We start from the raw sequence: 112072 nt of genomic DNA on the forward strand, positions 1-112072 counted from the left end.
GAGTGACAGACAGACTCACCACCAAAGCGACTGAATGACTGAGAGCGACACACACATAACACACGCCTTCCTACACACACCTCTGAGCGAGCACGCACCACGCCCAGAGAGCAGCACCAGCAGCAGCGCAGCAGGGCAGGGCAGGTTGAGGAGAGGGAACAAAAGGTACAAGAGATACAAGAGGTACATGGCAAGACCTGGGGCACGTCGAAGGCCAGTGGCCGGGGGGTTACTCTGCAGAGCCCACTGGAGGTATCCACGGCGCCGGACGGATGCAACCCAGGATCCAAGGTATCCGCCGTAAGGGGAGGTACACCCATGTACCTCGCCCTCTCTCTCTCTTTCTGTTTCTAGCCCTCTGCCCCAGATGGATCAGATGGATCAAATGGAGCGCCACGATGAAAGACCGGGAGATAATGTACACTACGTCAATCAAGGTCGGTCCTGTACACCAGATGCCGCGGTGCTGCTTGGCCCTTTCTTCCCTGGCAGCAGCGGCAGACACGCAAGCAAGCCTAGGCCCTGGCCAGCAGCACGCACGCACCTCGCTCCGAACCCGCCAAACCACAGCAGCAGCAGCAGCAGAGGCAGCGGCAACGGACAAAGAACGCCGCCGTGACGCAGCAAAGGTGACAGAACGAAGGGGAGGGAAGGCGATGGATGGGCAAAGCATGGCATGGCATGGCCGGCATGACCAAGACCAGAGAAGAAGACTGACGCGCCCTGGGCGTGTGGGTTGGCCACGGGTGTCGAAGTGTTGGTGGTGACTGATCGCTAATGAGTGTGTGTGTGCGTGTTGTGTGTGTGAGAGAGCAGTTGTGTGTGGCTGGTCGAGAAAGTGGCTATTTCCCTGCACTGACACCTCTATAAAATAAAAAAAAGGAGTCGGGGAGTGAGTGCGGGAGGTACGTACCGCGTAGAGTGCGAGGAAGGAAGGAAAGGGACGTGTCTTTATCATGGCGCTTTCTCACACACACCTCACCTCACCTCCCACCTTGTTCAGTGCTGCCTGTGGATTTCGCCTCCACTTGTCAGAAAGGGAAGCCGCTGCTGCGTCTTTGTACACAGTGTGTCGCACCCAGAAACCAAGACTGTACTCTCGTCGCTTCGCACTCTTCTGCTTCGATTCCAGCTTGTTCCGGATAAGCGACTGGAGGAGTCATATCGTGACGATGACAAGCAGAGTTGAATAGACTCTTTTGCCTCCCAACGACATGCCTTAATTGTGACGCATCTTCAACATCTGTGTGTCATCAACCCTCGGCCAGATGTCCTTTTTCCATCCTCGGGCTGCTACCTTGATGTGCCCTTCCGTTGCGCTGGGTAAGGGGAGGCACACAGCTTAACTCACCTCGAACTCTGCAACAGGTACACTACTCTTTGACCTTCTCTCTGCTTGATTGCTTCTCTTTGATGAAGGTAGTGTACCCCCCCCAAAAAAGGGCCCAACACCGACAACATACACGACAACCCGCAAACTCCATCAGAAACCCACCCTCGCAACTGACAAGCCCCCGTCCCATAACCTCCAAACAACCCACTTCAACGGAGCTCGGGTGGGTTCCAGAGTTGTCTTCCCAAGCTTATTACTTACCGCCAACCGGCCAGCGATCTCCATCTTGCAGACCGATTCCTCGAGATGCTATCGACTCACCGCAACTGAGAATAAGACACTGAACCCATGATCATTCGAGTCGTCGTCCGCGACAGTCTACGATGGATCCATCATACACCCCATGTATCGTCGTCCGCTTTCCCCCTCACCCCCATGCCGAACCCGAAGCTACTGAAACGAGTGCCCACTCGTTGCCTTCCCCGGACTGCCGATAGGGTCAACCGGTGGCCGGTATCCAAAAGAGAGCATGGGTGACGGGGGGAACAACACCCGTAGCCTTCCGGAATTGCAGTCCAAAATCCACAATACGATCCTCGACTAGCCCAGAAGCCCATGGCAAGAAGGTGACTCCATCGGTCTCCAACTTACTGTCTAGACCAACCAGGCTCTCCCTCGGTCATGATACCTGTACAAGGGTAGAGAAACCACGGTGGAAGGGCGGCATTTCAGACCTAGCAACCCATCGCAAAGAAAGGAGGTCCCTGGGGGGAGTGACAAACTTGCAGCAAGTCCATACTTTGCGGTAAGGTTCCCTGCCGAGCATCAAATGTCGACGAAACTCCCGCCCACAACCACCGCACTCTAACCCGGCCGTTCGTCCCTTTCTCTATAGGGCCAAGGAGTGACAACTTCGATGATGCGCATCAAACCACGGCGCCCGCCTCGACAAGTCATTCGAACGGCAAAGTCGAAACCTTGGCCTCGGCAACCGCGCTGGCGACCTTGCCATCAAGAAAGCTTGCCAGCTTGTCGGAGGACTCTGGGAGCCGTGAAACTTTGATTTCCAAACCCCATGCCATGTCCTTGCTCCGTTTCCATTTTCGTTTGTCCCCTCTCAATCCCCAATACAGGTACCGTGCATAGTACTCACCACCCCCCTGAGAGGTCCACCATCGATAACACGACTTCGACTCATGGCATTCGAAGTCTCCTTGGCCCTCGTGGTCCCTTGAATGGCGGTCGTGATACCCCCTTACCTACACACACGTTCGGGGAACCAAGATAGGGTTCGAAAACCCCAATCGCGATCCCCTCCTTCCCACATCGCACACACACACCAACATTTTGCCGCCATCATGCTCTTTGGGAGTTGCTTCATGCCCGTACCCACTTTCTTTTGTCGGGGGCCCAAGCCCAAGCTATTCTAATGCCCCCCGGTCAATCATCCCCATGTCCATAGCCCATGTCCGTAGCCCATTTCACCCATGTCGCCCATATCCGGGTTTCCGCCGGCCGCTGGGAGACACGACCACGGGATGGGCCCACTGGGAGCAAGCAAGCAAGCAGCGAAGCAGCAAAGCATAGGCAGTCGGCGACAGCAGATCAAGCGACATCGCATTGCTTCAGTGGAGAGCTCTGGGAGTGTGCGCCGCTGCCAATGCCGTTGATGCACGCGTGGAAACACTGGACGGACGGACGGAGACGGACGGGCTCTTCCAACGTACATAGTGCCTACCTCTTGCGCCGCGGAATGCGACAGGTGTCGTCATCAATCGCAAACTCCAGTCTCTCCCAGCAACGAGCGGCGACGGGGCCGGGGGCCTGGGAATGTCCCCCTTGTCAAAACAACAAGGGCAAAGGAGACCTTTTCATCACCGCACGGCGCACCGAACAACACTTCTCTCAAATTTTTAACGTTGCAAAATTCCCATCAAAAAGGAGGACAGAGTCAAATCTCTCCTTCCCGAGCCTTGGGCAACACGGACGTTGGAGACGAGGATTGGCAAAAAAATCTCTGCCATTGGCGAGATTGGAAATTCCTTTTCACCCTTGGAAATGAACCGAGACGTCAAACCCCCTTTCTTTGGGGAATGGAAGCAATAGAATAAGAAAAGAACGAAATGTCCACCACCATGGCCACCAGTGCCGACGCCCATCAAACGGACTGCAACTGCAAGAAGGTAACAGGGGGGGAGGGGGGTGCGCGCGCGCGCGCGCGTGTAAGTGAACCGGCCATCCGGACCACTGCAATCTCGTCTTCAAGGAAACAAAAGTCATTCTGACAGATGCTGCTCAGCTCAGCAACCGTGTTCTCTGTTCCTGCCTTTCTTCATGTGTCTCACTCGCCTCTTTTTCTTCTATAGAAGGTATCATATCCCACGGGCCGATCGAGACTCCAAATGTCTAAGACAACCGCAGTGTGAGGAAGGACTCGGTCGTCATGGCCCATTATTGGCCGCCCCCCCTGACATGCGTCAAAAACCAAGGAATTAAACAAGAGCAAAACGAGAGAGACAGACCAGACTCCAAATGCCACTGCACTGTCGAGGTTCGCTAGGGACTCACTTGCACCACGCTTGCAAAAAAGTCGCGACGTGTCCTTCCCTCCCCCTCGCAAAAAGACGTACGTCAAGATACACACGGCATATCAAGCGCGCTGCGTTGCGACGCGCTCCTCTAACACGGCTGCCATGCCCATGACACCTAGCCCTTGCCTTGTCCCATCCAGCATCCAGCATCCAGCTCAGCTGAGATCCTGTGCCAGGCTTCTCGGCCAAGGCCACAGCCACCAACAGTCCAAGCACGCACTCACTCAAACCGAAAGACTGCCTGCCACATACGCACGCCCCGGGGGAGGCGTGGCCCTAACAGTCAGCTGCTCCTCGGTCTGGGACTCGACTTCTACCCCCATCGCCTTATTAAGTTTGCGCCGTTGACAGGTACGTAGCCCGCCCGGGTACCTCGCGGTACCCAGACCTCCCTCTCCCGCCGCAGCTCTCCCGCCAGAACGAAACCCACCCGCGATATCTCGCCCTACCCTCTCACCCTCCCCACAGCAGATACACAAAAAACCGGACACCCAAGACGTGCAATATTCACAGTGTAACTCGAAATGCCACAGATGCAGATGTTCCGTCTTGCGCGGGATGGTTGTGTCTATCGAGAACCTCGACAAAAAGGCGCGCGTGCGCGCGCGGGGGAGAAGAGAGGAGTGGTGAGAGAGATAAGCCACGCCGGTGTCGCCCATGTTACGGATACTGGCGTCGATAAAGGTGATAAGCGTCCACGAACAAAGCCTACCTACTCTCCCCGGCTGAGGCGCACACCTCTTGGGGCTCGCCCTCGTCCAATGTGTCCTTGTTGCCCCGGATTCCGTAGGCCATTGATGCGTGAGACCTGCCGCGCTTTCGCTTCCCACTTTCAGAGTTCGCCTGCGCTGGTCGCCATGGCCGGCCCAGCTGACGACCTTCTTCAGCAATCGCCGCCCCCATCGGTCGAATCCGTCCATTTTGCTCCCGCCTCAGTTGAGCGAATCCTCCTCATCGTATCTCATCGGATCCGATTTCCCACCCCTCTCTTTCACCACCACTCCTGGCCAACCACCTCCTCCACATTCCACCCCTTCTCGTTGCTCTTTCTTCCTCTTCCCATCGTGCTGAGGTGATATGCTGATATGCCATGCATCCCGCATCGGGATACGATGCGGGTTCTGTTCTGTTCGGTACCTCGGGCCCATTTCAAGGTACCTCGCGCTGCCGATCGCGAACTGTCGTCGTATCGTAAGCCAGGATGGAGCGAGGAGGCCGTGGGGTTTCAACGAGAGCCCGTATTTCTCCGTCCATGCCTCCTCCTCTCGCCCTCGAGGCGCCTCTCGCTGCAGCACGCACGCCTTGGGCCCTGGAATTACAGATTCGTCTCGGTACAGGCAGAGAGTCAGTCAGGCTCTCCCCCAGAATTCGCGCAAACCCTCCATGTCGCACGCCGACGAGCGCAACCATCACGTTGCGCCCTGCGTCTCTTCTGATTGGTCCCACCTTGTCCTTCGACCGTCCAAGTATCACGCCCCCCCAGATGGACCCCCCTCCTCTCCTCTGAGGCGCGCCAGAGCTACAGGGCAGACCAACCTTCGTTCCTGGAGGCCATGCGTCGCGACGAGGAGGAAGGAAGAATCGAAGAATAATGCCCGTTTCCCGGCGTGTACCTACCGGTACCTACGTCTCGTCCTTGTGGGCTCGTTGTTTCCGTTAATCCCCTCGGCTGCAGCCCACGACGAGGCAGTCTTGTCGTCCTCGTCGTCGAATCAGGCTCGCCCATTGTGAGCCGTGTTCATTGCCCATCCACTTACGAAACCCCACGTTGTGCCATGCTGCATCGTTGAGGCTTCGGGCTCTAAGCTGCGCTTCAACGACGCCCCTCTCCCGATGCTGCCCTCTCTCGTGCCCGTCTGCCTCTCCCTCTCCCCCTCGGGAGTCTGTGGGTATTCGTCCGCCGCCGCGACCATCCTCCCCTCGCGACTCTCGGCCTGTGATCCCTGGGGCGTCCTCCGCCTTTGGGCCGATTCCTGCCCGGGCTGCCCCCCTCATCGCGGCGGCACCACTGCAACCCGCTGCAGTAGCCGCTCACCCCGCTTCTCGTCCAAGATATCGCGGCGGGGTTCATCACACCCCCCCCTCCCCCATCACTGCGCCTTTCCGACCTCCTCCGTTCGCCTACGTAGTCCCGACCAGCCGGTCGTCCAAGACCGGCGTCATGCTGAGTGCCCAAAGCCGCCTTGGTTTCGAAACGTAAGAATATGTCGCGCAGCCTGAGAGCGAGCCATGATGTAGTCAACGGCGCCGGTCGTCGGAATAATGGGGCGCTTCCAATGCGCCAGTCGTCACACCCACGTTTGGATTCCGGTGGACACGATTGATAAGAAAGCCTCGGCCCGTGATCCTTGTGCCCACGGGGCCATGTTACCCGTGACGACGTCGTTTGGGATCATCCCGCCTCATTTCGACACCTGGACGTGTCGCAAACACCAAGGGCTGTGTGCCCTTATCTACGCGCGAATCGACATGTATTCGCGACACGCCTAGTGGTGGTAGAGTCAGCGCGCGTGGCCGTGTTAGCGATGGAAACCCCGACTTACCGCCTTGAGGACGTTGAGCCGCTCCTGCGAGTCCCGGAATACCTGCCGGTACTGACCTAGACTTTCCCGCAAGACGGCGTCCTTGGTCATGCGCCCCTCGCATATTGCCTTCATCTTGTTCTCCATCTCCTTGCGCAGGAAGGGCTTGCCCAGGCTTGTTTCGAACTCCATGCGATCGAACCCTGTGATGAGTGCCACACCGAGCTGCGTCGGGATGAAGACCTTGAGGCCTCTCCGCCCCGCCGACGACGCGCCGCGACCCCCTCTGCCACCCCTTCCGCCGCGACTGCCGCGGCCGCCTCGGCCACCTCTGGCTGGCGGCGACGGAGGCCTATCCTGGTCGTCGTCATCGTCGTCACCATCCTGGCCACGTTGGCCACCGTCCGCTAGCTGGACGTACTCTCTGTCTTGGATCTTCTGAATGTGCTCTGCCATTGTCGCGTCCGTACCGATCCCGTTGGCGTCCATGAGGGCGATGAGATCGGCTTCCGTGAGGTACCCGGGCGGGCTCGTTTTGCCATCCGTCATCATCGCATCTGTTGGCTGGAATATCTCGCCCGGCGTGAACTGCGGGAGCTGCGCCGAATCGTTCCATTTTTCGTAGACAAACACGTCGAGGTAGTTGCGCTCCAGGACAACCAACCCGCGAGTGTGGAACGTCTCCTCGCCGTAGAGTATCTCGACGTCTGTGGCGAGGCCCTTGGCGTCTTCTGAGCAGCACGCCAAGAACCGGCGCACGACGTACTCGTATAACTGCTTCTCGTCCGCATTGAGCACCGTCGGTGCCGCGTATGTGACGGGGTGAATGGGCGGATGGGCCTTGTCGTCGTGTTTTCCCTCGCGCGGCTGATGAAAGTTGCCGTCCAGGAGCCCCTGCACGTATTCTCCCCATCTGCTGTCGGGCGTTTGCTTCCTGACCAGCGCCTTGAGATCCATGCCTTTGTCGAAGCGATCCGTCTCGGTTCTCGGGTAGCTGATGAACCCCTTGTTGTAGAGGCCCTCCGCGACCGTCATGGCTTGCTGACCGCTCATGCGCAAGAGGCGCGTCGCCGCCTTCTGAAGCTCGACGGTCGTCAGGGGCAGAGGCTTCCACTTCCTCGTCGGCTTCTCTTGGACCTTTGTCACCTTGGCCTTCTTCGCCTTGATGCAGCGCTCGTAGAGGATGACAACAGACATCCGGTCGAAGAGCCGGTTCCGGGACCAGTTGAAGTTGACCTTCTTGCCTTCGCGGGAGTGCATGACCTTGATGCTCCAGAACTGCTCGGGCACGAAGTTTTGAACCCGGAAGTATCGATCGACCACGAAGCCCAGGGTCGGAAACTGACACGAGCCTAAGCGTCCGGTTAGAACATGTGCGGGAAATCAATGCGGGAGCTTACCATAGCTGATTGTGCGTTCTTGCAGAGGCCCGCCAAGGGGTCGAAGGCTAATGGTCAGGAAACGGGTGAAGGCGTAACCGATTCGAAGGTCCAGCTCTATCCTTGCGTCCACGGCATCGACCTGCTTCTGGTCCAGGTCTGTCAAACGTCGTGCAGCAGTCAGGATGTGCCTAGGTTACGTTAGAAACATTGTCACCACACGCAACGAGGGTTACATACGCTCGCTCGATATTGCTGAACGTGGCGCGCTTGACGGTGATTCTATTGTTGCCTTTCTTGGCGGCGTTGACAATTTCTTTGCCAATGTGTTCTCCCTCTCGATCGCAATCCGTCCAGATGATGAGGAGTTGGCAGTACCGAGCTTGGCGCTCAATGTTCTCGGCCACAGTCTTTTTGTCCTGGGTAAGGTCAGCAGCTGCGGCATGCTATGCAGGTCGAACCGGCGGTCTCGAACCTGAGGCACCACGGTCACGACTGGTGCGGTGAACAAGCTCTCGGGAGGGGGATGCGACCAGTTCTTGTTCTCGTCGGTGAACTCGAGCCCCGTGAGATGGCCGAGCACGGCAGTCATGGTGACGCTGCAGGGGCCCCATGGTGCGCCAAAGTCGAAGTCGAAGCCGTAGTTCTTGATATACTGGGAGCGCGTGTTGTGCTGAGAGCGGTCAGTCCCGGGACGGAACGCTGCAAAGAGTATGCTGGAATACTCACAACATCAGGGTTCCGTCCTGCCAAGTGGCCAGCAACGGCCTTGGAGATGGAGGGCTTCTCCGCCACACAGAGCACCTTCATGGTCTCGCTTTAGGGGAGAGATGTGAGGTTCACGAGCGTAAAGGTGTGTAATGAAGGCTTCTATGCTCGCTCGCATGCTCTAAACATACATCCACGAGTATTATGTTGAGAGAGCAAGAGCATGGTGCGGTAAAACTAGTGGTCTGCCTGGGAGACGCGTCTTCACAAGGCAAACGCGTCAAGCTCTTCTCCTGCCGGCCTTTGGCCACTCCAACTTCTTCAAATATTCAATAGCACGCGAGATGTGTCCAGTGCAGCAGGTTCAGCTTGCAACGGTCAGAGTCTGGACCTCGTCTCCTCCGGGCTTTATTCGTGACCCTGAGTTGCCGCGACGTGGACAAATGTTTTGATGTGATTACACCGAACGAGAAGTTTTGCACGGGGTGAGGTCCAGCTGCCCCTCGCTAGCGGCCTGGTGCAACCCCACAGCGGGGCCGCCGCGCTCATTGGAGCTCTCTGCAGCGCTGAGCCGCGCCGTGCTCCCCCAGCTCCGGGGCACGCCTCCTGGCTCGCCGACAGGCGATCTCGCCCACAGATGGCTGCCACCACAGCCGGCTGCAGGGGACGGAACTGACGTAAGCCACTGGCCCAGCTCAGTACGGTATCTCATTGCCGGAGGAATTGTAGGCTGATCTAAGATGATCACGAATCTGACATCCTGACGACACGACCTATGAATCCGTCATGACGGCCCCATTATGCTTTGTTCAAAAGGCTATGGAGAACCGGCTGGCCACGGCTTCTCAAAGGACGGGCCGTCGGTGGTCAAAGTGCCCGAAGACCCCTGCGCAGCGCTGCGGCTGCGGGGACCTAAGCTCTCCCAGGACCCATCTACGGATCTATGACGCGCCTTGTTTGCACCACCTTTCGCAGTGGCTCCGAGTGAACCGCCAAGGCCCTTTTGAACAAAACCATCGCGACTCTCCAACCACCACGTCGCAGCGCAATTGCAGCTGTATCCTCCCCCAACCGAGTCAAACGAAGAAGCGCAGACCACTGACACAATGGCGCTACCCTCAATCAAGTCCCTCGAGGAATGCTCCGAGTGGGCCAAGGTCGTCGAACCCTTCATCCCGCAGCTCCTCGACCTCCCGCGCAAGATTGCCGCGAGCCCGCAGTCGCTGCCCCAGATCTACCTCGAGACGAACCCCCTCGTCTCGGGCTTTGCCTTCTCCCTCCTCATCGCCGTCCTCACCCTCGGCGTGTCCGAGTACCACAGAAACTACTCCCAGATCGACCGCTTGTGGAGTTTGCTGCCCAACTGGTACGTCCTGCACACGGCTGCGTGGGCGTACTTGAACGGCGAGCCGTCGCAGAGAGTCGCCCTTGCTGGTGCCGCGACCACTCTTTGGAGTGTAAGTAATTCGACTCGTGCCTCGCAGAATTGGTCACTGACAAGAGGTTCCCGACAGGCCCGGTTGACCTTCAACTACTGGCGCAAAGGAGGCTACGAGCGCGGAAGCGAAGACTACAGATGGTACGCGTGCCCTCCGTGACCGACCCTCTGACTTGGCTAACACCCTCTGCCAGGGAAATCGTCCGTAAATACGTCCCCGGCTGGGTCTTCTTCATCTTCAACGTGACCTTTATCTCCTTCATCCAGTCCATCCTCCTCTTCGCCTTCGCCGCCGCGCCGGCCTACTCCCTCCTCCTCGCCAGCCGCCTCGAGCCCGACGTCACCGCCGCGGACTGGGGCTTTTTCTCCATCATGGTCGGCCTCGTCCTCAGCGAGTTCATCAGCGACGGCCAGCAGTGGGACTACCAGAACGCAAAGGCCTCGTACAAGAAGGACGCCAAGGTGCCGCGCGGCTGGGCGCAGGAGGACCTCGACCGCGGCTTCGTCACGAACGGCCTCTGGGCGTACAGCAGGCACCCCAACTTCTTCGCCGAGCAGATGATCTGGTTCGTGCTGTACCAGTGGAGCTGCTACGCGACCAAGGTCCTGTACAGCTACACGTTCGCGGGCTCCGCGTTCCTCATCATGCTGTTCCAGGGCTCGACGTGGCTCACCGAGCTCATCACCTCGGGCAAGTACCCCGAGTACAGCGACTATCAGAAGCAGGTCGGCATGTTCATGCCCAAGTCGCTTTTCCCATACTCCAAGCCACAGCCCAAGGTCATCCGGACGAGCGAGCTTGCCAAGAGGCAGAGCAAGAAGGATAAATAAACTAGTCAACCGTTGACATGACTATCTACGAACTCTGAGGCCTGTCAACTAACGTATCTTTTAAGGAGGTTATAGAGGCGTTCTATAGAGACGGCCCAAGCATGCGTGTGTACTTCTAGGGGATCTTTCTACTTCTAATGAGGTCGTTATGGAGTTCATCTATGCATCCGGAGTCTGTAGTCATAGCAATCGTAAACCCATTAAACCTGACGTGTAAACAACCCTCTTACTCGTCGAGCTTCAAGCTGGCCAAGCTGTCAACGTAGTACGCCGGCACGGCCACGGCGCCCTCCTTTTCCCAGTCCTCCTTCTTGTTCACGCCCGTCAACACGGCCAGCGTGCCGCCCAGCTTGCCCTCGATGCCGAACTTGATGTCGGTGTCGAGGCGGTCGCCAATCATGCAGGTGCGCTCGCGGTTGAGCTGGAACTTGCCCTCGACGGCGTCCATCATGGCCTGCGACGGCTTGCCCAGGGCCACGGGCTGCTGCTGCGTCATGTTGATGAGCGGGACCGAGACGGAGCCCGCGCCGGGGAAGAAGGTGTGCGCCATGGGCAGCGTGCTGTCCGTGTTGGTGGCGAGGAAGACGGCGCCGCGGCGGAGGTACTGGTAGCCCAGCGACAGCTTCAGGTAGTTGATGTGGAAGTCGAGGCCGGCCAGGACGACGCCGACCTCCGGGTCGAGCGCGGAGCCGTCAGCGATGGCGGCGAAGTCCTCAGGCGCGATGTCGCGGCGGAGGTTCGGGTCCGTGCCGCCAATGAAGTCGACCCCTTCGGCGCGGAGCTCGGCCTCGATGCCGGCCTCGCCGATGACGAACACCTTGCGCTTGTCGGCGGGCAGGTCGAGGATGCGGGAGATGTAGACGGCGGACGAGTAGGCGGAGCCGAAGATGTCCTCGACCTCGGAGGGGATGTCGAGGGCGGTGAACTTCTTGTGGTAGTCCGGGCGGGACTTTGTCGAGTTGTTGGTCACGAAGACGGTGCGCTTGCCTGTTGATTGGGGGAAACGATGAGAACTCGGTGAACAGGGGGGGGAGTGTCAAGTGTGACCAAAAATATGGCTTGGGGGTGTTTGAGGTTAATGGTTGGGGGGCAAGGTAAGATCATGGGATGGGTGAGCAACCTCTTGAGCGAAGAAAGATGAGCGTCTCGCGGATGCCGTCGAAGAGGTGGTCGCCGGACCAGAGGACGCCTATTGCGGGAGGGCGGGGTGGTTAGCCGGGTCCGGGACGAAGAGAACTGGCTGCTCCGGATTGGAGACGATGAGATTTACCATCGCAATCGATCAGAAAGACCTAGGTTCCACCTCGTCATTAGCATCGCGCATCTCATCTCTCACGATCATCGTGAGATGCTCAAAAGGGTTGTGAAAATGACTCAAATGAGGTGAGGGGCGCGGGGTGGCTTTCTGCTCACGTCAAACTTGTCGAGGAATTCTTGGATGGCGGGGGGATCGCCGGTGAGGTACTTTGGCTGCTGCTGTTGAGACATCGTGACTTTTCAGAGAGCTTTGGTGTCTTTTTTTTTTTTGGTCAACAAATTCTGGGACAGTAGGTATGAGTTGCAGCGGTAGTTCTGAAGTGAGTTTCGGAGGGGAGGGACAAGGGTGCAGATGCGGGTGGATGACGACGGAAGTGGGAAGTGAGGTTGGACGGCCATCGTCCGATTGGCCAGGCACGCCGGCGGCGGTGCTCTGCGTGTTGCGGCTGGCTTACGGGGCGGGTCGGTGCTGGTGGTGTCGGGCTTGAGATGATTGAAACCCGGGGGAGGATGGACTGAGATGGTGCGGAGTGCGGTCTCGGCCTGGGTGAAAGACCAGAGGAGATTTGCATTCCTCTCCTTTAGCTTGTATGCAATAAGCTAGGCATGCTCTTGAACGTGCCATCGAGGAAGAGGCGGCACACTTGGGGTCCGGGGTTGCGGGATGGAATGAACAGACGATGAGAGCTCCCCAGATGGAACAAGCCAACTCGGATCTCCAACCTCTCTTTGAAAGCTTCCCCGGATTTCATCCAGCGTGCCCCAAGACAGTACCGAGATGAGAGTCAGTCGCATCCATCTTAGTCACCGCTTCTTGAGGTCCATCCTCATCTCATCACAAGCGAAACCGGACTGCCACGGGCTGCAAGGCGCGGCCAACCCGCATTCTTATCAGACATGCCTGTCCCGCATGTCAGCGCAGTGGCGTAAGCATGGCGCGCTCATACGATGCAGTTCAACAGAAGTGAAACCTCTGCATGATCCAGAAAGGATGAGGAATGCGCCTTGGCACATTGTTTCCCCTCACTTTTGACTCTCGCCAGGCAGCCACAGACGCCGCCTTCGTCTTGGACCAACCGCACACTGTCTATGCCGCCGTTCAACAATACAAAATCCGAACGGAATGAAATGGGGATGCAAGACACTGGCACGGGCTGCAGACCATCCCACTGGCGCGCGCGCGGGGGTAGAAAAAGGCCACGGCCATGCGGCCCCACGCGGAAGAAGAAACGAGGCAAACACGCATCTCCGGGTGCGGAGTTTCTACATCCTGTCGGGCCTGCATGACATACTCGGTGCCAGCGCCTGTCTTCCCATCCTCGATGTCGACTACAACGACTGCTCTCCAATCAGAGATCCCACTGCACTTCATTGCAAGTCGGAGGCTATCTGACTCTGTCGGCGACTCCTGCAATGCTGATGATTACCGAGGCAGATGACGTCAGTCTGTCGCATGGCAGCAGTATGCATGAGTCGTTGAACGGTCTGGCCGGTGGTGGCGTCAAGAACGATTTTTCATGTCGGACTTAGGTATCGCAATTTTTTTTATTAATGTTTTGTTGTTTCTATAATTGTGTGTGTCTCTCTCCCCCTAGTGACATGCCCATAGAGTCCGTAAATACGGTCGGCGCCAACGGCAAACGAAACAGCTGACAGCTGGCCGTGTGCCGATCTCCTGTAGCAGATCACGCATCGCGTCGCTCGTGCTCAATCTTCAACCTCGGAATGTCTGAGATCCCCGCCGAAGCCCCGAATCCCCCGTGTGAGCCGGTCAAGGCACAAGCAGGATGCCGTCCTTGGCCGCGTCCAAAAGAAAATGGGGGCGCCGCCAGATGGAGGGGCACCACCACGGTACGGTCCACGAGTGTCGATCAGCGGCACCCTTGAAAAATGGAAAAAAGTAAAGGACGCTAGGCGCCCCCACCATCCCTGAAGGGACTGGAAGGTCCCTGAGAATCAGTGGGCTTTCCATGTGCATCTGCATGTCAATGACCTGCGGCTCCTCCGTTCGCAACCTGTCGCTTACAAACTCCGACGACGGTGTCATATCTCATCATCCCATCCCACCACCCTCCCTGAACCCTGAGGCGGTTCGTCTCTTGCTGTGTAAGCTATTGAATGAGTAATTTGTGCCAGAACCGGCCATCCATCGCTAAGCAAACTACACGTTCCATTCCTTCGGCGGTGAAGGTGAATGGCTGCCTCACCGCTTTCGCTTGTTTCACCGACAGCTAGAGACCCTGGGGAATGAGCGTGGGGGGATGACAAAATGAGGAAGGAAAGAACACCGTCCGTGACCTTCCCCCCCCAAGTGATCTAGACCTTCTTCCGGGGACAGAGCACGGGACGCCGCGATTGGCACGTTGAAGAGGGTGGCTGGCCGGCCGGCCTAGTACATGGCTTGCAGAGAGCTGGCTGGCTAGGACACAACGGGAGGTCATGTCTGAAATAGGTACCTTTCAAGGTGAAGCAGAAGACCGCCCGTCAGAGCAGGCGCAAAAACAAGACACAAAATACTAATCCCACTAGTCCCATCCGATCCGGCTCAACGGACCTTGCCCGGACGGATATTGCCAATTCACCGAACCCTTTTGATTTTTCATCGCGCTTGCCCTTTCGGTCCGGTTGCTCATTTCCACGAGTGACTCGAAGCCGAGATAAGACAGAGAATCAGTTGTTTGCTCCGGGCGGCGTTATAAAATCTCTACCATGCCCGTTTGCCACCTCTCTGACTCTACCTCACCTTACAGTCGAAAAGTACCTACCTGTCTTCCTCCGACGCAGCCTCCAGACACGAGATAAATACCGGCTGTTTGACTTTTTTCCACCTCGTCACAACCGATCCAGGTTTCCTCGACGGCCTACCCACAAGCAGAGAATCAAAGCATTGATACAAAAAATAATTCTCCGCTACCCACCTACACGACGGCAACCCACACGGTCCCGGCCTCGCACCTTGCTGCTTTTCCTTTCTCAATTACCCTGTCTGCCACAAACTAATACCTACCTTGCCTGCCTTGTCCCCTGCCTTTCCTCCACCTACGCAAATCCTCGCCGAGAAAACCTGGCAGCATAATCGTCCCTACCCACGCGGCACGCTATCTATCTTATTTTCCCCACTGCCCAAAACAACCGTCTCATCAATATTGGGACCGAAAAAAGCACCACCGGCAGCACCAAATCATATTAAGCTCCACCACCCGTGCCCATTTCCGACGCCGACTTTAATAGCAGCCATGGCCCCCGTCACCCTCACCGAGGAGCAGTTGCTCAGCCTGCGTTCTTTCCCAACCTACGATAACAGAATGGCTTCTCACACGCAGACCACCCAGACGCCCGCAACGGCTTCCACCGATGCCTCCTCCCAGGCCGACTACTTCACATCCTCGCTGAGCTCGGCGACCAACTCGTCTCGCAACTCGGTCGAGATCCCCGACCGCGTCGTTGCCGTCGAGACCCCTGGCGGCACCATCACCACCCACAAGACCAAGAACCCTCTGCCGCCTCTCTCCCGCGAGTACCCAAAGCCCACCAAGGACATTGACGTCGAGGAGGCCCTTGCCCGCAAGCCTGGCCGCTGGACCGTCAGGGGCGCCCTCGCCGTCGAGAGACCGGCCCAGGTCGTCGACGAGGAGAAGCTCAAGGCCCAGCGCCGCAAGGCCCTCGAGGACGCCAAGAAGGAGCTGTTCGCCGCCAGCGAGGCCTTTAAGGCGGCACCGATTCCGTCGCGCAAGAACGACTTCTAGGCGACGACCGAGGACGACCACGGGTTAGCGATGGAGCAAATCGTCCAAGGCGACGGTTACAACACCATCACTACCGCCCACGAAGTACCACCAGCGACAACTGCATTTCCATGTTCCTGCATTTTCACTAAACTTCGACACTCGGCTTGTTCGGCACGCGAACGGACTCGCGTCGGCCGTCAGGTGCCAGTCGAAGACGATACCCAGCTTAGAGCGGATTAAGAAACGGGGAAGAGCACCCGAACGGTCCGAGACAGGGAGACAGAGGGGCGTCTGACGGCAGCGTGTTTCGGCGCATCAGCGGCGCACGGAGAGACGATGCCATTGCCCCAGAGGGAAAACGGCGTTTCATTTGAGATGGAGCATGATTCTTGTCGGTCAATCATTGCAACAAAAAAAACGGGGATGAGGAATTTCTGAAGAACAAGCTGCCTTTTTTTTGTTTCTTTGCAGTGGCCTGCCAACCTGTACATAAGTTGCTATGAGCAGATCCTAATAAATGGTCTCGATCGACCTAAATAACTCTTTGACATTTGAACCGTTCCTTACACTATTGTACATGGAGCTGACATCCTAGTCGAGGCGCGCGGCTAGCGAGAAGCCGTACTGGATCATGGCGATGAAGCCGGCGAGGTTGATGAGGGTAGAGATGCCGTGTAGCTTGCCAAACGACTTGTTGAGGGCCTGCATCTCCTGCGAGTGCGGTGCGGGGTCGTAGCTCTTCTTGCCGTCCTTCTTCTCTGTTGTCTGCTGTCAGTCGTTTTTTCCCATCCGTGCGTCTGCCCCACTGAGCGTCGTCCGTTACATACCTTGAGCGTATCTGGCCTTCATGACGGTCACGGTCTTGGGCAGGACGACGACGAGGTTGACGAGGCCGGTGACGAACATGGTGGCGATGGGCAGCAGCGCGCTGTAGCGGTTGGACTCCTGGAGCAAGCCGCTGATGCTGCTGGCGTTCTCGCCCAGGAGGCTGCGGCTGCCGGGGTACGTCAGGGCGAGGACGGCGGGGAGGGCCGTCTGGATGGCGAAGTAGACGGGGAAGAGGGCGTTCTGGGCGGTGGCGAAGGCGGGCCGCTCGAGGACGCGGAACATGGTGATGCCATTCACAAACGACTTTTGCGGGATGTGTCAGTCATCTCATCTCATGCTGGGCGTTGCATGAGGATTACTTTTGCATCCTATGGTGACTTACATGGAAGAACGTCGTTCCCAGGAGGGCGCCATAACTGAGCCGAGGAGGTTAGGTATCAATGATGCATGATTCGAGGTCGTGTTACTTCATGGGTTACGGCTTACGAGATGATGTGGTACGGCCCCGGGGAGAAGGCGATGGAGTCAGGCATGATGGGTGACTGCGATTGTTTGCAAGGTAGTTTGACGATGCTAGCTACTCTTTGGATTGGAGTTGAAGTGGAAAGTGTGCCGTGAGGTTGCGATGGAGATCTGCAGGATAATGAGGTGCCGTCTGGAACGAGCCGCTGGGGGAGACAGGGGTTCGACAGAATGTATGAGGTCACCTCCGCAGAGCTCCATTCTAGCGGTAGCCGACAGCGCTTGGAGCTACTTTTACCTAGGGGACCTTACTCATGAGTCTTTCGCCCAGAGTGTGCACATTGCTCTACCTAGGTTTGATTACTACCCATTCAATGCGTCGTTCATTATTCGCTGGTATACCATGGATGGTCCAGTGATCGGAGCAAGGATAGGAATCAATGGATGATGCTCTCGACACCAAAGATGCTGATCCCGCTGGCTCCCTTATCGATGCCATCACGTGATCTCGCGACGACAATCGCTGAGCTGCAACTCGACGCGGTGCCGGGTCGCGCAGCAGCCTAGAGCTCAATGGACCTCATCTGCCTAAACTGAGCCAGGGTCCAGGTCCAAGTCCCGCTCGCCGTCACCAGTCACAACGACCTTCATTAATACACGGATTCCCTTCTGGGTATCTTGGACCAATCTTTAAAACTTTGTAAACCCAATGCCTGATCACTAAAGTCGCCAAAACACTGCACCTCGTCAACCTGCCCACAATGGCCGACAAGGAGGCGTCAGTATACATCGTCGACCTCGGCTCGTCCATGGCCGATTGTCACAACGGCCGCATTGAATCGGACCTAGACTGGAGCATGCGCTATGTCTGGGACAAGATCTCGACCACGGTCGCCGCCTCGCGCAAGACGTGGACCGTCGGCGTCATCGGTATCAAGACGGACGAGACACGGAACGCGATGCAGGACGACGAAGGGTACGAGAACATCTCCGTCTTGCAGGAGCTCGGTCCCATGACCATGACGTCTCTGAGGGAGCTCAAAGAGGTAATCAAGCCGAGCGAGACGGAGACCGGCGATGCCGTCTCTGCGGTGGTCCTCGCTGTAGACATGATTGAGACCTTCACCAAGAAGCTCAAGTTTAAGCGGCGCATCTACCTTATTACTGACGGTCTGGCTCCTATCGACGAGGATGGTGTCGACTCGATTGCCAAGAAAATCAACCACGATAGGATTGAGCTGATTGTTTTGTAAGTCCAGGAGACCTTTGATCAAGCTCTCTCACTAACACACATAAAGGGGGTGGACTTTGACGATGCAGAGTACGGCTTTAAGGAGGAAGACAAGCCATCGATCAAAGTCTGTGGCCTTTCCTTCCCGCTCAGTATACGCCACTGACACTTTTTACAGAAAAAGAATGAGAAGCTTCTCAAGGGCCTCGTCTCGCAATGCGACAACGCCCAGTTCGCAACCATCGCAGAGGCCATTGGCGAGCTTGACACCCCCCGCCTCAAGCCCGTCAGGCCCTACAAGACGTACGACGGGCCCCTGACCCTCGGCCTCGCCGATCCGCCCCCGGAACTCAAGATCCCGCCCACGCCCGTCGTCATTAACGTCGAGCGCTACTTCAAGACCAAGCAGGCCAAGCCCCCGACGGCCTCCACGGTCGTTGTATCAACGGAGGGGCAGGGTGCCGCGTCGCAGTCGACGCATACCCTTGATGGCGAACCAATGGAGGGCGTCGAGTCCACTTCGGGCTTTGCGGCGGTCAAGTCCGCGCGGACGTACAAGATCAACGACCCCGAAGCGCCGGGCGGCAAGCGAGACGTGGAGTTCGAATCGTTGGCCAAGGGCTACGAGTACGGTCGAACAGCGGTGGCGATCAGTGAGTCCGAATGGAACGTCACCAAGCTCGAGACAGTCAAGAGCTTTAGCATTATCGGTTTCATCCCCTGTGAAAAGGTGCAATTCTCTCCCCTCATCGTGGTTGCCCCTTTTTACTCACGCGGGTCTAGTACGAACCATTCCTCAACATGGGAGAGACTTGCATGACAGTTGGCCGCAAGTTTGACGAAAAGTCGCAGCTCGCCCTCTCCTCCCTCATCCACGCCCTCTACGAGCTCGAGTCCTACGCCGTCGCCCGTCTCGTGGTCAAGGAAAAGAAGGACCCCGTCCTGGTTCTCCTTGCCCCGCGCATCGAGCCGGACATGGAATGCCTCTACGACGTGCCCCTCCCCTTCGCGGAAGACGTGCGCGGGTACCAGTTCCCGCCCCTCGACCGGGTCATCACCGTCAGCGGACAGAAGATCACGACGAACCACCGCCTGCTGCCTGGTGACGAGCTTACCGATGCGATGAGCGATTACGTCGACTCCATGGACTTGGGCACTTTTGGTGCAGACGATGAAGGGTGAAGCAATCCCCATAGACAGAATGCAGATCGCATCACTGACACTCGCGCAGAAACCCGTCAGAGTACGCCGCCATCGACGATACCTATAACCCCATCATCCACAGAATCAACCAGGCAATTCGCCAGAGGGCAGTCAACCCCGATGGTCCCATCGACCCCGTCCCTCCAATACTCGTCCGCTACGCCGCACCGCCCGAGGACCTCGTCGAGAAGTCAAAAACCCAAGTCGAAGCCCTCATCTCAGCAGCACAAGTCAAGAAAGGTAAAGCAACGAGTCCTAGCGCCCTCCTAGCCGCTACGCGGAACTCTGCCGCTGACAAACAAACCCCCCACCAGTCCCTCCAAAGGCAAAAGGCAAACGCAAGTACGAAAGCTCGAAGCCGCTATCGGGCCTCGACATTGACGCGCTCCTCGGCACGCAGCCCAAACGCCCCAAAATCTCGGCGGAAAACGCTATCCCCGAGTTCAAGCGCGCCCTCGCTGTCGCGGACGAGGTCGACGCGATCCGCGACGCCGCGCGCCAGATGGGCGACATTGTCGCGCGGCTCGTCGCCGACAGCTTCGGCGACGCAAACTACGCCCGCGCCGCCGAGAACCTCGGCGTCCTGCGCAGCGGCCTCGTCGACCTGGAGGAGCCGGGCGTGTACAACGACATCATCAAGGACCTCAAGGGCAAGATGCTCTCCGGGGAGCTGGGTGGCGACCGGCGCGAGATGTGGTGGAAGATACGGACGTCGAGGCTGGGGCTCGTTGATCAAGCGACGTCCGAGGTTTCGGATGTTACGAGCGAGCAGGCCGATGAGGTTTGTTTTTCCGTCCATGATGAGGCGTGGCGTTCCATGGCTAACGTGATCACAGTTTTTGAAATCAAAATGATGGGCTACGAAGCGGGCGTTTATTCATGTAAATCAGGGGTATCAATCACGGGTCCCAATCGAACCCGTGCTTCCTTCTATGATCACTTATCTGCTTCTATCCATCCTTCATCCTTGGGTGTCATGTGGCATTTGCATAGGAACCTGTCCTCAAGTGTCAATCGACTGCTCCTCGCCTCCCATGTTCAGTTTCTTCTGGTCCTTCTTGGCTCTCGCCGCAACCGCCAGGCCAATCATCGCCTGGATAGTGTAGGCCGCGTCGTTGCCCGCGTTATGCAGGTTGCTGTGCTGGATACCCAGGTCAGTGAGAACCAGGCCCAGGCTGCGGCCCTGCGTCTCCTGGCGCCAGGCCTGATGCATGTCCTTGGTGTCGAGGGTGCGGCTCATGACGCCGCCAACGCTCCACAGCTCCACGCCCATACTGTCCAGATACCCGAGATCGGATCGGAGGTCGTGGCCGAGAAGGACAATGTTACGGAAACGTCTGTCGGCGTCGGCAACGCCCCCTTGGCCAGCAACAGAGAGATTGCTGATTGTGGCGATGATCATGTCGCCGAGATCGCAGAGCTTGGGGTACTCGCTCTTACTATGTCCTGTTAGCGTGAGCTTGCACGTTATCTGCCTTGAAGAAGAAAACTTACCCAAAATTGAAGAGCTCGGGGCAACCCTTGACGTATTTGCGGTTGCGGATGTGACGGTACTCGTCGGTGATGAAGTGGCGGTTCTTGATGAACGGGACCCAGTTGCAGCCATTCTCGCCAAGCGGGACGCCGGCAAGGTCTCTGGTGTCCAAGGTCGACAGTCCGATTTCAAGAACGGTACCGTGATGTTCTTCGGCGACCTCAATATCGATGCACACAAAAACAACATCTTGATCCCGGGTATGGGGTGCCGGCTGGTCCAATGCGACCTCCTTCTCCTTCTCGGCGATTTCGCTTGCTTTGGGACGGAGACCGAGGAACAGCTGCGCGTCATAGAGTGACTCATCGCGGTACTGGGCCTTCTCCTGTTTCTTCTTCTTGTTCTTGGTATTTGCACCCTTGTAATTGTTGTGTATATTGAGGAGGGACAGGAGCATCTCCTTACCAAAGGTGGTGGCGTCGGCGAGTGCATCATCCTTCTCAGGGGGCGGGACCGCATTGCGGAGGGCACGGTACTCGCTGTGTGAGGCCGAGCGGGCAATGTACTTTGGGCGGATGGTACAGCTCGAGCCGAAGGTGATGTAGAACATCTCGCCTGGCTTGCCGAGCGGGATGGCCAGCCTCGTCTGTATCGAGGCGTTAACCACGTCGAGGAAGTGCTGGAATTGCTTGGTGGGGACAAAGATGTAGGGGGTCCTGTCTAGAGCCTGGGGGTGGTAGACATAGAAGCTGGACAAATGTTAGCTCATGGTTTCAAGAGGCAGCCCGTTGAAGCCAGACAGGAAAGCTTACAAGTCCCAGGTCTGTTCCTCCGTCATATCATCAAAGAAAGGTTGAGCCTATAAAATTTGTTAGCTATAAATCTCTCGAACCCCACAACTGGACTCACCTTGGGGCGGTTGGTCTTGCCGATAAAGCTCGTGGAGTATCTCTGGACCAAGTCCCACGAGACGAAGGTCATGCCTTCCTCAGAGAGGTCACCGGCCTTCAAACTTTTAAACTCTGGGAAATCTTGCGAGACAAGAGCGTTGAAATCGGCAGGTGCCAACTTTTCGGACTTGGAAGGCTCAAGGGGCGGTCCAACGTAGTGGAGAGTCGGCATGGTAATGGACTTGCCTTTAGTGGCGGCCTTTTTGGCAGCAATCTGACGATCTAGAGCGAGAGGGTCTAGGACGATAGTCTCAGGGGCCTCTTCGACTTCTTGGTGTGGGCCCTCTTCGAACCGGATCTTGTCGCCAAAGGCCTGGATGAGACGCTCGATCTGTTGGGCTTGCGTAAGGGCCATCTTGAGTCAATGGTACGGAAATATCGTCAGAGATGTAGGTAGAGAAGCAATCGAGAAGATAAGAGGTTGAATGTTGGGCAAGAAGGGTGTAGTGTTTGGTGTACGGATTAGTGGACGATGTTTACCTTGTAGATGACTTGGTGTGTACGTTGATGGATAGTTAAAGGTTGGATTGAAGTAGGTAAATGAGACATGGACGAAACGAGGCCTTTTTCAAGGAGCTCAGCTTGGTGGCCGGGATACTGGAAACGGCGAATGGGGTATGACACGCCACTCCTCGTCCATCAGCAAGATTTGAATGGTGAATACTCAGTGATGAATATCACGACGTAGTGTCAAATTAACAAAGATCAAGGCAGATGAATACACAGAACATCCAGCTCATATCCAGGAATTATTTACAGATCGTCAGTGGCCCGAGTTATGAACCCGCAGGATTAGCAGTTGAGTGCCTGTGTGCCCTACTTCTGAGTTCGTTATGGTGAGCTTCGTGCCTAGATCCAGGAGCTCGCGTTCCCTTGAGCTAGCAGCCACTAAACAACAGCTTGGAGGGCAGTGGAAAAAAACCTAGAAGCGATCCAACGATAAAGGCATAGACATCTCGAAAGTAAAAAAGGCTTCAAGAGATGTTATAAGTCGTTGACATCAATGTTAACTGGAAATGCTTGAAGGTCAAGAGAATCCTAAATCCGCCACCAGATCTTCGGAAATCACTAATAGTCGATTCAAGTGTACCCTAAAAAGGCAAGTGAATTTGTAAAGAAAGGGCACTAGTCCCTAAGATACTTGGTCTCTTAAGGGTGTCGCCGAGAATACCAAGCCAGCAATAACGCCCTGCTATTTATGTAAAGACTTTTCTTTGTCCGCATACTAGCAGAGCTTCCTGGTATGTACAAACACCTCTGCATGTTCCATACAAAGACACGAAAACATATCATCTGCGGTTCCAACAACTGAAGCATTGAGCATGTGGCTTGTTTGGCACAGCATTGACCGACTTGCTGCTACAAAGCCGTTGACAGTGCGAAACCACATGGCACTGTTTTGATAACAGCAGTCAGCAAAGAATGCGCTGAGTTGAATTGACTTGTAAGAAAGGTTGACACCTTGAAGCTTCTTTGCTCCGGGAGCGTGCGGCAAGCCGATGTGTCAGATCTGCCCCATCAAGAGACTCTTCTCAATCTTAACTCATTATAAGAAGAAACTCAAACTCAAGGTACTGAGTGGTCTTCACTACTGCAAACCAAAGGTTTTGTAGTTAGACGGTATTCCGCGGTTGAAAAGCAGCCCGTCTTGCTGCCTTGACACTTGAGAGGACTCCATTGGGCCGGTCCACAGAGAGCAAAGCCAGGTGTGTTCTAAAACCATCAACTAGCCTGGCAAACCCCAACCGTCCCTAGCGAATGCCAGTTTCAGCTATAACCTCGTGGCAGAGCAGAGCATGAATCGGGACATCAACGCTCGCAAAGTTGAAATAGGCATAATGTGTATAGGTGGGAGAGAAGAGAGACGAGAGGGCCTCATGCCATTATACATAATGTTACAACATGCCCTAATACCCAAAGACCAGTCCAGTCGTTACACGACCCTTATTCCCCCCCTTTTTCTCGAGGTTCTCGAGGGAGGCCACCCAAAAAACGCCACCGCTATGAAGAACGACCAGTCTGTTATTACAAGTACCATCAACCAGCAAGCAGGACCTCCCCCAAGGAGGTTCCGGCTCTAGGCGCATGAGTCCCTTTATTTTTGTCGTTTGTATTGTTGTTGTTACATTTCGCACTTTCCCGTCGTCGAGGTCATCGAGTGGCTAATGTCAAGACGTCGTTTTCTCGAGCAACTCCTTGGCCTCGTTGACCTTGGTCGCGAGGTACGGGCTTCCGCCGCGATCCGGGTGGTTGAGGAGCATCAGCGTGCGGTGCGCCTTGCGGATCTTGTCGCGGCTGATACCGCTCTCCCTATAGGACACTATGTTAGCTTCCCGGCTTCTGGGTTCCGATATCTCGCAAGACTGGCGCGAGGTCGGACGGGGTTCGTCGCTTACTGGAGAGAGAGGATGAGGCAGGCCTCGCGCTTGTTCATGCGGGGCTCGAAGCCGCCCTTGTAGAAAGCCTTGCCCATCGCGCCGACGCCGCCGCGAGATCGGCGCCATGCGACAAGACCGGCTCGGCCCTGCGGAAATCCTGTCAGTCTTTTGGCTCACCAGAGGTAGGGATGCGAAAGCAGACTTACGAGGAAAGCTGCAACGGCAGCGCCGGCTCCAACAGCAAGAACAGAAGCCATGGTTGTGGATTTCGGTTTGTGTCGCGAGTGTGGTATGATCGAGGATGGTGGATGACTGCGGAAAAAGCGGGTGGTATCGCGAAGAAGGTCCTGGATGGGAGAGCTTTTTTTCTGGAGTTCGCCGCCCCATGGAGCCAAAGCCGTGATGCGCCGGTGTTGGTCCGTGCTTTCCCGGGAGTTCTTCGGAGCGCGTGTTCTTCCGACACGGTAAGATGGAAAAGCTCGGGCCAGGTCCCTTGGTCCCACCAATCCCCGTTTAGTCCTATTGTACTCGCTGCACTGGCCCGCTGCCAACACTCTGCCCCACCACAATCGATAAGCGGCGCCCCGGAGCGGCAGAAGAAAATTTTCTAAAAAACTTCCAGAGGCAAGGCTTCGATCACCGCCTTCCGCTGAACCCCCCGTGTGTGTGTGGAAACGTCGTCAAGAACAACACCAACAACCAGACCTTGTGACTGCCTCCGTGATACCCGTGAAGGTATTAACGCCGTCGCAATGAGGTACGTCTTTGTCTATTCTTTCTTTCTCCCAGAAGAAAGAGTCTACCGTTGTTTCATACAAGCTTCTAACTCGTGATGCATCTAGAATCGAGACGTGCTATTTCTGCAGTCGCCCTGCTTACCCGAGCAAGGGCATCACCTTTGTCCGCAACGATGCCAAGGTCTTCCGCTTCTGCCGCAGCAAGTGCCACAAGAACGTACGTCCTCAATTCCCTCGCCAACAATGCCGAAAGACAACAGGAGGCTAACCCCCAGATCAACAGTTCAAGATGAAGCGTAACCCCCGCAAGCTCAAGTGGACAAAGGCGTACCGCGCCTCGGCGCACAAGGAGATGACGGTCGACAGCACCCTCCAGTTCGGCGCGCGGCGCAACGTCCCCGTGCGGTACGACCGCGACCTCGTCGCCAAGACGCTCAAGGCCATGGAGCGCGTGTCCGAGATCCGGTCCCGCCGCGAGCGCGTCTTCTACAAGAAGCGCATGCAGGGCAAGCGCGAGCGCGAGATCGCTGCGGCCCGCAAGCTCGTCGCCGAGAACGAGCACCTGCTCCCGCGCCTGCGCGGCTCCGAGAAGAAGAGGCTGGCGGCCGAGGGCGCCACCGAGGACGAGATCGCCGCCCTCGAGGCCGAGGGCCGCGTGCTCTCCAAGGGCAAGGCCGGCAAGGTCTTTGGCAAGGAGAAGATCCGCCAGCGCGTCACGGTCGACGGCGACGTCGTCGAGGAGCGCGAGGGCGTCATGCAGGAGGACGACGGCGAGTGGGACGACGACGATGCCGAGGACGACGACGAGGAGGATGGCGATGTCGAGATGGAAGACTGAAGACAACGATGGTGAAGGAGAGAAGAGAGACGATGCCAGCTTTTATGTCTTACGAACCACCAACCAAGAGTTCAGAGGAGGAAAAAGACGAAAGACAAAACCAGCAAAGAAGAGAGAGACAAAATGCTAATCGATGGGACCTCCCTCTCTCTCGCCTCCTGTCATGGAGAGGGCGAGGAGGGGTGGTTTTTTTGGGCTTTGTTTTATCGGGCGTTCAGGAATACAAAAGGGCGGTTAGCATCGACGGCGTTTGGTGGCTCTGAGAACAAGGAATACTAAAAAAGTTATCCGAGGTCCAGATTCGGATCGGTCCCCCATCGTTCATCTCAGTCCACCGCCTTTGCTTTCCTTCCCTTTTGTGGGGGATGCCCCGTGTCTTCCACGGCCTTTGGGAGTAGCCAGCCAGAGGCTCTCTCTCTCGTGTTCGACGGGTAGGGAGGACCTTTCTTGCTGCCATGATGAGGCAAATCAGTGGAGGACTTTTGTTTGGCGGAAAGATGCATGGCGCACACCTAGCCTTCTGATAGTAAGGAGCAAGCAAGATATAGATATTGCGAAATGCGACCCCACGAGTACCGTCCTTCAAGCATCTCAAAACGAAAGTGAAGCGCCCAAAACGAGCGTCGCGGGTATCAATCCTCTAGCCATTTGTACAACCCAATCAAACCCCTTGAACTCCAAGCATTCCCAGTACCAATCGGCAACAGCAACCCCCTACGTGACAGAAGAACCCTTCCTCCCTGAACCTCAAGCGTCCTCGTCGTCCTTCTTCGGGGTATGCTGGTACGCCCTCGGCGGCATCGGGAGCCCGGCCTCGACGTCCTCAATGATCTTGCGCTCCAGCGCCTGCTTGCGCTTCGCCTCCTCCTCAGCCGTCTCGCCGCCGCCGCCGCCGGGCACAACCGATTCCCCGTAGTTGCCGGCGCCGCCCCGCCCCGAGGCGCCCCTCGCTGACCGCGCGAGGCTGGCGCTCACAGCCGCTCGCGTCTTGCCGGCGACTTCTTCCTGCTGCTTGGCGTTCGGCAGGGAAGACGCATCGTGGAAATTCCCTGCCCCGCCCCGGCCTGCGCGCGCGTAACCGCCAGATGTTGGCGATGTCGGGCTGGTGGATGAGGCGGCAGCGGCGGCTGCGGTTGCGTCGGTCGTCTTCTGGGCTTCAATGTCCTGTCGCCGGGGGTTGCGAATGAGCACGTGTACATCGCTTCAGGTCACGGGGAAAGATATGCGGGGCCTCACACACCTCTGGGTTGGCCTTCTCAATGTCTTCGACGTCCTTTTTCGAGTAAAAGTTCCCGCTTCCTGCAAAGGCCGAGTTTAGGGTCGGCATTCAAAGTGGATGCTTTGGGGTCATCATTACCTCCGCGTCCCGTCTTGCGATATACGTCAGACATGATGGGTATCGTTGAATCAGGGGCCTGTATCGTTCTACTGCCAAAAACGAACCGCAACTAGTATAGAAGAAGAAGAAGAATAAAGGCTCAACTGGCAATGCTAGATGAAAGAACGACAGGCGATATCTTTGACAATAGGTCCACTGGAAGAAAACGTGACGTGCGGTTTCGTTGTGATTGACACTCCCTATCGGCCTAGCCACTTGCATAAAGCAGTGTGGCGCCGCGGGGTTAGTCGGAGCTCTGGGTGGGATGGAGGCCCCGACCGCTCCATCGGTGTCCGTAGCCGGTCTTTGGGGTCTTCATAGGAAGATGAACAAGAGGATAGGTATAACATTCCTTGTCTGTCAGTGAAGACATTCCAATCTTTCCCACTGGTTGCCGTGCGCCGTTTGCTTCGTTCCAGTCTTGAAGAAATGGAATCCTCGTTACTTCTAACTCTAACACATTTCCCCTTCCCCCTTACCTTTTCTTGGGCACCACGCGTGCGGCCCATTGGAAGAGAGCTTAAAGTGGCGCAGCATTCGCGTGCCGATCGCTGCATTCGGACACATCCAACCCTCATCCTGGGACCTTCCATGTGCGACTGGGAAAGTCTCAATTCTACTCGGGTTCGGGCATATTCAACGAGATCGACAGGCACGCCGACTAGCCTGCATTGCTTTCAGCGTCCTTCGACCGAAGAAACGTCTAATCCAACGTTTCAAAGCCGATCTTGCTCGCCAAACTCGAGTTGAGTGCGACGGAGAAACCTCTGAGTGCTGGCCATTCCCTTCTCGAGGGGCTGCTGCTGGGAAACCTTCGCGCCGCAGTCGCGCGATAGGCTCTGATAGTCCAAGGGTCCAACCCTCTCCTCTCCCTCTTCTTTGTGAAGGGGGAGCGGAACGCACGGGAGCGGCAGTACCACTAACTTTCGCTCCATTCCCCAATGAACCCTATCGCGCAATCCGGTCTTGCCGTATGAGGAGAGACGACATCGGAATCAAGGAAATAGCACCACTCCACGTGGAAGGCCATTGCTGACGCAGGTACGCAGCAAAAGCTCAAACAAAAAGTTGGCGTAGGCAGCCCTTTGCGCGATTTGGTTGGGGATGTCGTGGGCGTCACCACCTGGGCTTTCCCAATGATGGCGAGCACAGTCTGGAGGGGTACTTCAGAGTACGAAGGTGTACCTGGCATGCCTCCACTCGCCGCGACAGGGCTCCTGATAGCGACACGCATCCGATGGAGACCCGGAGGGGTGATGTGCAGCTGCGGCAAGAGGGGCTGTCCTGGCGCGCTGATCGCCCTAGCCCGTTTGTGAACATGACACCCACTGCGGTCTCCGCCGCCAAACTGCGCCAACCTGTCCTCGACCTCGACAGCTCGGCGCGGGGGATGACAACGTAGCGATAATATGGTCGGGCCAGTCGGTTCCTAATCTGATGTGATATTTCCCAGACATCCGTATCTCGGTGGAAAGATAGGGAAACAGGAAATCCCATACTCGGGTAAGACGAGGCGCAGCCGACTTTGTCTTTCTTCTGCTCGGCCCCATGACGGCGACAACAGGCATGTTCCCTCTCCGAGTCTCGTTTCTTCCAAGGCGCGAGGACCGCCGCGAAGCTGTCACTTCACCTGGTAAACCTTATCTCCCTTGCGTGCAGGGGGTTGATTGAGCCTTTTCAAAGTGTGGCGGCACAACGAAGTTATGCAGTTATGCTGCTGGCGACGATCGGCGGCGATTGCTGCCTTTGTGAGAGAGCTTTATGCGTGGAGAATCCAGCTTCAGGATGGCATTGCACTGTCCGCGTAGTGAGGGGTGCAGCTGCACCTCGGCAGGGTAAGGCCCTGGTACTCGTGTCTCAACTGCCCTACAGAACCACATCGCTGATGTGCTGAAGGCAATCGACGATTTGCTCGGTGGCCCTCTCTCCATCCGCGCGGTAGCCAGGACAGCCCTGCTATGTCGAATTCACGATGGAGGATAGAGTTGGCGATCGACGACGTGTTGACACTTTACATGTGGAGTGGGCACCGTTGTAAACTTGGGGCGATGCCCTTAGCGCGGTTTGGTTCTGCGCAAACCAACTTTTGGGTGAGGATGGAAGAAAGAAAGAAAGACAGAGAAGGAAAAAAAAAAAGAATGGAGTGGCCGGAGTTTGCGCCGATGACTGCAACGCGCCATCATCTGTCGAAGTGGAATCTATTAGGGGAATGCTTGACAATGTCTGACCGACTTGTTGATATCGATGTTGATTATGGGTATTGGATGACAAGCTTGTGACGATACAGTTCTTGCGTGGATCAGACGTTGATGAGGCCAACGAGGCCGAGTTTTCAAATGTGACTTTGCACAGCTGTCCGTCATGTACCAACCGACAAACAAGCATACGCAAGTAGCTTACGCAAAAGGCGAAGCCTTTGACGGCCTTGGTCTCTAGAATCCTTCAGTTGGCCATGGCAATCTGTTGGCGACTTGTCTCTTTGCGGTCCATCCCAACTCTAGAAGCACACAACACTTGACTTTTTTATTTTTTTTAAAGAAGGCAACTCACTATTCCGGAGAGCCCCCCAAACCGTCAACTGGTGCGTCATGCTACGCCATCTTCGGTCATCAGGTAAAGCGTTCTGAAGCGGACATACGTTGCTCACATCCTCACCGTTAGTAGAAGTGTGAGTGTCTCGTAGCCGTCAAGCTATCCAGGACGCTACGCGAGTTGGTTGCCGATTCGACTTGTTGTCATTGTTGTCAATCTCTCTATAGTCTGTTTGACCTGGCGTAAAACGGGGGAGGGGTTTGAGGTTGCCAAAGAAACTGCGTGTGAAGCAGGTCAAGTAGGAGGCTGGCACCAAGATGCATGGGTCATTGGCTTTGCGGTAGCCTTCTCTGTACCTCGTTGAGTTGCTGGCATAAAAACAGGCTTCGTGCATCTTCGTCGAGACACGGGCTCGTCGCGTTGGAAATCGCCGAAGACGAACAGTTCACGGCATATACCGAGACTGGTCTTGCATGCATCCAAAGCGCCAGTTTGGGCAACTGAAAATGCGATCTTCGAGGCCTGGACTTGGGAGAACCACGCCCAGTGACGCACTAGTTGCATGCTGGACGTAATATGAAGGCAAGGTCTTCGAGATTCGGGCAGAGCATGCCTCGTGTCGTCCTCGGATGTAGTATGGCTTGTCCATCTCCGGACACTGGCGGGCTTGTCCGTATTGGAAGGACTCCTGCGCGGACGATCTTTGGATTGCTCTCTGCCCACTGCCTAGACATTCCACCACACAGTGATGCAATGGGTATCCAAGGAAATAGCGTCGAGTGGCAAAAGTCACCCATTCTGGCCGGCGACGCAGGATGGGCAACGGACGGCAACAATGACGGGAGAAGCGGCGTCCCGCCAAAGGCACGACAATCTACCCGAGTTACCCAGAGCAGAAGGCCGCATGGCGCCCGAGAGAGGAGAGGAGGGAGCAGCTGACTGTCCCGAATGGCACTGGCGGCGCTCCTAGCACGGAGTGAGGGAGACAGGGGATGAGACGGCCCTCTGAGTAGACTGTTTGGCCAGCACCCCGGTGAAGAGCTCGGCTCTATGGAGTTCCAGCGGATTCCCGGTCAGCACAAGGTCTGAGGAGCGAAATCCTTAGTAAGGCATAGGGATCGCCAGAGGGGACGGCTGGACTCCCAACTTTCTGTATGTAGGTATTGAAGAGACGCGCCAGCCAGCACACAAGAGCGTGGGCCGCGCAGAACTTTGGTCGGATTGGCATTGCTCCAACGCCGTCCCAGCCCATCTTCAGGCAGAGCGTCCCAGCGAACAAGTCCTGTGATTAGCGGTCACCGGGAGGGGCCTGCATCTGGTAAGAGGGTGGTGGTGCAAGGTGGCGGTGGTGGTGAGCTGTGGGTGTGGGAGCCCCCCAGCGGATAGTGGTGAGGTCCGGTTCTGGAGCGGGCGATTGGTAGGTCGTTTCGCTGTGGGGTGCTGGATTAGAGCGCAATATGGGAAGAAAGACAAAAAGAGGGGGGGCCGAGACGACAAGGGAATGGCGGACGAGGAGGGGGGCGTGGCGGTATCATCATCTTGCGTCGAGTGGTAGTGGTGGTGGTTGTGGTGGTGGTGGTGGCTCTCCATCGTCGCAATCGTCAGGTGTTGGTGCACTCTCCAAGTGGACACGAAAGCTGAACAACATGCTCCTAAACTGTGTACCGTATCTATGGGGGTTTTGTCCGATGTTAGCCCAGTCTATGTTCCCCTTGCTTTGGCCGTGGTCTTGGACCAAATATGGAACTGCAAAGCTGTTGCCCCTGGCTTGAGCAAGAATTACATAGAATCGGCTTGTCCGCGCTCGGAGGAAGCTACGTCACTGGATGCGGTACGGCATGGGACTGGAACTTCCCCAGGAACGGGCATAGCTACCTGCGTATGATACTGTCTCCACTGTGCACCCATGGCAGCACGGCTCACCCAAGTTGCACAGTCTAAAAAGAACGACTCACTGTGCATTCATGTTCAGGTGTGTCCTTATCAGAACCGACTCAAATGGGCGAGGGCGGGCTCTTACCTAAGCCAGGTGCTCTACAGTACACTGTGCACCTGCCTCCCCTCTGGAGCACAATTCTTGAGAGCCAGTACAGATACAGAGCACATCGTACCTTATGTACTTCACTTCACACCAGCCTGGCACCCAATGACTTGTCAGCCCAACGACGCCGTCGAAGAACTGTTCCTAGCTTGACTCCCGTGTGATCAACGATCAACAGAACCGTCGGGGAATTTTTATTTTCTTTATCATTTCTTTTTTTTTATTCTCTGCGTCCTGTCATCGATATGCCGACACCTCAAGGCTCCTTGCGCAGCCATAAGAAAACGTCGGGGCGGCCATCCAAGAGGAACCCGAAACGACGCGACGTCCAAAAAACACGAGGGTTTTCGACTCACGCGGACCATAATGTCAAGGCAACACAAGCCTGACGATTGAAGATGCCCCAGGAGACATCCACCATGTTCCAATAAGACATCTCGCCAGCGCCTTTTTACGCAATGCTTCCTTTTAGCACATTTTCCGCCTAGGTTGCCCCTCACGGCCTTCCTCTCTTCTCCTCATTCGACCAAAAGCACGCTTCAGCACCGCACAGCGCATTTTGCGCAACTCGCTACCATGGAGCCCGCACAACAAACACACAACACACAACATTGGCATTGGCCTAGTACGAATGGTGTTGCGAAGCTACTGCGTCCCTTCCCGCGTCTGGATTCCCTTTACTGATCCGACGGAAACCATTGTCCCCAGTTAATTGAGAAACGGAGGTGACCAATGCTCCCCGGGCCAAATACGATGTACTCCAATGCCCCAGCCCGATGCTCGCAGCTCCAGGGCCTGCAGCAATGGCCTGGCCGGCCTGGATGGAGCTGTCACGCCAGGGGAGCAGAGCTGTCGCGGGGTGCGACGCAACTCTGGGCCTGGCAGCTTGCCGAAACATGCCACTCGCAGTCGACGAACCTCTCGCTTCAACCAGGTCACAACATTCTTGCAAGATAATTGGAGACTATTGTCTCATCCGTTTCCATTTCGTCACCTCGCGAACGCACACCGAGAGATGACAGAGGAAGAAGAAAAGGAAGAGGCGGTCACGAGGCTAACAAGATCCCGACAATTCTTCAGACGACCCAGAGAAAAGGCACCCGAGCCAAATGAAGCCACCCTCGTCCGGCGAGGGACCAAGGCACGAGTCCAACTGTTGGTGTGCGGGCGAGGCGTTGTACCAACAAAGACGGCCTTTCTTTGATCACTTTCTGGTATAGGCTTCGAGGACTGCATAACCCTCGAGGCAAATATGCTGTTGTGTTGTGCAACTGCATCGCGAAACCTGACACTTGCGCCTTAATATTCGGATGCAAAATGCCAGAAGCTGCCGAAACAACCATCCGAGCAAGGAGACATCCAGTGTCTGCGAGCACTCGAGGATAAAAAAGTGCCGGGCACAAAGTTGCTATTTACAATGTGCAAGCAACCCAGGCACGCTATCGCTCCTGGTCACTAATGGGTCTGGGCTTGTAGGATGAGGATTAATGGGATGCTGGGATTCATCCACGAGATCCATCCACCCCTCCCCCAGTGACCTTTCCCCGCCGCACCGGCGCCTTACGGACACGTCCATCGCTTGGGAAGCCGACCATCGCTCGCTCATTGCCAAAGGACGCGGCCACGGGCCATGCTCCATGCTCCTTGTTCCTGGCGCCCGTCCACTGCGTTCGCTGCGTCCACGGCCATGTCCACTTTCAACCACCCACCACCTGAGAGGTACATCGCTGCGTACCTTGGGTTCAGTCGTGCCTTGTGCACACTGTGGGACACGGAGAGGGGAAGCCAGAGTGCAAGTGAGGGATGAAGAGAGAGAGAGAAGGAGAGAAGCCCAGTCCCCGTGGTCGTCCATGTACGGAGTACCCAGGCGCGCACCTCACCCTCACTTCTAATTGCAAGGCTCACGCCCCCCTTTCCCCAGCCCACCCCAGCCCCATCTCCCTCTTCCGCTCCTTTTCTCTTCCCATCGCCGCTCGCTCTTAGGTGAGTGGAGGTGGGAGGGAGTGAGGAGGGCGTGTGGTCCTGCTGCGGTACGGTCTTCTGCCCCTCCCCTCTTCCTGGCACCTTGCACCTTCATCCTAGCGACCTGATGGTGGGAAGCGGCCAATGGGGACTGATGCTCGTCCCCGACCAGCGCTTCCCTTTCGTTCTGGCTACTTGTTGGAAAGGGCCGTCTGGTCTGTGTCGCCCATCGTTGGACTTTTCGGGTTCCCTTCCAAACGTCCTCTGTCTCGAGCCCACAACTTTTCCCTCTCACTTAGCTACATCCTCGATACAAGGCACAGCGAGAAGAGAAACAGAAAAAAAAAGTTGAAGTTGGCCTGGACCTCGACAGCCCTGTTGATCACCAGCGACTAACCCCAAGGCACCCTAACCGTTCAATACCACCACCACCACCCTCACCACATGCTGTCGGCTGGCCCAGCTCGGAGCTACTAGGTACACCCGCCCACAGACACACCCCTGCTGAATTGCTTGCTCCTCCCCAAAATAATATTATTTCTCGCCCGGAGGCTTGTCTTTGCGACTCACTCATCACCTGCCTATCTGTCTACCACCGTCGAACAACACCACACAACACGACCGCCTCTACGAACAAATACGCTCTCACCATCATCTTGCGAGGGAAAAAGCGTTCGACTTTCGTTGTCGAACCTGATCAGTATCGGTAGTTGGCAATGGCCTCTTCAAAAGTATGCCCGGAACGGGGATTCCAACCCATGCCCTGCACTGATTAGCCCGCTCTCACCACGCACCTTCATCCATCCCAGTCTTGCTGATCACTTTGTCCTTGTCCAGGAAATGCAGCAGACCACGAGGCCATTGACCCAACACCGTCCATCTCTCTCGACCGTCTCCTCCTCCGGACTCACGACACGACAATCCCACTCACGTACCAACTCTCACTCCATTCTCGGCGGCGCTCTGAATGCCAACCACCGCGTCACCCGCCGCAAGTCCATGACAAACACCGCTGCGAACGCGGCGGCCATGGCAGCAGCAATCAAGGAAATCGGCGGTGACAAAGTCACGCCCATTGCCGTTAGCTCTCGCCGTAACACGGCGTCAAAGAGCGCTGCCGCCCGCGTTGCAATCGTCGGAAGCCTACCTTCCCCTCCTGCGAGTCTGCCAACACAGAAGTTCCACTTGGACGGGAAGACGGACATCCATGAGAGCGCCATTGAGGACGACCCGAACAACGGGTCGGCAGACGAAGGCGAGAACAATGATCAGAAGGCTCGCATCCGTCGCGCCAGCGACGGGCAGCCCCTCATCAAGGAGGGCAGCCGAAAGTTCAACCGCGTTGAACTCAAGTGCGAGACGTGTGGAAAGGGATACAAGCACAGCAGTTGCCTGACCAAGCATTTGTTCGTCCCCCTTCTCATTTCCAAACCCACATCCCCAATGTTCCCCGGTATAAGCTCTCGAGATCAGATTGCTGGATTCCTCTTGATCGATGTGTAGTCGGACAGTTCGTTGACTCATTTTGATCAGGTGGGAACACACTCCCGAGTGGTCCTTAACATCCAAGCTGCTTATTTCCAAGCACCAACAAGTCCAGCTTCTCGAAGCTGCTTCGGTCTTGTTGACCATGAACCATGGCAAGGAGGACGCCGATGCGGCCACTCCTCCGGATTCTGCCAAGGACTTTCCCAGTGATCAAGAAGAGTCTGCCTCCCCTGCTGCCTCTGGATATTCGGACGAGCGACACAGCTCTGCCGACACCACCCCGCCGCCCCAATTGGAAGGATTCGCGTCGTCGGATCGTGCGTTCTCGAAGCGGTTCGGATCTGGAAGCGGATTCGGTCGGTCATATCAATCGGCATCGTCCACCAATCCCCTTGTGACAGGCAGCATGCCGCACGGTACGGGATTTCCATCACACTTTCGTCAAACCAGCCAAGACCAGCGGCCACCATCATCTGGAAGAAACGCCACGGGGCAAGAAGATCGCGACCTGGCCGCCGCGGTTGAGCTTCTCAGCTGCAGCTTCAACAGCAACAGTGGTCGGGCCGTACAACTTCCAGCCGACGCCCCTCCCGTGCCTCCGCTACCTGCGCAGTATCTCGATCAAGCCGCATCCTTCTCGAGTGCAGGGTTCAGCGCCGGGTTTAGCGCCGGATTCCTCAACAGCTTCCCCAGCAGACAGCCAGAGAGCTTCACACGGGGCGAGGTTCGCAACGCTGACGTCAAAATGGAAGACAGCGATAGCGTGATGGACGACGACGACTTTGACCGTCGGTCTCGGTCTCGGAGCGACGAGGATGACGACGGCGTCTTCGGACGGATGGAAGAGTAGAAAGCTCCGGTTCGACCATTGATGCCGACGATATCTGAGGAGATGAGTACATGACCGATGAAGGGAAGAGAAGGGTGGTTTTGTGTTTCTTTTGTACCACCATATACTAAACCCTGTAAACGAGGTGGTTCTGGCTCCGCCGCCGATCTCTCAGCACCAAGGAGTGGAGGGCCCGATCTTGCATCATGGCCCGGCCAAACAAGGCAGGTCGATGGGATGGATCGAGATTGCATCTCCACGAGGTTAAAGTGAGAGACGGAGAGGGCGTCGAGCGAACGCCCAAAGCTATTACACTGATGGATCTTACGAGACAAACGAGTGCGATGCCTCAAGAATGGCCGCAACGCTCTTTTGTTCGGTTTGAAGCCAGCATAACGAATATAAGAAGAAAAAAATGATCAAAATATTTTGGCATTTGTCGACTGTGACCTGTATGGGCCCTTGAGTGATGGAGAGAACTATTGGTGATGATGGGTATATATGGGATGTGTGGCTCTTGTTTACCAGCGGCGACTGCTAGAGTGACAAGACGGGCTGGCTGGTCTGGTTGGACGTCAACCAAGCCAGCAGCAACCTTAACCAGGCACACCCGGAGCGTTACTCCCGAAGGCGAAGATTTGCATGTGAGCTCATCAAGTTTTGAAGATCACACAGACACCAGGCAAACGAAAGGAGGTTTGGTTGGAGCAAGAGCAGTCTTCGAGAAGCGCAAACCGAGGGTGTCAAATCTCGCCCCCAGATCTCGAGGGAATCGGGGGGGCTTCTGGGTTTTTTATGCCTCTGAAGCGGAAGAGGGTGATGGAGAAATTTTCCCGGAAGAGAGGGAAGATCATAAAGAAGAAAAAGTCTGCAAAATACGGATCGAATAAACGGAGCAAGGAAAACTCGATCCTTGCGTGCACCCGCTCCCAGTGGAGCTGTTTTCCCCTTCAGTGGGCGGGACGCTGAACCACGGCGGTCGTTCGGTGGTCGGCGGGTGTGGGGGGGCAGGACGGGAGACCCTTTGAGCTAGTCTTTTGGTTCGTTTGGTGCGGACGGGGCCAACCAGCTTACCTCACCACCTTCCTCTAGCTGCTGTTTCCCCAGCGACGTCACCTTTATCCGCCGGGAGAGCTTCTTTCTCCACTCGACAACATCATAGGCCACAGCAGCGTCCGGAGGTGGGAAACGCAAAGGTCTCACTTCTCTTCTTTCCCTCTTTGCCTGGTTGATCTCATCCTGTCGCAAATCGCAAACGGCAGCCGCGGCTCGTGTCTCCCTCCCACCTCGCTACCTTGACACTGTTCCCTGTACCCCTCTTCAGCTGGCGCATCGCTACCTCTCGGCTGTACTCCCTCTTTTTTTTTTTCTTTTTCCCATCACGAGCAACACGACACGTTGCTTCATCAATTCATCCCCAAACACACGCGCGCGAAAAACCAAGATGCCGACCCTACGACGCAGAGGCGAGGCCGCGCGGGCCGTCGAGGCGCCCGACGTCGACGAGACCACGACGCGCGCGATCGAGCCCATCGCGAGCCACCTCGAGTCCCTCGAGACGGCCCCCGACGGTACGGTCGAGGCCTTGGGCGTCGTCAACGACGCGACGGAGGTGGCAGCGGCTAAGGAGTCGGAGGCCACGCAGATCAGCGAGAGGGATCGCGACCACCAGCACCCGCGGCGGCAGCGCTCGCATCTGCCAGCCGCGTTACAGTTCCCGCTCGTCACGGTATTGAGCTTCAGTATTTCGAGTCTTTGCTACAGCTTCCTCAGCGAGTGGAGCCGCGGAGAGCTGGCGGGGATCTCCAAGAGCTTGGATACCTGGGGCGAGGTCGCGACTTTGGCCGGATGGCGCATGTGAGTTGTTCTTTGTATCCCCGACAACTGACCCTACAGAGGTCGTACGGGGCAGTACGAAGAAGAAGCGTGGTTTTGCTGACGGTTCCGGTCTCGGATAGATTCGAGCTTGCGTTGGGCTGGTTCGGCAACTTTGATAGCTACGACCTCGCTGCGCTTAACCTGCTTGCGCATGGCCCTCCGGTATGTCCTGCACTGAGGCATGATCATGATGGCGTCCCTAATCCAAGTGACTTTGGTCCTGCTGACACGAGGCCTGCTTCTAGGTCTACCTCATCGCCACCTTTTACAACATCAGCCCCGCGACCGCCATCTCAGCCCTGGGTATTGAGATGCTGTCAACCTTTGTACCTTTCCAGCTTCTGAGACCCTTGTCGGGCGCGCACGCCGGTGCTAAGAACGTCGCCAACCGCGAGATTATTACCGACATCCCGATTCAAATCTACACCACTATTCTGGCGGCGGCCATCTACAGCCTCACTCTCTTCACTGCCTACAAGACCTACCTACCTACGACCCTCGTACTCTACTTTAAGGGTCTGCCCAGTCTCGCACCGGCCTACACCACCAACTTCCTGGCCACGCTGCCTGTGACGATTGCTTTTGGCATCGCCGCAAGATCCTTCATCTTCACGCCCTTCGTCGCGACCGGCGAGACTGCCGAGGACGACAAGCTCGCCGAGTTCGATCCCGCGACGGCTACTCTGGGCGAGACTCTGGCGTGGAATATCTGGGGCTACACGACGCGGGAAAAAGTTGTCATTCTGCGAACGGCCGTGGCCATGCTTGTCACTGGCGTCAACACCTACCTCCAGACCTTCATGACCGTCAACGGCGTCGAATCATATGGCGCGTCTCTGTATGCCGGCGCCTGGGTTGGCGCCGCATTCTTGACAGGCGTCGGTCTTGGATTCGTTGGTGGCGGAGATGCATGAGAAAGGGATTTGCCTTTCTTTGCGTTGCAAACAGGAAAATACCTCCTCAGCGAGGCAGATTCCAGAGTGCTTACGGTACAAAGAGAGAGGAGTTTGAGGGGGCATCTCGGCAGACACGGGCGGTACCATTGTGGGATTCTCAAAGTCTCATTAGAGGGGAGACTCTTTGCTTGAGTCGAGGAAGGTGAATATGCACAAGGTTGTTACAGCCGCCTCATCCAGTTGTCAAGCTGATGTATACCATTTTTCTTGTCTATTTTCTATGTTTCGAGTCATGTAGACTCATGTCTCTTTGAATCTTTGGTGTGTGCTTCGGGAACCCGTGTATAAGGAGTCCACCCACCGATGGAATTCACCGGAGTATGGTTAAGCTATTAACATTTGTCGATCCCTCCAGTCGAATACGTGACGTGATGGCTCATGAGCTAGTGGGTAGGTATGTAAGAAACCCGCCCTCCCAAGTCAGCCTCGCCTGGTCAATAAAACGCAGGAACTAGTCCCAATCCATCAGCCGGGTGCAGGACGCTAGCGAAAAGATTGCTTGCCTGAGGGTCTTGGGCATTGGGTGAGTGGTCGGGTTAGCCGACGTACATAGTAGTAGGGCTGAAAAGGTGGGGGGCCCCGACAGAAGCAAGATTGTAAATGTCGTTCAAGAGTGGCCCTTTCCGGAATGCGCGGCTGACGTTTCGCGCGGGTATTGACAATCCATGATGGGAATATTTCCAACCTTTTCTCTGGTGAGGCGAACGGGTCTGGGTTTTTATCGGGCACCGGCTGCTTGTCAAGCTGAAAGGCAAGAGCGCGGTTCACCTGAAGATGTTCGCTTGGACGGACCGGGGGGTGGTTGAAAGATAGTTCGGGTGCCGGGGGGAGGGGGACATTTCGCCTGCGGGCTCCCTCCCCCATGACCTCCGAACGCTTCCCGATCGGGGTGATTTGCGCAGGGCTAATGACATACCGAGAGCCAGGTTCCCCGAGCCTTGCTCTCGATTCTCGTCATTTGCAATGGTTTTTGCAAGGCTTTCTTTCCTTTTTGTTCCGTGGAGGGGGAGGATGAGGTAGGGAACGACTTGCAACTGAGACAATGAGCATGAACTATCTCCCTCCTCCCCCGAGCCTTGTCCTCCCGCACACCAACACCAGCCAGATCGACGTCTGCCGCAGTGCCGCGCATGGCGGGTGCGCGCCCGACGCGGGGCGGCTAGCTGGGACTCGGTGACATCGCAGCTGGGGCTGGGCGTGACTGCTGTCTCTAAAGAGCGAGAGGTGTGCCGTCCCGGGGGGATGTGCCGCCGCTGCGTCTGCTGGGATGACATGACGATCCGCAGATCAGGTCTCGAGTCTTCTCTCTCTGGCCGTCGGGTTCCCTTGCCGCGGCGAGATGTGCGAGAGAGCAGGATGCAGGGGTTTCAGAGGCACATGGACAGCTCGTATTGGGCGGTGCGGTCACGACGAGCGTGCAATGTGCAAAAGTGGTCATCGTGCTCAGCTCTCTGGTTTTTTCCCGATGTAACTGAACGGCTGAGGCGTTTTGTCCAACGGTGGGGATGTTGTCGAGCATTTGTCAGTTTAGGAGTGCCGGTCGGTCTTTTCGGAGGAGAGCGTTGTCCCAGTTCATATATGGGTCAAGGACCACTGGCCTTCAACCAGACGGCAGTTGCTCTGTAAGAGATTGTAACATAGTCTAGCTCATAGAAGCACTTGTTAGTGGAGACTGGCCGAGCTCACTACCGAATCATGTCTCCTAGATCAAAGCAGCCATCAAGAAAAGGCAGAGAGAGCCCCGGGCAATACGAAACCTACGACGAGCGGCACGGCGTCTCTCCCGCAGGAACAACAGAAAGCTACTACGCCTCGTCGTCAACTACTGCTGCGGCCGGTCCCAGCCCGGCAACGGATTATGAGGAGACCCTTAACACCACAACTACAACAACAACAGCGATGACCAAGTCCAAGTCAATACGGAGTGACGGGGAGATCACATTGCAAGGTCCGCTAAAGATCGCTGGATCCGTGGGGGCCGGTGGAAATGTCACGTTTAATGGTGATTTCGACGTGAGGGACAAGGTTGAGGCGTACGGGGCCGTCGAGGTTAATGGGAACCTGGTGTGCGAGTGAGTGGCTTCTTTCTCTTTCCGTGTTAGTTGTCGTCCTCCTGTGATTTCAAAGAGCGACGAAGGCTTATGAGGTATGTGAGCAGTGGGAGGATGAAGGCGTATGGGAACATTCAGGTCGTTGGGTGCATGTGTGTTGGGTAAGTATTTATTGAAGCAACTTGTCGCCTACAGAACCTTGCTGACATGTCACGTTTTATGATGATAGAGATAAAGTCAAAGGCTTCGGCAAGTTGAGAGTCACCGGGACGTGTGAGGCCAAGGATCTGGAGATTTATGGTAACACGACGATTAACGGGTTTCTGTAAGTTGGTTGGGTGGGCACACTTCGAAACGTTTTGTTGCTGACGGACGACGGCAGAAAATGTAGGAAGATGACTCTGTACGGGTCGCTGACGATCGTGGGACCGAACTCGGGATACCACGCCGAAGAAGAGGAGAAGATTTGGGGTGCGATCATCAGCCGTGAGGAAGACGTCGGCTGGTGACCTACCCGATGCCTGGTTAGTGGCGAGGCCACTTACAAGGGGAAGAGGGACTGCGCCTAATTGATTGGAAGGCTTCAAATAGGATATTGGGACATAATAAAGATGGATGTTGATGAGGTGGCTAAGGGACAAGGATGATGTGTAGGACGCGGCACCAGGCGAATGGGTTCTCCAATGGGATAGCGTTCGGCGTTGAGGATATCATGACGGCAAACGAGCCTATTAAATGGATGTGGAGCTGCATAGTCATCGTGATCAGGGATTCCGTGTTGCAGATAATCCAGCTACAAGTAGCAGTATTTAACCTTTTTATTACAGAACAAGACGGCAGAGCCGTTTGACTTGCTGTACCGAGTATGCAAACCTCGTTGTTGATGACTTGACTGAGTTCGAAGAATCCCACCCCCAATATAATGGGACGCAGCGGGTCTGACCTGGGGAAACCCAGTATCCCAAAGTGGAAGGTCACTTACGGAGTCTCAATGTTCCGGCACAGAGTATGCACAAGCCACATCAATCTGGCCCGTCAGTGGTTGGCAGGAGCCCCGCCACCTCGCAGCTGCCCCTAGCGCCAGGGAGCTCCTGGAGCTAAATCGAACACCACGTCAGGTCGCGACCTCCTTCGCAAACGCGACAATTGGCTCCATCCCAGGGGATGCGCAACCTTATTTCGCAGTACACTCAGCAACCTACTCCAACGACAACAACGTACCAAATGCATTCATAGTAAACTCGACGCCGATATCTTGGCCGACGAACCTTTTTTCTTCATCAAAAAAGATGGCCTCCACCGACGAGCACGCAGACGCCATGGACGTCGAGGTGTCGCCCAAAAACAAGACGTCGGTCGAACACAACATCCATCAGTCGCTCGGCGCTATCAGCAACTCCGTCGAATCGCTCGAGATGCGCGCCGACCCAGACGCCCAGGCAACAGTCACCGACTTTCTCGATTTTACCGAATACCTCCCTTCCGATATGATGCGATCGTTGACCCTGATCGGCAAGCTCGACCAGACATACGGAGATGCATCCCTCAACGTGCACAACCTCACCTCAACCTGGGGCAAGCTCCCCAGCATCCCCGCCGAAGAGCGCCCGTCTCCTGTACAGTTGCGCGCCGAAATCTCGGATAGTCTCAACCATGCGGTCAGTTCGCGCGTCTTCGCGCACGCCGAGGCGGTCCGCATGTCCGAGAACGTGAGCCGTCACTATAATCGCGCAAAGACGATACTGGCAAAGTTAAAGGATATGCTGGAAAACTACCCGACTGAGGAACAGAAGAGCCCGGTGGCCACTTCCAAGTCCCCTCAACTTGTTAGGGCGCCGAGAATAATGCGCAACGGGGATGGCGAAAAGGTGCGACGACCACGGATACCCAGGATTACTGTTCCCGGCGAGGTGCTACCACCCTACGACCAGTTTGTGGCGTACTCAGACGACAGCGACGAAAGCTCTGAAGAAGACGACGACGAATCTCTTGGGCGCACGCCAGCTCGGTCAACGCCCGCACCCCGGATCAGGGTCCTCAAGACCCCCAAAGCCAGGCCACCAAAGACTCCAAAAGCTGCATCATCGCGCCCCCCTAAATCGGCCGCAACCCCCGCTACAGCCGCCACTCCTGCTGTTGTGCTGCAGCCTCCGCCAGAAAATGCCGTCATAGGAAGTGTGGATGCTCCCTGGCTTCAGCTGACGCCATGGGAGTTGGCAAGATTAAGGAAGCGTATGAAGAAAAACGCAACATGGAATCCTAGTGACACCATGATTTTGCGAGAACTGAAGACGCTCGGTCGTGGAATCGACGCTTACAAGGAGGCAAAAAAGAAGGCCGAGGACGAGGGTAGGGTGTTTGACCAAGTGCCTCCCGCTCTAGCCCCCGATGCCGAGACCGGCAACAAACAGATTCCGGAGGGCGCAATCAGCGCTGCCGCGCTTGCTTCGGACGACATCCAGCTGAGCAACAGGGGCATGAAGCTGAATGAGGCGAAGAAGCTCAAGCGAGAGTCGTTAGCCAAGCAAGCTGCTGAAGAGGCAGAGGAATCAGCTCGACAGTTTAGGGAGGCTGCAAGGCTTTTGATGTCTCATGAAGCGCCGCAGTCAGGGTCAGGTTCGAACAACGGTGCAGACCAGCCGAAATCCGCAAACAAGGCGACCCCCAACGCCAAAGCCAAGCCGAAGCCGAACGGCACCAAGCGCAAGAGAGACTCTGTTCCGGAGGCTGAGGCTGAAAAGCCCGAGCCAGTCGAGACACCGGCCCCCCGTCCTGCGCCGAAGCGGACCAAGACGGAGACACCGGTGCCGCTGCCTCATCTCAGAGCTAGTCTTGCCTCGCAGCCCCTGGCCGAGACCCCCATACCGCCTCCTGTTCTTACCCCGGGTGGCACTGCAGTTACTCCTAAGATGACAACTCCCGTGCCAATCCCGATCCCTGGTCAGGACGCTGCAGCCACGGCGACTACGAAGCCGGCAAACACCTCTGCGCCGGCGTCGTCGCCAACCGGTTCAACCGGGCAGCCTCCATCCGTTGCGAGCACTGGACCGGCGAATATCGTGACGAAACCGCCTGCGGAGACGCCCATACCTCCGCCGCTTTTGTCACCCAAGAAGTCAACCACCCCGATTCTTCCTCCAGTGCGCGATACTGCGCCCAGAAGGGAAACCAGGGGCGACATGGCAAAGAAAGGCCAACAGCAAGTGGAAAACCCCGCCTCGCTGCCACCGCAGCAGGCTCCGCAAACGCAGCGTTCGTCCTCTGCGGCCCCTTCCATCAAACAGTCAAGCTCCCGTGCGGCGACGCCGGGCACAACACCCGTCCCGGAAGGCCAGCGACGTCCCGGATCCAGAGGGAAAGCTACGAGTCAAGAGCCGCAGCCCTCGCTGGCCACTGACCGACCGCGTCGCGCTAGTACCGCGAGGAACACTCCAGCGCCAGAGCAGAGACAACCGAGCAAGAGGACTAGAAAGCCTGTGCCAGGTATTGTCAGCAAGACGAACGCTGGAGGCAGCAGTGCCGTGGGCAAGCGCAAGGCCGCGCCCAAAAAGAAGCGCGCCCAAAAAAAGGAGAAGGGTCAGCCAATCGAGATTGAGCTGGAGGAGGACGACGAGGGCAACCCGATCGATCCCAATGAGCCGCGGTACTGCGACTGCAACAGGGTCAGCTTTGGCGAGATGATTGCATGCGACAATGATGTAAGTACTCTTTGTCCAGCTTGAGTGCCTGGTGTTTCGTTTCTTTTCGTATGCTGACACGTCTAAACAAGAACTGCGATAAGGAGTGGTTCCATCTAGAGTGCGTCGGTATGACGCACATCCCCGCGCGTACGACTAAGTGGTATTGCCCTGACTGTCGCGTACGTTTAAATATCGGGGAGAAGGGCGAGATAAACGCTAGGGGAGTCAAGGCTTGAAGTAGGGCCGAGATACGGGATACGATATTTACAAGGAGTCGCATGGCGTTCAGGAGGACAAATGCTAGGAATGGCATGGCTCCCAGAGAGGCCCACGTCTCCAGAGCCCATCATGTTATGAAGCTAGTACTGTACAAAATAGACCTGTATCAATAGGGCAGCCCGTGTTCATATTTTTAGTGCAGCCATTGTGGCTCTTATAACAAGTGTTCGTACGCGATGGTCAACCTTTCAGTAACGTACCTCCCCGCTGGGATATCTGGCGTCGGTATGCTGAAATTTGGTGAAGATGCCTGCCTCATGGTCTGTGCGCCCGGATGCGCCTTCCCAGCGATGGTAACGTATGAGCGCAACCCCTCCTTCCTACCCCCCTATCTTCTTCTCTGATAATTGCGTTTTTGAACAGATTGTCATCTTGTTCTATCTCGTATTTCTCACGAAGATAGGTTCCAAGACGTCCCTGGCCGTTCCGTCTGCACTGGTGCCCACGTGTCTCTGTTCACTTATACGCGCCTTGCCCCCGCAGCGATATACTCCTTTTCTTTCCGTGTAGGCGCTTTCCACTTGCTGCCTTTTCGCGTATTGTTCGGATATCATGGGCATCGAACAGTGAGCTCAATTCTATCCACATCAAGTCATTGTTGGCTCTCTGTGGTCCCTTCCACTGACCTCTCCTTCAGTTTTTGGAACGTTGTCAACGAAACGGGTAAGGAGAGGTCGCTGGCTCGATGGGCTGCAGATCATCTCAAGGAACACGGGCGACCGCTGCGGATAGCCATTGACGAGGCCCATTGGAGATTCAAGAATATTACGGATGCGAAGGAGGCCGAAATTCAACAGAGTTCGTAACCTATCTCTTCTCCTGTCCCGTCCCCTATCACTTCGCGACCTCTCTTCCATTTCACGAGATGCGACTTTCCGTCTTCTTGGCATCAACAACCCCCGCTCGGATAAAGGGTTTCACTCTTAACAATGTTTGTGACAATCAAAAAATTCACCTAAAACATGCACAGAAAGCCCTGGTTCACACCCTCGGGAGAAAGCCATACTCGAACGCATCCTGCCGCTACTGCGTCTAGGTATCCAACTCCTTTTCGTTTTTGACGGCGAAAAGCGGCCGGGGGTGAAGAGGGGATCAAAACGATACGGTCAGCGCGAGGCAACCACTGCACTCCTCAAGGACATGCTTGACCATATCCTCGTGCCGTGGCATCAAGCCCCTGGAGAGGCCGAGGCCGAGTGTGCACTACTACAGCAGAAGGGCTTGGTCGACGCTATTTGGTCCGAAGATGGCGACCCGTTCATGTTCGGCTGCACCCTTCTGATCAAGGACCTGCGAAATGCCAAGAACCACAAGCTCAAAGAAGAAGCCCGATCCTTCGACATGAGGGATATCAGAAAAACGGGGCTGTTCAACAAGAAGAGCATTACACTCTTTGGGATGTTGACTGAATGTGACTACGCTCCTGCCGGGCTCAAAGGGTGTGGTGAGTCCATAGCTCGCCAGTTAACCAAGAACGGGGGTCTCGTCGAGGGGTTCTGGCGAATCCAAACAGAGGCCGATGCGGCTCGTTGGCGGACGCGTCTCGAAGAGGCGATAGACAGAATTACATCAAGTTCGAGTTTGAATTTCAACAAGGAGAGATCCAACATTGGAAACTTCCCTAGCCTCCAGGCCTTGAGGAATTGTCGGAACCCCACCGTCTCCGACGCAGCAACTCTTAACAGTCTTCCATTCTTACAGGGCGAATGGTACAGGACGCACACAACTGAGAGCATGAGGACGACGATTCCGTGGATGCAGGCACGTTTCTTTTCTCGAATGGCCACCATTTGGTGGGTGGAGCAATTCATACCCGTGACAATGAACCAGAGGTTTCTAAAGAACAACACTGAAGCACGCAATCTTGTGGCAAAGGTTGTGCAGAAACGGAAGGACGGCCCAACGACCTCTGTCGAGTTTGATCCGTGTCAAGTCTTTTTTGGCATTGAGAAGGCCGTTCTCATCTCTGAGGGAAACCATCTTCTGAATCGATGGGGCGAGCTCGATAGAAGGCGGGAAGGACAACCAATAATGAATGCAAAAGTCGATATGCTCGACGCGATTCTCAGTCAGGGCTTGTCTGACGCAGAGTTTCAACGTTGGCGAAAAGAGCCCAAGACGCCTCCGCCCAACAAGATTCATCCGGTACACCCGCCTCAAGACTCAAAGGTTCAACAGACGCCCCTCGGTAGTGATCTTTCCTTCGTGGAAAGCCTCTTCCCAGCTGGTACCGGTAGTTTCACAACGCCTTTGCTCTCGTTCAGCGCAGCTCCAGGGGGCGACATAGGTGTCCCACAGGACCTCCTGAATCAGCAGCAGCAAATCCTGGACGACACCCAGTCAAGCAAGAAGCAGACTCCCATCAAAGATACTCGCAGTAACAGAGATCACATCCAAGTCACGACCCCGATCCACGGCCGCCGTCGTCCAGGAACTGAGCATCGAGTCGACGGCCAGTCCTCGGGTACAGGTCATTCTTCCGCGTCAGATACCACAACGGTAAGAACACCAATCAGCCCCGACACCTTTCGAAGAAAGCGACTGGCGAAGCTCGATGCAGGTCGAGGCGGTGGCAGCACTACCGTTGACGCCAGACTTGGGAACTTCAGCTCCACACTAGACAAGATCTGGAGCCTTGACGAGGAGGACGACGAGGCAGGGGACATTCGAGGCGGCGACAGCAAGAAGAGAAAACTGGAAAGCTCTCTCGCGGAATACGCGCGGCATGCGGTACCTGGGGCACGAGGGAGACAGATGTTGCTTGAGATGGAGCTAGACTCCTCTCAGGATTCCATGCGGAGTGTGCCGGTCAGGACGAAAGGAAGCGTCCGAAACAACCCCTCTGCGAAGGATGCGCAGCCAGGCGCCGCCAAGCCGCTGGCGAGCGGCTGTGGTAAGGGAACGGCTGATGATCCTTTGGAGATATTGTAGCGGAGGAAGGCCGGGACCGGGTTGCCGTCTTGGGACAGAAGGCAGGTCAGCGAGTTGATAAGTATATATATGCTCGGTCGACGAGCGCGTCGGGGCCGTTCACCGGGCACCAGCACTTCTCATCGTCGGCTCCACGTCCGGATTCACCGGGGGAGTGTTTAACTCTTGGACCAAAACCCCGGGTATCACTGCAGTATCGCCAAGGAACTTGATATACGTGGCTTTGACGGGATGTTGTTTTAACAAGCTGGAAGTACGTCATGGGCTAGCATTTCAGAGCGAACAAATATGAGTATGACTCTCCCCGACACGGCTAACCATGATACTGTACAAGGTGACAGAATAAAGAACAAGAAACTGAGAAGCCGCCTCAAGCGGCGAGTTCGTCCTTTGACATTGCACCACCCCCTTCCCACGTCTCTCGGTAGCTTTACAAACATCAATCTGACCCATCCCACATGGGCAATGTACCCCCTCCCCCGTCCATTATACACTTTCGCTTGCTTTTTCTCCTCCTCCCAGCACCCCCCACTCTCGGCTTCACCTCCGGCCCTTCTTCGACGGTGGCGGGCTTGGCGACCGGGACACCGAGTCACTGTACCTCCTCCGCTTCGCACCCACAGGACTCCTCGAGCCCTTGCCCCGATCATCGGGCGAACTTCTCTTGAGCGACCTCTTTGGCGGAGGGCTTGGCGATCTCGACATCGAATCGTCGCGGCGGGCGACTCTAGCCCGGGGCGGGGGCGAGACGCTGGCAAGGCCCCGTGCACGGGGCGGAGGTGAACGGCTGTCTCTTGGCCCACGGCGCTCAACAGGAGAGCGAGACCGCGAGTCGTATGAGGACGCACGGCTCGGTGTGCGGCTAGGAGAGCGGCTGTCGTAGCGGGCGCGTTTCCGCGGCGCACTGCTCACCGACGAGCTGTTCCGCCGGGCTGCGCGGCGAACGTCTGGCCTGGGGCTACGGCCACGGGCTGAGCCTCGAACGGAGCCTCGGGCAGGCGGGGGGCTGGCCGAATAGGAGGCGGAACGTCCTCTCCGTGGCGAGGGAGACTTGCTGACGGATGGGCTGTTTCTCCGGGCAACCCGTCGAGGCGGTGGCGTCGCGCTGAGACTACGATCCCTAAGGCCATTTCGGGCTGGAGGGGGAGACCTAGAATAGCTAACTGAGCGGCCGCGTTTTCTCGGCGGGCTTGCGGAATAAGAGTCATCGCGGCGTCCTCTTCTAGGAGGCGTGACCGAGCGACTGTAAGAGCGAGATCGGGTCGAGCTCCGGCCCCGGCTGTAGGAGCGCCCTCGTCCGCGTGGAGAAGGGGATCTGGAGTCGGAATACTTGCGGTCGATAGCACGCCGGGGCGTGCGCGATCTTGACCGCGAGCGGGAGTATGACGAGCCGGTGTAGGAAGAGTAACTAGAAACCGACTCTGAGTCGGAATCGGCAGCTGCCGGAGCGGGCAAAGTCGGCTTGGGCATGTTCTGAAGATACTCTCTGGAAGCCTCTGTGAGAGCGCCCATGCCGATACTGGTGAAGTAGTTGATGGAGAAACGGATGTTGCGCGCGTTGTCGCGAGGGAACAAGCCGACGAAGCTGGGCTGGAGAATCTCATCCTTCATCCGCGCCTGGAGCTTCGCCATACCAAGCTCCTCGGCGATGTCCTGGAAGAGGATCTTGATGAAAATTCTGGAACTGCTAGTTGTCTCGTCCTCGTTCAAATGAATGACGGATAAAACATGCCAGCCAATGGCGTCGGTTGCAAGCAAATGCGCAAAGAAGCGCGCAATGTTGCGAAGCCTGTTCGTCTCGTAGCGATGGATTTTGCTGTAGTAGTCGGCAAACGACTCCTCAAAGAGACCAGTCCATAACCGGTTCAGCTTAGCGAAGCGCTCACCAATCAGACCGTGGAACTTGGAGAATGTTTTCTCCTGGGAGCAGATCTCGACAATCATCGACGGAAGTTCCGGTTCCTGGCCGGCCGGAAGATTGACTCGTAGCAGCTTGTGTACGGCTTCCTCGGGGTCGATGGACGACATGACTGTCAGGTAGATGGTGCGCCGCAGGTTGACCAAATCAGTGTTGGACTGGTCCTTTATTTCCATCGCCTTCTCCTCCTCGTTCTCTTCTTCCTCTGAGCTCTCGTCTTCATCATCATCGTCGTCGTCGTAGTCGCTGCCCTCTCCCAAGATTTCGGCCTTCAACTTTTTGTACGCCTCCTCGTGCTCCTCCCATTGCGGGTCGTACTTGAAGATGTTGAGGCTGTCTTGCACGTCAATCTCTCCGTCCAGGTCGACCATGTGTGTGATTTGGTCTTCCTCTTCCACCAGGTCCAACTCCTCCTTGATGGGCGGGTTGTCCTTGAAGTTATCTTTCCGAACCTGGAAGAGCACCTCGATCATGTACTGCACGCGCTTGTCGATGTCCGCCTCGTGCAATACATTCCTCAACTGGTCCCAGACCGCCAAGGCGATCGCAGGCTGCATGTCCTGCAAGTGCTGTCCCACCTCACGCATGAAGTTGACGGCGATCTCGACACTGTCGTCCGTCGGCTTGTGAAGGAGAAGGAGGAGCATTTGACCAGCGAGTCGTTCGTGAGCGACCTGGTGGTTTATGAGATGCGCCAAGAAGGTGGTAGACGAGACACAGACAGCCTTGTCGCTGCGCTTGAAGCCCTTGCGGAAGGACATGATGAGACGCTTGACCAGAAGCTCGCCGACGGCAGGCAGCTTCGTGTTGACAATAGCCGCCATGGCCGCAAAGACAGGGGTGAAGGGCAGAGACGCCGCTTGCGCCTTCATAATGGATCGACAGAACAAGCCGCGGCCCTTGATCAGATTCTCCCCAAACAGTTCGGGGACAATGTGCTTGATGTTGGAGTAGTTGACCTTGTTGATCAGACCGTTGATGCTCTTCTTCAGCGCCTCCCACATCAGCCTCTGGTATTCCTTGGAGCTCTTGTCGGTGATCTGGGCCTGCAGCGCCCTCAGTCGCGCGGGCGGGATGTATGTGCCTCCGGATCGCATGGACAGCAGCTTTTCGTATTCGGCCTTTGCGATGGCCTGCTTCTCCTCCTCAGTCTTGACGGGCGGTGTCGGGCGTCGCTGTTCTTTGTGAGCCGGTCGGTAGCTGTCGGTGCGGTCGCGATCGCGTTCTCTGTCTCGGTTACGAGGGCGCTCGTTGTCGCGGTGATGTCGACGGTCGCCGCCGTCACGATCGTCTTCAAGTTCGCCATCGCGTTCGCGCCGCTCGAGGCGCGGGGAGCCAACGTCTGCCGATGCCATCGTGCCTCGCTGTCTGTAAGTCCCCAGAGCACCTATCGAAGGTTCACAATCGCGTCGGGGGTCTTGCAACGTCAAGGAGTAGGCGGCAGGTTAATCGGAGATGCGTTGGTGTTGCTGGAACTCTTTTTTTTTCCTTGGAAAAAGGTTACTGCTTTGACGCAACTGGATCCTTGGGCAGGAGTTACCTAAAAATCCAAAGTGTGGCTGGGAACATCAAGACCCACCATTCGTCGGACGAAGCACGGGCCATGCGGCTGGAGCTGCCCAAGAACCGGGGACCTGCCTGGCTAGAAGTCAAGCCATTCATTAAGTCAACCGTGGCAGCTCCTTTTAGCGCAAGAGAAGTTAAGTCCAGTCCACAAGGCGCGCCGCCCTCATCCCCTGAAATCGCGACGACATTTTTCCCGATCGGCCACGGCAGCTACTACTGGCCTGACGTACCTCATCTCGATCCTCCTCTCTCCTCCCCCACGATCTTCTTCTAAACCGGCCACCCATTATCCAAAACGACGGTCATCGCTTGCACCCGCTACCTGCCAATTCTCTCTTCACGCTCCTTAACCCCCCCCCCGTCCAATAAATCGACAATGGTACGTTGAGAAGCCACCGAAGGAACCCGCATGCATCCCACATTACGCGCTTGCCTGTGCAGCAAGGGAGGAGAGGACACAGAACATCGCAACAGCTAGCTAACACATGCTTCTCTTTCTTTCAGAGTGGAACTCTCGTCGGCTTCGCCATGCTCGTGGCTGCCTCTGTGATCTTCACATACTACTCCATCTGGACCCTGCTCATGGTAAACACCCCTCCTATCCTGCCCTTTCTACAAGTGGCCAGCAAGGTTTGCTAACCACCCTCTGCGATAGCCCTTTGTCGATGAAGGCCACCCTCTCCAGAACTTCTTCCCTCCCCGCGTCTGGGCAATTCGTATTCCCGTCATTCTCATCCTCCTCGGTTCCGCCGTCGTCGGCTCCTTCTTGGGGACTGTCATGATCCGGAGCAACAGGAAGAAGGCCGCCAAGGCCAAGGCTGCCGCGAAGAAGAAGGCGTAAAAAACAGCAAGGAAATGGAAGGTTATTATAATGGCTGCTCGTCTCAAAGCCGGAACCAAGTTTTGGCATGGTTAGATGTCTGGAATGGCAAGGACATCAATGATGATTGCTTAGTAGGCATGGGTCACTGTGTGCACAAGAGCACCGAGATGGGTATCTAAGCTGGTTTTATTGGAGAATGAGCGCGCAGCTCACGTTGCCAGAAGGGCTACCTGCTCTGATAATCTTCAAGGACTTATACCCTAGACCAGGGAGAACCCCCCAAAACACCAAATAAAGGAGTGAGTGGCACGACCGGCCAAGTACATGTAATGCCCAATGATCTCAGGCCTCAGCCTGCACGTGTCTTGTTGCACATTTCTAGACAAAATCATGGCGCAAATGACTACTGGTCTAATCTAGCTCCAAACGCCTCTTGGATCGTTTCTCAAACTCTCTGATCGGCGAAGTCGAGGACTTCGCAATCATCCTCAAAGAAGCCATCTTCGTCCTCCATGTGTCGTGCTCCACGTCGACGGCGAGTCGTAACAACAATCTCATCGCCGTTCTCTCCACGATGCATCACTCTCTCCATCGATGACAGTGGAAGCGCACGATGATCATCCGAGATGTTGAATTCATCTTCTGAAATCGAGTGGTGTCCTGTGTCAAGCTTGACAAGGTTGAGAGGCTGGCCAAAAGCCCATGGTTGCAACGAGTCCGTCGCTACAGGCGTGTGCCGGGCACGCGAGCGTTGCTGCCGCTTCCTCTGCTTTGGCGTCGCCTGATCCTCCAGCGCAGTGTCAGCCATGAGAGCAGCTAGCGAAGGCGGCAAAGCTGCTAATTGACCTCCATATTCGTACAGAGACACGCGTCTGTCGGTATGGAAAGGCTGATACGGCGCACTGGACTCTATCTCGGCCTGAGGGATAGAGGCTTCAGCGCTTAGGTCGGTTTGGAGCGGCCTAGCTCGCGGGTCCAGGGTCAGCGTCTTGCCTGCGTCCATCTCTCTGTCGGACAGATCCAGGTATTCGTCGGAGTCGATGAATTGTCGGACTGCAGGGGACAAGCCATCGATAGGCAGAGCGGGAACTTTGAAATCCTTATAACGAAGTCCCCGAGGCGTTCGCTGCTTGCTGGTCGCGGTTGACGAGCGACGAGTCTTGGACGGGAACGTACGGACGAGGCCGTCGCCGACGACGTACAGTGTATGGTACTTTCTACCAGTAATCCACACAACGCACGACGAGCCTGGGAGCGTTGAGCTTTGTGGCAGAGACACGCGGTTTTCTCCTGTGTGACGCAGCTGGTTTATGGCGACGCCGGTCTTGCCCAGGGAATGGCTGATGCTGGCAGCGATAGCCCTCCCACCTACGCTTGCAGAATCGACAAAGTTGCCACTGCCCAAGCCCTGGGCATTCACGCTGCTCCTACGCGGCCTAGTGATCAAAGGCCTGGCGGCATGATAAGCTGCGCCAAATGCGCTGGAAGCAATCGAGACTGCAGAGCTGGGTGCGTCCGAAGAAGGAGCACCGTTTTCTTCTGTTGCCTTGCGACGGCGAGGTGGCGGCCAGGTGAAGGCACTGGAAGGCATGTCGAGAAGATGAACGGTTCCTCTCTCGGTGACCATCGCAATCCGTTCCCCGTTCGGTTTCGACCAGGCAACGTCGACAATCCGAGCAACCGTCATCCGCGAAAACTGCGCAACCTGGCGAACTCTTGGGCCGACCGCGTTGTTGGCAGCCGACACTTGAAGAGGCGACGACTTGGTGTATTGGATACACATCAGATCCCAAACCGTCTGCACATCACCCTTGCCGCTAGCCGTGAAAAGAGACAGTCCCGTGGGCGAGAAAGACAAGAAGCTGCAGCCAAGCGGCGACGCGAAGGTAATGAGGGGGTGCAGAGTTGTAGAAGTTGGCAAGCTGTCCATATCCAGAATAGAGACGAGGCCGGGATCCTTGGTCACCGCCTGACCAGGTGTGCCATGTGTCGGTGGGAATTGAGGCGCATCGTGACGGGGAGGATACGAACCAGCCCACTGCTGAGCTGTTAACGGAGGCGACCTAGACTGCGACGGAGGCGTCTGGTTCGTGTTCTTGTTCCAGTATGAGTTCCAAGCCTGCAGTCCTTGCTGGCCGACCCATTTCGCTCCAGAGATCAGCTCTTGCGTCGTCTCGCGCATGATCTTGTTCACCATGCTCTCAGCCATGGGAGAGTCAACCGAACCGGTGACTGGGGGCAGTACAGGCGAGGTCACCGAGGAGATGCCAGGAGCTTTGCCCATAACGGGTACCGGGACTTGGGCCCGGAGTGCAATCTGTGAAGAAGCCGCGGGAGGACAATAGGCAATCCATTTGCCGTTGAGTGACAGTATCGGGGTTTGCGGGTTGGGTCGTGGGGGCGCCGGTGAGTGGCGCCTCTCTGCTTCCTCCGAAACCTCGCCCCTAGGAGGTTGCTGGAGGCTGGTCCAGAGTTTGCCAACACAGCCGAACCGGCTGGCACCCTCGTCGGAATCCGGGATGGAGCGGTAAACCCAGCACTCTCCACTTGTGCCCGAAGCCACAACGATGTTTCCGGCATCAGCTTTGATGGTGAATGCACCCGTGGGAGGTGGTGCCTTGAAGATCGGGCTGGTGACCGGGGTCGAGAGAGGGACCTTGGGAGCCTGAAGAAGTACGTCGACTAGCTTGCCAGTCTTGAGTGAATACAGTTCGACTGATGTCTGGTAGAACTCGATAGCGGGCGTGAACCGTCCGGAGGGGCCGCCCTTCTGGCTGCCGTCTGTTCGAGGACTGCCAGGTGTGTCGGCTCTGTCTTCGGCAACGCGATCGTTCGCTGCCTGGATCGCGATCTCGGGAGACGTCTGTGGCAGCACTGGGCCGTGAATGACGATAGCGACGAGCGGGGAGTTGTCGACCTTGCTACCGGGGTTCGACCACGGCAAGATTTTGGCGTCGTAAACGCCTCCTCGCAGTCCTTTCAGACCGGCGACACGATCCAGGCCGCGCTTGCTGACCGAATAGACTTCGAGGCCACCCTCGTAGCCAGCCAGCGCGACGTTGTCCGATCCCGGCACAAACTCAGTGTGTGTCGAGGGAAGCGTGTCAAAGCCGAAGTAGTAGCCTTTCTCGCCGGCCTTCATACCGGCCTTGGAAGCCATATCGAAATCGATGTCGGGAGCACCATAGAAGTGCGGCTGGGCCTGGTGGGGGAGTGGGGGTTGTGGACCGACTCTGGCGTGGGACAGCTGAGATTGCATGGAGCTGCGACGGTATGCTGCAGCTGCAGCCGGTTGATGGTAGGCCTCGAGTGGGAATTGGGCGTCCATCTGGAAGCTGAGGGGCCGCTTCATGTGGTTTGGCATGCTGTTGGGAGGGGAAGGGGAGGCCGTTTGGGGAGTCAAGGACTGGCGCTGAACGGCCCATCCGTGGTGGAGGCGGCCAGAATCCTCGTAGGAGGAAGGCTGGGTGGGCGGTGACTCGCCCATGAGACTGATCAGGTTGCCTGGAGAGCCGGCGAGACCTCCTCTTGCCCAGTCTTGGTTTGTGCTCGCAGCTGAGGCGGAAGTTGTGGAAAGAGCATCCAGAGATGGCGAGATGGTGGGGTGCCCATCGTAGGGAGACGGGCCTTGTGCTATGGGTTGAATGTCGGGAGAATTTACAGGAGGCGACGATGCATCGGACGGAGGACTCTTGGAAGGACTACCGTTTCTTTTTGGGTTGTTAGACTGTTGTCACGACAAAAGGGGGGGGGGGGGGAGCAACAGTGACTCAACGCCGACTATCGCGGGGTTCCAAATAAGAGCAGGGGTGGAAGGGGGAAACTTACGCGAACTTGCCCGCGGCGAGTTTCGTCACCGCGGCGCTAACTGCACCATCTTTCGCGTTCTTCCTGTCCTTCTTCGAACCTGTATAGAAAGAGATGATGAGTATGCGGTTCTTATGAGGATTGCGGCGCGTACGGGGCATAAAGTTGGAAGAGGCGCCCGAACTTACTCGGCATTCAAGTGGTGTTGCGCCGCAGTTGGAGCAGTCTCCTGCTCCAAGGACCTGCGTTTCCGCAAGGCAGCTTCTACCTGTTTTATGGAAAGGGCCGAGGTGTTGGATGAGAGAAGAGTCGTGGATAGCGGCGGTCAGCGGCTCGGTATCGTCTTTTGGAAGGTTTTCGAGGGTTGCAAAAGACAGAGTTGTCGGTCTATTAGGGGATCGCGCCGAGTCGACCAAAAGGCGGCAGATGACTTCGGATGACGAAAGTGCCGCAGGTGCTGTGGAAATACTTTGTAGAGCGACGGCTATGTATGGCAACTCAAAGGCGGACAGAAGCAAGGCAGAATATGGCGGGTGCCGTTAAAGCAAGGTAGGTAAGATGGACGGTGGTTGAAAGTGTACGAATGAACAGAAGAGAGTTGAAAGAGCGGCTTCCTTTCCAGGCACAGCCAAGGTGGAGAGGAAGAGAGACAGATTACTAGGACGGCAAATGAAACATCTATAGAAAGAGACAGAAAGAGGAAAGACGTGACAGGTCGTGACGGACGTGACGTGACTGATTTGTTCACGGGAATAGCTGCTATTGTGGTTCGTGGTTTGTGATGTTGGTGTTGATGAGTCGAAGGAGAGAGCACGGGGAAGAGTCCAGTGTCGGTGTCAGTGAGGTCAGGCAAGGTCCGATATGGATCCCGCTCAGTGCGGGTAGGTGGGCTGGGCTTGCTTTGGTACGTGCTCCCCGCCATCAGCCATCAGCCAGCAGCCAGCTGCCGTACCTAGGTAGGTCCTGGTCTGGCCGGGATGGATCTTGGTCAGGTACCTCTGGGTCTCTCCCTCTCCCTCCCTCCCACTCTCTCCTCTCTCTCTTTCTCTCTCTCTCTCGCACTCTCTCTCTGACACCTCCACCACCCCTCCATGGCGGCGGCGTCTAAGATAAGATACCGGTGGGAGACCTTCCTTACTTAGCCAAGCAGCAGGGCACCACCTCATCACATTACACTGTCACCATGGAACCGACAGAGTGACAAACCACCCAGGTGGTTTGTTCGACATGCAAGAGGCCGGTAACTCTGTCAACTCTCACTCGCCAACAACAGCGACTAACTACGTACCCTCATCTTCAGCCATTACTGGCCGCCCGATGGGTGCGGGGTCTTCGCGTGCTTTCGTTCTCTTCCATTGCTCTCTCATCCGACCCCCGAGGACGGCGCGGCATCCCCCAATCCAATGTCCCCTCCAAGCCACCCCTCCGCGCCCTCCATCTCAACCGGTCAGTTGGGGGAACCAGAGCCAAGGGGGGGCAGGGATGTCGAGTGCAGACAGCTTGCTAGATTTGCCAGGACTGGGGGGCTGGACTGGAGGGGGAGGGGTGTTCGACGGTGTTGGGAGACACCTCCAAAGCACTGGCATTGTCTCCGTCCTGCGACTGCGAAGTGAGAGGTTCCAAGTGGGAGGTATTCCTCGGCTTCAACCACCGCCGCTCGGTACCTGCTGGCAGTGCGCATCGCGGGCAACGCGCAGGACGCAGTGCGGATACAGATACCTACAGATACCGCGTACCAATCTGGGCCCAGCTTGCATTGGACAGGGGGTTGGGACACTGATCCGGGGGGCCTGGTGTTTGTACCTTGACATGTCCCTCGGCGTATCTCTGCTGCGACGTTTGGTTGCCGGACAACTTGGGCATGACCTCATCAGCTGACGAAGGGTACATACTATGGGCCCCGGCTGGACCGCGTACCTTTTTGGCGCAAGCACGGCAGGCGAAGTGCGTTCCTACAGAGTCCAGCGGGCGTGGGTGCTCATGTTCTTGACACTCTGCACGCCCTGGCCCATTCTGTCATTGTGTGTTCTACTTCTGGATCACCGGAGTTGAGTCCAGTCCAGCCAGCTATTTGTCTCTATAATTCACGCGTTCCAGCGCCTCCAATCTACTACTCTTCTCTAACCGAAGATACGCAGTAACCTTATCTTTGCTTGCTACCGGCGACGGAAACATCCAAGCTACATTCGGCATGTTGGAGGAACACTGATTCCAACTACGAATTCAAAGTTGTCTAAGACCCCTCTTTCAACTCAGCATTGCACTGTCTCTTCCATTGCTTTCTACCGAGTCTCCGAGCTGTCTCTCACTCACCCACCCACACATACCCCCTAAGCTCAGCTCTGCATGCGCATACAGAACAAACAGAGTCTCTTGCCGAGGCCGGAGTTGCAGGCGGCAACGGCGCGAGGTCCAGCCAGAGCCAAATTGTCAAACCAGATGTCAGCGACCACCAACACCGAGCTTTCTCCCCCAATCTCATCAGTTTCCGTAAAATCCAAAGACCATGCCTGTAGCCGGGACCAGCTGCTGACGTCTGGGCTGTGCGTACCTGCGCGTGCCTGCGCCCGCGATGAGGACGACGGACGACGGATAGGAATGACGATCCGGGGGTGACCGATGCCATCATCCCGCTTTGGCCTGATGACTGGCGGCACAGGCCCAACCAATGCTTACTCGGCCAAGCATCCTTTTGGCGAAGCAATCATGGACGGATTGCAGAACTAGCGAAACGGTGCCCTCTTCATTTTGCCGCCATCCGCTGGCAGATTGCCTCCCACTTCCTGGTTTCCTACTGCAGAATACCGTGGTCGTCCCGTTACCCCCCGTCATCGGTCATCCGTCCACCCCATCCTATCGCACCGCTTTCTCATAAACTACCACACACCCGGCAGCGCTGGGCCAGACCGTCCAACTGACAAAGACACCTGACCCCTCGGTGGAGGACGGGGGGCCACCACGTCAGGTGAACAGGCCACTCACAGTGCTCCTCAGGCCCACGAGAACAACACACCACCGCTGACGTACGTAGGGTTCTCCCGGGTTCCCCTCCTCATGCCCGTAACCTCTCAAATTGCTTTGCTTTGGGGAGCTGCGAACCTCAGCCCTCGCCGTTTCAAGAACTGAGGTGCAGGCAGTGTCGCCATTTTGTTGGGGAACAACTGAGTTTGTGGCTATCCTCGGCCCAAATAACCTAAGGCACCCTCAATGCGATGAGGCAAAGCGAGGCGAGACGAAGCCAGGACGAAGCAGCGTGCGACGATGCAAGGCACGGAGTCGGCCGTGGCCGCAACGCCGACGAAGCGCAAATAAAGCGCATAGAGCGGTCTGAGGTCGGATGCATCAACGGACGAATCTGCCGTCATCGATGAGATCGAAACCGATTTGCCAATTGCTAAAGATGGGGAAGGAATTGCCATCGGTGAAACACAATGGCCTGCAAGACACACATTGCACCAACTGTCAAGGACGCAGTGCCATGCTCTGGTGGTTGGACTTAATCGATCTTGCCAATTCACATCCTCATTCGGCGGCACATCTCTGCGTTGAATATCTACGTTTGGCAGGGCCGCCGCACGTTACACCTTAGAACTGCGACACAGCAGGCAGCTCGCCCTCGATCTCAGTCCACTGGTCGAGCCAGACTCGATATGCATCCATCCGCCACTCCCCATCATGCCTCACCCACTGTGCACTACCAGCCCAGCTGAACACGTTTTCACTTCCATCCAAACCCTTGCGCCTTACTCCCCCCTTCAGCATGACGTGCACACCCTTCTCGGTAGCTGAGCCGATCGCGCTCGTGATCCAGTGCTTCCTCGCCGAGACAGAGCTCCACATCGCCGTCCGTAGTTGTCGGAGGTCTGCTTACCCAGTCAGCCATCCGCAGAAAGTTTCCCGACATCTTATCGCAGACGTACTCTCATGCTTCTCGGCCGCCTGAGGTCCAATCTTGGCTTTGGCGCCAGGCGTGTAGAACTCGATCCAGCGCTCGTCCAGATCGCGGTTGTCGCTGGTTCGGTAAAAGTCCCGTATCCGGAGCCGGAGGTCCCGCTCGATCGCCGTCTCGCTGGCCGAGAACGGCTCCATCTGGGAGTAGCTGTCGTGCGGCTCAACGCCCTCTGTAGCAGCGAAGCGATCCATTTTGTTGTCTTTTTGCTTTGTACGTTGCGATTCAATACTGGTTTCAACTCACGGCCAATCTGATGATGTGTGTTTGAAGAGTGAACATGCGGAGCTGTGACGTATATAACCGACCGAGTCTCCAGTGTTTTTTTCAGAAAAGCTTCGGCCCGGGGACCCTGACGGCACCCGATCTCCGGGATCCTCGTCGGGAAATATCTTGAGATCACGACTCCATCATCGATCCTACTACATATGATATCGCCAACAATTGTTTCTTGTATAGAATAAAATTGCAGTCGATATAACTACTCTCGGTCGCGGCTCCATCCGAGGCCAATTCCAGGTTCCCACCGGATTGGCAAAGACTAGCATCTCCAAATGAACATCAAAACCTGTCATGCAGATATTCGCTCACCTCTCAGAAACCACACAAGGATGTCACCATATCGCACATCAAACCGCTTCCTTCACCATAGTCATAGTTCTTGCAAGTCTATCTAGGGTCAACTTTTGCAATATGCCACCTCCTCACGCCTCCGCCTTGTCTTTTCCACTTCTCATAATCCAGTTCAGATTGAACCGTTAGCAATAGGGCCATCCCTCTCTGGTTTTAGAGAAACTTCGATCCTTAGAGGGTAAGCATCAGGAGAACCGATCAGCTGCATGCTTCACAATGTGCTCTGGCTGGTCATGGTCGGACCCCCAGGTCAGTTACAGTCAATCTCTCCACGGGCAAGTCTACCTTCCGTTGTGGACATCTGGGCCTTCGATGATGCAAAACGGTCCTGCTTCGACTCCCTTTTTTCTATCTCCCAAGTTATCGTTGGAAATGCTCATTTCTGCCCAAACTCGATGCCCGAGTGCCATAGGACAGAGGAGTCCGGGGTCGTTGCCGCAACTGCTCGACCATCTTTGGCAGAGAGCCCACACCTGGCGAAACCATACAGAAAGCCAAACTCGGCCGTGGAAATCGAGCCACCCGGAAGGCTAAGCTGCTCAGAGAACCCTGTCCTGTCGTGACGTGTCTGAGTGACCATATCGGTAGAATGTTGAATCGGCCAGCAGGGGAGAAAGGAAACATCTCTTTCAAGGTTTCCGTCACTAAGCGAGCATCTCTTCTTCGTCGTCGTGGCCAGAGGTTTCTCCTCGTGCCTGAAATCTTGAGCAGAAACGGAGCGTTGAAACGTGTGAACATCGGCGTCCTCGGACCATTCAGCGTTGACAACAAACAATCTGACCAGTTTGCCGGTATTTGCTCTTTGTTGCAGTATTGGCCATGCGTTGTTTTTAGATTGACACACTTGCTGCCAACGGAACCTCGTGATGTCTTCACTGCATGGGTGCTCCACTGACAAAAGGACCGGCGTGACTGACCCTTACCGGATTGGATGCACGTACCCGTAGATAAGATGGGCTCGCGTAAGGCAAGACAGCCCCGACAGAAGGGAAATGAAAGCACAAAAATGGAAAGCAGAGCGCAAAAATATTTTCATCTGCATGAGCAGATATTGATCGTGGACGTACAGGGGATCGAACCCTGGGCCTTTCGCAGAGACGTATAGATGCAAAGCGAATGTGATACCACTACACCATGCGCCCGAACATGAGTAATTGAAAATTAATCCCGATTAATAGCCTAAGTAGGGCGCTTGCAAGGGTGGACATGCGGGAGAGGGGTACTGGTGGGAACGTCGGCCGTTTTCAGGCACTCGTATTTGACTGGAAATGCCACGGAATGCCACGTACGTGAAGGGCTGCTCTCTCCGAAAAAGGAGAATTAGAAGATAACCAAGTTTTGATTACAAAAGTGTGCTATGGATAGGCAGTTACTGCTTTAGGCGACACCGTTTCGGGGGATCAACTGAGACCTTGACATGTATGCATAGACTACACCCGCACAGTACAGAGGAAAATTGCTTGTGATGGCTCTTCCATGGCAACTACAGACTGACATTCCAAGGGTTGTACTCTCAAGTTGTTAGCCAGTATGGGCATCATGACTTTCTGTCAGTCGTGCCGCGGTGAGCCGCACCGCACAACACAATGGTAGCGCTGGGAAGGGGACCAGGTCATGTACACCTCAAACACGCCCGCTATCGAGGTATACAGCTCGCTACCAAGCTTTACTAAACACAAATTGCCCAGCCTAGAGGACCTATCTCGTACAGAATATCCAAACATTGTGAATCACCTCGCCCACGTTACGTGGCGCAGTCCAGCCCAGTATCCCTATCAAATACATCCATGGCCTCCCACCACCAGGTCCTTTATCCCGTCGCAGCCATCCTTACATCGCCGACCAGTTCCAGTCTTCCATTAGATACAGTTTCCTCTCTTACCCAAGAAGAACCTCGATCCGGTCCCTCGCCACTGCATCCCAAACCTTCTGTACCACATGCCCCAGCCCCCTCCGGTAACACACGCCGCCCACCCTCTCAACCCACAAGACGTTGACAAAGTCCACAATCTCGTCCTCGTCCATGTTGTCCCGGAAAGCGTCCAGGTCAAACACATGGCTCCCGCCCCTCTCGCTCGCCATCGAAATCGCCACAAACTCCAGCTTCTCCTCCCCGGTGTGGTTCGCGCCCTGCAGGCCCAACCAGCTGTCGTGCGCCGTGACCACGCCGCACCACTTGCCCGTCCGCGACCAAATGTTTCCAATCGCCAGCGGCACGCCGTAGCCCCTGCCCGGCGCGACCAGCCCTGCTGCCGGACCGGTGTTGTTGCCCGTGTTCACGGCGTTGGCGGCCTTGGCGTCGAGCGGCGCCCCGTTCCTCGCCGTGGCAAAGTCGACCTCGAGGAACGCCATGGTCGTGCTGAACGACAACAACGTCGCGCTCAGCGCAAAGTCTCCGAACGGCGAGCCCCCGATCGCCCCGTCCCCGCCAGCCATCTCCGCCACGGGCACCGGGTACCGGAACACCACCTCCGGGTCTCCGGCATATCGAAACCCGCCGCTGCTCCTCGACCACCCCGCGGGCAACGGCACCGTCCTCCTGTGCCTACGGTCGCGGTACGCCATGCCGTCGTTCGGTAGCGGCGTGTACGTCGCCCGGTCCGTCAGCTCGTAGCTCACCAGCGACCGCAGCCGGAAGGCGTAGGGGCTCTTGAACCGCCTCTCGGCGCCCTTCTTGCCGGACGGCGGCGCGTCCTGAACGTAGTCTGCCGCGGCGCGCCAGAGCGTGAGGTCCGCGGGCACGCCGTCGTAGTGCCACCCGAGCCAGCTCCACGACGGCAGCGGGTTCATCCCCGTCACGGGCTGCATCATCTGCCGCCGCCGCACCATGGCCCGCGGCTGCCATAGCATCGCGACGTCGAGGAAGCCCACCGGCATGCCGAAGATGAAGCCGCCGGCGAACGACCGCGAGAGCACCGTCGTGATGCCCCGCAGGGCCCTCGTCGTGTCCGACATGAGCGTCACCCGCCGCGCGCTGTACTCCATCGCGATGCGCGCGTACTCGTCCATGTCCGGCCACACGGGGTGCAGGAACCCCATGGCCGCGGGGAACGCCCTCTGCAGGCAGGGGCCGTTGCGGCTCCCGCCCTTGAGGATCTTGCTGAAGCGGCCGCCGGTGGGCGAGCCCTGCCACACGTCGCAGTGGCACTCCCACGTCACAGTCTCCTCAAAGACGTACACCTTGCGCCGGGAGTACATGCCCTCCTGCACCGTCCACGCCCGGCCGGCCCACCGCGACGAGAGCACCAGGTCTTCGAGCTTCCTCGCCGTGGCCCCGCGCGGCGGCGGCGTCCTCCTCAGCAGTCCCGTCAGCCCCGTCTCGGCGTCCCCCGCCGCGGCCACGATTGTCAGGTACGCGTTCGCATAGACGTAGGCCATGTTCTTGACATGCTCCTCCCTTTCCACGTCGTCATCCTGCACGATGCAGAAACGGTCCACCCAGAGGTACTTGATGCCCAGCTTCCTCGCCAGCCACATCGCATCCAATATGGTCTGCGGTATGTCCGCGTCGTCCATGCTCGCCGTCAGCATCTCCAGGTTCCCCCTCAGCGTCTCGACAGGGCCCCTTGAGCTCGGCAGCGGCGGCTCGTAGACGTAGCTCAGCGCAATGTAACGGTCCGTCGCGCGCGCGCGCACAAGGCACCGGTTCACCGAATCGATGAGCCATATCGGCCGCCACGTGTCCCCCGGCGGGCTGGAGCAGTGGTCGCCGTGCTCTGCATTGCACGTGTCGAGCCACTCGCGCACGCGGCCCATCGGGTTGAACTTGCTCGCCGCCGTCGAGGCGGACGAGGCGCGGCGTGAGGGCGGCATTGTAGACGAGGCGGCGCCCACAGGTTCCCGTGCCGTACGCGCCGTCCAGGTGCTCATGAGCCGTTCCGTGATGCTCTGCCGCTTGGCGCCGTTGTTGGCGCTGTTGGGCGGCACACTCTGCCGCCGGGCGTGGCCGTTGTGGTGGGCGTTGCTGCCGCCGTGCCCGCTGCCGTAGTACTTGTCGTCCACCGCGAAGCTCTGCCGCTTTGCATCCCTCGGCGTAGGCGGGCTATCGCGGTCCCGGTCTCGATCCCTTTCTCGATCGCGATCCCTGTCCAGCGGCGGCGGCGGCGGTCCTCCTCTCTTGAACCCCGGATCTCGATCTCGATCCCGATCCCGATCCCGATCCTTGTCCCGGTCCCTGTCCCTATCGCGGTCTCTTTCCCGATCACGGTCACGGTGTCGTTCTGCACGAATATCCCTCTCCCTGCTACCCCTTGGTGGTGGCGGATTGTTTTGTGGTTGCGGTTGCTGCTGTCGTCGCTGGGGTGGGGGCGTGGGCGTCTGGGGTCTATATCCGGGGCCTACGTCGCCCGCGTCCTCCTCGTCCGACATCGAGCTCGCTGAGCTTTCGTCGGATACGACTTCTGGTCCTTCTGCTGGTCCCTGTCGTCTGGTCGCTGGCGTACCGCCGCCGCCACTGCGGGCGGACGGACTCGGGTGGTCCATCGCTTATAAGCCTGGCTGGTATCCCAACGGCTTTGGAGCGTTTCTCGTATGAGATGCGATGCACTCCCTGCAGGCGCAGGCGCAGATGCGTTGTGCAGATGCAGATGCGCTTTGCGCGGCGCTCGCGCGAGGAGCTTGAACGCTGCTGCGCGCAGTAGGTTGTATAGGTAGTTGGGCCTCCCTCGGGATTCTTTTGCCTCCCTCCTTGCGCGCCCTTGCGCCGTAACACTAGTGAAGGTGGCTCGGTGAGACCGTGCGACGGATGTTCCTGGGGCGATGGACGCAGGGCAAAAGTAAAATTTCGACGCCGTCGTCAGGGCACACTGCGCTGGTGTGAGATCAGCATTCGGTGGGTAATGAGAAGAGGTGTTCGGTTTCGATGATGTCGATGATGGTGATGGAATCAATTGGTTGGTGAAACGGTTCAGTATATGCGTGTGAACTGCCGCAGGGAAAAAAGAGAGAGAGGTTGCGACAGCGACGCGCACGCCACCCAGGTCAGTGAGACTGAGAGTGCGATATGAGAGGGCGGCCGAGGCGATGAGAGAGCGCGCGAGAGAGGGAGATGAGAGATGAGAGGTCGGAGGCACCGCCACCCCCGGCCCGCCCGTTCGACCAACCTCAATCGTCCCCCAGCCCCCTCTATTAACCAAATTACCAGACACCTTGGGCACGGAAATTGATGAAGCTTTTCGTGGTTTGGCAATGTCCCGCACTAGTTGATCATTGGGCTGTCGTATTACAGGGCTCTTCCCTACTCGATTTCCCGTCGTTCTAATTAGCCATGTGTTGCAATTCCCAAAATGTACTCACCCATGTAATTGCTGGATGGATTTTGTCATAATTTGACTTACATCACGAACGTTCAAACGTCACGGTCCGTGCCGTCGTCCAATTCTGGCGGCAGTGTTTTGAGCAGATTGGCCGAGTCAAAGGAGTTATTGTTCCCATCGTGCTCACATCTATTAAAATACATTTGCTTGCTAGTCTAACAAACTTGCGACGAATCTCTGCCACCATGAATCGGAGCAGGACCTTAGCCCCTTCCGCCGCCATCCACCACCATTCTCAGCTCACTTTCTCTGCCTCTGCGGCCCAGTTTCTGGCCCATGGTATTTGTATCGAGTGCCATCCCCGCCATAACCTTTACATGTTCCAAAACCTCCCAAACCAATACGCCTGTAAATGTGCAGCAGTCTTTGATGATCTCACGGTCGTTGAGTCGTCTGGCGCTTTGCACTAGGCCAGCCCTTGACTGTACGCCATCGCCGTTATTTTTTGTTTTGGCATCAAACCCCGAAGAAATGAAAAACCACTCAAACGTCATTAAACGTCAAATGTGATCACTGAAACATCGAAACCATTGAGCTTAGTCCGGCTACTCCTGGTCGCTCTGAGCACCGTTGCTTCCCCCGTTGCTTCCTCCATTCGCTTCTTTGGCGCCGTTGGAAGTCGAAGAGATCAACTTGATTCTCGTGGCAGATGTTACGGGTTGGGGCGTTCCGACGCTCGCACTTGCACTGGGTGCCACAGAAGTCTCTTTGGCACCGTCGCCGCCCTCGAGCTCTTGCAACTCCGGGTGCTTCTTAAGCTCCTTCTGCAACTCCTCGTGGAAGTATTTCTGCCGTCATGTTAGAATCTTGATCAGGAGTACATGCGATTGAACTAACCTGAAGGGTGAGGGAATCCTGGTACAGAAGCGATGCCTCTTCGTTGTACGTTTGACAGTTGCTGAACATAAGATCGACATCCTTGCGCATGTCACCAAGGCTATAGTATTGCTGCTTCTTGATCTTTTGCTCGATCTGCTTCATCGAGATGGGGTTTTGAATGATCAGGTAGTAGTCGGCGTAGTCGCGCTTGGGGGAAGGGCAAGGAAGGGACCAATGATGATCCGCTTGCCTGCCACTGACTCGTCATCGTCCTCCTCGGGGGGCTCGGGATCGTCGACCTCGAGGTTCATGAGTCCGTCAAACAAAGCACGCGCGCTTGTCTGGAGGGAATGGCGCTGCTGGGCCGAGACTCGTGGCGCCTCAGATCCTGCAGAGACAGAAACCGCCTTAGGTCTGCCTTGAGGTCCGCGACGCTTCTTGGCCGGTGGCTCATCATCGCCATCATCTGCCTTGCGCTTCTCTTGGTTCTTACTGCCAGGCTTGCGACCTCTTTTCTTGGGGGTTTCCACTTCCTCAGTGCTTGCGCGACTTGCCGAAGGGGAAGCCTCCGCAGCATTCATGATGGCTGTTCTCTTGAGTCGGTTGTTCTCCCTCTTGTCCTTACGGGCTTGCTTGCGTGCTGCTGCAGCCTCAGGAGAGTCATCATCGTCATCAACAGCCATGAGCCATTGCTCTTCCGTGAGGCCGTCATCGTAGCGGACCTTGGTTCGCTCACGGGCTCCACGTCCAAGACTCGTCTCCACCTCTTCTTCCACTGGGTTGCCATCACCGAGGTAGATCTCGGGAAGTTCGTCTTCTCCCAAAAGACGAGGCTTGGCCTTCGCGCCAGCTGGCTCGCCATAAATCGGGTCCTTCCTGCGCTCTTCGTCAAGCTTCTGGAAGACAGTGACCTCGTCGTCACTACGGGCGAGGAGCAGGTTCAATTCTTCATCGTCCATTTCGTCCTGCTCTCCCGTCTCGGCAAGGTCGGCACTTTCCAGGAGGGTTCTCAGCATGGCGTCACGATCCGTTTCCGTAGACTTGTTATCGAAACGACCGGCTTGAATGACCTTGCCGTCCATGTCGAGCTTGAATCTGGCTCTCTCCAAAATTTTCTCTTCGACCGAGTTAGAACTAATGAGACGCAGAATGCGAACCTCGTTCTTCTGTCCGATACGATGGGCACGATCTTGAGCTTGCAAATCTTGATGAGGGTTCCAATCGGAGTCGTAGATGATGACTGTGTCAGCAGTCTGCAAATTCAGACCCAAACCACCAGCACGGGTCGAAAGCAAGAACATGAAGTAATCAGAGTTCGGAGCGTTAAACTCGCGCAACAGATCGGAACGCTCGTCCGACTTGGTCGTACCATCCAGACGGAGATACTTCATGTTGCGATATCTGAGATAGTCTTCCATGATATCCATGATGGCCGTCATCTGGAAGAACATGAGGACGCGATGGCCCGTTGCCTTGTACTTGGGCAGAACTCGGTCCAGAAGCTCGAACTTGCCGGCTGTTCTCCAGAGCAAGTCATTGCTGATGCTCATGGGGTTCATGGTATTCTCGACTTCGTCGAAAACGAAAGGATGATTACAGAGCTTGCGAAGCTGCATAATCATGTTGCTCAGACCACGAGCACCGGCCTTGCCGCCTTGTCCGTCGCTGACAAGAATCTTGTTGTGCGTGACCATCTGCTTGTACAGCTTGCTTTGCAGGGCTGAGAATTTGCACTTGATGACCTTCTCAGTCTTGTCCGGAAGGTCCTTTTCGACATCCTTCTTCAGACGACGGAGAAGGAAAGGACGCAACACCTTGTGCAAACGACGAATGACAAGAATCTGCTCTTCTTCCGTAAGGTCCATCTTGTCCTGTCCACCAGTGTTGGCAAAAGGCGTATTGAACCATTCATCGAAAGTCTTTGCAGACTTGAAAATGGTGGGAAGGGTGAAGTTGAGCATGGCCCACAGTTCAGTAAGGTTATTCTGCAGTGGGGTACCAGTCAAAATCAGGCGGAATCGGGTGTGGTAGTATTGCTGGATGGTAGATGTCAACTTCGAGTTCTGGTTCTTCATGCGGTGACCTTCGTCGATAATCATGTGGAACCACTTGATCTTGCTGAGAACTGGTCGGTCCTTGATGATGTACTCGTATGTCGTGAGCAATACTTGGAAGCGTCCTTGACGGATCTTGTCCTGCTGTTGCTTTCTGGCAAGGGGAGGTCCCTTGTAGACGATCTTGCTAACAGACGGGGCCCACTTCTCGAATTCGAGGGTCCAGTTGGTCAAAGTACTGAGAGGTACGATGACCAGATACGGTCCGTCTTGCTTCTTGCGCTCGATGAGGTAGGTAACCAAACTGATGGTTTGAATGGTCTTGCCGAGACCCATTTCGTCGGCAAGAATACCATTGAGATTGTTGTTGTATAATGAGATCATCCATTGCAGACCCTTGACTTGGTACTCCTTGAGCTTGCCACCAACGAGAATGTTGGCCTGCTCGGTGACCTCTTCCTTGATCTTGTGGGCAACGGCATAGTAGTCGATCTTCTTTCCACTGGTGTCGCCATCGTCGTCTTCTGGCTCGCTCTCTTCCTCTTCCTCTGGCATCTGCTCCTCGCCAGTTTGCTCCGCAAGCGCTTTCCTTTGCTGGGACTTGACAGAGGCGGCGAGTTGGCGCAAGAATCCATCGGTCTGTCTGAGCAGGTGAGTAATACGGGTATCCTTGGCTTCGTCGAGCAGCTTGAGATACGCCTCTTCGTCGTTAGCCTTAAGAGCCTGCAGACGCTGCTTGGCAGTACGCTCGATTCTCTTCTGCTCTTCCTTCTCAATATTGTAGTGCTGGGCAAACATGAGCTTGTTAAGCTTGGTCGACTTGTTGCGCTGGCTTGAGGCGGTTTGCTGGATCTCGTTTCTATGCTGAGTAATGGCAGCGAGGAAGTCTGTGTGTCTCTTCTTCTCGCGGTTCTCCCGGATGTCGCGTTGTTGCTTCTCAAGCTTCTCGGTGATTCTGGCCTCACGAACCGTCATCTTCTTTGTGCGGCGGTAGCTAGAACGGTTGGTGGTCATAGCAAGGTTGTCGTAAAACATCATCGAGCGACCAATCTTGTCGCGCAGTGCCCTCTGCTTAGCATACAAGCCGAGGCTCTTCATCTCAATGATGGCCTTCACCTTGGCACTGTCGTCCAGCTCGGCATCGTCCTTGGTGGTGTCCCAGTGAGCGATGTTTGCCGGAGTGTTTCTTAGCTCGGCATAACGATCGCGCATCCGGTTGAACACAATCACTTCCCTCTCGTAACGCAGCTGGTCGAAATCCACACCGGTAGGGAAAAGTCCGGGAATGAGCTTGCGGTTCTTGCGCTGGGTGTGATCAAAATGGCTGATCGACTTGCGGATCAGGTTGGGATCATCGTAAGGAGTCTTGACAGCCTTGAATGTCGGCCCCTGAACCTCGGGGGGTTCAGACTTGGGTTCAGTCCCGTTCGGACCAGGCTGTGCGGAGTCTTGAGAAGCAGGTGCTGGTGTCGAAGAAGCTGCCAGCGCGGCTGCCTCGGCGGCAATGGCTTTCCTTCGCTCGCGTTGGGCGAAGATCGCCTGCTGCATCTGCAAGGGGACGCCAGCATTCTTTGTCAACAATTTGAATGCATGAATCTGTTGGCGAAGCAGACTGAGTTGTTGAGGGTTGAATTGACCAGCGCCAGGACCGCTGGACGGGGTGGCTGTGGAAGGCGAGCCAGCGGCGGCGACGGGGTTATTTGAGCTTGCTACAGGAAGCGCAGAGCCGCCGAGCGCACTAGACGCGGGAGGTTGAGTGGATTGAGGCTGCTGCTGGGCAGGATGCGCGCCATTGACGGCGCCGTTAGGTCCACCCTGCATCTGTCGCTGCTGCTGCATTTGTTGCTGTTGCTGCTGATGTTGGAGGAACGCCTGTTGCTTCTGTCGCAGACGCGCTTGTTGCTGAAAGGACAGAACAAACTGCTCGGCCTTGATGTATTCGGGATCGGTGCTAGGGACGCCGCTTTCTCTCATCTGCTTAAATTTCTGGGCGGCGTTAGCATCATCCATTCATCATAAAAAGGGTCGGTAGAGATCAACGGGGTGGAGAAAGGATGGACAGCCATGTGCAGAAAGGTCTTACGTTGAATATCTCTTGAGCCTGTTGAGGGGTGGTGGCCGCCATGCCGGCGCCAGGGAGCTGGACGGCAGGGGCTGCCTGAACGGAAGCCATGATGGGCAGTGTATAACTGCGAATCTATTGACTGCGTGTATCTCTAGAGATGCAACGACTATCTCGCGCGCATTATCATGCGAAGGGCGTCGTCAGTGTTGACAAGTGGAGCCGTGTTCAAGGTTGGTCGCGCCAGGCTCGTCGCGAAATGAGAGACTAGAAGGCTAATAGTGGCAGTAGGCGATAAAATGCGGCGCGTCGCTGTCGTAACAGAAGGCTCGGGGACGGCGACGTGGTCCGGGGGCGGCAAGCGCGATGGCGTGGTCCGGAATGGAAACACGTCGGTCGCGTGGGATGAGGTTCACCGAGATGGAAGGATGGAGTTCGGCGGCAGAGATGGATGCGAGATGGGGGATGCGAATGCGGTGCCGCGAGGCGTGGGGGAAAAAATGGGTGGAAGGTGAACCGGACGCGAGGCGAAGAATGGGAATCTGGGGAGGGAAAAGGCGCGGCGTCAAGGCGTTGCCTCGAGCGGGATGCGCGAGAAAATCGCGTTGAAAAGGTTGCTGGACACTTTTCGAGATGGGTGTCGATGCCTGTAGAGGGGGTTTGGCGATTTTTCGATGCGCGCGGTGCCGGTTGAGATGGAGAGGTGAGGACAACGACAAGATTCATCGATGGTTGGTGCGGTCAGTCTGTGAAACTGCGGTCCCCGTAATTCTCAGCATAGGAAGATAATGGGTGCCTGAGGCACGAAGCGCTAAGCTGATTATGTACAAGCGAGGGCGCTTGGGCCAGGCTGCCCCCCGAATCATGGTAGACAGGCACGGGCAACTGGCGGACGACTGGCTGACTGACTTCGGATACTAGCCGGGCCACGCACCTTGCGCCTCAAACCGTCTAGGTACGGGTGTCAAGCGTGTGGCCTGGCGGGTCGGGTACCTTATCGGCCACCACCAAGGAATGGCAGATCCACGCCGCTTGGCATCTGTCGTCTGGCATTTTCAGTAGGGTGAGAAAAAAAAGGTTCCGAGCAGCCAGCGGATCGGAGGCGCGTCAGTCTCCCGTCGTGGCCTCCAGTCGCTCGTTGGCTGAGCACCCCGGGCCTGGCCGGATGAGTTGGCCGTGGCGGGAATGTCCACACTCCTGCAAGTGGCTGCGTGCCGCCCTGCGTTTGACGGCTGCTCCCAGCGAAGCTAATCTGATGAAAGATGAACAAGTGGAGAGATCCCTTGGAAACGCAAGTCGCAAAAGAACGCTTGTCGCCTCAATTCCCTCCATCTCTCCAATGTCCTGCTGCTGACCCCGTCGGTTAGCTCGCCCTGCTCCAATAAGCCCAATCCAGCCACTGTTTGCTCTTCCCTCCTCCAAATTTAGACGCATGCTCCCTCCCACCATGCGCCTCCCCCACGAAATACCACGAGTTGTTACCGAGGCGCAATATCAGCACCCATTTCTCACCTCTTCACCTTCTTCTTGTCCGGACCTTCCTCCTCGTTGTCGCTCACATCCGCGTACTGGGTTACTGGCTGCGTTTTCTGCCACGCAGCAGTGAACATTGGATCTTTCTGCGCAGCGTCGGCATATTTGAGTAGTGCTTCCCTAGGGTCTTCGTGGAGCATCTTTGCCAGGGGAATGTTCTCAGCGATATGCTTTTCGTCGGGCTGATTCCTCATAAATGGCGTTTGCTCCAGGACAGCCGGTCTTCTGGGGTCTTTTGACTTGCCAGACGCCGTCACTCCCGCATTCCTCCTGCCAGCCATTACGCTGCCCGGTGTAACAATGGAATCTCCCGAGATGCCAACCGACATGTCCGTCGTTCGAGAGGGGTCGTCGTCAATGTGCCGCTTCTTCGGCGCCCGCGACATAACCTCGACGGCGCCTCGAGTGGACATGGTCGGGTTGTATAGCACGTGCGTCTCGCCATTTGCTGAACCCGTGACAATCTGGTTGATTTTGGGATGCCAGTTGACGGTGATTAGAGGCGCGCCTGGAGTGATTGGCGTAACATGTTCGGGGCGCAGGTTTCCAGGATTCAAAATGTGCAGATCGCCTGTTGCAGAGCCCGTCAGGATGCTGGTCGAGTTTGGCGAGTATCTGATGTTGCTCATCGGGAAATGATCCGACGTTGACGCATGGTCCACCGTGACAAGAGGCGTCTTGAACTTTCGTGTATCCCACAGCTTGATCGTGTTATCGCCTCCTCGCGTTACGACCATCCGTCCGTCGGAAGAGATATCGACGCCTCCAGTCCAGGTATCCGGTTTGTGGGCGTCTCGAATCTCAGCCGTGGGCCTTGAGAATGGGCTGTTGCCGCTGTACATAACCAGTGAGCCGTCCAGCGCGGCGGCAACAAGCACGTTGTTGCCGCCTTGCGCCGGCGCACCCCATGCGACCGCAGTCATCCTTGTTCGACCCGCAGACCCTGCTGCTTTTGACTTGAAGACAATCACGTCCCTCTGGCTGCGTTTGTTGTTGATGTCCCAGATTCGGAGAGTGCTATCGGTTCCGGCAGTGACGCAGAGGTTCCTGTCATTGGGGTGCCAAGTTCCCGTCGTAACTTCCGAAATGTGACCCTTGGTATTGTTCATGTCCCTCAAGTACATGTCGCCTTTGACGAACTCGGTCACAATGTCGCCATCCCTCGACATAATCTTGGCCTGCGGGTGGGCGGAAACGCAAAGGAAGACGCTCCCGGAGAGGGGGTTGAACTCGACATGGTGGATTGGGTGCGACTCGGCGTTCGTCGCGGAGGACTTCGCTTCCCATGGGTCGACGCTTCGAAAGGCTCGGAGAGTGCTCGGTGTCATGGACGCGAAGTCGTGCAGGTTGATTTTGCAGTCAAGCGACGCCGACACGAGTCGTCCTCCAGCCGGGTCCAGTGTGACCGTTGTCACGGCTCTTTCGTGCGTTTTCAAAACCAGTTCATGCGAAACTGGGTAGTCGTCGCCATCTTCAGAGTCGTCCGAGTCGGAGTCATCGCTATCACTGTCATTGTCTGAGTCGGACTTCTCCTCTTTCTGAACAGCTGATGGCGGACCTGCTGCGGATGCCTCGTGGGGCGTTCCTGCCAAGGGCTTCTCCGCCACTCTTCGGCTCCGGTCGATCTGAGCTGCGATATTGGCTTCCTTTGACTTTTTCCCAAATGAAGCTGGGAGGAATGCGCGCATGGGGTCGTCCTCGGCCAGCTCGGGGCCTTCGATCACGAAATCCTCGCCGTCGCTGCTCATCGTAGTGGTGTCCTCGATTGTAGAAGGAGGGGAAGAGGTGTGTCAGGAGGGAAAACTGGGAAAAGGATAATTCGGGTACATAGGGTCCCTAAGATCTACTCAGGTACTGGAGTGACTGGAGATGGGGGTGATGTCAGGTAGGAGCGCTATGGCAAGGGTCCTGCATGCCTAACCGAAACTTAGCGCTACGTTGGCGAAGGTGGTGGTCATAGCGCCCAATGGTTCACGTTCAACCTCACGACAGGTCAACACGGTAAGACGAGACACCATCAGAACTTCCGCAATCTGGTCGATACCACTACAGTGGCCGCGTACATACATGGAGAAGTGCACGCAACACTCAATTTAATTCCAAAGACAGCATTATAGGAGTTATTTGTGTCACTGGTCAACGCACCGCGGACTGTAAGGCAAATGCTGTGCATTCGAATGAAAGGGGTCATCTCGATCCACCTCTCTATGGAGTACTGTGCCTTAGCATCCCCTGAATTGCCGAAACTCTTCATCTCGATACTGGAATTGCAAAGAGTTGCAGCCATACGTACTCTTCAACTCCAAACTCACCACTCGCGAATCTCATCGCCTGGGCCGTTAAAGCCGGGCGTAACCCAGATCTCGCAGTTCCTTGACAACTCACGCACCTTCTCCTCGTCAACCTCGATACCCAGACCTGGGCCCTTGAGGATATCGATGTAGCCGTCGATGGGGCTCCAGATCTCAGGATTAGTGATGTAACTTGTGAGATCCTCGTTGCCGATCATAGCATTGTAGTGGATGCCCAGGCTCATCTCCTGGATGCAAAAATTAGGCATGGCGGTGTCGACCTGGACACTGGCCGCCAGAGAGATGGGGCCCAGAGGACAGTGAGGCGCGACCGAGACATCGTAGGTCTCGCACGTGGCAGCGATGCGACGTATCTCCGAGACGCCTCCTACATGAGAAATGTCAGGCTGGAGAATGTCAATGCACTGGGCCTCTAGGAAGGGGCGAATATCCCAGCGGTGGTACAGACGCTCGCCTAGAGCGATGGGGATGGTCGTCTTCTGCGACAAAGCCTTGATGCCGCCTATGTTCTCCGATAGGAGAGGTTCTTCGATGAAGTAGAGCTGGTGAGGCTCCATGAGCTTGGCAAGCTGACCCGCCATGGCTTTGTGGACGCGGCCGTGGTAGTCGACGCCGACATCTAGGCCCATCTTCTTGACAGTCTCGAGTCTTTCTACGGAAGTCTGCAGAGCAGACGGAGAGTCAAGCCAGCCAAGGTCGGCGGTGGCGTTCATCTTGACGCAGGTGAAGCCAGCATCGAGGCGCTGCTTCCTTAGAGGAGGTCAGCATTGGCATCGAGCAAACGATGGATTTAGAAGTGTAGTTTACGCTTGTAGAGCCACATCGACAGGACGGTCACCGCCGATCCAAGCGTAGGCCTTGATCTTGTCTCGGACTTTTCCACCGAGAAGCTCGTAGATGGGAACGCCCAACTTGCGTCCTATTCGTATCTTAGTAAAAAGCCAACTCCCCTTTGACTGCGCTTACCCTTGAGGTCCCATAGAGCAATGTCGATGCCAGACAGGGCACTAATGAAGACGGCACCTCCACGGTAGAAATTCTTGCGCCAAGCCGTCTGCCAGATGTTCTCGATCTCACTCCAAGACATACGAGTTAATGTGACTAGCCAACTGGAATAGAAATAAGAGTTTTGACTTACTCGGGATCCATACCAGTGAATTGGCTTTTGTAGAACTCGAGACATCCCTCGACTGCCTGAGTGTGGCCCTCGAGGGTAGCCTCACCCCAGCCATAGTTGCCATTCTCGTCGGTAATCTTGACGAAGAGCCATCGGGGAGGCACACGGAAGTACTCAATACTATTGACCGGGGCCAATATGCCTCTTCTCTTGTACTTGACTGTATAAACGGCTCAGTTCTGGCTAATACGAACATATTCATCCACAATCGACTAGCCTTGTAGGAACATATTCATGTAGGGCGAACGCACCTGCTCTGGGTGTTTTTATCTCGTGATAGTGAGAGGAACGGCGCAGTGTTCAGGAATGGCGGTTGCCAATGAACAACGTGAGCCCCTTGACACGGTATCAATGAGACGTATCATAAGAGGTTGCATAGCAGACAGCTGGTTTTCCTAGCAAGATGCCTTCCACTTTCGTTCGGCGCCCAAAACATTTGGATATTCGATGGAGTGAAGCCGAGATCTCATGTTAGAGGGAACTCACTAACCTTGCAAATAACTCTAACTATATATTGCAGTTGCAGTTGATAGACGGCTCTAAGTCCAACGTCTGTGTGATGTACCAGCCCCTGGATCTCTTGAAGAAGCTCGTATCAGAACTCAAGAAGCTGTTAGACCTCCAGAGCCCAGGTTCTTTCCCACACGTCAAGGCATATGTAACGAAATTCCGGTACAACGAGTGTTACCGATTTCCAACGAAGACACGGACAGACATTTAAGTCTGGAATATCACGTCCGGTTGCTCCATGCCCGCCGTCCTCGGACAGTCAGAGAGAGGGGCAGGACGGCATGCTCACGCAATTTCTCCCTCATCGTGCTCTGTATTTCGTGGAAACCTCACCCGGCCGCATCATTATCAGTTCGCGGCTTGTTGGATAGGTTGCGGCTCCATGAGATGAATCCGACACTGGCCTAGCATTCCTGCAGCCCGGAAAAAACAATATCTCGGTTCCACCTCCCTGCTGCGAAGAGAGGGGGGGTCCTTAAGCTTCCACATGTGATAACGGTAGCCAGTGTTATTGTACAGAGGGGTTCATCCATGCAGCATGCCAGTGAAATGGTTGCTACTCTCGAGTGCAAGGGAGGTTACACAGTGACACCATATAGACTGGCATATGGCTCAATCGCCCATCAGCCTCTGGTTAGGTGGAAGTTTGCTCGCTGCTGAGCATGTGCATGGCGGGGCTATTCTCAGGGATATCCTGCTAGATAGGTGCATCATGGCAATTTGCTTCTGATAATGCGCACTGGTGGAAAACCGGTACATTGACGCTTAGACAGCCGTTGGGGATTAGAGTTTGTATATGGTCTGATCCCGGAGCAGGGCGACGTCGGCCGTGTTCGGCTTCGGTGTCGGTCTCAGTCACATTCTAGTGTCTTCAACATCATGAAAGCTCATATACTATTCCTATTAACATGTATCCCGGCGCAATGCCGCAACTCTCCCATCAGGTGCTACTGACTCCCTTGTACCCTCGTTGCCAATGTGCCCATTCTGCATAAATTTAAGAAGCAACAGCTGCAAGTCGCTTAATCTCCTCCTGCTTCATCCGCTCCTGCACCTTAAGCCTCTCGGGAATGACCCGCTCCCGAGCGGCCGTAATCTTCCACTCGGGCAGCGACTCTGCGCCCAAGGCCCTCAAGGTAGCCTGCTCGACAAGACTATAAGCGCCGTCTGGTCTATTGAAGACATGGGGCTGGTTGAGAGAGACCGGGGGTTGGTAATGATTCTTAACCGCCTGAGGGGATTCCACGAGATGCTGTGTAGCATCAGGGGATGCAGCAGGTAGACGTCGCCAACCTTTCCATGGGCTTCAACGAACTCGCTGCAATTACGGGCGAGCGAGTTGTACCAATTGAGGTTCTTCTCCTTTGTGAAATCCGGATCGCCTCTCGGTACCATCCGCGGGGAGACGCCCTCTGGGTGGTCATGAAGGTGCTTCGCAACCTTAGGGATCGCCTCGGGGCAGATGAACGTTCCGCCGCCGCCAGGGACGATATCTGTGAACAACGGTATCACCAGCAATCCCTGTTCCGCGGAGTCAAGGTAGTGAACGAAGAAGTCTCCGTCTACGTGCCAGATTTCCAGCTCCCTGGGGTCGACCTCTCGACCCTCGAACTCCTCGCTTCCGAGGTTAACGATGAGCGAGTCCTTCCACTCCTTCGACTCTGGCGCCACGCGGTCCTCTCCACCGCAGAGCTCGCAGATAGCTGCCCAGGCCTTTGGTGCGTACTCGGAAGCGTCAAACGTGCGATGGTGGGGCATGTTTGTTCGGGGTTGCCAGGTCGACTTGTCGTTGGGATCCATGCCCAAGCGTGTCCAAACGTCTTTGGTGACCCAGTCTGCCTGTTCCTTTGTAAAGCAGTTGCTCAGCTTTATCCAGCCATGCTGTCTGAAGTGTTCTTTTTGAGACTCGGTAAGTGGTTCGGCTGGGGAAGACATATCCGCGAATGGTTAGGGAATAATGTACCCAAACCAACAGATGTATGTGGGTGACACTGGCGGAGGTAGCAGTCCACGTTGAGCAAGCGGAAGACCGGGCGAATTGTGGAAAGAAGATAATTAAAATTACAAGGTAGAAAACCAAACCCAAACCGAATAACTCAGTAGAGAGGGAGATAGCTAACTTGGGTGGCTTGCATTTCGGGACATTTTGCTTCGAGATGAAAGGTCATTATATAGACCCCCAACGGAAAGGCAGATGCGTCGGGGAACCTGGAACTAACGGCAGCGGGATGTCCAGCTTGTGCGGGGAACGAAAATCATCCTATTGGGCAAACGTCAACGAGTTTGGGGGTTTCTCCATGAGAACTTACGATTCGGTATAGCTAAGCCTCAATTCTCCTCCATAGGAGATAATGTATAAGACATGGGGGCCGGACCTGGCTGGGAAGAGATGCCGTCTAGGCTTGCAGGGCGCCAGACTAGAGCTTATGATACCGGCTAAATAGACACACGATGGATCCTGTGTCGATCCCCCACCCAAGACCGCAAACTATATGATGCCCTCAACCGGATAAAGGCGAATGGAATTCGGGTTATTGTATTTCGTAAAACCGATGGACTGGGAAGACGGATCAATGGCAGCGCAGACCTACAAGAGCTCTTGGGCTGTGATTGGCTATGTACCGAGTCTCACCGAGCCCGCTCGGTCAACACTGTACCGATAGCAGCCGACCGAACTTTCATTCGAAGTTCTGCACGCGCTTTTGCACCCTCCTTGCAGAACCGTCATACTCTCTATTCAAGACACCACCAAAATGCCGCCCGATCCAATAGTAGACGACGAAGAGTACGAGTCCTCCCAGGACTCCGACTTCGCGCCCGAGAACGCTGTCGCAGCCGATGGCGGCTCCGAGGCGTCCGACTCCGAAGCCGACGGCGAAGACGCCGCAACGAAGACCAAGACCACCAAACGCAAGCGCGATGCTGACGGCAATGAAGCTGAAGATGCGGGCTTTGAAAACTCGGGCGATGAGGCGCTGATAAAGAAGGCGAAGAAGAAGAAGCGCAGGAAGGCCAAGGATGCAGATGCCGCCCCGGACGAGGAGGACGAGGGAGGCGAAGGAGGGCTGGTCAAGACGCGGAGCATGCGCGCTGCAGAGTAAGTCGGCACCCATCGTCCCAGCTTTTTGCAGACTGGAGCGATTTTACTAACGGAAGGGCCGCAGAAAGGAGGAACGCAAGACTGCGGCCGCGTCCGGCCCGGTGACGGTCGACGTCGACGCCATCTGGGCACAAATGCTCGCGGGCCAAACGGCGACACCGCCGACCACCGAGGAGAAGACCGCAGAAGAGGCCGCTCCTCTAGTATCGAAACAGACCGGTGCCGAAGTCGACGCCCCAAAGCCAGACGAGGCCCAGGGAGGCGACCCCTCGGAGATGATACGCATCAAACGAACCTACAACTTCGCCGGCAAGGTCCACACGGAAGAGAAACTCGTAGCGCGCTCGTCGGCTGAGGCAAAGCTATACCTCGCCTCCCTTGGCAAAGACGCACCCCCCGACGCCGCCGCTGTCGCGGGCGCCGAGAACGAGGAACCCAAGCGCGTCCTCAAGAAGGCGTTCCGCTCGGTGTTTGAGCCTATCATCGAGGTCGTCAACCAGCGGTCCGACCTGAACCTCGGCATGACGGTGCGGATCAAGGCGCGCGAGAAGGAGGCGCAGGCCAAGAAGCTCAACACGGTCGAAAAGAGCAAGATGGACTGGGCCGGGTTCGTCGACAAGGAGGGGCTCAAGGACGAGCTCGAGCTCGCGGGCAGAGCCAAGGGGTCGTACGCCGAGAGGCAGGACTTTTTGGCGCGCAGCGAGGCCAAGAGGGAGGAGGAGGCCCGGCGCGCAAGGTTGGCTGGCCGCGTGCTCTAAGACGGGGGCCGGTCCAATTTCGTCCTACGTTCACAGGGTTTCATGGGCATGGTTCGGCGTTTGTTCTATGATTATAAGAGATACCCCCCATCCAGATACTAACAAAACAAAACTACTCGTATTGGGTCAACTATAGCTTCGCGTCTTTCCTTGGTGGGAGAATAGCGATATCCTGGTACGGGACGCCCAGATGCTCGTACATGTCGTGAAATCTATCGCTCCCAAAGATTGGCACCCCCTTTCCCTCTTCATTCACGACCCAGAACCACGGCGCGCCGAACGCGCCTCTTTCAATCGCCTCCTGCGTCTTTGTCTTGACCGAGTCCTTGATTTCCTGCGTCGCGGCTCCCTCCAAGATCCTCCTGACGTCCGCCTCGCTGAACAGCCTGTCTTTGGTGTCTCCTGGGTACTGCCTGGGCGCTTCAGTCAACGCCTTCGCCAGGACATCGGGCTTGGTGAGGTTGTCATTCGGCGGCTCCCAGAAGCAGTGGAGAAGCCAGTGCCAAGTCGTCTGGTACACGGCGTCCGGGTAGTTGGCTTTGACGAAGTGTAGGACGCGGAGGGGGAGGACAGTCATACTGCGCTCCATGAAGTTGTCGGGCGTGGTAATGCCAGGTTTGCCTGCCCTGACGGAGGCTCGGCGGCCGTCATAGTTGCCGTACTTTGCCTTGGCCGGGAGAGTCCATGGAGGTTTGTTTCCTGGACAATCATTAAGAAAAGAACAATAAACCGGTATAAAAAACCAAGTAGCTTACCGGAAGCGGCGTTGATAGCACCGAGTAGAACTGGGTGGATACTGATGGGTAGTGTTACCAAGTGAACGCACAAGAGGAAGGGAATGCGGTAACGAACTCTACCTGCACCCCATGGTCTGCGAGGAGCTCTTGATTCTTGATTATGTGATAGAACGCGATATAGCTGTATAGAGATGCTTGCATTCATAGGCCAGTCAGCCTTGCGACAACTTGTGCCCGGGATAGACAAAGACTTACCGATATCTATGTAAACATCGACCTTGCCGCCCATCTTGGCGATTTTCAGGACAATCGAACTGGGAGAAGAGGTACCAAAGTAACGCAAATAACGGGCAATGAGATTGAGTGACCCTGGTCGCAGCTCGTCTCGATGGCGCAATTGTCTTATAATATGTTGAGTGGTGCACGGTGAGGTGTGTGAGTTGAAGTTGAGGTGGATGGCGTGGGGAACCTCGGCATCGACTATTCTGGGGTCGGACAGCTTTGGCTTGGGGTAGCTCCTAACCTAGGCGGGACGATCACTAATACGCATTTCTGCCGAGTCCCGACGACATGTTTGCGATTGCGTCTCAAGGATCCGTGATAAAGCCAATAGAAGATCACAAGCTGATTTTGAAGAAACAGTTCTACATCTCTAATTACGGACCCAACGTGCCTTGACTCCGTTCTCTTCCAGCCACTACACACGCAGTACACGTCCCTTTCACTGAGTCAACACAATGGGTGATGCAAAGCAAGTAGCTCTCGTAGTCGGCGCCTCCAGGGGTATCGGTCGACAAATTGCCATCGACCTTGCAAAAAATGGCTATGCGGGTATGCAAAACTATTTTCGGCGTCACAGCCCACCTAACTTAGGCATTAACCTATCTCAGTCGTCGTGGCAGCGAAGACCACCAGCGATGCATCCAAAACCACCCCGTTCCCGCCAAATCCCAACTCGCAACAGTCGACAATCAGCACAGTCGCCCGCGAGATCCATGAAGCAGGCGGCGACGCGGCCCCTGTTGCCGTAGACGTCCGCAACCAAGACAGCGTGACAGGACTGATCGAGCAGACCATAGAGGTCTCTAACCCCCCCCCCCCTTTTCCCCATATTCTCTCTTACCCGTTCCAATACATGCCTGGTCCATCGTTTTCATAAGTCACTAACACCCATCCCCAGAAATACGGACGTCTCGACGTCCTAGTCTATAATTCGGGCGCCATCTGGTGGGCCTCGATCGAGGACACGCCCCCAAGCGCTTCCAGCTCATGCAGCGCGTGAACCCAGAGGGCCTCTACTTGACCCTCCACGCGGCGCTCCCGCACCTCAAGCGCCGCCGCCGCGGCCGTGTCGTCGTCGTTAGCCCGCCCATCTACAGCCGCTTCTTCCGCGGCAAGGCGGCCTACGCCATGGGCAAGGTCGGCATGAGCGTCCTGACGAAAGGTTTGGCGATGGACTTTGTCCGGCAGGAGTTGGACGAGATGGCGATTACCAGTATCTGGCCCGCCGTGGTACGTTGGAAGCAAAAAGCCAAGCGCCGACTCTTTCGTTGTGAAGTCAAGAGCTGACGGTACGCAGGCCATCGAGTCCGCCGCCACGCAGAAATTCCAAGCCGCCAACTCGGACGAGTCAAAAGACCTGCGCAAACCGACAATCTTCTCCGACGCCGTGCTCGCGATCCTCAACGCCCCGGCCCAAACGGTCAATGGCGAGCTCGTGCTCGACGAGGACTTCTTGCGCGACCACGCCGGCGTCACGGACTTTTCGAAATACGTCCTCGTCCCAGGATCGCAACCGCGGAGGATCATGCCGGCAGAGCTGCCGGATCTGACTGTTAAAGAACAGGACGACGAGGGGAAGAGGTATGATAGCGCCAAAGCCAAGTTGTGAAAACAACGCCTGCGCAGGTGCTTGATGGGATTCATATGACTTGACCTTGTACAATACACACGATGGCTTCGCTTAGCTGATTCAATGTGGACAATGGCAACATATGCTGGCGAGCTGTCCTGTTCCTTGATCGGTTCTTGATGCCATTAATGAGCCTTGCACGGTCAATTTTGCCAATGCTCCCAACGTGACAAACAGGTTCATCTCGATGAACCCCACGTCTTACTATGTACGACATGTGTTAGACTGTCACTGCGCTCTCCACGCCTGGTCGGGATTTCGCAAGCGTTTGCAACAATGCACTAGATGGAGGCCTCGGGTCAGGCCATACCTACCACCTTTGTTAGCAAGAAGCAAAAGGCCGGCCGTTTGAAGCATGGGTCACAGTTCTGGTCCCTGTTCACGAACGAGATATCAAACACCAGCGACCTCCCAGGCTTAGCGCCTTGGTACAGGCTTCTCGAAGGACTGGGGAAAAGAGCAGAGTGGGCTTCACCAAGCCATAGACTCCGCACTCATGCAATAAAATCTCGGGAGAGAGGGGTATATTATTCTAAATGCTTGTTTACTTTATTCATCTTCTGACCGAAACTCACTTCAACCCGCGAGCAACTTGTCGTCAGTCTCCAGGACCTTCTCCTGAACACTCTGCCCCGCCGTCTTCTCCTTCTCGGCCTCCCCGTTGACCGCCACCGCAGCCTCACCGTTGGCAATCTCACCATTCTCCGCCTTGCCCAGCTTGGCCTTGTCTTTCTTGCTCAACGACACGGCGCCCTTGGCCATGGCCTCCTTGGGCAAAGGCCGGATGATGGGCTGCACAACCCACCACGGCCTCTTGCACCGCTTGATGGCGCCCCTGGAGCTCTCCCCGTTCTCCTCGACCACCTCCTCCGCATCCGCCGCGGGGCCCAGGACCTCGTCGCCCTCGAACATCGCAGCCCCGACCTTCTCGTACTCAATCAGCCCGTCCGCGACCTTCCTCTCCACCATGCTCAGAATCTTCTCGTACGCCTCCAGGTCACCGGCCCGGCTCTTGGCGAGCAGGTCCCGCACGTCGGTGTGCTTCGACACAAAGTGCCGGAGCAGGTGGAACATGTGCGGCTGCATTGCCGAATAGTTGGGGCTCAGCGTCCGGCTCTTCCCAAGCTTAGGCGTGTCCTTCCTGCGCTTCTTGCGCTCCGGTTCATCCTCTTCCGCCAGGGCCTTGTCCATTTCCTCCATCCACGCCATGTCGTCGCCGGGCACGAAGAGGGGTCGCCTCGAAGGTGGCTCCTCGCCCGCGGCGTACTTGTGCAAGATGTCCATGTATCGCCTCATCACCGCGTCCACGCGGTACCCACCCTTGCCGTCCTTGCCGCGCCAGTACTCCCGCGTCTCAGTCCCGGATCCAGGCGGCGGGCTGAAAATGGTGGGATCGCTGAGGTTTCCCTCGGCGCTCATGATGCCGTCTGCGCCGGTGGCGTCCAACGCACGCTGGAGGTCCTCATGCTGCAGGATGTTTCCGTTAGCAAAAAGCACTGTTTCCGGCGGCAGTTGCTCCCTCAACCACTTGATGATACCCCAGTCCGCTAAGCCCGTCAAGTGACCCTTCTGCTCCCTCAACCTTCCGTGAACCGTGAGTATCGACGCGCCGGCCGACAGTACATTCTTGGCATACGCGAGCGTTGCCTCCTTAGTATCTAGTATCCTGATCTTCGCCGTCACAGGGATCGGCAGGTTTTGGTGCAGGGTGTTGATGAGCTTGAAGATAAGCTCTTGGTCCTCCTGTAGAAAAGCACCGTATTTTCCTTTCTTGGCGATGCCCTGCGGACATCCCAGATTCAGATCCACGGCGTCGCAGTACGGCGCGACCCTAAGCGCAGCGCCGAGGAGAGCATCGGGGTCGTTTGCGCAGAACTGCACGAAGAGGGGGCGGTCGATGGAGGGGTTGCCGTCGAGCCAGGCCTGCGGCGTCGGGTTCGAGTCGGTCGAGTCACTGGGTCGCACGGCTTGGAAGTGGCACTGGCGATAATTTTCCGTGTCTTTGTAAAGCCGCGCGTGAAACATGGGCGTGTAGGCCACCATGTTCTTCTGCTCAGATGGCGGTATGAACGACCGAGTCAGCATTCTCCAGGCCTGCAACGGTTATCGCCAACGTTAGCGTTCTGTTCGAGCCTGCCCTTCCAAAACCAGCACGAGCTGCGCCAGACTTACGAATTCAGATTGATCCACCATGGGAGCGAGGATATACTTTGGACTTCCAATGCTCTCGTAGAAAGCCCGACCGTGCAGCTTCGGCCCGGTCGTTGCCGCTCCTCCAGCCTCAAGCCCCGCGGTCGGGGTCTCGGTCGTTGTCGCCATTTTTGTCGAAGTATAAAAACGGGCGAGCCGGCTTGTCTGAGACGTCCGGAGCCTCCACAGCTTGAAAACCCCCTCCAGAGTGTCGACTATACTGGATATAGGCTATGCGACCAAATGTGGCATCGCCAGTCGTGTGTCGTTCGTCTGGAGCTGATATGACGGGGCCGTGACAGAAGCAGAAATTTTTCAAGCCTTGCGCCAGACAGAGTGCAAGGCTGAGAACCCCGGATTGAGGTATCTTATCTGATTGGTGGGGCCATGGGTCAAACTGTCCCCCATGGAAGGTTGGCAAGGTAGGGGCAAACATTCATACACAGCGAATGACGTCGCCCCGCCGATCGAGCAATCGGTGCGCCCCTTCGAGGTACATAGTATCTGGTACGATTGCTCGTCATGGGCCCCGACAAGAACCATCTGAGTCTAGCACTGAGACAGTGTGTCAGACGGGTCAAGGCACGCACAATAACTCAACGCAGCATTGTTCCAGGAGTAAACAGTTGTCACATGCGAGAAACCTTCTCCTGAACCCGGTCCGCTCTTAAGTATTCAATTCGCTGGAGCGGTCGATACCAGCATCGAGACCTCGCTGAGACTAAAGCTGTTTTTGGATGGAAAAAAGCCACACACTCTATTCTGCCTCCTCTTGACCCGACGAACTAGAATGCGACGATGTAATTCGAAGAGAACCCACAGATAAAGAAAAGTCCTTTGACACCAACAAAGCAAATACCAACACAGTAAAACCCGACCGAGTGCCGAGTGCGAGCGATGAGATCCTTTCAGAGTCTGCATGCTGTACGCCAGAGGGCTTGGGCCCATCTGATAAAAAAGTGTAAGACGATTGGAGGCCGCAAATCGTTGCCGCCGTCGTGTCCTCGAGGTCCGTGTGATCGCTGCCCAAATGCAAACAGGCTTTTGACCCGTCTTCTGCACTGACTGGCCACTGAAGGCCATCCTGTCTTTCCGGCCGCCTTCTTTCGTATGCCTCCCCACCCGTTGTAAAAAGTAAAATAGAAAAGTAAAAAAGGATTAATCGACGAAGGGCGGCCGGGGTAGGCTTCTCAGTCAGGCAAGAAAATGCTGTCAAGTGACGATTGATGAACGCCCTGACACCGTACGATGCTGTTCCTGAACGCCGTCGAATGGTAAATGTAGTTCAAATACATGATTGGGCGTCATTGCCCACCATCAAGAAACAGAAGTAGGAAGATTCCGTCTTGCAGGCGTAGCCGTCGTTAGAAGAAGTGCGTGTAAATCTTGGAGTTTTCATGAACTTCCATTTCCTTTAGATGGTCAGCAGTGCACGAGATGGAAAGAGTGGATCAGTGTCGGCATACCATCTTGAACGTGTTTAGTTCTTCCTTGATTTGCTGAGCCAACATTGGCGTGAGGCGGTTGCAGGTTGCGATATCACCCCGACGGTCGTACTCGCCACTCGGCCATGTGTCGTGGAAGATGATCCTTGGCGAAAAGGTTGCGTTTCTCTTGGCCGATCCCGAAGGCGTTCCCGGGGCACTCTTACTGTCCTGACGAAGTCGGAGAGCAGTCATGAAGTAGTCCTCAGTGCCAATAGCTACGGATCCAGATCGCTTGTGGCCCTGGGCCTCATCATTCGGCGTGCTCGGGGCGGTGGAAATGGGCGAGTCGGCGATGCTGGGAATCGCAGGAAGCTCAAAGTTGGAAATGCGCTCGCGAGCAGGGCTAGCTGATCGGTTGTTGTTGTGCTTCAGAATCCCCTTCCTAACAGCTGCAAGCACCTCGGCGCGCTCCTTGTCACCGCCAACAATGCTCTTTCGCCCAGCACTATCGGTGCCAGAACTTCCAGCGCGTTCGGATACCATGCTGGGAGTGTTGGAGATATCAAGCGAGTTTCGCTCCAAATGGGGAAACCCAGTGCCGCCACCGGTCTGCGCACGAGGATCCGCATTGACGTTGATCCTTTCGGCCTCGACGGTGATCATAGACACGGCGGCCTGGCTGGCTTCCGGAGCCAGCGCATCAGCTGCTGGGACGCCAATCACAGATTTGGGTCTGAACAGGCCAACCAGGTTTCGTGTACTCTTTTTCATGCCACGACCCATCTTACGGATCATGATGGAGGCAGACGACGCCGTCGAAGAGATTGACAGGTTGTCCGTCGAGTTGGAGAATAGTCGTCCGCCGTAGATGTTGTTTCCGATTCCTCCCTCCTCCTGCTTCTTGACAATAGCGGCTTGTTCGGCATCGTAGATGTCAGTAGCCGTCGGGTCCTTGTGCAATCGGGACGGGTCGGCCGCGTTGCTGGCTTCGGAAGGTGCGGCATCGGGACCGGCAGCCTTTTTGAAATCGGCCGCGCTGCCAAACGAAAAGGCTCTGCGCAATCGCGACGTCTTGCTTTTCGACCTCGTGCTCTTTTGATTAATCGCTGCCAACTGCTGGGCGGCGGGGCTGCTAGCGTTGGCCGTGGTGGATGTGGGCGCGCCCTGCGCCGACGCCTGCTGCGGTGCATTGCCCAGAGAGGAAGGTGGTTTTTGGGGACTTGTGTCGGTCGCCATGGTCACCGGCTTGGAGAGGGGAGAAGGCGTTGACTGCCTTTTGGCCGCATCTGATGATGAACTTCGAGGCGGGATGTTGACAAGTTTGGGATAATCTTGTTTCAATGAGCCATCATCCGGGTTGGAAGAAGTCGAAGAGGAAGAGGGGTTGGCCGTGGGGGTGGGTACGCTGCGGTTGGCAGACTAGCGGGAATAACCTTGTTAGCGATGGAACAATTCAGGATGATCGGGCCGGTGCATGATTGGGCAATCGAATGAAGGGATAAGGCGAAGACGCCGACGGTGAAACGGCAAAAAGGGGCGTGGATACTTACCGACGATGGGCGTGAATGGCTGCTTCGGCTTGATGCCAGGCTTTCGGCGCTGCCATTACGGGCATGCATGTTGTTGTCGACAGGAGGTGCGAGGGTGGAAACCATGCGGAGCGTCTTTTCGTTGTTTTTGGGAGTTGGACGGCGGTCGGGACGGGAGGATTCTTCCGAATGAGAGAATTCCTGTGGGGTTAGCGGCTTGGGATAATCGGCAGAATCAAGCGAGTGCATGCTGCGCCGCCTGAGACGCTTGCCATCCTCGGTTTGTTGCCGGTTTAATTGCATGTCATCGGCCGCACCGTAAACACTGTTTGGCCTGCCCTGGTAGGACGGCGTTCGGCCTCGCACTGACGCGCTCTTCTGCTCGGGAGCGTTGTACAAATGACTAATAGTAGCCATGCCTGAGCCTGACGGGGCACTAACCTGGCGAGTTTGTTGTTGCTGTAAAGCCGGGCGCCGGTAACGATCAGGCGTAGTCTTAGTCCCAGGGGTCTGAGCGAATGCCATTTGCTGTTGTGTTGTGGTGCCTGCCAAATACGCCGACTGTGGTCTCGGGGCCTGCGAGTTCGTGCGAGCAGCAGGAATCGCCAAGTCGTCCCTCGATCCACCTTTGCTTGTTCCCATGCCGTGGTTGTAGCCAGCGTGGGACATTGAAGCGCTTCCGGAATGACGCGATCGGCTTGCGTCGTGGCCGTGAACCATGCCCTGTGTCGGAACGGCAGGAGAAGATGAAGTGCGGTAACCGCTACCGTACTGCTGCCACTGGCCGTTGTTATTCAGGCTCGGGGTGCTGGTGAAGGCATATGGCTGGATCGGAGCGTTGCTGCCGCGATACACGCCCGAGCCAGAGAAGTTTCTCTGTGCTTGCTGGGCAGCCATGTACTGCTGGTTTGCCTGAGCTTGTGCGGGGATCATATTGCCAGAGGGTCTCGACTCGAGTGTGGTGACAGTGCTGGTCTGCTGAGGATACGTTTGAACCAACGCAGCCATGTTCCAAGCAACCGACAACAGAGAAGTGCCGAACAAGTACTCCTTCGCCGGTCGCTTAGTCGCTCGACTTGCTCGGGTTTAAGCAAGACTGGGACACGACGTTGGAATGGCGTAGATGACGTGGTGTGGCTAGCGATTTGTTTAAACGGAAATGCTCAACACTGGAAACGCAGGTATGTTAGCAAGGGTGAACCATTTTTGGCGCCAATGTCAGCAGCAAACATGCCCTTTGAAGGATAGGGCGGCTGACGCTTGTGCGATGCATGACACGTCTGATGATGCCTACGAAAGCGAAGGGAATGTGAATCCTACAAACCTTTCTTCGGTTCGAGAGCACGGGACGGTAGGTTAGTCAAACTATCCCGCGTTCCTTGGTGTTCTCCTGAATGAAACGGGAGTGTCGTTTATAATCAAATAGCGATCGTGGAATCGAAGGTCGCCTGCGGCCGGGAGGAGACAACAAGAGATTTGTTGTACGGAGGGGAGAGAGGGTGATTCGCTGTCACCGCGAAACACTCCTGTTTAGAGAGGACGGGTACAGGACGACGGAACAATCGACCAAGGGAAAGAGAGATCAAGTGTCACAGAGACAACTCGAAGCAAAGCTAGCAGTCGACCAAGAACATGAGAATCTCGGGCACTCGTATCCGGTTCGATATCGCAGCAAAGGTAATCGTTGGGAGGGAGAGTAGGCTGGCGCCGAGTCAGCCAGAAGAGCTCGCCTTGTCGTCGGGTGTGGGCAGGACGTTTGTTTCTTCGAGTGTTGGGTTCACGAAAAAGGAGAAGGGCATTCGTAAGGCGTTGTAAGGGCGCGGGTTTGTTTTTTCTTTGGTCTCGGTAGGACGGATGGACGACAAGCAGAAGGGAGAGAAAACGACAGGAACGCAGGATAGGCGATGGACGAGGCGAGGTGTGATCGGGGGCAACGATGGACCCGGGCAGTTGAATATGGAGACCACGCCAGGAAAGGACCCTGAGAGTCAGGCAACCTCTTGAGATTCTCGCGAATATTTTTTTGGGGGACGGTGATAAAAAGGGGGCACGTCGATGGGATGGAATGGGTTTTTGGGGAGACGGTGAAATTGGGGGCAGAGAGGCGGTAGAAGAGGGGGGGAACAGAAGGAAGAAGGGGAAAGAAAGGGAAGGGAAACGGGATTAGTTTTTTTGAGGGGATACAGAGAGAGGAAGTCGGGTGTGGTGAGAGGGAGTTCCTAGGAGGAGAGGAGGAGAAGGAGTTCTGTCAGGCAAATGGGCAAATGGCGGCTTGGGGGTGTGGAAGGGTTCGAGATGGAGATTGCCAAATGGGAAGGTTTTTGGGTATCGTACCGATGCTGCATTGGTCTGCTGGAGCCAGACGACGATGGAGTTCCACTATGGATACTCACAGACATAAGTACCCTCACTACGTTTTGTGGCGGCAGAGGTACATGATGCAACATCTGCGGGCTGCGTCTCTGTACTTTTACCTAGCAAATGCACATCCACACGTCCTTGACCATCGGTCCCCTATCCTTGATCCCATGTACCCTGTGCTTTCCCACGGCAGCCTGGGAGCCCCTGTCCAACGCCACGGTGTCTGACTGGTCCAAATTAGTCCTGCAAGTGCGGTGAACTGGGGCTACTGCGTGTTGGAGAGCAAGAGAGAAGGCGACCGAGAGAGAAGGGAACGTTCGAGTGTTTCCCCCATTTGCTTTGCTTGTCGCCGTCTTCCTCCATCTCACTTGCCTCATCACCAACCAGTGTCCAGTCTGGTCAAGTCCATTCTCATCCGCTTCGGTCCTGCCCGAGTTTTTTCTTGCTCCTCTCACTGAACTGAACCAACGGCGGCAGAAACACAACCAACAACAACGAAACCCCGCCAGCGCAGGCATTACAAACAAACTCGACGGTCAGGAAGGAGCACCGGCGAACCTTGGAACCCCAGCGAAAGGGGGACGCGGACATGATCGGGACCCTGTGTAAAACAGCACGTCGTCATCAACATCCCATCCCTCTTCGTTAGCCGCACACAGGGCGGATCCCCCCAATCCTCCCCAAAATGGCCCAAATAGGAATGGCCAAAACGCGTCTCTTTCGTCTCATCACTCGTCAAGGGAATTGTCTCTCGGCCTGGAGAATTTTGTCATCCTGTCATTGGACGACTGGACGACAGGCGGCGAATCATAACCACGCTACCCCTTGCTCATGTTGCTCCTGGGCGACTGGAATTGCCCGCCGCCATGCGCATAGTGTCTCCCGAGTCCTGAATAACCCCAAAGAGAAACAACAAAAACATTGATGCGCATCTAGCTCTTGCATGATGCTGCCGACACCACAACATTTGAACGCGCCAATCCCGGCCCCGCCCTCGCCTCCGTACTTCAACACCGAAACACGGGATTAAACAGGTCACACTTCGGCGACAGCCTACCAAGCAAGAGCGCTGCAAGAATCACACGCAGATGCATAACAAATAAGAGCACGTTCGACGCATCTCTCTTCTTCCTTCCTCTGTAAGGAACACGACCGCGACCTTGACATCAACTCCCCTACCACAACCCCCTTGCCCCCAGGTGCAACCACGAAGACCATGCGGCACAGGCCCAGGCACGGCCAAAGTCAGACGAGGAGATGAGATGGTGCTCCAGGAACAAACTTCACGTAACAGCAATCCACCACCGTTTTGCTTTGCGCCTAAAGAACCTCAAGGGGCTCGAGGAGGCGGGAACGAAACGCCCAGCTTGCAAAGCCATCCCCTACTATTTGGTCTACAACCAATGCACGCTGATACCTGATCCTACCTTGCCTAGCATCCGCACCTACACTACCTACTAGTACACCTTCTCAGCCTCTCGCCTCGGGTCCCTTACGAAAGGTCTGCACGCTGCAGCACTGTACGGATGCATAGCTAGGTGGTGCTGAACTCCAACAGGGAGCCGGCTCTTCGGGATTGAGGCACACTCGCACTCTCGCATTCACCACCCATTTACACAATGGAACGAACTGCAGATTCCTTGACTTAACTGACCTGCCGATCGTACCGAGGGGCGCAAGTACGGATACTGCACTGCCTAGACTCACCAAAGCTCCAACTTAGGCATTAGGCTCATCGACGCAGCTCTCGGCGGGCTAGACAACAGACCGCCAAGGTGGTACAACAACAGCATACCTCACCCACGCCATCGGCCAATCACAACTCGGGTCGCCTCAATCTTGTCTTTGGAGGTGTCTCTCACCTTCTGCAGTGCAGTGTGTGGCGCGGTGCAGTTGTCAGTCATTTAATGCGTGGGATAATCGGCGGATACGAAGGGAAAAACAAGGGCACCCTCTCCCCCGTATTTGACTTTCAAAGTACCCCACCGCAGTGGCTTCGCCTTGCTAAATGTGGTGAGGTAATGCTACGTGCATATCGGAAGGGATGGCGTCCCCTGTTCTGACGGGGGAAAATTCCAGGGCTACTCCTCCACCGCTCTGCTCTGTCTTTCGCTCCACAAGGGCCAACTTGCGGAACCAGCTCATGGAGGACGTCTGGAGCTGCTGCCGTCGGACTCGGCCTGGTTGGTCTGGGCGCCCGGGCAATCGCCGACGAGGGGGAAGTGAAAGGGGAGAAAGATGAAGCCGTCCGTGATAAACTCCGCAGCTTGGCGGGCAATCAGCAAGCAGCATCAGCGCCACTGCCCTGCCTTGCCTGCTATCAAACCCAGGTCGGACGATGTTTTTTATATCCGGACGACCACGGCGCACACTACACGGCCACTCTCTGTGATCTGTCTTGCCAAGAATCTGCAGGAGATACTCCGACTACCGCTCAGGCAATCGGCTGGCCATCTCACACTCGCCCTGCGCTCAGGATGCGGCACCCCGGCTTGCCCGACTCTTGGAAACCGCCGCCGGTGACAGCCTTCACGACGTTGGCCGAAGACCGACCTTCGATCCGATCCAGTTCATTATTGCTGGCGTTGGAATTTATCAAGGCCTCGCTGCCACTTTTCGCTGTCCCTCCTTCATTCTTTGATCCTTGGCCGTCCTCTCTCCTTTGACTCTGAGCCGTTAGCTCGTTCCTTTACACTATATTTAGTCCACGGTGAAAGACCAGTAAGGGGTCCACAGGACAGACAGGCTACCAACGATGACTGACCAACGGGTCGCCAGTACACTAGCACACGAGAGGTGGGCGATGGAGAGACATCCAAGGTATGTTGTACGTGGGAAGCACGAACACTTACATGCAAAGGGGCGACAGCCATGTCCGCCCCACTTAGTACCTATACATCTCGTACCGCGAGTGGCGACGACTAAATCGCGACGACGGCCACGACGAGCATACACGAGATTTTCACAGGCTAAAACGGGCCAAGGTCGACAACAACGGTAACGGGGTGGGCATTTGACGCTAACGGGCTAGTATGTACTATGTATGCCTGCTAACGGGCCCTGATCGCTTTTCGCGGCGATGCGGCGGCGTTGCGGCCCCTACAACTTTCCGGCGCCCCTGCCGATGAGTTGTGATGCGTTCGCATGCTTAGTACAATAGGCAGGGCGGGCAGGTAAGCAATTAATTGCCTGTAGGGTATTCATGGGATGCTGAGATAAATGCACAACCCCCGTCCACCTTTCTCACGAACCTAGTTCACTAAGCATAGAGCTAGACTGAGGTCATAGGAATTCCAAGGTGAGAGGCGCGGTCGGTCACTACGAATTGCTGGCATACGGTATACTGCACAGGCCCCTGGGCCATATGAGCTTGCAGGAAACCCCTCCTTGAACAGATCCAGCCAAACTCCGCACCATGGGCCAAGGCTCATGCTTTGGAAATGAAAGGTTTCCTGTCAACAACCTCAGAGACGAGCCAGGGCCCCGCCAGCATGATGCACAACCAGGGACGGCCCCATCGGGGGCAATTTGCAACCTACTGCATCTTCCATGCACCGCACAACCCACGGCCTAGACAGCCACTTCAGCCCTGCGATGCTGTATTACCAGGTGTCTCGAGAACACTGAGCCCTTGGGGTAATGTCCGATTCTGTTGTAAGGCACAAGATTCCGTTGCTGTCAACGTCGCTATGGCATCTCCACCATGCGTGCATTGATCCCGAGAGATTCGCTATGTCGGCTACGGAGTACCTGGCACTATGGATGATTCGCGCCCATGTCCTCGATTCTAGCAAGCCTTGTCTGCAAACATATCCAAGCACAAGCACATGCACAAGCACAAGCTCGGGCTTGCTCCTGAAGCTGAATCCAGCGCTCAGGGTCAAGGTTGGTCAGGCGATGTCAAACTGAGGTCTTGCGCGGCATCAAACAAAATTGGAGGACGATAGGAAGGAAGGGTTGCGGACTTGGGGTGAGCAGCCAATACCTGGGCACAATGTCTGAACTCGGCACTCAGTACTTCCCCTCGTTTTATTATCGCTTCCTGCGATGCATTGAGAGGCATGGCTGCTGCTGGCTAGCTTACCCAAGTCAAGGTAGCCAACGCCACAGGCGACACCCATGAGTGCCATTGACCAAAAGGGAATCCGTCGGAGCCAACGGCTCGCGGGTACTGCAAGTGTGAGGCAAAGCCCAGGCCAGGTGACAAGACCAAGAGGATTCAAATCTCGTAAGAAACAGGCCTCTGTCTGCTTGAAACGGCCGTCCCAAACGCCGAGGCTTCTCTGCGGACAAGTCATTGACTTTGATCAAGGCAGGCACGTCCAAGTCATCGAGTTGCCTTGCTTACAGTCGAATGACGGGAATGACGGGTTTGTCTAGACAGTCAAATGCGGCAAAAACAGAGTTGAGCCTTGCAGATGCATCGCGGTTCATCTCCTCCGGTCCTCGCGGTTCAGACAGACACGCCGGAGGTTCAGCTCATCAGCCCGATATCATCGACAAGCTTTCTCGGCCGGTTCCAGCAACGTTTTCATTAAGTGCCTCAGCCCACTCACATGGAGCAAACCCTCCGCAGAAATCCTCGATAGTTCGAAATACCCTCGTCCCTGTCCGCCCAACACCTCCGCCGAACGACTCAGTACTGCGTACCTGGGGAAACTTCTGCGGCAGACCATCTTGCGAGGACCCTCGTCGCCGCATCTTGTTTGTCTCCTTTCGCTAGACCTGAAGCTTCATCAATGTCGGATCCGATCACGATGCTACCTCGGCGCCTGTCCAGGGATGAACAAGCTCGCCTGCCCAAACACAGACCCCGTCCAGAATGCGAGCCTGGTAGCTAACGCTCTGGGCTGACTGCACCAAATCGCGGAATGGGGGGGACGAAACCATTTCCGTTTTGATACGGAGATGAATATCTACAGGCCGTCCTGCCACTCCGCAGCCATGTCCCGATCTGGCAGCGCGTTAGGCAAAGAGAGCCTCCGGTTATCCCCTGGGCTTGACGACGCGGGCATCTCTATTTCGGCGGCATTCGGAAGCGCCAAGACGGCCAAATGGCAGGAAACCAAACGTCCGGACGTAGAGGTCATGCCCGAACAACCAACCCAACACACCCAGCCAGTTGACTGACTTATGCATGTTGCGACTTCATTGCGCCGTATTATCGACTGTTACAGCTTTCGAAAGAGACGCCACCTGGCGTACAGGCTTTGCTGCTGGTCGAGGCATGTCTCGGCACTCAAAGTCGGACCTGTCGACGAATACCACAGGACCATGGAAGATGTGGAAGGTGCCACTCGCTCAGCGTACCGAAGCAAGAAAGCTTCCACGGGGTCCCACCCTCATCGTCTGAGTGATCCAGGCTCGCGACGCCTTCCAGCAACTTCCCTGTGGCTAGTCGACTTTTCTCGAATCGTTCGGTTGGGGGGCGCGTCCCTCAACGTCTGGGCTAGCCCATGCGGGTATCGAACACACAGGTCTTTTCTTTTGTCGGCTGTTTCAATCCCATCTAACACCCCAATGCTCGGAGCCAAGGGCTTTTTTTTCCAACACTAGGTATCAGAGAGTCGGAGAGACATGTTTTTTTTGCCCGGCAGTCGCGCCGCCCCAGCGCGTCCGTCTACACGCCACCAACAATGACAAAAAAGACACAGAGGCGCGGGCAACAATAATCGGAGGATAGAAGCTTTCTTTTTCTTTCCTCATCTCGGTCACCGGGATGGCCTCAGTCCCCCATTTCTTCTTTCGCCGTGCGGGGAGTCAATTGCGAGCCATTATTGGCTCAACGCTCAGATTCCAACCACTGCAACGCTGCGACTTCACATGCAACTTATCCTCAGGCCTTGCGGGGAATCCAACTTGCGCCAACAACGCGTGCGACCCTTGGCTCAGAGCAGCAGCAGCAGCAGCAGCAGCGCGACCCAGATCCTCAGATCCGCCTCGGATTTAAACAGCCCAAGCTTGACAGACGCACAACTTGCACAGACTCGGGTGGGCCTGTGCCAATGCGTGAGAGCGTATCCGTATGTAGGTAGCTAGCTGTCCTTGGATCTTAACTTGATATCTGGGATACACGCAATGCATGGTGCAATCAGGGCAATCTTTTCTCTCGACATGTGAGGGAGATAGCAAGGTAGGGCGGACGGCCCATCTTAGCTCCGTACATGTCTGGATTAACCTTGCAGGCTGCAGGAGCAAGAGAACAAGTCGTCGCCTCCTCCAAGGTCAGAATCAGGCCTTGCCAGAGGAAACGTCTTCCACTGGACGGCGCCGCTGAAGATCAGACGCATTCTGTGGAGACTGTGCTATCGTGATCTTCTTGGTCCTCGACCGACTCGGTAGTGATCGCTTCGAGGTTTAATGGAGCGGCCAACTGCGAACGACTCTGGGGCTGGCTGCCGGGCTCCCAACTGCGACCCTGCCGACATCCGGTATACGCAGTAGTTAGAGGTAAGCAAGTGCCAGAAGCTCAGGGTCCTAACCGTGTAGACCGCGCGATACTTCATCCCTCATCAGTCAACAATAGAGCTCAGAGCCAACAGGAAGGTGGTCCCGTTCACGAACTTGCGCCCTGTTTCGACAAATGCTGCCAACCACCAATGGGCGTTGGCCAGGTCCAGGCCTCAGTACCTCTATGATTCACGGCTCGAACATAGTGCGTTTTGGCCAACGTTTTCCCTAGGTGTCACCACCAACTTGCCTCACCATCTGGGAAGGCGCCGTTCGCCCTCCTCCACAGACTTTGCGCAACAAGCCACCAACGACAGTGCCAGATCAGGAGACGCGTCCTCGGTCGCAAAAGGTGATGGAGGATTGAGAACCCTCGGAAGGCGGTTGCTTACGCACTTACGCACTTGCGCAACTTGCACAGCATCTCACATCGCCTGCCCCACGATCAGAGACTGTGGGTTTCCTAGCGTGCGTTGTGTCCCAGTCGGCCAGCACCCGCACGGCTTGAACCCACAAACGCCATTGCCTGGATAGCCTAGCGGCACGATGACGGGCGACGATCATTTTACCAGAGGCGAGTCCGTCAGTCTTTCGTCGTCCGTCCTGGCGGGCCCTGTGCGACAAACTGCGGACGAATTGCGAGGCAAAGCCCTCCAGAGAGAAAATGCTGTGCTTCGAAGCAAGTTCCATCTGCAGCGAGGCGCAACGCGAGCGCTGCAAGCGACGAGTAGGCAATAGGCCATGTAGGGGCAGCGGCTAACGCACGCAGCCACTCCCGATGAGTCCACCCTGACCGGTTCAATCAATCGGTGATATCTTGCAGGATCCATCTTGCTCGTTCTCCTCCACACCATGGTCGCAATCCCGAGGGGGCGCCTGGAAACTGGCGTGGCCAAGACCGGGCATCCCCCCCAAACCTGTCTACCGACGAGGGCGTCCCTATCCCGGATGACAGATCACTTGCGGTGAGATGAGAGGAACCAAACTCGCATCCCCGCACTTGTTCACCATCCTTTCCTTGCCCACACGCATCATCTCTTTCGTCTACGACTTGAATCAGCCGAGGCCGGGGGCAAAAGACCATCTTCGCGAGCCGATTAGCGAGACATAATTAATCAAAAGTGTGCGCTGATTTTGGACCATGAAACCCGAAAAAGTGGCATGGGGAGCTGCCAATAAATGCGATTTCAAATTCAATAGAGCATCAGGGCCGAAACGAAGCGGCCGCGCGCCCTCCTCCGCCTCCTCCTCCTCCCCGGCTTCCCAGTAGCATAAGACCTTAAGGCGGCACGTTTCTCCTAAAAGGGTTCAAATGGCAAACAGACCAAAATATCCCGGTCCAATGGACCGCCATTCTGGGAAATCCAACTTGACCGAACCCACTCGAAACAGCACATGGCCCAGTCCAAACTCAGACGCCCTTGCGGCCCTTTTACTGATCCTTGAGAATGGAATCCATTCCTGGACAATATGGGGACTTAGGAAAGTTCGCTATCAACCCCCGCTTACGGCCACTGGACTAGCCGTACAGAGTGAGGCGATGGAAACAATGCATGATCAATTCCATCGCAAACTTGCTTCCACTACCGAGGCGGCCTTCCAAGGACAGCAGACTCGGCATGAGTCTTTGACGAAATGTTGACTTTATAGCGTTGCTCTGCAGGTAGTACCAACACCACCAGCCTAACTCCTTTTACGTGTCCACATACTTCGCCTGCCTCTTGGGTCTCCGTTCACACCGGTAGTGTGACAGTCCGGCAGTGTCACTCGTTCCGAGCCCATACCGGGTATGGATTATCGGCACACTCCAGCCGGCTGCGAGACGGTGGTCTGGTCCACTTCCATACACGACCATCTGCAGTGACCCGTCGTACGCTGTGTGACCTGTGTCAAGGGGCCTCTCAACATGACGAGCGGGATAACCGCCATTGCCTTCAGGATAGAGTCCGGCATGGACTACCTATTGCCCAAAGGTCGGCCGCCGGCTTCTTACGTCCCCGAAGAATGTTCCACGACGAGGGGGAACCGCCATTTGGCGACTTCCGCCCCGTCCATGTGCGGTGAAGGGCACGGATGGGGAACACAAATGTCACCACATCCGAACCGAACCCAACGGACGGGTCACTATGTCGCACGGGGCTGCGGAAGGGAACGTGTGAGACGGGTGGGCGAGGCTTCCGATGAGGCTCGCCCCTCCTGGATTTGTATTTGTATTTGTAAGTGCTGTGCGATGTGGCGACGCTTTCTGTCCCGAGCGTGACTGTAGTGATGAGTAGTAAGAAGTGCGGGATGCCCGACAAGACAAAGCAAGAGCGGGTACACACGACCGCCGGGTACGGGGACCGCCCACCCGCCGATCGGGGCCGGAGGCTCGGTAGTGATCTGGAGGTTGCGGGGCAGCACGGCCGGTGGTGATGGTGTCCGACGCCGGTTGATATCAGCGGTGCTGTCGTCGATACGGAAGCCGAAGGGGTCGAGAATTGCAGCAAAAGTCGCGGGCGACTGATGGCGGTCGAAGTTGCCTGGCTCTCAATTACTGACAAGCATAAAGGACCAGTGACTTGACGGTTTGGTGCACGCTCTACTGGATGATATTAGCTCAGCCGTCGTCCTCAACGGCGCGTCTTGGACTCGGTGTTAGTCCCACGCTGCTCGAATATGAGGCTCTGCTGGGGGTGCAGGCCAGCATCACATCCACAGTCTCGTGCTTCGCGGCTCACATATCAGATGACTAGGGCCGTGTGTTATGCCCATCCTAAAAACCAACCAAGGCGATATCCTTTGGGCTCTTTCCGTTTAAGGCCTTGCTTGTACGAGACTCATCAAAGAACCCGTGTCCTCGTGCTGTATACTCGCTTGATACCGTGTGACCAAAAGCTGCTTGCTGGGGTAGAGCTAGCTGCTGACATCACTGGCCCGACCCAGACGCGTGCGGTCTGAGTGCCGAGCTGACGACACGGTCTGGAGGTTTCATGATTTGATGGCGTACTCTCTGTCGAGGGGATCTGCTTCAACCGCCGAAGACCCCAAGTCACAGTGTAAAACATGAACAACGGCTACCTTCCCGAGCAAGGTTCGGAAGCTGCTGGTCTTACCTAGCGACTAATAGTCGCTCTCTACGAGTATTATACTCGGCTTTGAAAAGACTATACGCATTCCGCCGAGATATCAAGCTCAGCATCCGGTTTTCAACTAAAGCGACTAATCTCTCGGACCTCGACTTCTAGAGGGCAAGGTGCCGCCTTTCAACGCCAACATATGTGGCATGGATCATATCACGGTGGATTATGACATGATTTCTAATGCGGTAACTCCCTCAATGTGTAAGAGAGCGTAATACTTTGTTAAAGCACTACATTGGCGGGGCAGAATATATTGGATATGTCTAATCTGCACTGCTATGACCAGGGAGCGAGATGGACGCACCAACGGCAACTCTTCTACGTGAGACGGTACTCGAAAGCCTGCCTGGGTTGAGGGCCGTCTCAAAAGTCGTCCCTTGAGAACGATAAGACTCGGCAGCAACCCTTTGCGCGTCTAGAAGGCATGAAGCCTTTATAAGGCAATAACACGACCCGAGGTCGTGACTATCCGAGCGGTATGAAGGTCCAAAACTTCCCCAAGGCAGCAAGTCTTGCTTCACATTTCATCCAGTTCTTTCGGGGACACAACATCCACCCGCACATTGGAATCTTTCGGAAACCCCGTCAGAAGAAGAATTTACCACGATGCCAATCGGGACGAAGGCTAATGTAAGGGCCCGCGAAACGCCACTGACACGCGCAAACAAAGTCGACGTCCTATAAACCCATGCTTGTGTGCGACTTCAGCCTAGACCGCGTGCCTTGAGGAGCTTCTTCTCTCACTGGACTGAGGTGCTTGGAGATCAGGATATGCTCGTGGCCGGAGTGGTTCGCCTCACCGGTCTCGCACGGCGACGCGACACCTCTCACCATTCGTGAGGTGCGTCACACCGTCTGAGGAACTGCCCGTGGTATTTCTTTGCGATATTTCGACGTCAAGCGGTCAAATCGTCATTTTGGGGGCGAGTTTTAGCGTGCCTTTTACTATTGAGTCTTTGCCACAACATTCTGTTCCGAAAGGCAAAGGTGTCTCGATCGGTATTTGACACCACGGCTGCCAACTTGGCAACCGTGATCGCCAGGGGATAAGAGCTTCAAACAGCCTGGCCTGTCGAAAACAAGCCTTCGGGCTCAGACTCGTTGTCGAAGTGAGAGCTAGAGTCTAGGTAATCAGCTTCGTTAGTTCCCAGGAGGGTTTTACTGGCGTGATGTTCGTGTTCCTCGCGGAAAGCTGGGCAATGACGATGGCTCTACGTATTGCCCCATCATCGCCAACACCCTGACCCTTTTCTTCTTCGACTTGGCTCAATTAAATTCGCGAGCGTGCGGCAGACAACATGCGATTCGCGTTGGCAAATTCAAAAACAATCAAAATGACGGTGCCTGGGACGCATGTGCGGACGCCAACATGGCTGATTGTCTACGAAGATAACCAAGAAGAAGAGGGGAAAGGCCTGCGGGCACGCTATCGAACCTGGTCTCGATGGAGTTGATAGAGTCGAAAGGTGCTTTCTAACCTATCATTCAACCGAGCTGGAAGGGGAGAAGCCGTCTTCTCCTGCTCCATTGCATCTGTCATGTTGCCGATCGACGTTGGATTAACCTTGGAAAGTCTAAAGACAAGACCCAGCCCTCGTCCTAAACAAACAACCCCTCTAGCGCTCGTGCCCACCTCTCAACCCTTCCGCTGGGGAAAATGTCTCAACGGATCGTAGATGGGCGATCCTCGAATGTCTCTCCTCCCCTTCCCCCGGCTCGAGCTTGGCCGTCCCCGCGCAGTGGCTCGAGAATTTCCCGGGCGTCGTCGGCTCGAAAGGGTGGACGGCTCCGCAATTGCCCAGTGCCCAGCCGGTTGGCGTTCAACGGTCGAGGGCTCTAGCTGCATCTCGCTAAAACAAAACAGTGTTTAGCGGGCTTGTCGGCACAACGTTGGAGTCGGGAGAAGTTGGTCCAGCGAGACGTGTGGTCTGGACTGTTTGCCAAAGTGGGCGTCAAAACGGGATGGGATTAGTGTGCTTGCTGCGGCAAACGTCATGTCGCTCTGCCGTCGCGTGTTTCCCTTGCCCGGGGGTCCGGCTGCCACGACGGATGTCTCCCGAGCGTTCGTCTTGTATGACGCTGCACTCGAATCGGCTGTTGCACGAGCACAAGCGACCCCTCCAGCAAGGTCAGCAGCAAGGCGGCTGACATGTTGGCACACGGCCCATGGCTTGCATATTGTTACTACATTCATTTGTTGCCCACAGAAAGACACCAGAGAGGTGACCGACCGCAGCAAAGCCGATAACTTGTTGGATCTTGTCGCCAGGTCCGGTAAATAGTGCGGATTTGCTTAGACATATAAAGCAGTCTCAAGTTTCCTGGCTTATAAACCTACATGCCAGCTGTAGGCAGCCCGTCGCAGTGACGTAGCATCGCCTGATATGAGTTCGTCCAATAATGAATTGTGGGCTCCCCCGAGGATTCGGGACGATTAAAGCTATGGACCGCAAACATAATCCACGGTCACAGTCGCGGTGATCACTATCTAGTTACTGAGGCTTCGAACCGCGGTTGATCGTTTGGCCGATAAGCACTATGTATTTGTTTGTGCTGGCTACAGCTGGCTGTGCTCATCCTTTTCATCCACGCCGTCTTCTAGGCTCCCTTCGCCACGGTCAGCTCGCCGAAAATTGAGACTTACGAGTCACGGGTATTTTGCAAGTCGCTTACATATATGGACCAATTTCTCACGGGTACAATGGAGGGTCAGCTATCGTACGCCGAGGGCACCTTTGTCAGACAATCCCAGCGTTCGCTTGAAAAGGGCACAATAATAGCACGAAGCGAGGGAGGCAGATAGCCAAGCCCGGTTGCTTACTGTCCCATTTATTCGACGTAGCCCTAGTCTGTATGGGATGCCTTTGATTTCGCAGCCGCCGCGTCTGCTCCGCCATGCAAGCCTCCGATCCAGAACTTCCCATTTTATCGGTTATTGCGTGGTTTTACGTGCGTGGTGTCCCGCTCCTATTCCTATTGTCTCTTCCTCTTCTTTACTCGCTTCTGTCATCAATCTGCGACTCCGGTGTGTCCTCCAAACAAGACAAACAAAACTACGGGCACCCGGTCTTCGATATACCCCCTTCCTGCGTCTTCTTGTCCTCGTTGTTATCATGCTTTCTTGGCGCCTTTAAAGATACCTGGTTCCGGTGGGTATTTGAGGATCTTCATCTGACAGGTCCCATGGCTCTCTGTCATCAAACACCCCTGGTCAGCTTGGCCTGGGGGCGTAGGACCTCTGTTCCTTTGTGTATTTCCCTGCCTCTTTTTCGTGGAGTTGCGGAGGGAAAACTGGAACTCATACCCCCAGGCAACCAAGCCGTGCCGGCAAAGTACCTTGTGGAGATATGGAGGGTAGCTCCATCTACCCCATCTCCCTCTTTCGTCGTGACACCCAACCTCGCAAGATGACGCCCGCTGATGTACCACCTTTTTCTCTCTTGGACGCTGGGCGTTTTTGTCCCGGGCGATGGCGAGTGCCGGCACGCGATCTGACAAGATCTTCCACAGAGATTAAGGGACGAGGATAAAGAGGCACCTTCCCCCCGTCTCCAGGTCTTCGTGAGATTTTGTTGTTTGCTTGAGCTCTACTTTGTTTGACAAAACCCCCCACCATTTGTAATTAGAGGCCTCGTCTGCTTCATCTCACTTACACCAAAACCAACCATGAAGTCCTCCCTCCTCCTCCCCTTCGCCACCTTGGCCTCGGCCATCTGCCACCACCGCACATCCCTCTATGCCCGGAGCCACGGCCTGACGATCCGCGACGAAGGCGGCGTCGAGGTCGCAACCTTTGGTTACAACGACCTCACGGGTCCCCTCAACTGGCACAGCCACAGCAACCAGAGCTCAAAGTGCGCCACGGGCACCCAACAGAGTCCAATCAACCTCAATGACACCTCGGCGACACTCGTCCCCGGCACAAGCCTGGGCTTCGACGTGCCGGACCTGCCTCATGGCGCAGAGTTCGAGAACCTAGGCAGCACGCTCGAAGTGGTCGCGCAGAACGGCACGCTGATGAGGCACGGGAGGAAGTTCCACCTGAAACAGTTCCACTTCCACACGCCGAGCGAGCATCGTGTCGAGAGCGAGTATTTTCCCATGGAGGTGCACTTTGTGTTCGAGGCCGATGCGGAGCAGTTGAAGAGTAAGCCCTGTTCCTGTTGCCTACTCTCTCACCTTGTCTATTCGTAAAGCAAGGTTATGGACCAAACGCAAGCTAACACCGCCGCTTTCTTTCCCCACAGACTCCACGGGTCCCAGCAATTCCGTCCTCGGGTTCCTCATTGAGGTCGACAACAGTGCTCCCTCGTCCTTCCTCAAGAGCGTCTTCGCGCACCTCGACGAGGTCGAGGAACCCGGCTCGCACTCTGAGACGGAAGGCCTGAGCTTCTGCGAGCTCCGGACCGTGCTGGAGCACTCGGACGTGTACCAGTACGACGGCTCGCTGACGACGCCGCCTTGCACTGAGGGCATCGCGTGGAACGTCGTCGCGGAGCCGCTGCGAATCGACGACGTCACGTACCGCGCTGCGAAGAAGGTCATGAAGTTCAACGCGCGCTACACACAAAACGTCCCTGGGCGGGTGAACCTGTTGGACCACTCAAGGGTCATGCTCAACGCAATTTCCGCATAGGGTACCCTGACTCGAGATGAGCCGATAACTTGGGCGCAGCAAGGGTAGGGAATGCGAAAGGATCAGTTGAGGAGAAGCCGGAAACTTGGGGTACACGCGGGGGGTGTGGACTTTCGTAGTCTGGCTTGTGGATCTTGTAGAGATAGAAGCGTTTTATTTTTATTTGGCGTTGGTGAGGGGCGGCATACATAGACATGGGGAGACGAGTTGAGAGGTTGGTGAGCGACGGTACATGATCTGCACATATGTGGTCATATCCGATACAGAGAGGATGGAGACATATGGAGTCAGAATTACAACACCTACATCGTATCACAGCGTATCGGGTACTGGGCTCAGTTAAGAAACTTAGCGTAGGCAACCAGTCATAAATTTTAAGGTAAACAAGCGCGATACTGTAATGTAACTGGTATTATTCTGAATAAGCTGCTACTATCAGGGGCTTGGCTGTCATTATTGACAGCTGAGGCCCATGGTACCGCAAGATTGCTTCCCATCATGCCAAGAAAACACTGTATCCCAGAGTAGCCCCTTTCCGAGTTATCTTCGCGAAGAACCGGGGTTCCCGCCATCACGTTATTCGTCTTCTCCGTCAAGCAACGCTCATGAGTAGTTGCCTACGAGGAAAAGAAAGAAACAACACGGATGTTGACCGGAGCGATGTTACCCTCATGGGACCGTACAGTTCCATTCCCTTCTCCGCATTGCGGGCGGTGCGAACCCAGAATGTCAATGGAAGGATTCAATTGGAGCAAGAGTAGTTGCTGGGTTGAGAGGCTCCCCTGGTCCAGTTGGAACGGGAGAAAAGAGGTTGACGACGCGATCGTCTGATTGGTGGCCCCCGTCGTGCCCCATCTTCAACGGTTTTTTTTTTTTCACTTGGCACAATTCAAGCTCATTCATCTACTCGTTGCTGTGAACTTGCCAAGGCGTCAGTACGCGAGGGGTAGGAAGATTGGGTGTGGATTGTACACGACTTGTGGAGCGTCGAGTGGATATCCGTTGCGGCCTGTGGTCCGAGTCTTGCCTTGCGTGATGTGACGGAGGCTGGAAACGAAATGCAAACGTCGCCTCAACGGTACCGTGTCTTGGCGCCGGAAGGACTCGCGCATAACTTCTCCGCATCTCATTGCACTTCACTCTGCAGGGTTTTGTTCTTGCACAGAGCGAATGGGAATGGGACGACGGAAGGACGGGTTTCGCGGCTGCCCGCTTGGCGCCGGAAGCCGCTTGCCGTTTTCTTTAAGCCTTGTGGGGCCACCGGGGTCCCCGAATCGCTGCGATCCTTGGCGGGGCGTGCGGACCGGTCGCCTGCGGTGACGGCGAACGGGACGGCACCTGATTGCCGATTATGTTTGGCGACGGTGTTCTCCACCTGGGAAACATTCTTCACGTGTGACGTTTGCTTCCCTGGGAGATCACTTACACGCAAACAACCTAGTCCCGCTTAAAGATATGGCGGGCCATGTCGCTGAATGAGCGACCGCCGAACAGAAATTGGGAGCTGTGACGGCCACAGTGGGTGTAGACGTTAACCGTCTGGGAGTGGGAGGACTTGCGCTTAGAAGGGCGCGGGGAGTCCGTCGAGACAGCCCTTCTGGTAGTGAAGGAACCTGAGGAGATGGAGCTTGCGTCGGAGCAGGCGCGGCTGCTCTTAGGGCGGGGGGTGTCGAAGTTGGTAGTGTGAGAAGACATCGTCTGAACTGAGTGGAATTGTTGGCTTGTTTCGAGCTGTTATATTCGAGCTGATGGGTGTGTATGTGTGTGAAGTTGACACAAGAGTGATTATAGATGATCGGTGGCTTGAACAGCGAGATAGACTTATCCCGATCGTGGGGGGATCCGTCCTTAAATGCTTGAAGGGCTCATCAGAGCTAGATGCGGCTGCACGGCTGCTTATTCTTGGCTCACGTTGAAAATCGCTTGGTCGGCATGGGTTGGCGACGCTATGGGGCTCGGTGGTCTAGAAAAGCTGTGCCCCGACTGGCCGCTTGCCGACTTGGCCGGATTGCCGGTCAATGGTGGACCCACATGTGGCCGGTCTGCTGGACACGGTGACCACACATGCGAACGCAAGTTGCAAGTGGAGTTGGCACCGTAAGGCAGCTGCTAGAGCAGGCCGCTCCTTTTGTGTGCTTCTTTTGCTTGTTCCGCATTCGTGCTGCCCCAATGGCTGATTTTACGCGGGGATCTGCATACTAAGCCGATCGTTTCGTGACGGCCTCAAAAGCTGGTGCAAGGGATGGGTTTGAGGCCAGTCAATAATCGCCGAATTAGGAAATCACAGGTCTCCTGTGTCTAAGAGCCTCATTCGTTCGACGGTGCAATGACGAACGCGAAACACCGAGCTTGTATGCATGAACCGCATGATTTAATCTCGTGACCATGGGCGACTCTCAGTGTCGGCGAATGAGACGGGAACTCGGCAAGGCAGCGTCGTCAGCAGCGTTCGTTTAGTCGCTTCCGTCCCGCATGTTCGGACGACGCCGAAGGTTTAGCGTCGTTTGCGGACTCTCGGCGCCGTTGCACGTGATGCTTCGTTATCTTGCTGCCTGGTGAGTCGGGCACACCAAGGATACTCAGGCCGCAAGGCATCAATTTGCTGACAGTGAACCGCCATAGGTACTAAGCCAGGGGCACCAGCCACGTTCCCCTGCCACGTTCCTGGCCTTGGCGTCCCGGAACCTTAAGCTTGCAGGTTACCCCAGATTCGGAGCCGTAGGGCTGATGGAAAGGGTCAGTTTGGTGAAGTTTGAACTTGGGGAAATGTAAAGATAATATCTTAAAAGATGATGGCAATTTTCCGGTCTGCCGCAACCGAAATCCCGGTGCAGTGGTTGGGAATTCCAGCCGACCTACTTGTCAAAACCTGGAGACCACCAAATCCCGTTGTGAGCCTTCAACGACAACCGTCGCTGAAAGAAAGCATTTTGAGGCCCGAAAATGATGGGAATCGAGAGATGACATCATTGCCGTTGATCGGTCGACGTTTGGCTTGTCTATGCGCCGCAATTATTTGCATCCCTGAAAGGTCGATGTGCCGGTCTCGACTGTCTGGCTTGTGTTCGCTATGGCAAGATAAGACAAGATGGTCCGTTGTCGCACTTCGTCTGAGCAACACCAGTCTCCCTTCTTCGAGCGGTACTGTGGTCGCGATGATGCGACAAGTTGTGGTGGACACTCGTCGCCCACTTACCCGGGGCCCGACTTTTTTAACCTCGTGCGCCGAGGAGCACCGTCAATCCTTGCAGGATGATTGACATGCTTCAGACTTTCGGTACGTCGAGACGAATATCGGGTGACATAACCGCTGACCGTGCTGGAGCGGTGTAGGATTGAACCCCCATTGCGACGCCGCATCTCAAGAAATGTCGGTTCGAAGATGCAAAAATCCAATGCGAATGAGGCCCCCGATGTGATCCATTGAATCGAGGAAAGATGGGTCTGACAGGCCCAAATTGGCAGTCTCGTAGCCTAAGGATGCAGGGCGCTCGGGCCATATGTGGCTGGTGGCCGCTGCACGTGAGACCCACTCGACTGACTCTCGTCCTTCCTCACCCAAGTGAATGGCGCGCAGCAACGCGCAATGGTGATTTTTCAGCGAAACCGAACTTCTCACCAGCCGGCGGCATAATCATATCTCGTCGTGCAAGATTGCCAGCGACCAACGTCCCGGACATCGAGGTCGACCATATTTTTTTTGCGTCCGGATTGCTCAAACTTCAATGGCGGGTATCCTTGCCACTACCAATACCTGACGCTTCCATTGTTCTTGCACACCATTCTCCCTGAGCGCTAAGACACAGGTACGGCCTTCCTCCCAACTTTTCAGTAGCTGCAATACAGAACAATATTGAGATATTTTCCCTGTTTTGATGTCCTTCTGATCACCTTCTGATAGAGTTCTTGTTGCATGTTGATGCTGACATCACGAGTTCAGACTTAGCTCGCGATACCCAAGCAGCAGAAGCTCGTCAGGCGTGCACAACAATCAAAAGACACGATAGCGATTAACCCGACCGCGCCTACCCCTCGATACTACCTCCGTAAAACGCACGATGCCCTCGAAACGCAAGCGCAATATTGAGGATTTCGATCCTAACAAATCGGATTCTGATGACGAGAACTTTGAGCCTGGCGCCGATGCACCCGTCGTTCGCAGCAAGAAGCGATCGCGCGGGCCCAAAAGTCAAAGGAGCGCTGGAGGCCGGCGACGCAACAACCGATATCGTGGATCAGACATCGAGGACGATGATGATGATGATGTTTCCGATAGCCAAGACGAGGGCTCGTTCGTGTCGGAAGAAGAGGAAGAAGACGAGGATGCGCCTGTCAATGCAGCCGGTCGCCGTGCAAGAAAGGCCGCGACGAAGCACAACAGCTACAAGGAGAGCGATGACGACGAATCTGACATTGTCGAAGAATCAGACGATGTGCTCTCTGAGGATTTACCAAAGCCCAAGAAGAAGGACAGCTTAATGATCAAGCTCAAGGTGCCCAAGACTGCCTCGACACCTGCTCCTGCTGCAACGGTCACCAGGCGATCAACTCGTGCTCGCACCGAAGAACTCGGTGAAGAGCATGTCGAGTTGTCTAACTCCGGCAAACATGCGCGCCCTGCCTCGCGATCTAAGAGCCCCGAGGCCTTGGCCAGGATTCGGTCTTCCCGCTCGATTAAGGGACTCAAGAAGGGCCCTGAGACGATCGAAGAGGCGACTCAGGAAAGCAGCGGCCCCCGTGAAGACGACGCTGACGTTGATGAGCTCGCTGGCGACGTTGACGAAGCTGTTGCTGAGGCCAAGGATATCGAAATGGAGGATGTCAAAGAATCGACCGAGCAAGTGAAAGGCGACATGGATGCGGACGATGACGATGACGAAGATGAGGGTCCAATCACACGGCGAACTCGAGCCAAAAGAGGAAGTGATTCTGCAGCTGGGGCCGCTGAGCCGGACGCCGAGGCCGAGGCCGAAGGCGATGGCGAAGACGATGGTCCTAAACGACGCCTCACTCGCCGAAACGGGCTTCGAAAGTCAAAATCCATTCAAGAGCCGAGTAGTGATTTCGAGCCCGGCGAAGAATCGGCAGAAGAGGAGGCTCATATGTCGGATTCGCCCAAAAAGGATTCCGGCGACGGTGATGACGGTGATTTCGACAGCCCGGCTCCGCGCGGTAGGGCCGCCAAGCCCAAGGGTCGATCCACCCGGAGCTCGCGCCGAGGCGCCGAGTCAGGCGAGGAAGTCGAGCTAGATCAGGACGAACTGGCCGAGGAGCTCCACGAACTTCGGCAAGACTCGCGCTCGCGTCGTACTCGACGACCTTCACCCGCGATCATCTATCAGGAAACTGTTTCGAAGCGACGCAGAGCTGCCGCAAAGCCGATGAACTATTTCATGCCGCCTCTTTCTGCCGTTAACATTGAAGAGGACGACGGCGAAGATCCCGCCCCGACTCCTGCACGTCGTCGCGGAGGTCGCGGGGGCGCAACTCAAGCATGGGATCGTGCTTTGAACACAACTTTTGGTCCCTTTGGAGGAGGCGGCGGTGCCGGGTCGCTTCTCACTGGACCTTGGGGTACAGGTGCTGCAGGAGGCGTTGATTCTGACAGCAGTGACGACGAGATGGGCCAGCGCTCGGGCGCAGCTGGCAACGTCGGCATGACACCCACTTCAGCTGCCGCTCCAGCTGGGCTTCTTCCGGGTCTCGCACAGCCTTTGGGCGGGGACACGGGCGTTGGTGCTACTCCGAACGTTGGCAAGATCAAAAACCAGAAGGCTCTGGCAGATGCTGACCCCCTTGGCGTCGATTTGACTGTTGACTTCAACCACGTTGGCGGTCTCCAAGGTCACATTGACCAGTTGAAGGAGATGGTACAGCTTCCCCTTCTTTATCCGGAGCTCTTCCAGAAGTTCCATGTCACGCCGCCTCGAGGTGTTCTTTTCCACGGCCCACCCGGTACCGGTAAAACTCTTCTTGCTCGAGCCCTCGCTAACTCTGTCGGCATTGGCGGTCGCAAAATCACGTTCTACATGAGGAAGGGCGCTGATGCTCTGAGCAAATGGGTTGGTGAAGCCGAGAAGCAGCTGCGTCTGCTTTTCGAAGAGGCCAGAAGGACACAGCCGAGCATCATTTTCTTTGATGAAATCGACGGACTGGCGCCTGTACGCTCCAGCAAGCAGGAGCAGATTCATGCCTCCATTGTGTCAACACTCCTGGCCTTGATGGACGGTATGGACGGTCGCGGGCAGGTCATTGTTATTGGTGCCACCAATCGTCCAGACAACATTGATCCGGCCCTAAGGAGACCTGGCAGATTTGACCGCGAGTTTTACTTCCCACTTCCTGATGTGGCCGGTCGAAAGTCAATCCTCGAGATCCACACGAAGGACTGGGGCTCTCAGAGCCGTTCAAGCAGCAACTTGCCGAGAATACCAAGGGCTACGGCGGTGCTGATCTTCGAGCCCTTTGCACAGAAGCTGCTCTCAACGCTATCCAGAGGACATACCCGCAGGTTTACTCATCAAAAGACAAGCTAATTGTCAATGCGGACAACATCAGCATCCATGCGACAGACTTTATGCTGTCCATTAAGAAAATGGTTCCCTCGTCAGAGAGGTCTGCAGGCACTGGCGCAGCTCCCTTGCCTAAAGGCATTGAGCCGCTGCTGCGGGACCAGTTCGGGTCGATCAAGAAGGCCTTGGACGAGGTGCTTCCTCGCAAGAAGAAGCTGACTGCGCTGGAAGAAGCCATGTACGAGCAATTCGACGACGAGGACCAGGGTTTCGGACGCGAGGCTCTGCACCAAGAGTTTGAGCGTTCTCGCATCTTCCGTCCGCGCTTTTTGATCCATGGCTTCTCGGGCATGGGCCAAAGTTACTTGTCGTCTGCTCTGCTGCATTATTTTGAAGGTGTGCAGGTTCAGAACTTTGGTCTCCCTAACTTGCTTGGCGATGGACGGGTAAGTCGGGACTCAACCAACTGCCACTGCTTCAGCTAACCTTTTGCAGCCTATGGAACAGGTTATTGTCAGCCTCTTCACTGAAGTCAAGAGGCACAAGCCTAGCGTCATCTATATCCCCAGCATCGATTCTTGGTATGCCGCCATGAAGGACACACTGCCTTTCATCACCTTCAAGGCCATGCTCAAGTCCATTCCGCCTACGGACCCCATTTTGGTGCTTGCAACGGCAGAGTATGAGGCAGGGGAGGATCTTGCCCCGGAGCTTGTGCGAGAATTGTTCGCCTTTTCTCGCAAAAACCGGCTGCAGATTGAGCGGCCGAAGCATGTAAGTACCCCATAACAACCATTGACGAGCAGCTTTGTTGACGAGGACCAGTCCAACCGACGAGAATACTTCTCTGCTATCGTCGAGCATGTTCGAAAGAGTCCGGCTGACTTCCCTGATCCTGCCAATCGTAAGAAGAGAGTTCTGGAACAGCTACCAGTCGCCCGCCGCCGCCGCCAAAGGTGCCCACCAA

At 56.0% G+C, this 112072-nt stretch overlaps 34 protein-coding genes and 1 non-coding gene across 35 annotated transcripts; 15 read left to right on the forward strand and 20 right to left on the reverse strand.

The window, feature by feature from the left end:
* Nucleotides 1–6377: 6377 nt before the first annotated feature.
* ColSpa_04207 (DNA topoisomerase 3) lies at nt 6378–8635 on the reverse strand (the record flags this gene model as incomplete). Its single annotated transcript, XM_049270419.1, has 6 exons — nt 6378–6410; nt 6468–7798; nt 7847–8016; nt 8066–8244; nt 8301–8498; nt 8555–8635. 6 exons carry the CDS (start codon nt 8633–8635, stop codon nt 6378–6380), a joined length of 1992 nt encoding a protein of 663 aa, XP_049126376.1.
* A 355-nt stretch (nt 8636–8990) lies between these two features.
* On the reverse strand, nt 8991–9245 carry ColSpa_04208 (uncharacterized protein; the record flags this gene model as incomplete). Its single annotated transcript, XM_049270420.1, has 1 exon — nt 8991–9245. One exon carries the CDS (start codon nt 9243–9245, stop codon nt 8991–8993), a length of 255 nt encoding a protein of 84 aa, XP_049126377.1.
* Nucleotides 9246–9639: 394 nt separating this feature from the next.
* ColSpa_04209 (uncharacterized protein) lies at nt 9640–10802 on the forward strand (the record flags this gene model as incomplete). The annotated part of the gene is made up of 3 exons (XM_049270421.1): nt 9640–9990; nt 10048–10112; nt 10166–10802. The coding sequence occupies 3 exons, from the start codon at nt 9640–9642 to the stop codon at nt 10800–10802; spliced, it is 1053 nt and encodes a 350-aa protein (XP_049126378.1).
* A 226-nt stretch (nt 10803–11028) lies between these two features.
* ColSpa_04210 (4-nitrophenylphosphatase) lies at nt 11029–12290 on the reverse strand (the record flags this gene model as incomplete). The annotated part of the gene is made up of 4 exons (XM_049270422.1): nt 11029–11789; nt 11923–11991; nt 12073–12094; nt 12216–12290. The coding sequence occupies 4 exons, from the start codon at nt 12288–12290 to the stop codon at nt 11029–11031; spliced, it is 927 nt and encodes a 308-aa protein (XP_049126379.1).
* Nucleotides 12291–15295: 3005 nt separating this feature from the next.
* ColSpa_04211 (uncharacterized protein) lies at nt 15296–15805 on the forward strand (the record flags this gene model as incomplete). Its single annotated transcript, XM_049270423.1, has 1 exon — nt 15296–15805. The coding sequence occupies one exon, from the start codon at nt 15296–15298 to the stop codon at nt 15803–15805; it is 510 nt and encodes a 169-aa protein (XP_049126380.1).
* Nucleotides 15806–16378: 573 nt separating this feature from the next.
* Nucleotides 16379–17148, reverse strand: ColSpa_04212 (putative mitochondrial outer membrane protein; the record flags this gene model as incomplete). Its single annotated transcript, XM_049270424.1, has 4 exons — nt 16379–16545; nt 16615–16918; nt 16998–17031; nt 17102–17148. The coding sequence occupies 4 exons, from the start codon at nt 17146–17148 to the stop codon at nt 16379–16381; spliced, it is 552 nt and encodes a 183-aa protein (XP_049126381.1).
* A 690-nt stretch (nt 17149–17838) lies between these two features.
* ColSpa_04213 (ATP-dependent DNA helicase II subunit 2) lies at nt 17839–21346 on the forward strand (the record flags this gene model as incomplete). Its single annotated transcript, XM_049270425.1, has 7 exons — nt 17839–18321; nt 18376–18435; nt 18487–19038; nt 19092–19486; nt 19540–19751; nt 19826–20937; nt 21020–21346. 7 exons carry the CDS (start codon nt 17839–17841, stop codon nt 21344–21346), a joined length of 3141 nt encoding a protein of 1046 aa, XP_049126382.1.
* ColSpa_04214 (good for full DBP5 activity protein 2) lies at nt 20515–22290 on the reverse strand (the record flags this gene model as incomplete). The annotated part of the gene is made up of 4 exons (XM_049270426.1): nt 20515–20950; nt 21006–21734; nt 21798–21844; nt 21895–22290. The coding sequence occupies 4 exons, from the start codon at nt 22288–22290 to the stop codon at nt 20515–20517; spliced, it is 1608 nt and encodes a 535-aa protein (XP_049126383.1).
* A 1813-nt stretch (nt 22291–24103) lies between these two features.
* On the reverse strand, nt 24104–24570 carry ColSpa_04215 (mitochondrial import inner membrane translocase subunit tim14; the record flags this gene model as incomplete). The annotated part of the gene is made up of 3 exons (XM_049270427.1): nt 24104–24245; nt 24332–24459; nt 24520–24570. The coding sequence occupies 3 exons, from the start codon at nt 24568–24570 to the stop codon at nt 24104–24106; spliced, it is 321 nt and encodes a 106-aa protein (XP_049126384.1).
* A 495-nt stretch (nt 24571–25065) lies between these two features.
* ColSpa_04216 (ribosome biogenesis protein RPF2) lies at nt 25066–25888 on the forward strand (the record flags this gene model as incomplete). The annotated part of the gene is made up of 3 exons (XM_049270428.1): nt 25066–25070; nt 25180–25267; nt 25334–25888. The coding sequence occupies 3 exons, from the start codon at nt 25066–25068 to the stop codon at nt 25886–25888; spliced, it is 648 nt and encodes a 215-aa protein (XP_049126385.1).
* Nucleotides 25889–26635: 747 nt separating this feature from the next.
* Nucleotides 26636–27215, reverse strand: ColSpa_04217 (uncharacterized protein; the record flags this gene model as incomplete). Its single annotated transcript, XM_049270429.1, has 2 exons — nt 26636–27052; nt 27129–27215. The coding sequence occupies 2 exons, from the start codon at nt 27213–27215 to the stop codon at nt 26636–26638; spliced, it is 504 nt and encodes a 167-aa protein (XP_049126386.1).
* A 7426-nt stretch (nt 27216–34641) lies between these two features.
* On the forward strand, nt 34642–35304 carry ColSpa_04218 (uncharacterized protein; the record flags this gene model as incomplete). The annotated part of the gene is made up of 1 exon (XM_049270430.1): nt 34642–35304. One exon carries the CDS (start codon nt 34642–34644, stop codon nt 35302–35304), a length of 663 nt encoding a protein of 220 aa, XP_049126387.1.
* A 127-nt stretch (nt 35305–35431) lies between these two features.
* ColSpa_04219 (uncharacterized protein) lies at nt 35432–36139 on the forward strand (the record flags this gene model as incomplete). Its single annotated transcript, XM_049270431.1, has 1 exon — nt 35432–36139. One exon carries the CDS (start codon nt 35432–35434, stop codon nt 36137–36139), a length of 708 nt encoding a protein of 235 aa, XP_049126388.1.
* Nucleotides 36140–37562: 1423 nt separating this feature from the next.
* On the forward strand, nt 37563–38910 carry ColSpa_04220 (uncharacterized protein; the record flags this gene model as incomplete). The annotated part of the gene is made up of 3 exons (XM_049270432.1): nt 37563–37975; nt 38077–38158; nt 38242–38910. 3 exons carry the CDS (start codon nt 37563–37565, stop codon nt 38908–38910), a joined length of 1164 nt encoding a protein of 387 aa, XP_049126389.1.
* A 1737-nt stretch (nt 38911–40647) lies between these two features.
* ColSpa_04221 (uncharacterized protein) lies at nt 40648–41512 on the forward strand (the record flags this gene model as incomplete). Its single annotated transcript, XM_049270433.1, has 3 exons — nt 40648–41024; nt 41233–41328; nt 41395–41512. The coding sequence occupies 3 exons, from the start codon at nt 40648–40650 to the stop codon at nt 41510–41512; spliced, it is 591 nt and encodes a 196-aa protein (XP_049126390.1).
* Nucleotides 41513–42292: 780 nt separating this feature from the next.
* Nucleotides 42293–44919, forward strand: ColSpa_04222 (uncharacterized protein; the record flags this gene model as incomplete). Its single annotated transcript, XM_049270434.1, has 2 exons — nt 42293–44701; nt 44887–44919. The coding sequence occupies 2 exons, from the start codon at nt 42293–42295 to the stop codon at nt 44917–44919; spliced, it is 2442 nt and encodes an 813-aa protein (XP_049126391.1).
* Nucleotides 44920–45514: 595 nt separating this feature from the next.
* Nucleotides 45515–45768, forward strand: ColSpa_04223 (uncharacterized protein; the record flags this gene model as incomplete). The annotated part of the gene is made up of 2 exons (XM_049270435.1): nt 45515–45528; nt 45600–45768. The coding sequence occupies 2 exons, from the start codon at nt 45515–45517 to the stop codon at nt 45766–45768; spliced, it is 183 nt and encodes a 60-aa protein (XP_049126392.1).
* A 334-nt stretch (nt 45769–46102) lies between these two features.
* On the forward strand, nt 46103–47893 carry ColSpa_04224 (flap endonuclease GEN 1; the record flags this gene model as incomplete). Its single annotated transcript, XM_049270436.1, has 1 exon — nt 46103–47893. One exon carries the CDS (start codon nt 46103–46105, stop codon nt 47891–47893), a length of 1791 nt encoding a protein of 596 aa, XP_049126393.1.
* A 540-nt stretch (nt 47894–48433) lies between these two features.
* ColSpa_04225 (pre-mRNA-splicing factor CWC22) lies at nt 48434–51166 on the reverse strand (the record flags this gene model as incomplete). The annotated part of the gene is made up of 1 exon (XM_049270437.1): nt 48434–51166. The coding sequence occupies one exon, from the start codon at nt 51164–51166 to the stop codon at nt 48434–48436; it is 2733 nt and encodes a 910-aa protein (XP_049126394.1).
* A 739-nt stretch (nt 51167–51905) lies between these two features.
* On the forward strand, nt 51906–52218 carry ColSpa_04226 (dolichol phosphate-mannose biosynthesis regulatory protein; the record flags this gene model as incomplete). The annotated part of the gene is made up of 2 exons (XM_049270438.1): nt 51906–51962; nt 52033–52218. 2 exons carry the CDS (start codon nt 51906–51908, stop codon nt 52216–52218), a joined length of 243 nt encoding a protein of 80 aa, XP_049126395.1.
* A 427-nt stretch (nt 52219–52645) lies between these two features.
* ColSpa_04227 (uncharacterized protein) lies at nt 52646–56202 on the reverse strand (the record flags this gene model as incomplete). The annotated part of the gene is made up of 3 exons (XM_049270439.1): nt 52646–55901; nt 56029–56107; nt 56196–56202. The coding sequence occupies 3 exons, from the start codon at nt 56200–56202 to the stop codon at nt 52646–52648; spliced, it is 3342 nt and encodes a 1113-aa protein (XP_049126396.1).
* A 3390-nt stretch (nt 56203–59592) lies between these two features.
* Nucleotides 59593–60150, reverse strand: ColSpa_04228 (uncharacterized protein; the record flags this gene model as incomplete). Its single annotated transcript, XM_049270440.1, has 2 exons — nt 59593–59870; nt 59928–60150. 2 exons carry the CDS (start codon nt 60148–60150, stop codon nt 59593–59595), a joined length of 501 nt encoding a protein of 166 aa, XP_049126397.1.
* Nucleotides 60151–61647: 1497 nt separating this feature from the next.
* Nucleotides 61648–61731, reverse strand: ColSpa_tRNA_107. Its single transcript is given in 2 exon segments — nt 61648–61683; nt 61696–61731. It is a non-coding gene; the product is annotated as a tRNA-Ala (tRNA).
* Nucleotides 61732–62467: 736 nt separating this feature from the next.
* Nucleotides 62468–65071, reverse strand: ColSpa_04229 (uncharacterized protein; the record flags this gene model as incomplete). Its single annotated transcript, XM_049270441.1, has 1 exon — nt 62468–65071. The coding sequence occupies one exon, from the start codon at nt 65069–65071 to the stop codon at nt 62468–62470; it is 2604 nt and encodes an 867-aa protein (XP_049126398.1).
* A 1378-nt stretch (nt 65072–66449) lies between these two features.
* On the reverse strand, nt 66450–66885 carry ColSpa_04230 (putative glucan 1,3-beta-glucosidase D; the record flags this gene model as incomplete). Its single annotated transcript, XM_049270442.1, has 2 exons — nt 66450–66692; nt 66742–66885. The coding sequence occupies 2 exons, from the start codon at nt 66883–66885 to the stop codon at nt 66450–66452; spliced, it is 387 nt and encodes a 128-aa protein (XP_049126399.1).
* A 20-nt stretch (nt 66886–66905) lies between these two features.
* On the reverse strand, nt 66906–70325 carry ColSpa_04231 (chromatin structure-remodeling complex subunit snf21; the record flags this gene model as incomplete). Its single annotated transcript, XM_049270443.1, has 1 exon — nt 66906–70325. One exon carries the CDS (start codon nt 70323–70325, stop codon nt 66906–66908), a length of 3420 nt encoding a protein of 1139 aa, XP_049126400.1.
* A 2022-nt stretch (nt 70326–72347) lies between these two features.
* On the reverse strand, nt 72348–74120 carry ColSpa_04232 (putative WD repeat-containing protein; the record flags this gene model as incomplete). The annotated part of the gene is made up of 1 exon (XM_049270444.1): nt 72348–74120. One exon carries the CDS (start codon nt 74118–74120, stop codon nt 72348–72350), a length of 1773 nt encoding a protein of 590 aa, XP_049126401.1.
* A 3248-nt stretch (nt 74121–77368) lies between these two features.
* Nucleotides 77369–78129, reverse strand: ColSpa_04233 (uncharacterized protein; the record flags this gene model as incomplete). The annotated part of the gene is made up of 2 exons (XM_049270445.1): nt 77369–77543; nt 77576–78129. 2 exons carry the CDS (start codon nt 78127–78129, stop codon nt 77369–77371), a joined length of 729 nt encoding a protein of 242 aa, XP_049126402.1.
* A 995-nt stretch (nt 78130–79124) lies between these two features.
* On the forward strand, nt 79125–80229 carry ColSpa_04234 (synaptobrevin 2; the record flags this gene model as incomplete). The annotated part of the gene is made up of 2 exons (XM_049270446.1): nt 79125–79468; nt 79536–80229. The coding sequence occupies 2 exons, from the start codon at nt 79125–79127 to the stop codon at nt 80227–80229; spliced, it is 1038 nt and encodes a 345-aa protein (XP_049126403.1).
* A 130-nt stretch (nt 80230–80359) lies between these two features.
* On the reverse strand, nt 80360–81255 carry ColSpa_04235 (glutathione S-transferase kappa 1; the record flags this gene model as incomplete). The annotated part of the gene is made up of 3 exons (XM_049270447.1): nt 80360–80928; nt 80985–81014; nt 81222–81255. The coding sequence occupies 3 exons, from the start codon at nt 81253–81255 to the stop codon at nt 80360–80362; spliced, it is 633 nt and encodes a 210-aa protein (XP_049126404.1).
* A 448-nt stretch (nt 81256–81703) lies between these two features.
* ColSpa_04236 (hydroxysteroid dehydrogenase-like protein 2) lies at nt 81704–82857 on the forward strand (the record flags this gene model as incomplete). The annotated part of the gene is made up of 4 exons (XM_049270448.1): nt 81704–81797; nt 81857–82047; nt 82233–82478; nt 82546–82857. 4 exons carry the CDS (start codon nt 81704–81706, stop codon nt 82855–82857), a joined length of 843 nt encoding a protein of 280 aa, XP_049126405.1.
* Nucleotides 82858–83454: 597 nt separating this feature from the next.
* Nucleotides 83455–85197, reverse strand: ColSpa_04237 (tRNA-dihydrouridine(20) synthase [NAD(P)+]; the record flags this gene model as incomplete). Its single annotated transcript, XM_049270449.1, has 2 exons — nt 83455–84972; nt 85051–85197. The coding sequence occupies 2 exons, from the start codon at nt 85195–85197 to the stop codon at nt 83455–83457; spliced, it is 1665 nt and encodes a 554-aa protein (XP_049126406.1).
* A 1322-nt stretch (nt 85198–86519) lies between these two features.
* On the reverse strand, nt 86520–89032 carry ColSpa_04238 (protein BNI4; the record flags this gene model as incomplete). The annotated part of the gene is made up of 2 exons (XM_049270450.1): nt 86520–87914; nt 88046–89032. 2 exons carry the CDS (start codon nt 89030–89032, stop codon nt 86520–86522), a joined length of 2382 nt encoding a protein of 793 aa, XP_049126407.1.
* Nucleotides 89033–103623: 14591 nt separating this feature from the next.
* ColSpa_04239 (carbonic anhydrase) lies at nt 103624–104593 on the forward strand (the record flags this gene model as incomplete). Its single annotated transcript, XM_049270451.1, has 2 exons — nt 103624–104104; nt 104205–104593. The coding sequence occupies 2 exons, from the start codon at nt 103624–103626 to the stop codon at nt 104591–104593; spliced, it is 870 nt and encodes a 289-aa protein (XP_049126408.1).
* Nucleotides 104594–106030: 1437 nt separating this feature from the next.
* ColSpa_04240 (uncharacterized protein) lies at nt 106031–106288 on the reverse strand (the record flags this gene model as incomplete). The annotated part of the gene is made up of 1 exon (XM_049270452.1): nt 106031–106288. One exon carries the CDS (start codon nt 106286–106288, stop codon nt 106031–106033), a length of 258 nt encoding a protein of 85 aa, XP_049126409.1.
* Between the last annotated feature and the right edge of the window lie 5784 nt (nt 106289–112072).

Source organism: Colletotrichum spaethianum (genome assembly GCF_022836535.1).
Source record: "Colletotrichum spaethianum MAFF 239500 DNA, contig08, whole genome shotgun sequence".
Classification (NCBI taxonomy): Eukaryota; Fungi; Ascomycota; class Sordariomycetes; order Glomerellales; family Glomerellaceae; genus Colletotrichum; species Colletotrichum spaethianum.